General features: G+C 48.4%; 1 long non-coding RNA gene across 1 annotated transcript; it reads right to left on the bottom strand.

Moving 5' to 3' along the window:
• Positions 1 to 43795: 43795 nt before the first annotated feature.
• On the bottom strand, positions 43796 to 114939 carry LOC146808592 (uncharacterized). Its single transcript, XR_014968010.1, has 3 exons — positions 114737 to 114939; positions 102601 to 102762; positions 43796 to 44158 (listed from the first exon to the last, which is right to left on the bottom strand). It is a non-coding gene; the product is annotated as an uncharacterized LOC146808592 (long non-coding RNA).
• Between the last annotated feature and the right edge of the window lie 29240 nt (positions 114940 to 144179).

The raw sequence follows: 144179 nt of genomic DNA, 5'->3' as shown, positions 1-144179 counted from the left end.
ATGGTTTTTCAGTGGCATGGTGGGTCAACCAACTCTGTGTTGCATGCCCTACATCTGTACCTTGTTTTGTAGATGTTACTGATCTTTCTTATCAGGCTATGCACTGTAACTATGTAGATTGGACTCATGTGACATATGTATACAGGTGTATGATTAATTGCTGTCTCTTCACCTTGCCCACAGCATCGTCGGGAGACACGGAGGGAGACATGAGCACAGACGGAGCGGAGGGACCAGGCACCAGTGCCAGCGTTGACATCGTGGCTGGCACATTGAGTGGAACTGAGGCGGAGGAGAGTGAGGCCGAGGACCTGTCCACTGGCACGACTGAATATGAAGCTGACGGGTCCGAGGATGATCTCTCCGAGTGGGCGGAGGCTGCACCAGCAGCTGACAGCGGCACAACATCTCAGCCCGCCCCCTCCATTGACATTAGCCGCCTCCGACTTGCTCGTGTCCCTTCCCAGCATGCCCGGTCACCACATGTCTCCTTCCTGCCAGGCACCGCACCCCCTGCCCCTGTCTCCACTGCTGCCGCCAATGCCAAGTCTGTGGATATCCAGCGGCAGTTGCAGGTTGGTCAGGCTGCGATGCTTAATGTCCTCCATGGTCACAGCCAAGTGCTGAACAACATGGAGGCATACTTGGAGGGCATTTTTTCATCGCAGGCTGACCAACGCAACTTGCTGAGGTCCATTGACTCGACACTGACTGCAGCAGTGTGTCTCCTGCAGCGCTACATCCAACCCCCTACCCCTGACCCATCCACACTTCCCACTCCCATGCCTGTCCCACGTACACCCAGACGTCAGCATGCACCCACCACAACAGACACAGGCACCACACCAGCAGGCAAGGTCATACGCACACCTCCTGGCACGCACACACAGGGTGAAGTAGGCACACCCACTGGGTCGGGGGGCAAACGTAAGTCACGCAGCCAGAGTGGGAGTCCGCATTCCACCAAATCCACTCCCTCCATATCCCCTCCCCTCAGCTCTCCTGGCCACATATCCGGCAAAGACTTCTTCATGGCCGCTCTGTCCCTGAGCCCCACTGTGACACCACCCCGCAAGCGGTCAAGGGAGTCCCCGGTCAGGGTGGTTGAGTCCCCCCCCTGTCCACACCCTCCCCCTGTGGTGCTGCGACCCATCCCTCCGCCCCCCCCCTCCTTGGGGCCTGTGGTTCCTTCGGGTGCAGGGGAGTCGCTGGAGGACCTTGCAAAGGTGTGCAGCGCCATCCTGGCCTCCGCCTTTGGCCCTGACCCACCCCCTATGGTGGAGTCCTCCATCCCTGCACCCACGACGCCTACCCTTCGCCCTCATGTCCCTGCGGTGCCTGGTCCTTCCCCCCCACATGATGCCCTCCCCGCTCTGGAAGACGAAGGAGTCTGACTGTGCAGGCAAGCTAGGGGACACGCGTCCCACTGTGTCCCCCACCTGGATTGGAACTTTGGTTTGCCCTATGGGCATTGTACTTTTTGAACTTTGAAGGGACATACATAGTTTTGGATGCTGAGTTAAACAAATGAGGTATGAGTCATACCAAATCAGTGGAGCCCTCTATATGCCAGCACCTAGGCTGCTATCCCTTCTATATGTCGATCCCTATATTCTTGCTAGGGTTAAGTGTGCACACTGAATCGCACCCACTGAAACAATGCCAGTCCAAACGGACCTAACAAACTTAATTCAAAAGCACAGGTGCACCACACTTTAAGAAAAGAGGGGAAGATAATAATATAATTCATTCCCAGCGTGAATATAATTTTGAAAAGGTCATTTTTTATTTACAACACTTATAATTAATCTCTTTCTTTTTTTAAAAAACACTGGAGTATAAATACAATCTGTTCTTGAAAATACAGCCGACGCGTTTCGTCCTTGAAGCGGACTTCTTCAGGGCATATAAAAGGTAGCACTAGACCTTAAGTCTTAAACTGCACTGAAAGGAGCACTGATGGTGCAAAGATGACCGTGGTCGAAATCCCCAAATTCTTTATCAGAATATATACTATAAATGGGAAAGAAATTCTTATACAGTCACTATGAGGTGTAAATGAGAGATGATCGTGTTGATCTTTCCAGAATTATTCAAGTGTATTCTTGATATTCGCAAGAAGGTGCAGTCTTTACAGTCCAAATCCGGCTGTAGTAGGCTCCCGACGGACTCGATAATAACGGCTGGCGCAGAGTAGGCTGTGTTGAGGGCTTCAACACAGCTGTATTTTCAAGAACAGATTGTATTTATACTCCAGTGTTTTTTAAAAAAAGAAAGAGATTAATTATAAGTGTTGTAAATAAAAAATGACCTTTTCAAAATTATATTCACGCTGGGAATGAATTATATTATTATCTTCCCCTCTTTTCTTAAAGTGTGGTGCACCTGTGCTTTTGAATTAAGTTTTGGATGCTGATTAAAGCAATTTATTTTTCCTTAGTACACTACTGTCTGTCTGGTATTGCTGTTGGTCGACCTGCCCCGTTATTTTGGGTGGTGATTATGTGTTGGGTTTGTGGGAATTGTCGTCTTGTGCTGGTCATAGGGTGGATCCTGGTATCTGTGTGCCATCACAAGCTGTTGGCTACATAACTTTGTTCATGTAAGCAGTTACTGCATGGCGACATCATCCCAAGGTGTGTTCCTTCCTCTGTGTAACCTGACTTCTTCCCTGCAGGGTCTTTCCAATATGTGGGGCTGAGCTGTGTCTACATTGGCTGGGTGTGTGACGGACTCGTTAGACTTGGCCCATGCATGCTGAGCGGTGTCTCCACCTGCATCATTCGTGGCGTCCTTGGTGGTCACTGTACTTGTGTATGTAGACTGTTGCCATGACTTCATGTGTACATGTATTCTTTTAGGTGCTATGAATATGTATACTTCCAGCCTCGCACACATGTGGTACATGTACTGCAGGATCTTTGTGCACCTGACTGACATTTGTGGGCATTGGATCTGTGGGTACTCCACCCTTTTCTTTGCAGGGGCACTGCTGTGAGTGTTAGGCACCCACCCCTCCTGTGACTGGGCACTGCTGGGAGGACTCTGCACCCACCCCTCCTGTGTCTGGGCACTGCTGGGAGGACTCTGCACCCACCCCTGCTGTGTCTGGGCACTGCTGTGAGTGTTAGGCACCCACCCCTCCTGTCTCTGGGCACTGCTGGGAGGACTCTGCACCCACCCTTCCTGTGTCTGGGCACTGCTGTGAGTGTTAGGCACCCACCCCTCCTGTCTCTGGGCACTGCTGGGAGGACTCTGCACCCACCCCTCCTGCGTCTGGGCACTGCTGGGAGGACTCTGCACACACCCCTCCTGTGTCTTGGCACTGCTGGGAGGACTCTGCACCCACCCCTCCTGTCTCTGGGCACTGCTGGGAGGACTCTGCACCCACCCCTCCTGTCTCTGGGCACTGCTGGGAGGACTCTGCACCCACCCCTCCTGCGTCTGGGCACTGCTGGGAGGACTCTGCACCCACCCCTCCTGTCTCTGGGCACTGCTGGGAGGACTCTGCACCCACCCCTCCTGCGTCTGGGCACTGCTGGGAGGACTCTGCAAATACCCCTCCTGTGTCTGGGCACTGCTGGGAGGACTCTGCACCCACCCCTCCTGTCTCTGGGCACTGCTGGGAGGACTATGCACCCACCCCTCCTGCGTCTGGGCACTGCTGGGAGGACTCTGCACACACCCCTCCTGTGTTTGGGCACTGCTGGGAGGACTCTGCACCCACCCCTCCTATGTCTGGGCACTGCTGGGGGGACTCTGCACCCACCCCTCCTATGTCTGGGCACTGCTGGGAGTGATAGGCACCCACCCCTCCTGTGTCTGGGCACTGCTGGGAGGACTCTGCACACACCCCTCCTGTGTCTGGGCACTGCTGGGAGGACTCTGCACACACCCCTTCTGCGTCTGGGCACTGCTGGGAGGACTCTGCACACAACCCTCCTGTGTCTGGGCACTGCTGGGAGGACTCTGCACCCACCCCTCCTGTCTCTGGGCACTGCTGGGAGGACTCTGCACCCACCCCTCCTGCGTCTGGGCACTGCTGGGAGGACTCTGCACCCACCCCTCCTGTCTCTGGGCACTGCTGGGAGGACTCTGCACCCACCCCTCCTGCGTCTGGGCACTGCTGGGAGGACTCTGCACACACCCCTCCTGTGTCTGGGCACTGCTGGGAGGACTCTGCACACACCCCTCCTGTCTCTGGGCACTGCTGGGAGGACTCTGCACCCACCCCTCCTGCGTCTGGGCACTGCTGGGAGGACTCTGCACACACCCCTCCTGTGTCTGGGCACTGCTGGGAGGACTCTGCACCCACCCCTCCTATGTCTGGGCACTGCTGGGGGGACTCTGCACCCACCCCTCCTATGTCTGGGCACTGCTGGGAGTGATAGGCACCCACCCCTCCTGTGTCTGGGCACTGCTGGGAGGACTCTGCACACACCCCTCCTGTGTCTGGGCACTGCTGGGAGGACTCTGCACACACCCCTTCTGTCTCTGGGCACTGCTGGGAGGACTCTGCACCCACCCCTCCTGTGTCTGGGCACTGCTGGGAGGAGTCTGCACACACCCCTCCTGTGTCTGGGCACTGCTGGGAGGACTCTGCACACACCCCTCCTGTGTCTGGGCACTGCTGGGAGGACTCTGCACACACCCCTCCTGTGTCTGGGCACTGCTGGGAGGACTCTGCACCCACCCCTCCTGTGTCTGGGCACTGCTGGGAGGACTCTGCACGCACCCCTCCTGTCTATGGGCACTGCTGGGAGGACTCTGCACACACCCCTCCTGTGTCTGGGCACTGCTGGGAGGACTCTGCACCCACCCCTCCTGTGTCTGGGCACTGCTGGGAGGACTCTGCACCCACCCCTCCTGCGTCTGGGCACTGCTGGGAGGACTCTGCACACACCCCTCCTGTGTCTGGGCACTGCTGGGAGGACTCTGCACCCACCCCTCCTGCGTCTGGGCACTGCTGGGAGGACTCTGCACACACCCCTCCTATGTCTGGGCACTGCTGGGAGGACTCTGCACCCACCCCTCCTGTGTCTGGGCACTGCTGGGAGGACTCTACACCCACCCCTCCTGTCTCTGGGCACTGCTGGGAGGACTCTGCACCCACCCCTCCTATTTCAGGATATGTACGCTTAGAACATACACGGGTGTGGGTTCGCTTCATGCATACGAGGTGGGGGTACGGTCCATACATACACGGTTGGGGTGGGGGTACGCTCCATACGTACACGGGTGAGGGTACGGGTCGTACTTACACTGTTGGGGTGGGGGGTACGCTCCATACGTACGCCGGTGTGGGTACGGGTCGTACTTACACTGTTGGGGTTGGGGGTACGCTCCATACGTACGCGGTGTGGGTACGGGTCGTACTTACACTGTTGGGGTGGGGGGTACGCTCCATACGTACGCGGGTGAGGGTACGGGTCGTACTTACACTGTTGGGGTTGGGGGTACGCTCCATACGTACAGGTGTGGGTATGGGTCGTACTTACACTGTTGGGGTGGGGGGTACGCTCCATACGTACGTGGGTGAGGGTATGGGTCATACTTACACTGTTGGGGTGGGGATATGCTCCATACGTACGCGGGTGAGGGTACGGGTCGTACTTACACTGTTGGGGTGGGGGTACGCTCCATACGTACGCGGGTGAGGGTACGGGTCGTACTTACACTGTTGGGGTGGGGGTACGCTCCATACGTATGCGGGTGAGGGTACGGGTCGTACTTACACTGTTGGGGTGGGGGTACGCTCCATACGTACGCGGGTGAGGGTACGGGTCGTACTTACACTGTTGGGGTGGGGGTACGCTCCATACGTACGCGGGTGAGGGTACGGGTCATACTTACACTGTTGGGGAGGGGATACGCTCCATACGTACGAGGGTGAGGGTACGGGTCGTACTTACACTGTTGGGGTGGGGGTACGCTCCATACGTACGTGGGTGAGGGTACGGGTCGTACTTGCACTGTTGGGGAGGGGGTACGCTCCATACATACGGGGGTGGGGGTACGGTCCGTACATATCCGTCCCCACGCTATGTGATGCTTGTGCGGGCCGTACCCAGGCCTTTGCCACGTGGGTACAGCCGTCCCGCCATTGTTGGGATGACGTAGGTGTGGGCGTGGTACGACTCGTACCCACGCTCTTAAGGCGTGGGTACCTGTATTGTTGTGTTGCCGGTTCGCGTCATCAAGCACTTCCGTTGTGGCGGACGCTGGCTTTGCTGGACACGCCCCCACCCCCTCGTAGTGACCAGGGCCTGGGGGGCAGGTATGTCCAGGGCATGTGTGCTGTGTGAGTTTGGTGGGGGGTTTGTGGCCTGGCCCTGGTCCTTCCCCCCCCTTTTCCCCCCTCCCTTTGTTGTTCTGACCTTCTGCGGCGTCTGCGTCGTAACCTGTAGAGGAGGTCGACTGCTATGAGGGCCGGGATGACACGTAGGTTCGGGTCCATGTCTGTCCGCCGCGTGCAGGTACTCCTTGTTCGCGTCGTCCTGATTTCCCGGCAGTTTTTGGCTGCCGGAAAATATTCTCCGTGCGGGATGACGTCGGTGCGAATCGTAATTCCTGGTTCGTGAATGGCAGGCTGCGTGCGTCCCGACGTCACGTCGGCGCTTTCCCGGATCACATTTGTATGTTTATTTTCGTCGGTCGGGGTTTTGTACGATTCGTACGGAAATGGGATTTCCGTGCGAATCGTAATTCCATGTTTGTATATTTTATCGACCGGGTACGCGTCGGACGGAGAATATGCTCCGTCCGACGGTTCGTACCCGGTTTTTACCGGATCGTGATCGGCACCTCTGTGTGGCTTTGCACGGCCTCGTAGATATGGAGAAAGACAAAGCAGCGCAAATGACTGCATTGCCTTACTCTGCATCAGGGAGGTGTTTCATGGGAGCTGCGGTGGGAGTTCCACACAGCACACAAGGATTTTGATGCTGCCCCAGATTTACCTAATCACATAAACCTGGGGCAGCACCAAAACCTTACGCCTCCCTGGAGCAGCCTTAATGAGGAGAAGTATTTTTATTTTTCCTTGTTTTTTCCTCTTTCCATGTGTGGTACATTCTGCAGCTCACGTAGAAAGAGCAAACTGCATCTTGGTTTTGTATTTGTGCAGGAAGATGCTCAAGGTAGTTACTGTGTGAGAGTGCTGAAATAGTGGTGCACTCTGCCCTGTTTACACATCTGTAATAGAGGTGCACCCTGCCCTGTTTACACAGCTTTACTAGAGGCGCACTCTGCACTGTTTACACAGCTGTAATAGAGGTGCACTCTGCCATGTTTACACAGCTGTAATAGAGGTGCACTCTGCCCTGTTTACACAGCTGCAATAGTGGTGCACTCTACCCTGTTTACACAGCTGTAATAGAGGTGCACTCTGCCCTGTTTACACCGCTTTACTAGAGGTGCACTTGGCACTGTTTACACAGCTGTAATAGTGGTGCACTCTGCCCTGTTTAGTAGGGGTGGGCGGAATTTGCATAGTCGCGTTACGCAAATCTCCGTGAAATGGTTTAAAATCTCCGCGAACACGCAGAAATTCCGCGAACACGCGGAATTGCTTGTTCGCGATGCTTTTTTCCTGTTCGCAACCGCTGTTTGCGTGCTCGGGGGGAAATATCTCGCGAACACGCCTTTTGAGATCGCGAACAAGCAAAAATTCCGCGAAGCCGCGGAAATCAGCATTTTGGGCAATTCCGCGTTCTCCGCGGAACGCGAAATTACCTAAATTCCGCAAATTAGGTGAGCGGAACGGAATTTACCGCCCAGGCCTACTGTTTACACAGTTGTACTAAAGGTGCAAACTGCCCTGTTTCCACCGCTTTACTAGAGGTGCACTCTGCACTGTGTACACAGCTGTAATAGAGGTGCACTCTGCCCTGTTTACACCGCTTTACTAGAGGTGCACTCTGCACTGTTTACACAGCTGTAATAGAGGTGCGCTCTGCCCTGTTTCCATCGCTTTACTTGAGGTGCACTCTGCACTGTTTAACAGTTGTAATAGTGGTGCACTCTGCCCTGTTTACACAGTTGTACTAGAGGTGCAACCTGCCCTGTTTCCACTGCTTTACTAGAGGTGCACTCTGCACTGTTTACACAGCTGTAATAGTGGTGCACTCTGCCCTGTTTACGCAGTTGTACTAGAGGTGCAACCTGCCCTGTTTCCATCGCTTTACTAGAGGTGCACTGTTAGACCTGTCAGCCCTTTGGCATTTCCCTCCTCATATTATTCTTTCTTTTTTTTCCCTTTCCCTTCTAATTTTTTTTTCTGTCCACTGGCAACTTTTTGGGTGTTGATGTAGAGGCTCTGGGCGCCTCATCCTCACTACCTGAGGGAGAGGCGCAAGGTGCTTCACTGAAGAAACAGGAAGAGGGAGGTTAGATTCATAAAATGGTGGTTCCAACTGTCACCTCAGCACCTGGGCCATGACTGCAATGAGAGGTTCCGGAATCTTCTGGGCCACTCTGGCCAGTCAGACCCTAGGTGATAAATAGAGGTGAGGGGAGGGCGGCCATTTTAGGTTGGAGTTGAGCTGCGATTTAGTCAGGAGTAAGGCACCTGAGTGGGGGGGTGGCTGCGCTAGATAGGGAATGGACAGGTCTCAGGGTCTGCACGATTCCCCTCTTCAGTGACACCACCCTCAACCTTCTGACCGGTCCCTGAACGCAGCCAGTGACTTTGAAGATCCTCCTATCTTAGGAGGCTTCCAGGTAGTTTGAACCCCTGACCCTCTAGACCAGGGAAAGAGCCGTCGCTTGGGGCTATCTACTCTCAATTCCGTTTTTGCCTGGGATTCCCGGACTGGCCTGGTGTTTGCCACCATCTCTGACAGAGAGGAGAGGTGTTTGTGTCCAAGCCCTAAGAGACTAGATGGCCTCCGCAACCGCTCCGGTGTGAAAACCGGCACCCTTAACTTCAGCCCCCCCCTCCTCGAGACCCGTCTTGGAACCCTGGCCGCCACCCTCCCAGAGGTCGAGAGGTTACCGAGTTACCTCAGGAGGTGTCCGCTGTCGCAGCGAGGCCTGAGGTGAGAGACTGGCCCCAGGTGTGTGGCTGGCGAGTGGGCGACGCGTCCGTCAGGTTGAGGAGAACGGCAGCCAGGAAGTGCGGGATGTGAGGCAGTGAAGCCGCTGCCCTAGTCACCTGAGAGGGGCCTGAGCGCCGCCCCCTTGTTGCCGGACGAAGGCGGAGGCCGCGCCCACGCAGGACGCGCTGTTCCGGGTAACGGCAGCGGGAGCAGAGAGACTGCCTACGACGGTGCCTGCCAGTCGAGTCTGCAGTGTGGCAGATGATCAGCCTCGGTGAGGTGGCGGGGAAGAAGAGAGGCTTCAGTCGACGAGGGGGAGAGCACACCAGTGGGAACCCCTTGGGGGAGGTGGCCAGAGGGTGTGAGCTGTTTCGCCCCCCCCTCGTGTGAGGACTCCCTTGTTGGTTACCCCACAAGCTCCGTTCCAAGTGTGAGGGAACGCACCTCCCAGCAACGTGAACTATCCAGGAGGAGGACACCAATTGTGTACAGTAAGCTGGGTAACGCAGCACGGGAAAGGGGAGAGAACAGGGTACTGGAGAGTACATTGCAAAGGCCTGGGGGGGGAAGCCCATTAGAGCCAGTTGTATCTACCGGCATCTTGGCACAACCATGCATGTGACCAGGGTTAATTGAATAGCAGGTTCCCGCCTGGTGTTGGAGGTAGCGGGTTGAGCTCTAGTACCAGAGAGCGCTTAGATGTACGGCCTAACGGGGATGGATTAGCCCCAGTGTTAAAGTATTCTACTTGTAAACTGCCTGAAAGTAGCTAATTGACTGCCAGCAGCACTTTCATTGTCCCGCTAATTTCTATATGTAAGGTGCGGATTGTTAGTGACAGTCTAAGGGCCAGGAAGCATAGCAGTTAGAGAAACCACATTGTTTAAATATCTGCTGGGCTAGAGTTAATATCAAAGGTCCGTTACTGTCCAAGTAAATGAAAGGAAATGTTATTCTGAAATGTAACGAAATGTTCATCCTGAAATGAAAGGAAATGTTTATTCTGAAATGTAATGAAAAGTTTATCCTGAATTGTAATGACATGTTTTATCCCGAAAGGAAAGGAGATGTTTATCCTGAAATGTAATGAAATGTTTCATTCTAAAGTGTGAAATTGAGTAACCGAGTTTACGAAGAAGAGATAAAGACTTCTGGTAACTTTTAACATCGATCGGTGTAGTGTCTCTTCTGTTTCCTTTTTGAAGTGGTGTTGCGCAAGGTGTGAATTGGGTGTGATGCAAGCACAATGTGCGTTTCCGAGTAAAGCCTTTCTACCGGAGCCAAGTTACCTCTAGGGCGCAGGTCCAACAAGTTGGTGTTCAGCGGTGGGATCCTGAATCTGTGCTTGCATCCACTCATCAGCAGTCTGCACTGTTTACACAGCTGTAATAGTGGCGCACTCTGCCCTGTTTACACAGTTGTACTAGAGGTGCAACATGCCCTGTTTCCACCGCTTTACTAGAGGTGCACCCTGCCCTGTTTCCACCACTGTAATAGTGGTGCACTCTGCACCGTTTGCACTGCAATAGAGGTTCATGCTTCACTCAGTGCCCCTTTGTCCCAGAGGTGCGTGCTTCACTCAGTGCCCCTTTGTCCTAGAGGTGTGTGCTTCACTCAGTGCCCCTTTGTCCTAGAGGTGGGTGCTTCACTCAGTGTCCCTTTGTCCTAGAGGTGGGTGCTTCACTCAGTGTCCCTTTGTCCTAGAGGTTCATGCTTCACTCAGTGCCCCTTTGTCCTAGAGGTGGGTGCTTCACTCTGTGTACCATCCTCCTAGGGGTGGGTGCTTCACTCAGTGCCCCTTTGTCCTAGAGGTGGGTGTTTCACTCAGTGCACCTTTGTCCTAGAGGTTCATGCTTCACTCAGAGCCCCTTTGTCCTAAAGGTTCATGCTTCACTCAGTGCCCCTTTGTCCTAGAGGTGGGTGTTTCACTCAGTGCACCTTTGTCCTAGAGGTTCATGCTTCACTCAGTTCCACTTTGTCCTAGGGGTTCATGCCTCACTCAGTGCGCCTTTGTCCTAGAGGTGGGTGCTTCACTCCGTGCCACTTTGTACTAGAGGTTCATGCTTCACTCAGTGCCCCTTTGTCCTAGAGGTTCATGCTTCACTCAGTGCCCCTTTGTCCTAGAGGTTCATGCTTCACTCAGTGCCCCTTTGTCCTAGAGGTGCTTGCTTCACTCAGAGCCCCTTTGTCCTAGAGGCGGGTGCGTCACTCAGTGCCCCTTTGTCCTAGAGGTTCATGCTTCACTCAGTGACCCTTTATCCTAGAGGTTCATGCTTCACTCAGTGCAACATTCTCCTAGAGGTGGGTGCTTCATTCAGTGCACCATTCTCCTAGAGGTGGGTGCTATACTCAGTGCACCATTCTCCTAGAGGTGGGTGCTTCACTCAGTGCACCATTCTCCTAGAGGTGCATGCTTCACTCAGTGTCCCTTTGTCTAGAGGTGGTTGCTTCCCTCAGTGCCCCTTTGTCCTAGAGGTGGGCGCTTCACTCTGTGTACCATGCTCCTAGAGGTGGGTGCTTCACTCAGTGCACCATTCTCCTAGAGGTGCATACTTCACTCAGTGCCCCTTTGTCCTAGAGGTGCATGCTTCACTCAGTGCCCCTTTGTCCTAGAGGTGGGTGCGTCACTCAGTTCCCCTTTGTCCTAGAGGTTCATGCTTCACTCAGTGCCCCTTTGTCCTAGAGGTGTGTGCTTCACTCAGTGCCCCTTTGTCCCAGAGGTGCGTGCTTCACTCAGTGCCCCTTTGTGCTAGAGGTTCATGCTTCACTCAGTGCCCCTTTATCCTAGAGGTTCATGCTTCACTCAGTGCACCATTCTCCTAGAGGTTCATGCTTCACTCAGTGCACCATTCTCCTAGAGGTGGGTGCTTCACTCAGTGCACCATTCTCCTAGGGAGTTGTGCTGCACTCTGCACAACACCAGAAAAGGCTGCTATAATTTTTTTTGTGGTTCTGCTACACTAAGTAGTCTCATGCAGCTTTCCAAATGTTTTCACTTCTCCAGTACTCTATGGTATTAATGTGCGGTTTCGTGCTTTTGTTTTGCGTGCTCCCCTGCAGTGCTGGAAAGTAGGGGATCCCGCCAGATCCCAGTTCCTGCTGTTACTGTTTGGCCAAGGGTGGAATCATGCTAAACCCGGGACATAATTCACCCTCACCCGCACCATGTCTGCATTCCGTCCGGAGCAGTAACCTGCAGACAGCAGGGGACTGTCATATTTTCACTTCCAGCCAGGCCCAAAGCAAGGGATTAATTTAAAGGGCCATCAGCCCTTCTTTTGTTCAAGCATCACCCTGGCAGGGAGCTATCTGGGGCCTATCACTTAGATGCAACTGCAATGTCAGGAAACAAAGGCACAGTGCGTATCACTTCACAAGTACCATGACTTGGGGGCACATTTTTTGCTTTATTCAGCCCCTTGCGTAAGAGATGTGCGTGCACTGTAAGAATGCCAGATGTTTCTGCATGTATGAGGAATTACACAAATAATAATTTAAATGGCACCTATTTTTCTATTTAACTCTCTTACAGTGCTGCCCACCCCAGTGTAGTGGCAGAGTGGTTTACATTACAGATGAAGGCACAATGAATCATAAAAATGTGTAAATCAATGTTCAGGGGAAGTTACAAAAGACCATGAGGGTTGTAAGATGTAGAAATCACATATTGAACATACCTGTAGTCCATATATGTTGAGAGTGAAAGGTTGGGATAAACGCCTGGGCATCATTTATGAGGCATTGGCGCAGGGCCACGCCACTAGTCTAATTGCTGCGCTGCCCTACGCCAATGTGAACGGGCAGGAATGCACCGTATTTATGAAATATAGTGCATGCCTGTCCTTTCTCCCCACACTGGTGCACAATTGTCTGCTTAGTGCCAATGTAGGCACCCTTGCTCAATGGTGCAAAGGTGCCATCTTTGCAGGTAGGATTGTTTTTATGCAGGAAGGGGCACCTTCCTGCAGAAAACAATCCCAAGATGCAGTTTCCTCTTTCTATATGAGCTGCAGAATGCAGCACCCATGGGAAGGGGAAAAACACGGAGAAAAAAAATATTTCTCCTTGTTACACCTGCTCTGGGTTGGCGAAATCTTTTGGCACTGCCCCAGGTTTACATAAGTAAATATGGGCCAGCGTCAAAATCCATAGGTGCAGTGCAGGAAAACCCATCGCAATGCCCATGGGACGCCGCCTTGACGCACAGTAAGGCAAGACAGCGACCTGCGCTGCTTTGTCCTACTCCATATCTATGAGGCCGTGCAGCGGCACGCAGGGTGGCTTTGCGTCACCTCCTAGATATGGTTAAGAGGCTTGCACCGCTGGAGCGTAAAAGAAAGTGAAGCTCCGGCGGTCAAGCCTCATAAATAAGCCCCTGAGTCTGGCTATAAAGCGTAACGCAGTGATTGTGGTTGGCTGGACTTACAAGATTTTATTACTTCCCAAAAGAACCCCTCTTTGAAATCTTAGAAAACAACAGATTGTGAAAAAAAATAAAGGCATGACTTTCAGATTGCATGCAGCTCCTTGATACTGGTAACTAGATCAATGCGCTATATCAGAAGGATTGTAATTTATGAACTACAAGTAACAAAGTGATCGCAGAGTCAAAAGCAGTAATTCACTTACCTATCTACATACTACAAATCTGTGATCTGCGTGTAACACGTGCTCTACAGCGGGCACATTAACCCTCGATACTACTTTATGAGTCAAAACTGTGAGTGGACAAAATACAGAACTCTCCCAGACTGCATTAACCACTAGAGTTATTTTACAGCTATTATAATCCCCTCAGAACTGTTAGACACACAAAGATCTCTGCAGCAGGTGTTTCAATCCTCTAAGATATTTTTAAATGCAGCCTCTTTGTGGCCAATTAAGTTAAAGAGAACGAATTCACTGTCACACGTCCTTGTTGCCAATTCATTTGAAGTTCAGGGTTTGTTTTCAAATACATATATACGTTGACTCTCAGACTCTGCTTTTCAAGCTCCACTCCTTGTGACTCCACCCCTTTTCTTTGCTACACCTTGACTCCCATTTATGGATTCCAGGAGTATATTTTTTTCCAATTCCAGTGCTGCTCTGCTGTCAGACATTGTTGCCACTTGAAGAAAGCTGCACATACCAAGGTTTTGACTGCCTACAACTCTCGGCTCCAGCATTAAGCGCCTTCCTTTTGAACCGGCCTGCTTTGATGCCTAGAGTGAATTTTTTTCAGAAGCATTCTACTGTGATAATCTACAGTGCGATAACCCCACTGCGGTAATATCCACTGTGGTAAACTCCTGAACTGTAATCTCCACTGTGGTACCCTCCACTGCGGCAATAAACTAGTGTGGTATTCTCCAGTGCAGTAATCTTCACTGTGGTAATCTCCACTGCAGTAATCCCAACTGCAGAAATCCCTGCGGTGGTAATCTCCACTGTGGTACTCTCCACTTTGGTAATCTCCACTGCGGTAATCGATAGTGTGGTAATCTCCACTGTGGTACTCTCCACTTTGGTAATCTCCACTGCCGTAATCTCTAGTGTGGTAATCTCCACTGTGGTACTCTCCACTTCGGTACCCTCCACTGCAGCAATAAACTAGTGTGGTATTCTCCAGTGCAGTAATCTTCACTGTGGTAATCTCCACTGCAGTAATCCCAACTGCAGAAATCCCTGCGGTGGTAATCTCCACTGTGGTACTCTCCACTTTGGTAATCTCCACTGCGGTAATCGATAGTGTGGTAATCTCCACTGTGGTACTCTCCACTTTGGTAATCTCCACTGCCGTAATCTCTAGTGTGGTAATCTCCACTGTGGTACTCTCCACTTCGGTACCCTCCACTGCAGCAATAAACTAGTGTGGTATTCTCCAGTGCAGTAATCTTCACTGTGGTAATCTCCACTGCAGTAATCGCTAGTGTGGTAATCTTCACTGTGGTACTCTCCACTGTGGTACTCTCCACTTCGGTAATCTCCACTGCGGTAATCTCCATTGCGGCAATCTGCACTGTGGTACTCTCCACTTCGGCGATCTCCTCTGTGGTAATCTCCACTGTGGTAATCTCCACTGCAGTAGTCTCCCCTGCAGTGTTAGGATCTGAGTACATCACACGTGCTATCGTGCCATAAAAGAAAGAACATGAGAAAATCACTGCTTGTCACCATCAGTGCAAGGACGGACGGTAACGACACTCTGCTGCGTTACACCTGGGATTACTATAAACAGGTAATCTCACCAGTCCTTCATTACTTGTAGAACTATTACAGCACTGAGGGTGGTGTTTGTGCAGTGCTGTAGTGCACACTGCACAGGGCACGGCGTGCACTGTCAGCTGAACCCCAAGACGCAACGCCCAGTGCACGTGAGGCTCCTCCTAATCACAGCTGTCTCCCAGGCCCCTCCCTGATAAACAGGTCCCACCTCCGTTCACACCGGTGCGTCATGCCTGCCCCGTGACTCAGCGCGGCATGACGCAGGCAGTGCACGTGGGTGTCCGCCAATGAGCAGCACGTTTCACCAGAACCAAACAAGGCTTCCTTTCAATGACGTCTGCAAATGTTTCCAAGCTTCTATTTACATCTGTTTTAAACTGAATGAATCACCTTTCACTTTTCTCTTCTGCGCGCATAACAGAACACCACAAGCATTGGCAAAGCCCACTGGTCTGGTGATGTAATTGTATTGTAATTGCATTTATATAGCGCTTACTACCCCTGATGAGGCGTCGAAGCGCTTTTTCGATGAGTAGCACGCTACTCCGGGACTCATAAAGGATTAGTGGTGAATTAGTATAGCGAAATATGAAAAGTAATTTGAGTGGTGGGTAAATTAGTCAGTTATTTGGATTCAGAAAAATAGTGGTGGATAGAAGAGGGCAAAAGGTTTGCATTTATATAGCGCCAGTTACCCCTGATGGGGTATTAAAGCACCTCCCTGACAATCAGCATGGTACTCCGGGACCTACAAAGGACCAATGGCGAATTAATATAGTGAAAGCAATTTGAGTGGCGGATACTAGTCAGCCACTTGGACTGAGAGGATAGGAACCGAAGGGGGGAAAGCTTTGCATCTATACAGCACCTGCCATCCCCGAAGGGGTGTTGAAGCGCCAGACTTCAAGAAATACATTAGAGTGCATGGATTATTTTCCCCAGACTTTCATTATTCTAATGTTACGAAAAGGGTTCACTTGGGTTCAAATCAGTTCTTGTCATTAAAGAGAGCCAGAATCCATTCTGATACATTTTAAAGTTTGTGCTTCTCCAGACCAAGTACTATTCAACTATACTCCCTACCTGTATGGATGACATGAATCCACCCCCGCTGTCCTCTGTCTTATGTAACATTTACTATACATGTAACATTTATTAGAACATTGGAATGTGGAGCACTCCATTGTAGACAATGGAGTGCACCATGCTTCTACGGGCCGGTAAAAGCCCGCAGAGCAACATTCCAATGTTTTACAAAAACCTCTCGAAGCTCAAGGGGATTTAAATCCCCTCGAGCTTCGAGAAGCCTTTGTTTAATTTATTAGAACATTCTGCCCTCTAGTGGCAGAATGTTCTAATAGCCTTATAGCCCTTTGTAGCAGGGCTATACCGCTATTAAAGTCCCGCTGCTTTTGTTAAAGTCCCTCGCCTTCGGCTCGGGCCTTTAACGCTGCAGCGGGCCTTTAATAGCCGGTATAAAGCTATACTATACACTGATTTACACATCTATGACTGAACGTGTGTGTTATGTAAAGTGCTCTGACACCCTTCACGTTTATGAGTGACGCTATAAAATTAATGAAATGCATCTGAGAGAGAAGTTATTGAGACTGTTAAAGGGTGGTAGGGAGGGAATCCATGGCGGAGGTGGTCATTGGGGTGAGCCAAAAAACATTGTCGCACTGGGCGCCACCAGGGCTAAAGCTGGCCCTGCACGGAGGAGCAGAGTAGGGGAGAGTCCAGAAAGGAGTTGGCTGCTAGCCTTTTAGATGTGTCAATGCTTGGTATATTAATCATGTATTTGTTCAAAATTTAAACACCCATTAAACTATTAAAATATCGATTGTTACACAAACTCACAGGGAATTAAACACGGTTGCCAAACTAGTTCAATGCACAATCTCAAAACATCACATGACTGTAAAAGTAAGGAATATCATTGGAGGGGGAACATGGCGGCTGCTAGCTGAGCTGCCGCTTGCCACCAAAAGCACCTACGTTCCGCACCTGATGCGTCGGCGAGGCTGGGACCCGCGTGTCGTTTTTCCGCGTTCTTTGTCAGCGGATTCTACTGGTTTTACTTGCCTCTTTCTTTTTTGCACAGAGGCCGAGGATTGTTTCCTTTTTTCTTTTCAGGGGGATGTGCGTTGGCACGCTTGCTGACTTGCCACGCAGGTCTGCTGCCGCCCTGGAGCTGAGGAGGGGCCGCAGAGTAGCGGCTCGCAGGCTCCCCCGGGCTGATACCGGCAGAGGCAGCACAGAACGTTTTCTTCCACATTGGAGAGGGCTGCTCTTTCGAAGCAGTCAAGTGTAACTTCACCTCCCGTGGATAAAGGACTCTGGTCACTCCTCCCGCAGCCGCAATGACAACAACTGGCGCAAGAACAGGTGCAGGGGGAGAAGTAGGGGGGGGCATCCTACTTCAGTTTTCACCAGTACAAAGCTGACTACTGAGGGCGGTAAGCTAGTGCTCTTCTCCATACAGCCACAGTCACAGCAAAAACAATTAAAGCAGGCACTGGAGGGTCAGGAGGGGGAGATAATTCTAGCATTTCCCGTGTAAACAGCACAGTGCTTACAGTGCCTATAACAAAAGGTATTAGGAGAGGCAAGAACCGTGGCGGTGGGACGCAGGGGTCGGCAGCAGTTAAGACGGATGGGAAAAACACTAAACAGCCCGGGATGGAAAATCTGCTATAAGTGACAGCATAATTCAGGGGAAAGTGATCAAGTTGCTGCATTTTCATACCAGAAAATTCGCCGTCAGTATATAAAGCCATAACTCGCCTTCATAAGATTGTAAGCCAGATACACCAGAGTCCAGGCACCTGGACTTGGTCCGGTTGGTTCTGGGGCGTGTTGTCAGCCTGGGGATGGAGAATCCTATCCTTCCTAGGTATTGGCTTTCTCATACTATTCAGTTGCTGCTTATGTCTACAATGTGGGCCAGCGATTTGTGGTCTGTGTGCCACCTCGTGTATCCCACATCCAAGTTTTCGCTCAAGATCCCGGAAGAAGAAAGAAGAACAAATGATGCTATATGAACAGATCGATGGATTGATGAAGATCGATATCTCCTGAGGATCCGTAGGGGACAAGGAGGGAATGAGGAAATCTGAATTTTGTGATCAGTTATGTCCCCTATCGTAGACCCCAACGGCTCCATGTGTATGCTATAAGTACATGTAAGTTCCCTCCTGCTCCAGTTTTGAAGACGCAAATACATGTGCGTCCACCGTCAACATGTCCTCTTTCAGATCCGCCATGAATGGGTCAGATATTCCTTTCATAAGTATGAAAGGCCACCGACTTTATGTGGTTCACTTTCCACATTTTACAGATTCAGGCGAGTAGGCCCGAATTCTGTCATCAAGCCTTTTCCTGCCTTCTGCCTCTGAAAGCTCCAGTCTGAGCCTGCATCTGTATCCATGAACTTTGTCCTACTCCCTGCGCGGCTAACGGTGCCTGATCCAGCCTGTCGCCTGCCAAAAACTGTATTTCACCTTCAAGATTATCTACTCCGCTCCTCATCCGATGCATTCCTGTCTAGTAGTTTAGGTAAACATTCCTCCAGCTACCGTGCAAAGGGCCAGGCCTCGCTGTCCTCATGCAAGTAATTCATAGCCCCGTTACCATGGAATATTCCTACCCCCTCGCATCTAGTGTAGACACTTAGACGCTTGTACACGCACTAACAGTCAGTATAGAATAGATTCTATCCTAGAGACCTCTCCTTTTGGATAACACAGTTCTTTAAACATAGGATATTAGATATGATTTGGGATTAGGTTGACATAACCCCAGACTTCTGTCTCCACATGTAGAGCTAAATGTCAAGTCCCCTTCACCCTCTAGTTGCACGTCAATCACACGTCATGCGGCTGCGCGCGCATCTCTGCCAAATATTTCTGCTGACATTACAGGATTCTCTTATGGATCCACCCACTTGTGACATCATGTATGATGACGTTTATTAAATTACGCCCATGTATACGCCTCTATTAGCTACGTATGCACCTTTTATCTATACTATCAGCTGTTACGCCTCTTGCATCTGTTTCACTGTAATGTATTTTCTATAAAACTGCCTATCTGTCAATAATGTATGCCCTTCCTTCCTGAACTTTCGTGGTGATGGAATAGAATGCCTACAATTCGAATTGTATTCCTTTATATAGGAATAAAGCCTTTTAAAACCTCTAATACCACGGATTCTGCCTCTTATATTTACTGAGTTATTCTTAATAGACTTTACCGCATAAAAAATAGTACCGGTAACGAAATATTTACCACATAAATTGGCGCCCGAACAGGGACACTTTCTCATCTCACGCGCCGGCGGTGCGTTGCAGGCCCGGTCTCCTGCCACAGCTGAACGGACAAAAACGCGTACCTGCAGGATTTCCTGTATCTCCCTCCGGCCAAGCGGGGACGACTGAGGCTGCGATCAACACCCAGACGAGGCGGTGAGAAGTGCGAAGTATCCCGACCAGAGCCTAGCTGAGAGAACAAGATCCGAGGTATACAGAGGCCCACCAGGTTCCGAAGTTCCGAGTCCAGTCGAGTCGAGTCCAGTCCGGTCCAGTTTCAGTTCCGTTCCGAGGCCTTCCGTTCCGAGCTACCCGGTGAGTACCATTACCGGGGAGGCATTTAACGTGCACATAGTCTGTGCCGGTCAAGACGGGTTTGGGTACACAAATCCGGTCTGCACTGTTTCAGCAGTGTATCTGTACTGTTTAGCAGTATATATAGTATGTTTTGCATATAAATAAGTATAAATAAGTATTATCTAGTGTCAGTATTATGTCAGTAACTAGTTTTCTATTAGTTATCATTGTTCGTAAAACTGTTAAGTGTTAAATGTTTTAAATACGTTCTATATATTGTGGTGTGAATGACTGTTCATTATTGTGTTTCTTGTATAAAGTGTGTTCTAGTAATAAGGTCTAAAAATGCCGCTCTATTCGAAACTAAGACAGATCAAAACTAGAAAAGGTGTACTCGAAGAAGCTGTTCCCATCCCACCTAGGGACACTCCAGGGTACTTTATGTATCATAAGCATGGCCTAGATGCCGTATTATTTCTTGATTTATGGGTGGACTACACCAAAGAATTACCAGAGAGTCAGAGATGGCCCGCAGCGGGGACCTGGGATGCAGATTGCATCATGAGAGTAGAAGAAGAATTATGGAAAAAGAAAGCCAGACAGTCACAGAAAGATGCCATTGAATTATGGCGTAAAGAATCATATAGACGTACAGAAAAAGCACTCAGACAGGAAGAGAAAGGTAGAGAGAATTCAAATAAAACCCGAGAAAATCTATTACTTGAGGAAGGTACCCGAGTAAAATCAGAACAAGTAGATAGACAAAGAAACACTCTTATGAATGGTATGTATCCTCTTCTGGCCGAAGGGTTACCTAAGGCTACCCTGGAAATACCAAAAGATTTAACTCCTCCATTGCTCCTGATAAAAGCACATCCCAAAGCACATCCCAAAACAGCAAAAGACGTTTTTCTTTCCTCCTATTTAGATGACGCAGCTCCCGAGTATGCTAATGCCATACCACCCACACCGCTTGCCGATGGTGTTCAACACCAAGAGCATTCGTCTGTATCCCCGCAGCTACAAACTCCTACACAAGTTCCAACAGGCCCGTCCGTTTCTACAGTTTTTCCCGCATCTACAATCTCTATCCTACGCCCAACGAATCCTTTCGTGCCTAGCACCTCAGATGGTGCTACAGGAGGTACGACAGACATGTTTGCCACACCGCCGCGAAATAAACAGACCCTTAGAGATTTAGCACTCCAACGTACACCCCAACTAGCGACATCCGACATGTTTAAAGAACAGCTTGTGGATTGTAGATACGACCCAGTACCAGGTAGACAGGATAAATTGCTCATATCATCACTACGTATAAGACGAGCTACATTATATTTAATGACGATACCAGGAATGGGTGAACACCTAGACGAAATATATCGCTTTGTCCAAACAGGGCGAGGTCCAGAAAGTATTAATGAAGCTATGGAATACCAGAAAGTGGATGTCCAAAGACAACTACTACGTTTTTTCATAAATTGTGTAATTAGGAATCAAGACAGACCTGGGGCAGATCACGATACCATGCAAAGTCTTGCCAAATGGGGTCAGAACATATCAGAAGAGAAACATGATAGACAGGCGTGTATAATCGCCATGTGTCGAAAGATCCGCAAGGAAGTAGAACGAATACAAAAAGAAAGACGAGAAACAGACAGAGTAGAATCAGAAGAAGAGGAGGAGCAAGAATCAGAGCAATTAGAAACGATAGCTTATGTAGGTAGAGGAAGACCCCATAATAATACCAGAGGTTTTAACGACCCGATACGTCCAATACGTCCAGAATATAATAGACATTTTCCAAACCCTATGTTAAATACAAAATCCCCTGAACACCTATTCCAAGCCGCTGATAAATTACTCCGAGATCGAAGGGGGTACCATATGCTCGATTCCATGGACGAACAAGAATTAGCCAGATCAGCAGTACAATGGGCTGACAGTCCCGGCGAATACAATGATGATGTACTTGCACACACGTTTCTGAATCTTGACCCCTATGAACAGCGTTTAGCTAGTATATACATGATTCAACACCTCCTTATATTATATAAGAGCCAACACTCCGATCCAGGACCCTTACCTGACATATTGACAGAACTACTCACGAATATATGGAGAGGGTCAGGTACTGATTTGATTAAGGAAATTCTAGAATCCCGAAACCAATATTTAAATTTCGTATGCCCAGAACACGTTCCAGTTCCCATAATGGGAAGAAGAATGTATCACATAGATAGACAGAACCCGTTACGCGAAGTGCACCCAATAAGAGGTGCCGGTGATAATTTTACACGCGTGTTTGTGTACACGCCTATAACTAAACTGGAATTATTAGAAATGAAGAAAGTAGTACCCAGCCATGACAAGGACCCAGCAGGTTTCCACCGTGAAATAAAGGACATGTTACTCATGGGAGAGTATACCTACCCCGACATTATGAAAATATTAAAAGTCCTATTACCCGCCGGTGTTTATGAGAAACTCAAAGAAAAGGAATGGGAGGTGGGAGACCAAAAGATAGATTGGACAGCATTAGAAAACGAAGAAAAGGCCCGAGCTGCAGGAGCAGGGCTTGGGGAAAAGACCACAGCACTAGCAGGATTACTAATACAGGTACTGCCACGTTTATTAACTACGAAAAAGGAAGACTGGGGTGCAATATCAGCCTGTAAACAAAAACCAGATGAAGACACTAGTGATTTCTATTCCCGATTTGAAAAATGTTTTGGTATAAATAGTGGCATAAAAGCAAGTACCGAGTCATATCCACATCTGTTTGTGACAAAATTAGTTGAAAATTCTCTGCTGCAAGTCAAGAATAGAGTATTGAAATTCGAAAGTACCTGGCAAGGTAATACCCCATCACAGATGTTACAGATGTTACAAAATCACCACAATAGAATTAGAGAAGAACAAGAACACGAACAAAGACGTATGAAAGATACAAAAATGAAAATGCTGGTTGCACAGTCAGTTCCAGCCGATGGTCATCAAAAGGGTGATTCCGCAGGTCCTGCGAAAGGGACATGCAACTATTGTAAACAACCAGGTCATTATATACACGATTGTCCAGTCCTGAAACATAATATTGCCACAGGTAGAACGCAGGAAAGACCACGTCCACCTAGACAGGATCAGAATCAACAACAAATTCCTCAACATGCACAACCTAGGTTAGCTCCGCAACAATTAGCTCCACAACAGGCAGCTCCACAACAGATCGTAGCACCACCACAAGCGCAGCCTATTGCTGCAACACAAGCAACAACACAACAGATGTATCAGTACGCACAAACAGATTATCCCGATTATCAGCGATACTCATGAGATAGCCTAGAGAGGGAAGTTGGCTTACCCCTTATTGAGGTTCCTGTAGACCAAGAGGGACCTTATGTACATAGTGAATTATTAGGGGAAGACAGAAAGTTTTTACTTGATACAGGGGCAAGCAGAACAACTATAAGGCGCAGTGAAGTTCCAGGGGCACCCCTCTCAGGCTCACAGAATATTTCCCTTGGATTCTCAGGAAAACCTATAATAAATGACGTAACACAACCTCTTCCACTTACGGTCGGTCCATTGACACGTACTACAGATTTATTGCTTACTAAATCATGTCCAGAAAACTTGTTAGGTATAAAAACATTGAAAGCTCTAGGAGCCATAATATGTTGTTCTCCGGAAGGAGTACGACTATTTTTACGTGACTTTAAAGGTCACTACGTGTCCAGAGACATGGATCACCGACTGCAGAATTTACCTACACATTTATGGGCACAAGGCCCCACTGATGTTGGTTGCATGAACATTACACCATATCGAGTCACACTAAAAACAGGAATAGTACTACCACGAATGCGACAATACAAGTTACCACCGGATGCTGTAGTGGCTTTACTGCAAATCATTGACGAGCTCATTGCACAAGGAGTGGTTGTCGAAACCGACTCCAATGTATGTAATTCCCCGATAATTCCGATTCTTAAAAGAACGGATCCAAAAGCACCACCAGTATATCGATTAGTTATTGATCTGCGCGAATTAAATAAATGTATTGTACCACAATACCCTGTGGTCCCAGATATCTCTTCATTACTCACAGCTATTGACTCAGAAGCAACGTTCTTCACTGTAATTGATCTCAAGAATGCTTTCTTTAGTGTCCCAATCGATCCGGAAAGTCAATATCTGTTCGGATTCAGTTTAAATGGACGAAGTTTTAAATTCACACGCGCACCTCAAGGATTTACAGAAAGCCCCAGCATCTATAGCCAAGCACTGAAACGAGAACTTGACAGTATCCACATGCCAGTTAACACTGCCTTGCTTCAATATGTCGATGATCTGCTGATCACCGCCCGAAGCGAACATGAATGTGAAAAAGCGTCACTGACGGTTTTAAAATTTCTGGCCGACAAGGGGCACAAGGTGTCCCCTTCTAAGCTGCAATTCTGTGTCCAGCGAGTTGTTTACCTTGGGCACTCGCTGTCCAAGGAGGGAAGGCAGCTTACACCCGACCGCATCCAGTTAATTGCTAACATGCCGCCACCCAAGACACAAAAGGAGGTGCGGGCTTTTATAGGCCTCACTTCATACTGTAGGCAGTGGATCCCTCAATATGCATTTCTAGCAAAACCACTCATCCAGTTGACAACACAGGAGGCAGCCACATCGACTGTCCTCCCTTGGACTCCAGAACATACACATGCCTTTGAAAGCTTAAAGAAAGCTTTATGCCAAGCACCTGTCCTAGCAACACCATGTTACAGTAAACAGTTTACACTCTTTGTTACAGAACGCGAAGGTACTGCTTTGTCAGTACTCACTCAGGAACAAGCAGGATCACACAAACCATGTGCTTATTTCTCTAGTACATTAGATCCAGTAGCTCAGGCTCTTCCTGCGTGCCTGAAATCAGTGGCAGCAACAGCTTTAGCAATCAGACAAAGCGATGCCATAGTGTTAGGACATCAATTGACAGTACAAGTACCACACGCAGTAGAGGTTCTCTTGAACCGCACACAAACACAACACTTGACTATAGCGAGACTCACCGGTTACGAATTAACATTGTTTCAGCCACATATAGAAATCAGACGTTGTAATACGTTAAATCCTGCCACACTGTTACCAGTAGGCGGAACAGATCCATTGGCACATGATTGTGTCGAAGTCATTACTATCACGACGAAACCCAGACAAGACTTGACAGATATCCCTTTGTCAGATCCAGACTTGACATTATATGTAGATGGGTCATGTATGAGAACAAGTACAGGAGAGTTAGTGGCCGCTTACGCAGTCACAACAGACACTGAAGTCATTGAAACAAACTGTATTAACACTTTGTCAGCTCAAGCAGCAGAGCTCATCGCTCTGACACAAGCCTGTATTCAAGCCACAAATAAAAAAGTCAACATATACACAGATTCACGTTATGCATTCGGAGTCGTCCATGACTTCGGCGTACTGTGGCGAGAGAGAGGTTATTTAACTTCTCACGGTGCCCACATCCAACACGGACCCCTCATTCAAGCCCTATTAGACGCGATTCATCTACCTACTGCAATATCGATTATGAAATGCAAAGCCCACACAAAAGTTACCGATATCATTTCTCAGGGTAATGACCTAGCTGACAGAACAGCTAAACAGACTGCTCAGAATCAGACTCACACAACTGACATGACAAAGACAATAGTTCCAACACCAACACATTGCATGACAGTTAAGGATCCCGCCCTTGATGTAATTGACATACAGACACATGCTACACCAGAAGAAATAAAGAAATGGACTGAATTAGGAGGGATCCAAACGGATCAAGGATGGATGACGAAGGAAAAATCTATATGGTTTCTTCCCGACTCAATAGTTCAAGTCATCATTAACACTATACATAGTCCAGCGCACCTAGGAGAAAAAGCTATGCTAGACAGTATTCAACACATTTGGTTCAACAAACATTTGCGAGCAGCAGCTAAACAAAAAGTTCGTACCTGTATGATATGTTGTCAGTTTAATCCAGGTAAAAGCATCCCCGTAGAGCAGGGTGGATTTCAAACTCCCGATCATGCTTTTGAAGTCCTCCAGATGGATTATATCCAGATGGAACGATGTCGAGGATTCAAATATGTTCTCGTAGTTGTCTGTGCTCTTTTCCGTTGGACAGAAGCATACCCGGTTTCAGATTACACTGCCCCGACTACTGCCAAACAGTTAGTTCGAGAATTCTTCCCACGGTACGGTTTACCACGTGTTGTCTACTCAGATAACGGCCAGCCGTTCTCATCCGAACTAATGAAACACGTTTCCCTTCTATTAGGCTACCAATGGAAATTCCACTGTGTCCGACATCCCGAGGCAGCAGGTCTCGTGGAACGCCATAATCAAACTCTGAAAATTAGATTGTCCAAAATATGTAGAGAAAAAGGAGTTGATTGGATAGTAGCTTTACCAGTTGCGCTCTTTTACATGAGAATGGTAGCACATTCTCGAACAGGGCTATCCCCGTACGAGGTGATCTTCGGTAGACCACCAAATATGTGGGGGACGCCTATACCTCGCAAAATCACTGATGTTGACTGTAATATGCTGACAGATTACCTGGCTTCCTTGATGTCTGCACTACAATCTTGTCGTTCACAGGTAGCCGCAGCTTTTCCCGACAATACTGAGGTGAAGCCCCATGACGTGGTTCCTGGTGACCTCGTTTTGGTCAGGAATTTTGACAGAAAGACCCAACTGGATCCTAGGTGGAAGTCACTGAAGTTGGTTCTACTCACTACAAGGACAGCCGTGAAGATCGAGGGACGGAAAGGGTGGTTGCACTCGAGTCATATCAAGAAATTTTATGGACTACCATCCAGTGTGAATACTCAACCCTGTATTCCCTCACAGACAGACTCAAAGCTCCCCTTGGTTGAGCAGTCGAACTCAGAACTTTACAAACTAAAATTGAGGTCTAGTAAGTCAGACAATTTGATTGTTTAAGTCCTCTCCAAGGTGAATCGGTTGAATTTGTCTCTGACATGTATCCTCTAGACCGGAATAGATAAAGAAATCATCAGATGCAGCTCAAGAAGCATGCGTATTGTAAATTATTTCGTAGTCACTGCACAGTAACATTATTAATTTTGTTTTTTCTAAGTCTTCTGATCATCATTGTCAGCATACTATTGCACATGTATTACCCTATTCTTAAACGTGCTTACAATGTAACTGCAGAACATTCTTTTAGCGAATTACCTCCGCATGAGTTGTCCTATAGATTTGCGCTGCGCAAGAACACATTCATTAGTATGTTACATCATTCCCATCAAACCAGCAATGCCACAAATTGTTGGATATGCGGCCGACTCCCTCCCTATCAGAACTATAAGGGAGTTTTGCCCCTCTTTCCCTATCCGTTCACACACAATGGCTCCTGTGGAGCATGGTTTAGTTTGATTAATTCCCTAGATTCAAATTCCGCAGTTTATCAAGACAACTGGGTATGGGGAAACCTGAACTTAGTTTTGCTTAAAGTCTGCTACCCTAACAAGGAGGGACTTCCCAGAAGAACAGGAACTGATCTAGAAAATGAAGTATATGGATTAGGTAATTTTACACTTAACCTCATGATCCTGAACGTTGAATCTGAAGCTACACCAATCTTGCCCGCCATGTCAGTATTCCCAGTAAAAGGGGAATTATGTGTAGGAAAGAATGGTTCCATACACATGGGCCATAGTAAATGCACCACTGTAATAAAATTCAGTGATCAAGGCAAGTCTACATTTAGAGCTTCTCGCCATTCCTACTTTATATGTGGCCAGACCGCATATATACGTCTACCTCTAGATTGGGATGGTACCTGTTACATAGCATTCCTTCTGCCACCTGTTCTCCTAGCTCCTCCTGATTATCATAGAAATACCCATTTAGTACACAATAGACAGCAGAGAGATCTCCCAATTGTCGATTACACTGAAACAGCATGGGAAAAATACACAGATTTCAATAAAGGTTTCTTCCCCTATATAGGTACAGTCACTAATAGTAAGCTGATACGTAGATTAACCAGAACCCTTGAAGCAGTAGTGAACGAAACTATTTCCGCCTTAGGCAATTTAACAGAAGAGCAGTCTGCTATGCGGATTGTTGTGCTTCAAAATCGTCTTGTCCTTGACGTCATCCTGGCCGATAGGGGCGGAGCTTGTAGGGTCATCGGATCAAGTTGCTGCATTTTCATACCAGAAAATTCGCCGTCAGTATATAAAGCCATAACTCGCCTTCATAAGATTGTAAGCCAGATACACCAGAGTCCAGGCACCTGGACTTGGTCCGGTTGGTTCTGGGGCGTGTTGTCAGCCTGGGGATGGAGAATCCTATCCTTCCTAGGTATTGGCTTTCTCATACTATTCAGTTGCTGCTTATGTCTACAATGTGGGCCAGCGATTTGTGGTCTGTGTGCCACCTCGTGTATCCCACATCCAAGTTTTCGCTCAAGATCCCGGAAGAAGAAAGAAGAACAAATGATGCTATATGAACAGATCGATGGATTGATGAAGATCGATATCTCCTGAGGATCCGTAGGGGACAAGGAGGGAATGAGGAAATCTGAATTTTGTGATCAGTTATGTCCCCTATCGTAGACCCCAACGGCTCCATGTGTATGCTATAAGTACATGTAAGTTCCCTCCTGCTCCAGTTTTGAAGACGCAAATATATGTGCGTCCACCGTCAACATGTCCTCTTTCAGATCCGCCATGAATGGGTCAGATATTCCTTTCCTAAGTATGAAAGGCCACCGACTTTATGTGGTTCACTTTCCACATTTTACAGATTCAGGCGAGTAGGCCCGAATTCTGTCATCAAGCCTTTTCCTGCCTTCTGCCTCTGAAAGCTCCAGTCTGAGCCTGCATCTGTATCCATGAACTTTGTCCTACTCCCTGCGCGGCTAACGGTGCCTGATCCAGCCTGTCGCCTGCCAAAAACTGTATTTCACCTTCAAGATTATCTACTCCGCTCCTCATCCGATGCATTCCTGTCTAGTAGTTTAGGTAAACATTCCTCCAGCTACCGTGCAAAGGGCCAGGCCTCGCTGTCCTCATGCAAGTAATTCATAGCCCCGTTACCATGGAATATTCCTACCCCCTCGCATCTAGTGTAGACACTTAGACGCTTGTACACGCACTAACAGTCAGTATAGAATAGATTCTATCCTAGAGACCTCTCCTTTTGGATAACACAGTTCTTTAAACATAGGATATTAGATATGATTTGGGATTAGGTTGACATAACCCCAGACTTCTGTCTCCACATGTAGAGCTAAATGTCAAGTCCCCTTCACCCTCTAGTTGCACGTCAATCACACGTCATGCGGCTGCGCGCGCATCTCTGCCAAATATTTCTGCTGACATTACAGGATTCTCTTATGGATCCACCCACTTGTGACATCATGTATGATGACGTTTATTAAATTACGCCCATGTATACGCCTCTATTAGCTACGTATGCACCTTTTATCTATACTATCAGCTGTTACGCCTCTTGCATCTGTTTCACTGTAATGTATTTTCTATAAAACTGCCTATCTGTCAATAATGTATGCCCTTCCTTCCTGAACTTTCGTGGTGATGGAATAGAATGCCTACAATTCGAATTGTATTCCTTTATATAGGAATAAAGCCTTTTAAAACCTCTAATACCACGGATTCTGCCTCTTATATTTACTGAGTTATTCTTAATAGACTTTACCGCATAAAAAATAGTACCGGTAACGAAATATTTACCACAACCCCCGAACATTTTCACAATTGCCCCGCCCTCCCCTAAGGTATAATATAACACGCTGTTTGGAAGTTGTTCTTGATGAATACAGACTAATGTTATTCTGCATAATACGCTACAATTTGCGTAAAACATAGATGCAATCATTTACAGCGCTTCTTGTGCAAGTCCATAGATTTAACATGAAGTTCGTAATTAACAACCAAGTTCCTTCTAATGCGGAGAAGTGCATCTCACGTGCGCGTTGTTGTAGATTCTTGACTGTATTTTGCGGTACTCTTAAAGGTGCAACAAGTAATTAGGGCAGAATCCATACAAAGTATCATTACAAGGATACTGTGCACACCTAAAGACCTAAAGAATGACATACAGAGGGTTCACAGGGACCCCTTCAGGAAACACCCTAATCGGGCTAAGCCCAGGAAGATCCTCCTAAATTTTCTCACGTTTTCTTTGAAGGAAAATATTCTTAACAGTGCTTTAAAGCAAAAGTCTCAGAAACCCAGAGATTTCGCCTATGAAATCCTCTCTGATTTGGCCCGTGTCACCTTGGACAGGCAATGGGAGCTGCACTCTTAAAAGTCATGCATAACAACAAGATGTATAACATAAAATCAGTACAAGAGGCAGATGAGCTTTTGGATAGCCTTGGCAAAGTCACTAAATAGATCAGTTATTGAGTATTATACATATCGCTTGTATAAGGTTCCCCGGGGTTCTCGTGGGAGGGTCTAAACTTACTTGAGGCCTTCAGTCCCCTGTGATACTAGACACCAGAGAGATAAGAAAGTTACACTGGGTTATTAGTTAATATAAGCTTGTGGGACTATATCTAGAGAAGCAAAGTTGTGGGAAATTGGAAATAGGGTCTCAGCCCCTCGCCTTGTTTTAGTATTCGAATATACAGGGACGGTAGGTTGCCCCGGTGGGGAGAATCTGGACTATTAGTCCAGGTAAATGGGGGTAGGGTTCTCCAGGGGGACAGGGTGTGGGAGGGGAGGGGGGAGCACGGGGTAGGGAGCATTGGGTTAAAAAAAATTTAAAAATCCTCATTCGCCTTTTAGCTTTTTTTCACGTTTGGGCTGGGATCGGCTCTCTGGGAGACTTAGTACACTCAAGGTTCTGGCGTTTAATCCTCCATGGGTAGTATTCAGATTTTATCCTGGAATGTTAACGGCCTGCGAGTGAAAACCAGGAGGGCTAAAATTCTGCAGTATCTAAAAGACTCTCCTGTGCAGGTCATTATTCTGCAGGAAACCCATCTCTTAAAAGAAGAAATGTCTGGAATTTTTAAAAATGTAAAATGGGTGGAACATTTGATTAGTTCTAGTCAAAGTGCTAATATCAGGGGTGTGGCTATTTTGATTAAAGAGCAAGCAAATGTTTGTATATTAAAATCAACGGTAGACCCAAGTGGCAGGTGGGTCATCGCGAAATTGTCTATTCAAGGCTTCTTGCTGACGGTCGTAGGCTATTATGGCCCCAACCAAGATGACCCCTCTTCCCTGAAAACTATTTTCTTATATCTTTTGGAATTTCCAGACCCAGTTTTTATGGCTGGGGACTTTAATGTAGTTTTTAACCCTAAGCTAGATAAGTCCCCGAGCAGTAAAGCTAATGTGTTGTCCAAGTCTCGGATGTATCTTCAAATGATGATGACACTGACCGGACTTTGTGACATCTGGAGAGATAGGTCGTGTTCCCAGCCAGGAGTCTCTTTTTATAACAGCAAGTATGGCCAGAAGTCAAGGATTGACAATATTCTGGTTAGGCATAACCTCAGGGGCAAAGTCAAGGACATTGGCTATTTGACTTCCCATTTATCAGATCATGCAGCTGTGTGGATGGACTTAGTTTTGGTAGGGAAAGTACAATCGAGGGTGTGGATATTTGATCGTTCTTTACTCCTTGATGAGTCTGAAGCTAAGTATTTATTGCACGAAACAGAGTGTCTTCAGAACACGAATATCGGTTTGGCTGAGATCTCGGTGGTGTGGGATGCATGGAAGGCTTTCTTAAGAGGCATGGTCACAAGCAGGGTGTCCTATAAAAATAGACATTACACGCATGAGGTAGCTCATATGGAAACCTTGCCCATTTGAATATGGAGAGAGGGCTGGTAAACTTATGGGGGCATATTAGCAACGCTTTGCGATCACTATCGCAAAGCGCACTTTGCGCTCATTTTTTTAACGTCGGCTATCGCAGGCTTTTATTGCGGAGATATCGTGTTATTAGCAACACGTATCTCCAAGGCGATAAAAATTCCTGCGATAGCGGGGAAATCGACGTTTTGCAGGGAACATCGCTTGTTTTCCAGCGATGTTCCCTGCAAAACTGCAATAACCTTGCTGATAGGACCCTGTGGTCGGTCGTATCTGCATAATCCACCCCCTATGTTAGGGATGACTAAGTCAGGATTTTAGCAGACGTTAGATTTTGGCAAAAACCACAGTTTTCGTCAAAATCTAACGTCTGCTGAAATTCTGTGGGCTGCCTTGTAAATATCGCGATGTGAACATCAGCCCTATTTTACAAGGTAGTCCATTGGGGTACGCCCAGTGACGCCCACTTTGCATCTCATTAGAGATACGAGGGGAGGCGTCGGGAAAAAGGGTGCTAACATGCGATTATGCATGTTAGCACCCTCTTGTAAATAGGGCAATAGTTTTATGTCCGCTTTTTTGGCTTTTTAAGCCAAAAACGCGGAGATAAAGCCCTTGTTAATATGCCCCATAGCGTGGAAAGTCAAGTCTGATAGGATGCGAAATTTGATAAAACAAATTGACAACGAGGACAAGACTATCGTGGGATCCACAGACGAAGAGATTGGGGAGGCTTTCTTTCAGGATCTGCATGAAGAGGTTAGTGTAGTAGATAGAACCAGTGCCAGGGAGTGGTTAAGGGGATTTGAGCTTGCCTCCCTAAACTCCTCCCAGCGAGAAGATCTGGAGCTAGATATATCACAGCAAGAGTTCAGGAAAGTTATCTTTGCCTGTAAGAGAGGAAAGGCTGCAGTGCCCGATGGGCTCCCAGCTGAATTGTATAGATCTTTGTGGGCGGAAATAATCCCTACCATGACCGCACGCTTTAATAAGATACCATCTGAGGTTGCCAGGCTCCTGGATTCACGGGGAGAAGCCACCATTTCATTGATTATGAAAGCAGGGAAAAATACGGCAAACTGTGGGTCTTATAGACCCATCTCACTGCTGAATGCAGATTACAAAATCTTTGCAAGGATCCTGGCGCATACGCTGGGAGCAGCGGCGGGGGATCTGCTTCATGCCGATCAGAAGTGTTTTGTGAGAGGCAGGAACCTAGCTGATCTTAACTGTGATTTCGTCAGTGCAATAGACTTGGATTCCACTTTTTCACTTTCTTTTGCAGCCATGACATTAGACGTCACCAAGGCCTTTGACAGGGTAATTTGGGTATATCTCTCGGCAGTAATGGAAATCTTTTACTTTGGTGAGAAATTCTGTCGAGTTATTCAGCTTACATACCGAGATCCCTCGGCGAGACTCTTGGTAAACGGCAAATTGACCAACCCGTTTAAAATCACCAGGGGCACCAGGCAGGGCTGCCCCGCTCCTTTTTTACTTATACATTGAGCCTTTTGCTCAGCGCTTAAGAGAAGAGTCTGGTATTTTACCATTCAAGTTTGGGGCATGGGAGAGGAAGGTAGCTCTGTATGCCGATGACGTTCTGCTCCTCTCTTCTGATTTGGAGAGGACTTTTCCTCAGGTCATCAGGTTGGTACAAGACTTTGGGCAGGTTTCCGGTTATGAGGTTAATGCTGAAAAAACGGAAATCATGTCATGGAACCTTCTGGAGTGTCGGCACCAGACCAAGAGTGACATAAGGTATCTGGGGGTCAGGATTGTTCAGAACATAGACAAGATCTCAGGGACTAACCTGGCAAACGTTTCCAGGAAATGCCACAAATTAATGAAATCTTGGGACCATCTCCCATTGACCATTCTGGGGAGGAATAATATTATAAAAATGGTCATATTATCAAAAATCTCTTTTCTTTTCAACACTATTCCTTTACAGTTTGGAAAATTGGCGATAGATAAGCTTCAGCAAGCAATCAACTCATTCGCTTGAGCTTATAGGGCCACGAGGATAGCCTGGAAGAATCTAAGGCGTAGGAGGGAGAAAGGAGGTCTTGCACTCCCTGACTTACAGTACTATGCCTGGGCTTTCCAGTTCTCGTATTCGAGAATGTTGCTGAAAACCCCAACTCATACAGGGGTGGGGGGTCATGTTCTCTGCTATGCTAAAGGGTGTGGGGCTGTCGCAGGAGGGTTCCCTCTTTAAATATGGAGACCAGAAGTTCTTCAAAAAGATCAGGTTGAAAGTTCTGCTGGGGATGGCTCGAGTACGGGTTAGAATTAAACAATGCACCGGTCTAAATTACTTTTCAAGTTGGGCTCCCCTGTTGGATTCTTCAGGGGTTCCAGATTGCCTGAAAGATAAATAAGCTACACCACCCAGAACAGCGGGATTAAAGGTGTAGAGGGATTTGGCGCCTGACGGTTCGCTTACATCATGGTCGTCACTCCACAATAGGCTAGAGGAGGGCATTTCTAGGTTCAAATATCAGGAGCTGCAGAGTTGGGCTCAGAACCTAAAAAAACCCATATGCAAAGGAAATACCCTCGAGGAGAAACTAGTGGTAAGACCGGTGGGAAAGAAAGAGGTTTCCTTCTTTTACTGGTCCATAGAGGAAGCTATTGATGGAGATTATAAATTAGAAGAACTGTGGGGAGCCTTCATGCCAGATGAACAGTGGGAAGACCTGTGGCAAACTTCCTTTAACACTTTGTTTGCTGCTGTAAATCCAGCCTGACTTAGGAGGGATCACTATTTCACTACCCACAGGGCTCACTTATCTCCATTAAGACTATCCAAAATATCGAAGGGCCCCCCAGTCAGTTGTTAGAAGTGTGATTTAGTAAGTGCCTCTGATATTCATATGTTTAAAGAATGCCCAGCGATAACAGAATACTGTGGAAAAGTAGGGGCAACTATAGCTGATATCTTGGGATTCCCAGTCCAAACTTCTCTCGTCCTGATCATTTTTGGCATTTCCAGCGAGGTAACGGGCCCTGCTAGGGGGTTCCTTTTTTATGCAATCCTGTTGGCAAGGAGGGAAATCTGTAAGAGATGGGTAGAAGTTTCACCCTCCACACATTTGGAATGGCTGTCCTCTCGATACAAAACATCTAAGATTTATTTGGGTAGATTGCAGAACAGCAAGAAGAAAGCACTATGGGATTGTTTGCTAAGCTGGTCTCAGCACCAATCTTTGGGGGAGCATAATTTAGGGGTTTGAGTTGTATAGGTATCACGTTTAAAATAATTTTGAGCCTATGAATAGGCCTCCTTAAAATCGCTCTGACTGTGTTGGACCCCTTTCCCAGTTCCACCTTTAGCAGGCCAACATAAAACAGTCTTCGGCAATACTTAAACCAGAAGAGAGTGAGACCACCCCCTCCCAAAAAAGGGCCAGTAACATTTTTTTGGGGTTGTTGTATGCCTGTAGGCGGGCGTTTTCTCCTGGTCTACCTCGATTGCCTACGTCGCCTTAAAACTGAGTAACGGTAACAACACCCTATTTCTTTGTCAACTGAGGTCTGAGGCGAATGAAGATAAAAAAATATATATATATATTATTTGGGGAGCGGCCAGGCCCCTGGCAATATAAAAAATAATTCTATATTTTTTGGTCTCAAAAAGCACCCTTTGCCACAGTAGTTTATGGCACTGAAGGGGAGTATTTTGTATGTACGTATTCATGTGTTTATGTATGTATGTACATGTGCATGTATGTATCTATGTTTGTATGTATGCAAACATGTATGTATGTATATGTGTATGTATGTATGCATTTATGTATTTTTTTGTGTATGCATGTATCTGTTTATGTATGTACACATGTATATATGAATCTATGAATGCATATGCATGCATGTATCTATTTATGTATGTATCTATGTATGTATATATATGTATGTGCGCATGCATGTATGTATATATATATACATGCATGGATGGATGGTTGTGCACGTGTATGTATTTATGTATGTATGTATCTATGTATGTATATATGTATGTACACATGTATGGATGGATGGATGGATGCATACATCTATGTATCTATGTATGTATGTGGTATTCCTATCACGCAACCCTACCCAAAGGACAGCAGAGCACTGTATATGGTCACAGACAAGCATGAAGTCAACGAGTGACAGGAGAGGCATCTGGTTTATGGACGGTTAATGCCTTATTATGTACTTTTCCTTAAAGAGATGCGTCTTCAGCTCTTTCCTAACTTGGAACAGTGTAGGGCAATCACGATGGATAGGGGATGTTGTTCCCCATCCTGGGTGCATAAATCGAAAAGGCCTGCTTCCTGCCTTGTATTCCCTTCTTTACACATCTGAGTCTGCAGTCTGATGGTTTCCTGGCTGTGGGTGTCCAGGGAACCACCACAGATGGTGAGCTTTCCGCGAGATACTCAGGGGTGCCGGTCGTGGTGGTTTTGTAAATGATGCAGCTGGTTTTGAAGCTAGCATGGGTCGGCAAGGGGAGCAAACGGAGTTCCGTCAGGACAGTGGTGATGTGGTCATGTTTCTTCAACCCGTGGATGAGGCAGGCTGAGGGGAGTACCCTGGCCTTAAGGAGTAGTAATGTGAAGTCTAGGGGGCCATGGGGCAGGGTGATGCCACTATCAAGATGCAAGGGCCCAAGGGCTTGAAAAGAAGTTCTGAAGCTGCTTTCTGGAAAGATTATTTGAATTTTTTTGGAAGAAAGAGGTGTTACCAGGCGGTCTTTGATTTTTAACAATGTATTCCTTGACCTGCCATCTGCATTTAGAAAAAAAATATACTAAGCACCTGTCACCCCTGAATAGACAAGAGGAGCACCCAACATGCCCACCCTATAGCACAGCAAGGAGTGGCAACGCAGACCCCCACTGCCCTTGGAAAAGGTAGGGGCAGTAAGGATTAAACTGCCGATGCACCCTTGAACTGGGCGGGGTGGTGTACACCTGAAATGCATTTCTTATGATTGGAAAAGCACTCAAATATCCAAATCCATTATTAGAATTCAGATCAGAGTTCAATTTAATGAGTAGGTCCTATAATTGAGGTCTAAAGTGACCGTGGAAGAATGTCCGCCACAAGTATGGTTTCAAGCTCCACAAACTTTATTGTTCATTCATCAATAGAAGCTCAGCTTTCACCCATTTTGTTCACACAGACCTTTCTAAAGGCCCCTGTAAACCAATCCTAACCTACAATGACATCAGATGTCTACATGCACAGTAGTTCCAAGAGTCGATGTATCATCTCCAGTTGGGTACTCCAAATGACATCACAACGAGTAACCATGAACGCGTCTCTGATGTCGACATCCTCATCGGAGAAGAGCCAAAGATTGGCCTGTCTTGGTCCAAACACTGCTGCACAGGAGGGATCTCACCAAGGAATGGACTGGGGGTCACATGCCTTGGTGGAGATGCTTTCACCCCAAGGCTGGTCCATATTTGGTACCAGGAGTTTGTGGTGGTCGCATGAACATTGACCAGCTTACCTGTGGTGGAGCAATGAGTGGATACATCTGGGTGAGCACCCAGTGCGTAAAGCTTTCTTCATCCATAGTCTGCTGTGCCAACTACCCAGGATAAGCACCTGTGGATGGAACCTTCCATGTGCGGAATACCACATAGTGCGAGTGCTCATATTAACAAACAACTGTGGCTCACTTGGGATTACAACATAAAAGTGACAAAGCTGTTCCTAAAGGAAAAAGGTGGACGTACCATGTAAAGAGGAGTGTATTATTTGGATATTGGAACCCTCACACAGCCATCAGGATATCGTGAATCACGTACCCCTCAGGATGTAATGTAACATCATCGGGCTGCTCCTACGTCGAGTCGGCTGGTGCAATACCCGACGGGCTCTTGTTTAGAGAGCACTCTTGTGGAGATCTTATTATCCAAGACAGCCGATAGGTGAAGTGGGAGTATGGGGCTCCTGAATAATGTAGATGAATGGACAGTAGTTATTGAATAAAATAGGAGGGGGAGTGCTATCTCAACAATTTTATTATGATGCCTCCTCTCCTAATTAAAATTGTGAGGTAAAGTGTTGGTAACTCAGGTCTATGTTCTGGGTTGTCTACACTGCCTCATCGGGGTCAACATGTTTCTCGCTTAAATGAGATGTACTCATGCGATTCTTCAGGACCTAAAATGAAATCTATCTACATATATGTACAAACTGCAATGTTTGGTGAGCAGAAAGCATTCTCGTATACAGCTGGTATTTTACCTGCGACTCGGTCTACCTGTATGGAAGAAGGGAGACCAAGATAATTATAGAATGCTTAAATACAATCTTAGTTTCTTTACATGGTGCTTTTATTAAGGGCAGATAAGGTGATGGTGCACATACTGTGTTCAAGGAAGAGAATCTATTTAAAACCATATGAGCCACGTGAAGTGATCACTCAGAGAGTGTCTAAAACCAGAAACAAGCGATATTGGTGGACTTACCCTATAAACTCCATAGGATAGTGTACTGCAATACCTGGTAGGATACGCAAGGAGTTCCTTGCGTTCTGTAATAGCATATGGATGGAGCTTAGTGGAAAAGGAGGTTTGGTAAACAAACACACTACTCCGGGGTCATTATAACCCCTTCTCTTATGTTATTTATTTTAGTACTCACAGATAATATTGTGTTTGTCAATGATAGATGTGGGGTTGTAAAATACAAACTCAGGACGCCCCTTAATAACAGTCAGTCATTGAAACTGTAGTATATACCTAAGGCATCAAGCGAGATGTGTTTGCAAAGTAAAGGTGATGTAAAATACATGGGATAACCTCAGCCGGCAAGGAATGAGACTGAAAACATGAACGAGAAAACACTAGTTAAAAAGGTAAGTCAGCCGAACAAACAGGTAACCCAGACCACTGTACGTACAGGAGCACCAAACAAACAAGGCCACAAGAATAGCCAATTGCTCCCTTAGTCCTATGAACATTAGGAAATTAATAATAAAAGTTATAATTTGAATAATTGAAAAGTGATCGCATAAGAATTGTAAGCAAAGATACAATTCGAAAGCAACACAAATAATGTTGATATGAACTATACAGAGCAATAGTCTGCCATTCATTTCAACATTGAAACCCATTGATTGAATCTGACAATCAGAGCGAAGGCACAATTCAACCAGCGGTGTGAGCGCAGCAGCTTCGTACTCCATGAAAAGAAGCTGTCAGGCAAAGTCTTAAACTAGGGAGGAGGAACATTGTTCAATAAGTGACACTATCCGAGGACCTGTTCTTTCAACGTAGGGGCATCTGTACAAGTGAATTGCGCCACCGGAACTACACTTTTTCCGACTCTCCTCTGGCGCTATGCCCTGCTCTTTATTTACACAGCAGCGCTTATAGCCGCTTTGTAAATATGGTACCCTTTCACGCAGGGGCATGCAATGGGTGAGATGTGGGCATTCCACTGCCAGACCCATTGGTTTTTGCTGCTGTCCCAGATTTAGAAGGATCTGTTAATCCGAAGCAGCACCATTAGAATGGCGCAACAAGGAGGAATCCTTGTATTTCTCCTCGTTTTTTCTCGTTCTATGTTTGCTGCATAGCAAGAGGGAAAAACTAGGAGAAATAAAGTTGTGTTTTCACCTTGTTCCTCCTCTGGGGAGGTGTAAGGTTTTGTCACATTCCCAGGTCTGCCACTTCTGGTAAATCTGGAATGCTTCAAAACCGATGGCCACCGCAAGGCCCATCGAACGCCTCCTGAGTGCAGAGGAAGGCTACACAACAGTTTGCGCTCCCTTGCCTTACTCCATATCTATGAGACCATTCAAATGCAGGCCAGCATAAATATGATTTTGCAGCTTGCCCTGCCAGAGGTCAGAAAAAGTTAAACGCAAAGGGCTCCCAAATATGCCCCGTAGTGTGTACAGTGTAAGGATGTTTGAGCCTGGTGTCGTTGACAATGACAGCTTCAGGTACTCTTTGCCATAAGGAGGGTCATGAATTATACAATCATGCCTCCGCCAGTGCGGATTGGTATGTGCTTGTTGAAAGTCCACCAGTGCTGAGTCTCGTTGCGAGTGGGTTCTAGGTAGCACCAGTGTCAATTATAAACAATGAATCACAGGGACTTGTCCAGGTTCAGGATGCTGGACATCGGCCTGTGAGTGGACTGTCCACTTGATTAAGAGAGTTTCTTTTTATCCAGTAGTTTGGCCTGAGCAAGTTTCATTTCTCCTTGGAATATGCCAGTCTGATATGACAGTGTTTGTTTATTTATATAGGTAGTTCTTTATTTAGGGGTGTGGTCCAGGACGTATTGATCAGCAACGTCATACATAAGGTCAGGCAGTGGGACACAGCTGGTTAGATCCGAGAAGATTCATAAACCAGATAGTTGACTGACATTTTGCAAAAATATGCTGTAACACACCGACAGGGAGAGCACAGTGCTAATGCACTAATGCATTAGATGTGGTGGAACTATTTCCACTTGCGGTAAGGGTGTGTTTTGAGGTTACAGAAGAGTCTGACTGTTTAAAAAAGGAGAGAGCATCTTTCAGGATAGCAGGAGGCGGTTGCAACCTGGTGGGCCTATGCCAGCAGCTGCTAGGTGTTGAAATGAGACACAAAGGGCAGGTTGGTATGGAAGGATAAGAAACTCCCGGACTTATTTATGAGAGCCCTGAGTTACTTTTGCACCAAGTAAAGTGGTACATGCGTGATGCAGGGCTCTCATTTCGATTTATGGAGCTACGCAAGGCCTCCCTTTGTGGCTTTGTGCTGCTTTATTGTCCTCCCAGAAGGCGGTCCATGGGTGCTGCGGTTCGTTTTCCCACACAGCACCCACGGAATTTGACTCTGCCTCAGATTTGCAAAGTGATGTAAACCCGGGGAAGTGCCAAATCTGGACACCTCTGGAGGTGAGGAGTAATGAGAAAAAATGCGATTATTTCTCCTAGTTCTTTCCTCTTTCTATCTGTTCTGTATTCTACAGCACACATAGAAAGAGGAAAACGCCTCGTAGGATTGTTTTGCACAAAAACAATCCTGCCTGCAATGGAGGCACCCTTGCACCATGGTTTAAAGGTGCACGGCCGGACTGGAAACCGAAACCGGCCCTGGCAAACAGCTCGGCCGGCCCACAGCGGGGTGGTGGTGCTGGTTGGAAGCACCATTCCGGTCTCACCGCTTCCGCTTTTGTTACAGGGGGACAACATTTAAAAACTGGCCCCTGGTAACAAAAACGATCCTCACCCGGGCGGCCCACCAGGGAAAAACGGACGGTGCCCTCTACAGCTGCCGGATCAGCGCCAGTGCTGAGGAAAGGACAAGAATGCACCGTATTGCTTAAATAGAGTGCGTTGCTGTTCTTTCACGTTGGCGTTGGGCAGCACAACAAGGTTCCTTCCAATGCCAAAATCCCATAAATAAGCCAGTGTTTTGTGGCGGGGTTCACACTTCTGGGATGTTGATGATGTTTCACAATGTAAGACATTTCACCTACAGGAAAGTGTCATTGAAATGCTTCACTAATTATTCACAGTTCATCTGTGACGACGTCTGTGCTTGTGTGGGGGCTGTAGATCTGTTGTCACAGTGTGTGTTTGGAATTGTGCACTTCCTCTGTGTGGTGTCTTCATTAAGGTTTGTATGACAGCTTCTCACTGGACAGATCTCCATTTCTAGGGCAAGGTGTGTCGCAGTTGAATCATGCCTGTGAGGCACAGGCCGGTTCATCCGGTCTGCTCTTCTGGGAGCAGAGTTGAGGCTTGGTGAGGCCCATCTCAGCAGGTGCTTCAGTGCACCTGCTGCAGGTGATTCTCTGGGTGTTACCACTGGAGTCATCCTTCAGTGGGAGGAGGCTGGACTAGCAGAAGAAACTGATTGCAGGTGTTATTCTGCTTATACAGTTGTGACACGCCAGTGGCTTGAAAGGTTGTGCAGATTCCCTTTCACCATGGTGTGTTGTAAGCAGGATTGTTTTTATGCAGGAAGGGGCACCTTCCTGCATGGGAACAATCCTGAGAGGCGTTTTCCTCTTGCTAGGTGAGCTGCAGAATGGAGCACACATAGAAAGAGGAAGGAACAAAGCAAAACTAAAATATTTCTCCTCGTTACGCCGCACCTGGGAAGGTGTAGTATTGTGAGGCATTTCTAGGTCTACCAGTAATGGTAAATCTGGGAATGCGCTAAAATCCACAGGTGGACGCGTGCAAACACCCACGCTCCACCTATTGAACGCCTCTCTGGGGCAGATTTACCTAAAGCTGTGACTTACACTGCATTGCGATACTCTAGATTTATCAAGCCATGCAAGGTGGTCTTGTGTGACATGAAAAATCTACCTTGAGAGTTGTGTTGCTCTTGCGCCCCGTTTTTTGGCTCAAGGGTGACATAACTCTTTCGTAAATATGCCCCAAGTTTGTGTCATCTGAGTTTATGAGGCCATTGACTGCTTATCTCTGGTGCATGCCCTGAAGGAGAGCCTTGATGGCTTGTTTGAGATGTCAAGTCATAAGCTGATCGTGGTGTCTGGGTGATCAAAGATGTTGGAGAACTGTTGAATGAGTGAGTCTACAAACGCGGGTGAATGAGTTAGTCTACAAACGTGGGTGAATGAGTGAGTCTACAAACGTGGGTGAATGAGTGAGTCTACAAACGCGGGTGAATGAGTGAGTCTACAAACGCGGGTGAATGAGTGAGTCTACAAACGCGGGTGAATGAGTGAGTCTACAAACGGGGGTGAATGAGTGAGTCTACAAACGCGGGTGAATGAGTGAGTCTACAAACGTGGGTGAATGAGTAAGTCTACAAACGCGGGCAGTAAGTGGCTGATTTGGTTGTAGAGTGGGGCTGATTCAGTCACTGTGTCTACAAGGGTAGGGTTCTAAGTGAGTGTTTTGTGTATATTGATAGTGGAGCAGGTGAGATCTATGTCGGCTAGGGTGAGAGGTTGTGAAGAGTTTTGCGGCTGCACTCTCCTGTGGGCACAAGCAGTGCTACCTCCTTCCTGCGCCAGCTCTGTAGCACTAAACTGTGGTGGGGGACCTGAGTCGTAGATGGTGAGTGGGCAGTCCTTTGAGAAGCAGATATCCAGTAAGCGCAGATCAGTGTGTTGAGCCTAAGTCCTGCTTGTGTTTTTGTGTGCAGATGTTGTAGTTTTGGTGGTACCTTTGTTATTTTCTTGAAGGATGCATTGGAATGGACGCTCTCTGGCCTGTACATGGGAGTTAGAGATTTTTTAGCTATGCGCATGCTCTCAAGGTGCTGTTTCCAGAATCTTTTTCTGTGTGCGAGAGAGTTAAAGTCTGGACATGTGAGATGTGGACAAGTGCAATGATAGTCTGAGGTGGAAGAGGTGGTGTGGTGAAGGTGGTTTTGGAGGAGTGTTGGCCAGTGGTGGCTCTCGTGAGACCGGAGTCCACCATGGTGAACTTTACTGTACAACTTTCATGACATATTAGTAATACTGGTGCATGTCAAGTTGCATCCAGAAATGCTCACGATGAAGAAGAACGTTACAACAAACAAATGATGGACGGAATGCTGACAATGCAGACATTCTCCCCCAGTCAAGAGATCTGGGTTAAATCCATCGTTCTTTTGCCCACTACGCCACCCCAGTTCAGACATGGCCATATGCAAATCAGTCATGACCCTGTGCCTCATGGGAACAGTCCAGCCCGAACTGCCAAGCCATGTCTTCCCTGGACCGGAATCAAGCATCCTAGGACCGGTTTCTGGCTATCAGCCGTCATCAGCCAGGATAGCTTGACTCCAGTGGCGTAGTGAGCACGGGTCCCACGTCTGGGAATACCCATCCCACTTAGGGCAAAAAGCGTTACAACAAACAAATGATGGACGGAATGCTGACAATGCAGACATTCTCCCCCAGTCAAGAGATCTGGGTTAAATCCATCGTTCTTTTGCCCACTACACCACCCCAAGTTAGACATGGCCATATGCAAATCAGTCTTGACCCTGTGCCTCATGGGAACAGTCCAGCCCGAACTGCCAAGCCATGTCTTCCCTGGACCGGAATCAAGATGAAGAAGAAGGCATGTGGAACACAGCTATTCATGTCATCAACTTTATTGCTGTAACTCTTTACTCTAAAGATAAGCAGCATTGAGGAATTTAGGTCTACATGCGCTTAGAGCAAACTCCTCACAACAATGATGGGAAGATTCCCAGTGACTTCAGGAGGAGGTTATCAGCAGGCTGGAAACTGATCCCTGCAGGTAATGCTGCAACATTTCCTGCTCTTCTGCGATTGACCTAAAAAGGGATGGTAGATCGATGGCGAACGGGGAGCGGTGGAGCGTCAGACATTCATTCTCAGGCATCAGACATCAGATCCGGTGGGCCTAGTGAGGCTCATGCATCAGGAGGGATCACAATTGGACCATCTGGAAGTGGTGGATAAAAAGGAGGTATACCTGAGAAGAGAAACAGAGACTGTTAATAAACAGGTAACCGGACTTGGGTTCAGGAGCAGAACACAAACCCAGAGAGTCTCTGGACAAATCAACCCTGAAGAAGGAACTACAAAACTTCAGGGAATAAAGACAGACTTCCAAAACCAAGCAGCTATGTCTGTGGTCACATTGCATCAGCTACAACAACCATTTGTTTGGTGTATACGAGAGATTGGAACTGTCAATATTGACTGGAAACACCCAGAGCCCACAGAACAAACATGGCCGCCCTTCGCAGAAGGAGGAAAACGGGGGAGCTTCCTGACGATCACTCCTTCCTTCTTGACCACTGTTTTTCTATCCCTAGTGACTTGACCCCTTTGGGCAAAGTCTGCGCTTTACAAATGACCATTCATTTGATCATTTATGACAGTCCAACCAAGGGTAGGGGTACAGGCTCGCCTCCAGGGGTGTGGGGCTGGGAGGCGTCAGAGTGAGCAAACTCTGCAAATCCCTCAAGAGTGTGGACGGAAGAAGGTGCTGTTTGCTTTATGGCTTAAATATGAAGCTGTATTGTTAGTTTTGTGAACTGAAGTCAAAATAAATATTGTGTTCATCCATTAGAAGGAACAGGCTTGCCGCTGCACCGGCATTAAAGCATGGTTCTGTGCACATCCCATAGTCATCGGCTGTTGGCACTGCCCTTCCTACGATGCATGCCAATCCCAGGCTCACCTTGAAAAAACAAGTGCGGTGTAATTATTCATTTATTGAATTTTGTAATTTTATATAGCGCCGACACGGCCCATGGGCATCAAAGTGCTTTACAATTGGGACAAAACAAATGACTCACATTGAGAGTACTTCAACAACCGCAGACAGAACGTAAATAGAAGAGCAGAGAGGAGCACAGGAACCAGCCCAGTTGTCCATCGCAGAGAAGAGATTTGAGATCTTTTCTGAAGGTGGACGGGCAAGTGGGCAAGTGGGGGCGGATCTCAATTGAAGGTGTGGGGGTTCGAGAGGAAGGGATTGCGCATGTCTAGACACTCCTCCACCCCCGTTGGCGTCCAACATTTTAAAATTTTCAGTTGGTTTGAGGTAGAAGATGAGTGTAGCGTTCTGCCTCGTTACCCTCGTCCATCCCAGAAGACCAGGCAATGACCAAAGACGTTATGGGTGACCTGTCTGCGGGCAACCTCTCTATCTGACCCCACAAGGGCTGAGTACAGCCTTCATCCTGAACCCCTGCTGCTTCACCTACACCTCAAATGAGATAGTATGATGTGGAGGGGCGGGGGTGTAGGGGTAGAGACTGGTGGGGTCTATGGGATTACTGAGAGGTCTGTGGGCATATCATTTAGTAAACATCGCCTTTCTTCTTGCTACTAGTAAACTTAAAATGCCCCATAAAGAGTAAGGTGTGGTGTCCTATGATGTGTGGGTGTGTCTCACTGAAGTTAAAGACGTTCACGTTTTTAGGTCTGGCTTGGCAGCACAGATGGCTGCACGACCTATTGTTAAAACTTCTTTAAAAGCACATTGAGTGTCAGTCAGTCAGAAATTAGTTTATTAGTCAATTAAGAACATAAACTTTAATTAACATACATGGACATGCAGCTATTGAATTAATTGAATGGGATTTGCTCTTCCCAGAGGAAAATGTGGCTCCCACCTCGTGCTTGTGGGTGAGTGTAATATCTTTCCGCCTCCAAGGGAGGGCCTGCCTTACAATGTAGGAAGGACTATCTCGGGTTTCCATCTATCTGGCGTTTTACCTGCCTGGCCTGTATTTTGAAGCCTAGACTGGTACAAATATTGGAAAAAGCAATGAAATCCAGTATATTTGCCTGATGAAACATAAATCTAAAACAGCAAACACCCAAAGAAAGAAGTTAAAAGGCCTTTGCGAGCTGCCCAGTCGTTTCAGAATGATTGTCAGAGCAAACAGAGGGATGACTGCCCCGGCACCAAGAGAATGCCGCTGCCCGCGTCCCAAGCAGTGGGACATCAGCAGGGCAGCCCTCTAGTGGCCGCCCGTAGGAGCCTTCCCCCTTTCTGCCTCGCGCGCGAGGCTACGCCCACGAAGGTTATGACCTCCCAATAGTGTGTAGGTGGAGGCGGGCCGTTGGGGGTGGGGGGCGAGGCTTGCCCCCCCTACTTAGGAGGCCCTCTCGCCCAGTTCCTCCTCTGTTCACTGCGCGCCGCTCCAGCCTGGACACGCGTATATTGCTGCCCTGACGCCGTTTGGTTGTGTTGCGTCGTCGCGTTCCCGGGACCGAGTGGTGTCTGTCGCGGTGAGTTATGTCTGTCGCGGTGAGTTATGGGATGGCCCCTCGGGCCTTTTGTTGTGACTGGCTCTTGTCCTTCATTGGGTCGTGGACCTCCTACCATCCCGTGGTATGCAAGGCAGGGTAGACTGAGGTTGTTTCTGTGCTCGGATTCGACTTGTAGCACATGCAGTCTCTTTTCGGAGCTTAGCTGCATGGTGTCTGTTTTGGCCCCGGGATTGAGTGGATTTGCAGATCGGCACGAAGGGTGTCGGTTGTTTGGGGCGCACACCTTCCTCATTTGGGACCAGTCTAGCAGATGGTCCGTAGGTTTGGGTGCCGGTCTAATGTCCAGGCGGGCGGCAGGAAGGGTATGCATCCGGCGTGCGGTACATTGTCTGACGTTGGTTCTTCCGCTGTGATGTCCTCGCGTCAGCATTGTCCCGGTGAGTGCAGGGGTATTGCTAACTCCCTCCCACACAAGTCTCTCCGCAGTATAGGGCTGTGCGGGGGGACTCGAGCGGCGTGGTGGGTGACCCGAGGCCTCGTGACGGGGCGGGTTGGTTTTTTGCGGTGAATGCTGGTTGTTTGGGTTTGCCGCCTTGGGATCGGTTGTGCGCGCTGGTGATGTGTGTGAGCACAGCGACCATGTGTGGTGCATGGTGAGGGCAGACGTTGCGGCCGTGTAAAGCGCTACACTGAACGGAGTTACAACTGGCGAGGCGCTTTGTGGTTGGTTTTCCACCTGGCTTTCTGTTTTCCGCCTGGCTGGCTGAGCCACCTTGTCGCCGATGGCCTAGTATATATGGGCGATGAGTACATTGTGCATATCTGAACTTGGTTTTAATCTTTTATTACATTGTACCTCATAATGTGGCCACGTGATGCTTTTGAAGCCGCAAGTTTGGTAGTTGTTGGGTCTCATCTTGCGTGAGGGGGAGTTTCGCTTGGCAAGGGAGGGCTCGATGTGCATAGCTGCCGCGGGTTCCGGTTGAGCAGTTGCAGATTTTCGGAATTCATGGCGGTTTCGTGTGCTAGTTTCACTGTTTCGCAGGGATGATGTTCGATAATACTGATGTTATTCCTATTGATTGGTTCTTCGCGTCACATGATTTGTAGTCTGCTTTTACTTGATGACTATGGGGTTTTTGTAGTTCAGAGTGTTACTCTGGTACTTCACAAGTTGCTTATATGGCCTTATTACCAGTGGCAGATGCATATTTGCCACTATTAATAGCCCACTTTGTCCTTTGATAAGGTTGTATTCTCCAGAGAAAAACCCCTCTATATAAATACCCCTATGTGCACAGAGCAGTAATATTTACATGGTTTGATGTGCATTTTTATCTTGTGGGGAGGTGTGCACGTTTTCTCATGACATTTCTTAAAGTCTTAGTAGCAGGCGTCAACTCATCCTTGCGCCTTGGTTTCTTTGTTGTGTGTATTTGTTGACCTTCTCCCTCATGAAGAGTGGTCCTTTGCCATGTATTGTTTCGTGTGTTATACAAAGCAGCTTGAAGGTGGATATTCTGACAACTAGTAGCCGGTGTAGGGGCCTCAAGGCCGGGGAGATGTGTACTGGTGGCTTGACATGTAGGAGGAGTCTGGAAGCAGTCTGAGATGTCTGTAAGCTCGTTGCTGACAGAGTGGGCATACAACAGCAAGCGCGGGAGGCGGAATGGGTGTCGGGTCGATTGTCAGTGCGTGGGCTGTATTATGATTGTTATTTGTACCTGATAAGCGGTGCCCCCCCCCTTTTTTGTAGTCATGGGCTATCCAGCGCCTTATCAGGACACGTGGGGGGGGGGGAGGCGCTTTGCCGGTGGTCCTAGAGGACCCACGTGTTCGCGTCTGCACCCCGCCTCATCTTGACCGGGCAGGTGTGCTTCGATATTTGACGAGGTGACCCTCGTTTCTTTTCTTGTTTTCCCCCGCGCCGGGAAGTGTATGTAATGCGGTGCCATGTGGGGCGCTCCTTTTCCGTGTGCTCCGGCACAGCGCTTCAAAAACCCTCGGGCAAGTTCCAGCTAGAGATCAGATGGTGCCGACTCCTGTCTCGCATGTCGGGCTGGTATGGTGGAGCGTGGGAGGCTGATTGTGCTGGCTCCCGGTTGGTGCGCGGGTAGGGTGGCAGACCGGGCTTTGGCCTTGGAGGGCTTGGGGTATCCCATGTTCAGCGCTCCAAACCTGTGTGCCCCCCCCCCCCCCGCAGCCTCGCAGAAGCACATTTTCTGTTTTAAAATATATAATTTCCTCCCCCGTCCCGTTTGGGTGCAGGTGCAGGCGATTTCCACATGCATGTATTGTGATCCAACTGCGGGTACAAAACAGTAAAACGAGCTAAGGTCGGCCTTTTCTACTGTTGCACATCATTTCTGACCAGCAAATGGAAGACGACATATGCATCTGGGGGTGTTGTGTTTTTGCTTATGTGCTGCTGCATTTGCTAAACGTGAACGTCATCCATACACTAGCGTGCATTTACTAGTATAGACCGATGGAACGTGTCAGGTTGCTTATAATTCCCCAAATGCCACAAGCTTCTATTTATAATTCCCTCCTTGTCTCAGCGCCTTTCTATATGCAGTGATTCTGGGCAAATCACTTAATCCCCCTGTGCCAAACAAAAGGAATGAGTGTGTCCTTGGTGTAGCGTCATTTGGTGCGCAGGGTGTTTAGACCAATGCAATAACCCTGCATAAGTTGTAATTTGAACTTCAGCCCGCCTGAATGAGATTGTTTAATTTTGTTGCGATGCAGGATATGGTTTAACTTGGCGACGACTGTCTAGATAGCACCATCTTATGGTAGAGGAGCACAGTTGAGTAGACTGCCTCAAGTCTGTAGTTTGACTAGGTACTATTTAAGAACTTTGCTTCATGTGTGTGAGAGGAGTCATCTGGCAAGGATATATATGGAGAGGGCTCTTAGGGGACAACATATTCTGTTTGGCTCAATTAGAAATAACTTTAAGGAGGAAGGTAGGAGTCATGTTTTTCATTGCCTTGTTTTTTTGTGAAATGTGATATATGGCTTAATGACACATAGGGGCTGCATCACACAATTTGGTACTGAAGGAGTCGCAACGCAAACTGTGAACTGCGGCTAGATGCAGGGGCTTGAGTTGGAAGGCGTTCGTGTAAATAGCTCATTGTTAAGATCCCTGGGAGAATCCAACATATGTGAAGAGAAAACCTTGTACAAACTTCCATAAATTCCTTACTACTGGGAGAGTAAAGAGAGGAGTAGGGGAAGAACTTTGACTATAGGTAGCGGGAATTGCCCGGGCAAAAACTTTCGGAGAGCACGTGGTGAGTCGGCCACCTTGGGGGCTATGTCCTGTAGGGGTAATGTGTTAACGGCATCCATCAGGGGGTAGGTGTCCTCCACCAAGAGTAGATTACCTCGTGGGCCCGAGTCGGTCAATGGCACAGGGTGGTTGGCCCGTTTTGTTGTGTCCATCAACGTCCCTTGTCCGAGTAGGTGTGATTTCCCGGTTATTGCCTGGGATGGGCTAGGCAGGTTGACCGATTGTGCGTTCTTGGTGGCCAAGTGCAACACCTCTCAGTGTCCACTACTTTGCCAATGGTAGTTTTGTTATCAAGTTTCGGAATAGCTGTTATTGCAGGACACTAGAAGCGGTTGTGTGTATGTCCAAATTGGGGAAGGTTTTTTCTTGTGATACAGGCAAGCTTGCATTGTGGTGCCCAGTGCCTTGGCCTTCGGTATCATCGTGCATAGGCACGCATTTAATAGGAATAAAACCCACATTGCTTATGCCCCTTATGCAGTGTCTTATGCGGACTCCTGCGCCGCTGGCAATACAGCAGCTTTTCCTTTTCATTTTGTATATCCTTGGGCCGGCCACATACTCCTTCATCTCCAGCATGCTTTGCCGATTAATTGATTAAATGAATAAAGTCGCATGTTCTAGCTCAAACAGAGCAACTGTTACTAATCGGAATGACATGGGTTCACACGAACTGGAGAGCCCCTTTGCATTTATTCCCTGGTATCTTTGTCCCAAAATGCAGCGTTTATTAGGATTATCCGGTACTAGGGGGGAATCGCTTTGGCATTAGTTCCATGCCGGTAGGTACGGAGGGACGAAGTTGTGTCCCAGGTGGTGCAACAGGATAAGGGAGGGTATATATATAGATATATGTTCCCTGGCAGCAGGAGTACAAAGATGTCAAGGTTCAGCCTAAACCCAGTCGCAACCATGATGCAATGGTCAGCTTGTGGAAAGGTGTAACACAGAAATTGAGCTACCAATGTTATTATTGTAAGTTCAACGCTTGAGTCAAGAGATGCTGCTGTCTTCCATCTTTGCCTTGCTATTAGAAAACAGCTGGGAGTAAGGTTTCTCTCAAATCAGTCACAGTGGCAGCTTAGGGGTATAGAAAAGTCAGCAGCCTGAGCTGTGTTGAGGCAAGTTGTAGGCCTGGGTTTGTGTGTCATACATAACATCTTGAAGGTATTTTGTGAGTACCACGCTTAAGTTAAGAGATGCGGCTGCCTTTCATCTTTAGCCTTGCTTTTCGGAAACAGCTGGTGTGATATTTTCTGCAACTCAGTCATAGTGGCAGCTTAGTCTATACAGGAAAGGCAGCAGCCTGAGCTGTTTGAGACATGCGGAAGGCCGGGTTTGTCTATCATACTTAACATCTTTGAGGTTCTTCTCCCTGTTCCACAGGGAGGCCAGGGAAAGCTCAGATTGACATGGTTTACCGAGACTTAGCCTGGCTTGCCGCTTCTGCGACCTTGTGAGGTTTGTTTATGTATTGGATGGAGGTGACAGAGGCTGTCACTGTTGTTTGAGGCACCAGGGCCAGATGATATTTAAGTGCATTGTGCTGGAAACTAAAGGAGCGGGTCCATTTAGTAAGCACAAGGAGCACGGGGGGCGTTCCTAGCTCCAAAAGGAAAGTTGAGACAACCAAGTTAAGTTTCAGTGCAAGGCCACATTTGGTGGGGCAATACCAGGCGTGAAGCATTTAAACCGGTCAGCCCTGGGAATTAGGCAGGCGTACGATTAGCTAAGATTTTGTTCAAACTGAGGGAGAGCATATCGACCACAATTAATTGGGGAACCAGAAAAAGCTTTACAAAGCAATGCTGTAGATTTCCGGTAGAATGCTGTATGGCTAGGCTTCAGGGATAAGGCCATGACCTTTCCGGAAGGGGCATTCTTCTTCGACCTGTGTCGAACTGGGAAAGGAAGTAAGGCGGGTGGATAACTCTTTATTCTACCTGCGTTGGCGCATCTTGCCAGGAGTGATTGTCAAGGGTTTGCCTTCAGCCAGTCTAGGTCAACCCATCCACTCCAAGCCAATTGTTCATGGTGATATTGGGCCGCATTTACACAGCCCAGTATCTGGCCCCTGGGGTTGTCAGTGTCGTGAATTACTAAATTTCACTGAACTGGAGGTGGGGCCGGGTTTTACACTAGCAGAAGTTTGGACGTGCAAACCTCCACCTAGGGGGTGGCTGGCTGAATTTGATGAACTACTTCAAACGGTTCACAGTACTGCCCGTGGTTGAGTGTCAATGACCTACTTCAACCAGTCACCCGTGAATGGCATGCCCTCAGCTACATGGTAATAATTGAGAGAGCGGAGAGCGACCATACCTCTTGAATTTGCACTCTAACTTGCTAGTAATGGAAAGGGCTTAACACCTTCTGAAATGAGCATGACCAGAGATGTGCTGCTCTCCAAACATTTGACAGGTTAATGGGCAAGGCTAGCGGGAAAGCCAGATGTATTGTCGTCAATTAAGGCGGACGTGACGCAGGTATTGGCAAGATAGAGACACTGCCAACTATGAAGATATGAGCGAAATCATCACTGGGGCTCACAGCATATTATTTGATAAAATAAGAAGTTTCATGTTCAAGCCACGATGTCGGTGCAACGACTTACCTATAGCACAGCAACACCGGTATAACAAGGACTGTAGGCAAACCTATTAACCCCTTTCAGCAGCAATAAAGTCCAAAAGCTAGCTTCTATTCAACAAGCAAGAAAATAGGTTACGCTGTCCCAGTGGAGAGTAAGAAAAGAGTGGGACAAACAGCGGGACTAGTACAAGACTCTATCGTCAAATTTAATGTAACTTAATTTGCAAGTAGAAAGTCTAAAACGAGGAGATGTCGCTAAGATATGGGTCAGTTTGTAGTAAACAATAGGATAATAAGATGTGAAAGGAAGAAAATTGAGATACCCGTGATGTCAGCTTGTGTTTACATACGTAGGTAAAGTGGGTAACTCACACGTTACCTTCTCCCTGCTTATTGTGCTGTAGCTGTTGGGAACACAATTCCAAGCCAATTACAAGCCAGGAAGGCACTTAATTTGGCCAATTGCAAATCTTAATAGGATTGCAGGTCCATAAGTGCCTAATTCACCTATGCCTTGTTACCAATGCCATATTTCTCAGCCTGAGAATCAGATTTAGGTGTTGCTCTCTCACCCAGCCTTTCCTTGGTTCCAGGGAGGTGGGTAACGTTCACAGATTTGGGTCCGCGAGCTGAGCGATGTATTCTTCGGCAGCTCAGCCAGTCATATTGGCTTATCCGGAGTCATGATAAAAGAATACGTCCATTTAGCAGTTACGTTAAAATGTTTTCTCCTGCTAGAAATCGTGCAATCCCCGCAGCAGCAGCAGCAATTCAGGAACCATGACGCTATCCATACATCACCTTTGTAGACAAAGTGGAGATTAAAACCTTCGTGCTAGGATATGAAGGGGATCGATGGATTGACGAATTCAGCTATGGTTCAGCTCTGGCTCCATATGTAGGTGCTAGATCTTCCCATAATTACGTTAGGAAGATCTGCAGTGGCATCGCTAAGAAAGCTAGGAACACCAGTCACGTCTAAGCTGAACGGCAGTGGGGCCAAAAAGACATTCTTTGCCAGTCTGCCCTGGGCTTCTGAGTAATTTGCAAATTGATGCCGTATATTTACGGGTTACAGAACAGGACCCATAATTTAGCCCACTAAAAGCTGGCTCGCAGGGGCAGGGCACCTAGAACAGCGAAGGTCGGAAGGGGGGGCTCTGGCAGCGACGGTAGCCTCCCCAGAGCTGTGGCGGAGTTACAGGGCGATCTGGAGGCAGACGGGTACAGTAAGGGTACCTCTGCGACAGGCGGTACAGTAAGGGTACCCCTGTCCGGCACAGTAAGGGTGCCCGAGCCAAGGTCCAGGAGCCGAAGGGGGTTCTGGGAAGACCGCGACGGCGCCCCGTTAGTCCTTCGGGCGGTTGGGGGGCCTGACCAACCGGGGGTGTGCCACAACACGCTCCGCCCCTGTCGGAAGGGGCGGGAGTAGGAGACAGATCACGTGACCCAGTGGATGATCTGTAAATAATTATGTGCCACACTGCCGGGCATCGACCCACCGTGTGTGCTGGCTCACCAGGCGGGCGGAGCAGCAAGGGGCTGCTTGCCCTGGATCGCCCGTAAGATAACCCAATTTTATTATCATACTATGTTGTATGAAATAAACCTGCAGCAGTTCTTCACCCACAAAGAAAGTGTCAGTGTAATCATTGGGTGACGTCTGTGTATGCGTGTTGACTGAAGCGGATGACGGTGCGGTCACTATGCCGCTGCCCGCGTCCCAAGCAGTGGGACATCAGCAGGGCAGCCCTCTAGTGGCCGCCCATCGGAGCCTTCCCCCTTTCTGCCTCGCGCGCGAGGCTACGCCCACGAAGGTTATGACCTCCCAATAGTGTGTAGGTGGAGGCGGGCCGTTGGGGGTGGGGGGCGAGGCTTGCCCCCCCTACTTAGGAGGCCCTCTCGCCCAGTTCCTCCTCTGTTCCCTGCGCGCCGCTCCAGCCTGGACACGCGTAATCCCACCCTTTCCACTTACCCCACGTGTCAGGCACAGCGCGTTATGGAATGTTTTAATGTTTTCTTTTTGCGTTGCAGGCGGAGTTACAGGGCGATCTGGAGGCAGACGGGTACAGTAAGGGTACCTCTGCGACAGGTGGTACAGTAAGGCTACCCCTGTCCGGCACAGTAAGGGTGCCGAGCCAAGGTCCAGGAGCCGAAGGGGGTTCTGGGAAGACCGCGACGGCGCCCCGTTAGTCCTTCGGGCGGTTGGGGGGCCTGACCAACCGGGGGTGTGCCACAACACGCTCCGCCCCTGTCGGAAGGGGCGGGAGTAGGAGACAGATCACGTGACCCAGTGGATGATCTGTAAATAATTATGTGCCACACTGCCGGGCATCGACCCACCGTGTGTGCTGGCTCACCAGGCGGGCGGAGCAGCAAGGGGCTGCTTGCCCTGGATCGCCCGTAAGATAACCCAATTTTATTATCATACTATGTTGTATGAAATAAACCTGCAGCAGTTCTTAACCCACAAAGAAAGTGTCAGTGTAATCATTGGGTGACGTCTGTGTATGCGTGTTGACTGAAGCGGATGACGGTGCGGTCACTATCCTGAGGACGGTACATGACTGTGTCCTCACCTCCCCTCTCTTGGCTGATTCAGAAGAGCAGTGGCCAGTATGTTTTCTATACCTCACGTCTCAAAGGTGCCTTTACTCAGCACACATTGAATAGTTTTTCTCAGACTTCTCCTGCGTCCTGAAAGCAAACCTTGTAATCTCTGGCTGAAGCCAGAGTGCAGGTTCCCAGATATTCGGCTACCAACACTCAGAGAGGGGCTTTGAGCCACACCTCCGCAGGCATTGCGCAATTTGAGTCTGCCCCTTAGCCAATGCTTGTTTAAAGTGTCATTTATAATCTTCATCATCCCACTGAGACATTGCACGATTGGTCGTTGGTGAATAAAAGAGTCCTCCTCAAATCCCATCCCAGCTCTGTTTATTTCAAGTGCTGGCACAGGTGGGCAGCGGATGGATCTGTGTTCCCCTTGCCAGGCGTCTCGTGGCAGGGAGACCCCCCCCCCCTCCTGCACCATACATGTGCGGAAGAGCTGCTGCTGTCTCCTCGTCCTCTCGCAGATGCAGCCCAGCCCAGATTAGAGCTTTCAGTACCAGCCACCCTCTGGAGCCTCTTGTATGTTACCTGTGCCAGGGCCCTCGCCAGGAGGCCGCAACTAATTGCGCCACCCTTTGCCCCCGCCAGCGCTGCCAATGGCACCACAAACACAACTACTAACCAGCACACTGCTACAACGGTTCGAGGCCCCCAAAGCTGCAAGAACGGCTGGGGCGGTAGGAGTTAGTCATGTATATGTATACTCAATTAATAAACAACTGTTCTGGTCGTCTCTGAATTACACAAACAGCGTCACCAGCTGGCAGCTGTAATAAGTGCCAGTGTTGAGAATTAAGTGCCGGTTCTGAGCACCGGACACCACCGGCTCTTATTAAGCACTGCCTGTGGCAAAGAGTGGAGCTGTGTCACATAAGATGTTCAGTCTTAAATGTAAAAAGCGGACGAAGGGGTAACGAGAAACGTAGAAACTGGAGGAGAAATCGATCATCGTAAAGAATGAAAAGTAACCTATGCTACACGGCCCATTTATTTTATTTTATGCGTTTTTATATAGCTTGGACTTTACCCAAAGGTGTCAGAGCGCTTCACAATAGGAACAGCAGCGTTACATGAGGAGAAAATTACAAGTGGGCATGTTACAAAAGCAAACGTTACATTACATGAGGCAAAAGTGTCAAATGTGCAAGAATCAAAAGCAAACAAAATACAAGAAGAGGTGGCAAACGATACGTTACAAGAGGAAAAAGTGACATGTCTGCAGGTTACATAAGCATACAAGATACACGTAGAGGTATAAAACTGCAATATGTTATGTTAATAAAATTTGTAGAGCGCAGCGGTTACCCTGGGGTGTCCTGGCGCTATGAACTGCCCAGCCGGGAGAGGGAGGAGGTCGTTGGGTAAACAGCCAGGTCTTCAGACCCTTCCTAAAAAAGAAGAAGACTAGAGGCATTTCTCAGGTGGAATGGCAGATCATTCCAGGCCTTAGATGCACATGCAACAAAGCTCCTGCCACCCCAGCTGGCCTTTTTAACAGAGGGCGTCAGGACCTCCTGGGGACGTACCACTTGAGCTTGTCCTTCAAGTGTTGTGGACCTATCCCATTCAGGGCCTTAAAAACTGTGCATAGGGCCTTAAAGCATACCCTATGCTTCACGGGAAGCCAATGTAACCTAATTAATTCTTTTTTCACCGAGACAAATTTAGGGATGCCAGACAACAGCCTAGCAGCCGTGTTGTGAGCCATCTGCAGCCTGTTGACCAGATGTTTACGGGGATTCAAAAGAATGCAATTTCAGTAATCCAATCTTGACATAACAAGCACCGTGACCACCATCCTGAAATTCCCCTCTGAAAGGTTAGGTTTCATTTTCCTTAAAATTCGTAACCACAGGAAACAGGCGGATACCACGGTGCTTATATGATCACAGAATGTCAATCTGCAGTCATCAGTTACTCCCAAGTTCTTAGCTTTCGGCGAAGGGGAGGGGCAATTGACCAGGTCTGCTGGTCAACAGTCAGGGGTCCAGACATGGAGATTATTTTCAAAGACAATAATCTCGGTTTTGGAGGAATTTAATTTTAAACAATTTGAGGCCATCCATCCAGCTATCTCTTTCATGCAGTCATGAAAGCGCACTTCCGTTTCTTTTTCCTTACCATCCTTAAATGATAACACTATTTAAGTGTCATCCACATATGAGGTTAGCTGAAAGCCATGAGATTTTATAAGGCCTGACAGAGATATCATATAAATATTGAAAAGGGTGGGGCTCAGTGAGGACCCCTGAGGGGCCCCACAAGGAAGGCAGAAGGGGTTAGATTTATAGTTGTCCAGATCGACGGTCTGGGATCTATCGGAGAGAAAGGCAATAAATGGCAGACACTCAAAACACAAGAACACACTGGGAAGGCACTTCTACAGGCATGGAGAACAGAATTTCCTATAATGGAAGGACTTCCTTTTGGATAATAGAGAGGGCGTGAATTAAATTTGGAAGTGTCTTTGAAGGAGGAGAACTTGATGAGTTAACATCCAGTTTTGAATGGAGTCGAAAGTAGAGTTTAGGATGGAGAGATTGTGAGTGGAGGCCACCTTGAGGTAGATTTGAGTGTCGTCCACATAGAGATGATAGTGGATCCCGGATTTACTTAGGAGATTTCCCAATGGTTCGAAATAGAGGTTGAACAGAGTGGGTGCAAGTATAGAGCCTTGAGGAACACCTTGACCGACCGCCAAAGGAGATGAAAGACTGTTCGCTATTTTGATCATTTGGGCTCTATCAGAGAGGAAGGAGGCAAAACATTTGAGAACAGTGCCCTCCATGCCCATTCTCTGTTGCAGAGTGTTAAGGAGAGTGTTGTGATTGACAGTGTCAAAGGCTGCAGAAAGGTCAAGGAGGATTATAAGACAAGACTCCCCCGAATCGAGTCTCCGCAGCGCGTCATCCATCACTTGCAGCAGGGCTGTTTCCGTGCTGCAGTTTTGAATGAAGCCGGACTGGAAATTGTCAAGATCATTGTCCTTGATATGGCGAGAGAGTTGTTTCACTACACATCTTTTAGTGATTTTCGCCATAAATGGTAGGTTAGTGATGGGACGGAAGTTGTTGAGGTCATTCGCATCAGCGGTGGGTTTTTTAAGCAGAGGGTTGACATGCCCAGTTTTGAAGGAAACAGGAAGGGAGCCTTGACAGAGGGAGAGGTTGACCAGAGTGGTCCAATAGGAAAGAGAATAAGTATAGAAGATGATGGCAATGGCGCTAGGGATGGGGTCAAGAGAATGGCTGGAGGGCTTTGTTTCGAGGATGCATTTGAGGAGGGCATCTTCAGAGATGGGGTCAAAGTTCTGCCAAATGGCTAAGGATTTGCGCTCCTGGGTGATATTGGACAAAGGAGTGTTCAGGGAGTCCAAACTGACGCGATTGGTTGGGCTCACTGTAACTTCAACAGACCCCTCGCAGACAGTAAAAGCTACGGGCAGATGAGAAAGCAAATAGAACATGACAAGTATCCAAGATCACACAATGTTTCAATGTATACGCTGGGACACCAAACTTGCTCTCCTAACTTGAGACACAGTGACCAAGACAAGTTAGGCAGGATTGAATTTTAGGAGTGAGGTCCACTGGGGGTTAATTACAGTAGGGCAAAAAGAAACTGCTGGAAATGTGGATAGGCTTAGCCCAGGGAACTTCCACCCCATTGGGAAGGGTGGAACCAGTAATCACCCGACCCACTGGATAATGCAACCCATAAATGTGGCGCCTCAAGAAACCGTCCTCGGAACACTTTTTGGGCATGATGTAGATCAGAAGAGGCCTCAACCCCACACGTTTTCCATGATGCCCAGTTGGAAAGTCTCACAAGGACCTGCACTAGAACTGCTCAAAGCCTGTGCTGGATCCAGTCCAAAAGTCCGAAAAGTGTCCCCTGAAGTCTTGGAGCCGTAGGTGAAGAGCTGAAGAAAAAGGGATTTACCTTCACAAAGTTTAAGGGACTTAGAAACTTCTGGCTTCCAGCTGCCAGAGGACAGGGACCAACCACCTGAGTTGATCCGGCCAAGGCGCGCCTTTGTTGTACTGAAGAAACAAGCTAGCCCCTCTTGGAGCTTCTCTGGAGCAGCATATTCATCTTAGCGGGACCTCGGTCAGAAGGTATCCAACCTTGTGAATCCCTCATCAGATACAGCCTGCTGCCTTAACCCACGGGAAGCAAAGGACAAGCATTTCAGTGCCAGATTTACTAACCTTTGACACAATGCAACACAGCTAGACAGCTTGCTGCGCTGCGTCAAAGGGGGAGAGCAGGAATGGGCCATCTTTACTAAGATACAGCGCGGTCCTGCTCTCTCACTGCATGGTGCACGGAGCCTTCCTAGCCCCAAAGCATGCTCAATTGTGCTACGGTGCAATGGTGCCTGTGTTTACAGGCAGGATCATTTATGTGCTTGAATGTCCAACTTCCTTCACAAAAACAATCCTCTGAGACATTCACCTCCTCGTTCGTGTGCTGCACGTAGAAAGGGGAAATAACAAGAAGAAGTAAGCATATTTCTCCTCATTAGGCCTCTGTTGGGATGGCGTAGCATTTTGATGCAATTTCAGTTTACTACACTTAGCAAATCTGGTATTGCGCCAAATCCATGGGTGGATGCATGGGAACACCCATGAAACATATACATATAATAGGCTTATTGAAAAAAACTTTTTTTCTTTGCCTGAAGGGTGGAGAGGTTTTTGGGTTAGAGTAACGCCTCCCTATTGAAACAATTGCACAAAAGTTTTACTCTAACTAGGTAACCAGTGGTCCGTATCAAAGCACGTTAGTGTGATGATATGCAATATCTAGTGAGGGAAAATAACTTCACCAAAAGGTGAGCAAGGAAATAATTCCTTTTGATTTAGGTACCCTCACACACCCTAGTGGTGTCATGCTTCATCATCGGGTCACCCCGACGCCTAAAAGTCGGGGTGGGCTCGACCACAGTATTGGGAGCTCTTTGAAGATCTTTGTGGACCAGGGGGGACTAGAAATAAAAAACGTCAGGCAGATCCCCAGTATCCCTTTATTATTGGGTCTGTCTGGGTTACGTAAAATAACTTAAAAATAGGGTCTTGATAGGAGTGTTATGGTCCTAGGACCCTAGTGCCAACATGTTTCAGTCCAAGAACGGCCTTAAAGGTCCAGGACTTTCTTCAGGGCAAACGTGGCCTCCCTGGGAAATAGAAGGGAATTCCCTATTCTATTTTTGATGCAAGGGCAGAGTAGCTGCTCCTTGTGTTATCGACTGATTTATTAATCCGTCATGTACGAAATTCCATCTGAAAGAAAAAACATGGACAACAAAACAAACAACATGTATTTGTAAATATTTCTCATGGTTTTCCAAAGTGATGTGTCCCATAAACGTGCTTTAGGACAAAGAACGACACCAAGAGTTGCCGTGTGATTCTATGACATAGTGGTGTGTCAAGTCATGTGCCACTTGTAACTGTATCTGTACGTAATACAACAACGTGCCAGATGTATCGTGCGGTGGCGATTTTGCTCGCATCCTAACTGTTATTGCATGCCAGTTAGTGAGTACTATCAATGTATCACACTCCACTCACTCCCACTCTCACTCAACAACTAAAAGGGCATCTATGTATCGTCATAGTAATGTGAACTATGCGTGACTATTAAAATCAATGTTGTCCTCGTGCTCTGTTGTTTTTAAAAGCACAAGCACGCATGCGTTCTTACCCGTACTGTGGATGAGTTCCGTATCTCAGGAGATCGTAGGGCTATTGGGGGTAGCTCTATAGTCAAACCCTATTATCGGGGTTCCCCGAACAAAAAAGGAGAAAAGAAGGGGAATGTAGGAAGTAGTTTTTTGAGATCGGTGTGCTCGTGGATCTGCTGGTATTCAGACCAGTAGAGCAATATGCTTATATTAAGGGTAGGAACTAGGAAGAATCCCCACTTACTTCATCAAGAGTCCCGCCCCGCCACTCAACCTACTTGGTCCCGATCTCCGGCGTTGTGCGCCGTAGTATCGTGGGTCCGGTAATATATACTTCCTTGTTAGTGAAACTGGCACCGGTGATTGGTTCTAGCTTACGCGTCAGTGTTGGAGAGACCACGTGATCCTACATTCCCCTTCTTTTCTCCTTTTTTGTTCGGGGAACCCCGATAATAGGGTTTGACTATAGAGCTACCCCCAATAGCCCTACGATCTCCTGAGATACGGAACTCATCCACAGTACGGGTAAGAACGCATGCGCAAGGTAAGTCAGGGCACGCCTGGAGCAACCAGGAGAACCCTTTGGTTTGATAATAAAGTCTTCAGGGGACCCACAAGCCAGCCAGCAAGGGATCGCAAAGATGCCTCATAAGGATTTGCTTCACAGGAGCCCACGGTCACTCGGGACGAGGTAGGTTTCTGATCTCGGGTAGAAATCCTGCTGGAGGCTTGGACCACACATCATCCAATGCACAAGTTTGTAAAACGTTGTGAAGGGGTTACACTTGACAAAAGTGCATGGTACCCGGGTATTGCTGTTTCTCGTCACTCGTGGGGTCCACTTGCCTCAGCTTTGCTGGGGACTCACAATGGCAGTTGAGAAGTCAGGAAATCTACTTCTGGGGCTGCAGGGACTTCGAACTCCAGCAGGAGTGGGAAAGTTTGCGACCGTTGATTCAAATTTTTGGTGCCTGCCAAGCAGGGGAGTCACTCCTTGACTCCAAGGGAGATTCTTCTTTCTTCCAAAGGTAGTGGAACGTCGAAGGTCCAGGATTCTTCTTGTAGAGCATCGTCCAGGGATATCTGATTTGCAATGTAAATGGTTCCCTATCTTATACTAAAGGAAAGGGAGGGACTAGCTCTATGACCCCTCCTATGGGAGGGTCATGGGAGTGGGTGGTTACACCCACTTCCCTTTGTCCAGTTTCACGCCAGAGCAGGGGCAGGTAGCCCCTGAACCGGTTTGAGCTGGCATATGCAGAGAGGAGCCTACTGCTCCCCCAGTGCAGGACTTCAAAGCACTCTAGGAGTGCACCCACCCAGCCCCAATACACTAAATCCTGTCTGGAAGGTGGTGACACCTCCCTGTGACAGGATGCCTATTGATGGGCCTCCTCCACTGCGAGTTTCAGTCAGCAGCAGGAGGGCAGACCAGTGTCTGTGCTGGTGGCATCCATTTTGTGATGCCAGGCTCTTTCAGATTTCTACTGTGTTTCCACAGTAGGTACATGTCTTCCCCTCTAGAAGGGTGGGATCATACTCAAACACCAGTTACTGGTGTGGGGGTATAATTCCAAGTTGTTTGACACCAAACACGACATGTTTTGATGCAGTCATTCCAAAGTTAGCATTTACCGGTAGGTTATAATGCACTTAAGAGTATATGGTTTAACCACATCCACAAACAGCCACAGCAAATAGACTCTGCCAGCTGCAGAGGGGCCCTGCTCATGCAGAGGCACCCCCTCACATTGTAAACCAAGCACCCTGCCCTCAGGATTGATAGGGCCTGCCTTAGGGGTGACTGATAGGTTTATATGTGTGTGTATGGTGAGATATAGGGAACCTATACCTCAGTGCGGAGTGTTAACACTACCTCACCCAGGCTGCAGTAGCAGGTCTGTGGTGTCAGATTTAGTCTGCTTCCCAGGGGTGGTGTGAGAAGTTGGCCTGGTATATGATGTTCACTAGTTAAAGTGACCACCTTGTACCATGCCAAGCAACCCTTATGGTGTGGTTGTAAGTCAACCTTTTCGGACTAGCTGCCCTAGTGGTAGCGTAGGCTAAGCAGTCTTTCAGGCTAAACTCGTTTTGGCATGTAAAGCAAGCTGATTTACCATATGTAACCCCCTTTTATACCAATGAAAGGACACCACACAGATATATATTCAAAATATATATGTATTTATTACTCAAAGTATCCCCTAGACTCTTTATGAGCACAGGAGCACAAATCGTTAAATAAGAAAGTATTACAATATACAGAAGTTGCACTTTATATGGATAGGTCCTGGTGGCCGTTCAAACCATATACTAAAATAGTGGTATAAGTACCACGAATAGGAAAGGGAAAAGGCCTAGGGCCTCTATAATCGCTGGGCCTACAAGGAGCTAACTTCAGTTAGTGACCAGGAGGTCCACGGGTCGCGTGTGCAGTGAGGAAAGTTACACGCGGGCTCCCATAGGTTTTCAATGGGTGCGTAAAAGTTCAAAAGTTACTGCTAGAAGGGTCTTCTGGATGGACTACGAACTTAAGACTTAAAACACAGACACTAGAGATGTATCTCTACACTTGGGCACCGGAGTGCCAGCTTTACCTCACCCACAGGAAGCGGGAGCATAAGTCTCGAAGTGCGTCGGGTTTCGTCTATCTGTTCAATGGAGCCTGATGAAAAAGATGCTGCAGGCAATCGGTCCAGACGAGATGCGGTGGATCCAAGGGTGGATCGGAGTAGTAGAAGACCTGAAAGCAGAGGGGACAGTGTTCACAGTCACTAGCCAGTGACCGGCGTGGCACCAGGTAGGTACCAGGCGATGTCGGGTGCAAACTGGCAAAGAGGTGTAGCTTGTCTCCGCAGCCACGTGGTCCCTGAAGGTTGACGATGTCCAGGAGTCGGTTCACAAGCTGTCCCATGCAGGCTCTCGCTGTTGGCGGTGTCGGCGACTCGAAAGAAGCAAACAAGCCTTGGCAAAGGCAGGAGTCGTGAAAAGTGAAGAAAGCTGAGGGTTCTGACCAGCAAGGTTAGAGGGGCTGCTCCTTTGGAGGGAAGCAGGGGCCAGTCTGGAGCAACCAGACCAGCATTGTAGTTTTCATGTTAGGTCGCCAAGATGGCCACTAGCCAACGGGCCAGGGTCCGGTTAGGCGCGTCGAGTTGCAAAGTGCAGAGGGGCCCCACGCAGATCGTGGAGAGGCTGGAGGGCTCACCTTTCGTGCAGATGCTGCTCGGGGCTTGGGCTTCTCAGGTCCCAAAGCACAACTTGGAGGAAGCCTCTGTTGTCGCGCTTGCAGCTTGTCGTGGGTCTTTCAAGATGGCTGGCTCAACATGTCTCGGCACCTCCACGGGTTCCTTCTTTGCAGGGACTGTGGATCGGGCTGTGAGAGGTCTGGAGGTCCAGGTCTTGTCGGGCTCTGGGCTCGGGCTCCGGCGGGAGGTGGCGGCAAAGCAGACGTCGAGTAGCTGGTTGGTGCTTGTGTTAGCAAGATGGTCACTCCCTGACCATAGGGGAGATTTCCTTCTGTCCTCTGTGCAGCAGAGCATCGAAGTTCCCGTCTTCTTCTTGTGGTTAAGTTGATTCCAGGATGTCTGAAGTCTTAGGACACAGCTCCTACCTTTAAGCGGATTCTAAGGGCCGGACTACCTGCTAGGTCCCTTCCTAAGGGTGGGACCAGGAACGGGGGTGGTTACACCCCCAATCCTTTGTCCAGCTCGCCCCAGGTCCAGGGCTGGTGTGCCCCAGGATCGGTTTGAACTGGCATATGCACCGAGGCTCCTTGTGAGCCTCAGGCATGTCTGATTCCATTCAAGCCCTACCTGACCAATACACAAAATCCTGTCTGGGGTGGTGCTCGCACCTCCGCTGGCAGGAAACCCTTTGTCCACGTCTCCCAAGCTGGAAGGACTCCCAGCAGCAGGAGGGCAGACTTGTGTCTGTGGTGGCAGCATCCATTTTGTGGAGCTGAGGCTATGTCTGATTTTACCCGGGTTTCAGGTTCTGTACATGTCGTGTCCCTCTAGAAGGGTGGAATGCTAACCCCGTCACCAGAATTGGCGAGGGGTTAGTATTCCAATTCGTATGACACCTTACTCGACATGTTTTGATAAAGCCAAACCAAAGATAGCATTTAACCGCGAGGTTCATAATGCACTTAAGAGTATATGGTATGACGATATCTGGAAACGGTAGAAGGAAGTTGTTCCGACCACTGCAGACAGGCTCAGCTCATGCCAGAGCACCATCTCACATGGAACCAAGCACTCTGCCTTCAGGATTGTTAAGGCCTGCCATAGGAGTGACTTATAGGTTAACATGTGTTCCATTTAAGGTTAGGTATAGGTATACTACACCTAAGTAAGAGGTGGATACACCAACTTACCCCAGCTGAGTGATCAGCCAGTTGTGTCAAATTTTTTAGGCCAGTCCAGGGGTGGCACAATACATGCTTCAGCCCCTGGTAGGCCTTAGATACACCAATGCCCTGGGTACCTAGTGTACACTGGTACAGGGGCTCACAGGGTGATCTAGTTCCAATGGGTTATGCACCTAGGGTGCATAGTTTTAATTTAGTAGAGAGAACAGCAGGCTGGGGTCTGATTAGCAGGCCCACAGCCTCAATATGTCAAAAACCAGTGAAGCAAAAAGCAAAAATTTGGGGTGACCATAGGATAGCAGACCCTACTCTCCTACACAACCCCCCCCCCCAAACGCAGGGACATTAAACTAGCCTTGACCAGTCTCGTCTTCATGTCCTAAGTGGAAGTACCTGGAGAGACCATCTGCATTCCCATGGTCAGTACCTGGCCGGTGCTCCACTGTAAAGTCCATCCCCTGTAGGGAAATGGACCACCTAAGCAGTTTGGGGTTTTCACCCTTCATCTGATTTAGCCACAAGAGGGGCTTATGGTCGGTCTGAATCTTGAAGTGAGTGCCAAACAAGTATGGCCTCAGCTTCTTCAGGGCCCACACCACAGCAAAGGCCTCCCTCTCAATAGCTGACCAATTCTTCTCTCTGGGGGTCAACCTTCTGCTAATAAAAGCAATGGGTTGGTCTTGACCATCTACATTAAGTTGTGACAGCACAGCTCCCGCACCCAACTCAGAAGCATCTGTTTGGACATTAAACTCTTTGGAGTAGTCAGGACTTTTCAGGATAGGTGCAGAGCACATGGCCTCCTTCAGGTCATCAAATGCCTTTTGTCAGCTTACTGTCCACTGAACCTTTTTGGGCATCTTCTTGGATGTCAGATCATTAAGAGGAGTCACAATGGACCCATAGTTCTTAACAAACTTCCTGTAGTACCCAGTCAAGCCCAAGAAAGCTCGAACTTGAGTCTGGGTGGTTGGAGGGGACCAGTCCTTGATGGATTGTATCTTACTCTCCAGTGGTTGAACTTGGCCTCCACCTACAAGGTGGCCCAAATACACAACCTTACTCTGCCCTATCTGGCACTTAGTAGCCTTGATAGTGAGGCCTGCCTTTTGCAGAGCCTCAAGTACCTTCTTCAGGTGGATCAGGTGATCCTCCCATGTGGAGCTAAAGACAGCAATGTCATCAAGATATGCTGCGCAAAAGTCATCCAACCCAGTAAGGACTTGATTCACCAACCTTTGGAAGGTGGCAGGTGCATTCTTCAGACCAAAGGGCATCACCACAAATTGGTAGTGCCCACCTGGGGTTGAGAATGCTGTTTTGGCCTTAGACTCCTCAGCTAATCTGATTTGCCAATAGCCAGTTGTCAAATCAAATGTGCTAAAAAACGTAGCAGAAGCCAGTTTATCTATGAGCTCATCTGCCCTTGGAATAGGATGTGCATCTGTCCTAGTGACAGCATTGAGTCCTCTGTAATCCACACAGAACCTCATCTCTCTCTTGCCATCTTTGGTGTGAGGTTTGGGGACCAGAACCACTGGGCTAGCCCAGGGGCTCTCTGAGGGCTTAATGACACCCAGTTCCAGCATTTTGTGTACCTCAGCCTTTATACAGTCCCTGACGTGGTCAGGTTGTCTGTAAAGTTTGTTCTTTACAGGAAGACTGTCACCAGTGTCCACCACATGGGTACACCAGTCAGTTTGACTAGGTATCAGTGAGAACATATGTTGAAATGATTGTAGAACCTGTCTACATTCAATCTGCTGATGCTCAGTGAGGTTGCCTCCCAGGGTCACTCCTTCAACTGAACCATCTTCAGGGTTCTGAGACAACAAGTCTGGGAGAGGGTCACTCTCTTCCTCCTGTCCCTCATCTGTAGCCATGAGCAAGCCCATGTCTGCCCTGTCAACATATGCTTTTAACCTGTTAACATGGAGTACCCTGTGGGGACTCCTGGGAGTGCCTAGGTCCACCAAGTAGGTAACCTCTCCCTTCTTTTCCAGGATTGTATGGGGTCCAGACCATTTGTCTTGGAGTGCTGCTGGGGCCACTGGCTCCAACACCCCTACCTTCTGTCCCGGCTGATACTCAACCAAGACAGCCTTTTGGTCATGCCAAGCTTTCTGTAAGGCCTGGCTTGCCTCAAGGTTTTTGGATGCCTTCTCCATATACTCAGCCATCCTGGAGCGGAGACCAAGTATATAGTCCACTATGTCTTGTTTAGGCTTTTTGAGAGGTAACTCCCATCCTTCCTTCACTAAACACAGTGGGCCTCTTACAGGGTGCCCAAACAACAATTCAAAGGGGCTGTAGCCAACTCCTTTTTGTGGGACCTCTCTGTAAGCAAACAGAAGGCAGGGTAGAAGGATGTCCCATCTTCGCCTGAGCTTTTCAGGTAATCCTTTGATCATACCCTTTAGGGTCTTGTTGAATCTCTCAACAAGCCCATTGCATTGTGGGTGATAAGGGGTGGTGAACTTGTAGTTGACACCACATTCCTTCCACATAGCTGTCAAGTATCCTGACATGAAGTTGGTACCTCTGTCAGAAACCACCTCCTTAGGAAACCCCACTCTGGAGAATACTCCCAGCAGGGCCCTGGCCACAACAGGAGCTGTCGTGGTCCTAAGGGGAATTGCCTCTGGGTACCTGGTGGCATGATCCACTACCACCAGTATAAATCTGTGCCCAGATGCAGTGGGGGGATCCATGGGACCCACTATATCTATCCCCACTCTTTCAAAGGGGACCCCCACCACAGGTAGTGGTATTAGGGGGGCCTTTGTTGTGCCACCTGATTTGCCACTGGCTTGGCAGGTTACACAGGAGCGACAAAACTCCTTGGTATCTTCATTCATGTGGGGCCAGTGAAAGTGAGGGACAAGCCTGTCCCAAGTCTTGTTCTGGCCTAAGTGTCCTGCTAGAGGAATGTCATGGGCCAAGGTAAGAAGGAAGCCCCTAAATTGCAGCGGTATAACCAACCTCCTGGTTGCACCAGGTTTTGGGTCTCTAGCCTCTGAATAAAGGAGCCCTTCATCCCAATACACTTTATGGGTACCTTGAGCATTCCCAGCAGCCTCAGCAGCAGCCAGCTGTCTGAGGGGTTCAAGAGAGGGACAGGATAACTGAGCCAGCCTCAAATCAGCCCTGGAAGGTCCCCCTGTCCCCAGAAACTCAACCTGATCAGGTTCAAGCTCTTCAGGGACAGTTCCTTCAGGGTTCTCTAGATCATCTTCCTGGGAAGGCTGATCATCACTTTGAGGCAGGGGGGAAGGCACAGCCTTAACCCTCCTGTTCTTCTTCTTGGAAGGTGCTTGGTCCATTGTTCCAGGATCCAAGACCTGAGGTTCAGTGAGGCACTTTTTGGCCTGTGACCTGGTCACAGCAAGGACATGTGGTGATATACCTAACATCTCTGCATGTGTCCTGTACTCCACTTCTGACCATAGAGAACTCTCTAGGTCATTGCCCAACAAACATTCTACTGGGATGTCTGCACTAACCACAACCCTTTTGAGGCCAGTTACCCCTCCCCATGAGAAGTTAACAATAGCCACACTATGTGAAGTAGTGGCATTGCTGGCATTGGTCACTAGGTAATTCTCACCTGGTATGTACTGTCCAGGGTCCACAAAGCCTGGTGTCACCATAGTGACACTTGCACATGTGTCCCTGTAGGCTTGAGCCACTTTTGCATTTATTAAAGGAGTCTGTCTGTACTTGCCCAGGTTACTGGGGCTCACAGTCAGGGACAAATCCATGTCCCCATCACAGATCAAGACTGCCTGTGTAAGGGTTCTGTCTAAGTCAGAATCTCCTTCAGTTCCCATAGTGATTCCCACTACACCCTTTGTCTGGGGACCAACACTGCTAACAGTAGTACTGGGAGCAGGTGCCTTAGGGGCAACAGTGTTGGGGGCTCCACCCTTCTTACAATCACTAGTCCAGTGAGTTGTATTCTTGCAAGATTTGCACCAGGGTTTCTTTGGACCTTCTTTCTTCTTCCCTTTAGGTTGTTGGGACCCACCCTCATTAGTACTAGTTTGGGGCCCTGTTGAAGACTTCTGGTCTTTGGATTTCTGATCACCCTTTTGTCTGTTTTCTTCTGATCACCCCCTTGGCCCTGGTTCTGGTTCTTTTGCTTAACCCTGGTTCTGACCCATTTGTCTGCCTTCTTTCCCAATTCTTGGGGAGAGGTCAGATCCGAGTCAACCAAGTGTTGATGCAGTTGCTGGTTTTGACAGTTATTTAAAATCTGTTCTCTCATCATCAAATTGTACAATCCTGTATAATCAGACACCTTACTTCCCAGCAACCAACCCTCCAAAGCCTTAGTGACACATTCAATATATTCAGACCAGTCCTGAGTCTGTGCCTTTTGGGTATCTCTGAACATTAACCTGTACTGTTCAGTGGTTAAGCCTAACCCATCAACCAGGACACTCTTCAGGACTCTGTAGTTTCTGACATCCTCCTCTCTAACAGTGAGGAGTCTATCTCTGCCTCTACCTTCAAAGGAGAGCCATAAGATTGCTGCCCACTGGTCCTCAGGAACCTGCTGCACTTTGCAGGCTCTCTCAAGAGCAGTCATCCATTTGTGGATGTCATCCCCACTTTTTTAGGGGGGCACAACCTTGTACAGGTTCCTATTGTCAAAGACCCTATCTTTGTCCTTTGGGACAATGCTGCCACCAGTGGGTATAGACCCACTCTCTCTAGGTTGCCTAGCCTTGTTCAGTTTCTCTTCCATCAGGGCTACTTCTAGCTCCTGTCTCCTGATCCTCAGCTGGGCTTCTTGCATTCTGGCCTCATGCTCCCTCCTCTGAGGGCTGGTCATTCTCCTTCTGGAGTGACCTTGAGAGCCTCTAGAGGTATGAGAGGCTTTGGAGTCACCTGAGTGATTCCTCTGTCTCCCAAACCCCTGGTTAAGTCCACTAGGGAGATCCAATGGGGTGAACCCATTATCAGTCCCAAGTAGCCTTAAGTTAGCTGAGCCAGGTCTGGCACCTGGCACTGGGCTATCTCTCCCATCTGAACTACTACTACTGTCAGATTCACCCCCTTTGTCATCCCTGTCCCTATGCTGATTCTCATCGTCTGTAGTCAGATTCTCAACTAAGGGGCGACTGTGGGAAAGGGGTACTTCAGTGGCATCTTCAGAAGGAGGGCCTCCTGTTCCTGTCCCTAAGGGGTCTAACTGCGAGGTTTTCTTGAGAGCTCTCTGATCTTCATCAGCTTGAAAGAGCTCTCTGAGTTCAGCAGAGGTAGGGTTCCTGGGCTGTTTAAGGCCCCTGATATTTGCCAACTGCCTGAGCTCATTTTGATTTAGGGTAGCAAAGATGGATGGTGCCCTCTGGGGTTCACTCTCGACAGAGATGGGTACATTGGACCCCTCTGCCCCAGCCATTGCTCTTAAGTGTGGGTGGATGTGTTGCAACTACCTACACTTGGGTTTTCCTACTAAACCTATCTAGTAGTTGTAGTCAGGGTGTGCTACTCCCTTTGCTCTACAACAACTAAGTTCAGTAGAACTTAAGTATATAACTATTCTTGTTTTATATGTACCTAAAGGTACCTGTATGATCTTTCAATTGGTAACAAAGAGATTCCAGAGGTAAAACACAGCAAGCTCAAATCCAACCGCTGCTCACCAATGTGAGAAGTTGGCCTGGTATATGATGTTCACTAGTTAAAGTGACCACCTTGTACCATGCCAAGCAACCCTTATGGTGTGGTTGTAAGTCAACCTTTTCGGACTAGCTGCCCTAGTGGTAGCGTAGGCTAAGCAGTCTTTCAGGCTAAACTCGTTTTGGCATGTAAAGCAAGCTGATTTACCATATGTAACCCCCTTTTATACCAATGAAAGGACACCACACAGATATATATTCAAAATATATATGTATTTATTACTCAAAGTATCCCCTAGACTCTTTATGAGCACAGGAGCACAAATCGTTAAATAAGAAAGTATTACAATATACAGAAGTTGCACTTTATATGGATAGGTCCTGGTGGCCGTTCAAACCATATACTAAAATAGTGGTATAAGTACCACGAATAGGAAAGGGAAAAGGCCTAGGGCCTCTATAATCGCTGGGCCTACAAGGAGCTAACTTCAGTTAGTGACCACGAGGTCCACGGGTCGCGTGTGCAGTGAGGAAAGTTACACGCGGGCTCCCATAGGTTTTCAATGGGTGCGTAAAAGTTCAAAAGTTACTGCTAGAAGGGTCTTCTGGATGGACTACGAACTTAAGACTTAAAACACAGACACTAGAGATGTATCTCTACACTTGGGCACCGGAGTGCCAGCTTTACCTCACCCACAGGAAGCGGGAGCATAAGTCTCGAAGTGCGTCGGGTTTCGTCTATCTGTTCAATGGAGCCTGATGACAAAGATGCTGCAGGCAATCGGTCCAGACGAGATGCGGTGGATCCAAGGGTGGATCGGAGTAGTAGAAGACCTGAAAGCAGAGGGGACAGTGTTCACAGTCACTAGCCAGTGAACGGCGTGGCACCAGGTAGGTACCAGGCGATGTCGGGTGCAAACAGGCAAAGAGGTGTAGCTTGTCTCCACAGCCACGTGGTCCCTGAAGGTTGACGATGTCCAGGAGTCGGTTCACAAGCTGCACCACGCAGGCTCTCGCTGTTGGCGGTGTCGGCGACTCGAAAGAAGCAAACAAGCCTTGGCAAAGGCAGGAGTCGTGGAAAGTGAAGAAAGCTGAGGGTTCTGACCAGCAAGGTTAGAGGGGCTGCTCCTTTGGAGGGAAGCAGGGGCCAGTCTCGAGCAACCAGACCAGCATTGTAGTTTTCACGTTAGGTCGCCAAGATGGCCACTAGCCAACGGGCCAGGGTCCGGTTAGGCGCGTCGAGTTGCAAAGTGCAGAGGGGCCCCACGCAGATCGTGGAGAGGCTGGAGGGCTCACCTTTCGTGCAGATGCTGCTCGGGGCTTGGGCTTCTCAGGTCCCAAAGCACAACTTGGAGGAAGCCTCTGTTGTCGCGCTTGCAGCTTGTCGTGGGTCTATCAAGATGGCTGGCTCAACATGTCTCGGCACCTCCACGGGTTCCTTCTTTGCAGGGACTGTGGATCGGGCTGTGAGAGGTCTGGAGGTCCAGGTCTTGTCGGGCTCTGGGCTCGGGCTCCGGCGGGAGGTGGCGGCAAAGCAGACGTCGAGTAGCTGGTTGGTGCTTGCGTTAGCAAGATGGTCACTCCCTGACCATAGGGGAGATTTCCTTCTGTCCTCTGTGCAGCAGAGCATCGAAGTTCCCGTCTTCTTCTTGTGGTTAAGTTGATTCCAGGATGTCTGAAGTCTTAGGACACAGCTCCTACCTTTAAGCGGATTCTAAGGGCCGGACTACCTGCTAGGTCCCTCCCTAAGGGTGGGACCAGGAACGGGGGTGGTTACACCCCCAATCCTTTGTCCAGCTCGCCCCAGGTCCAGGGCTGGTGTGCCCCAGGATCGGTTTGAACTGGCATATGCACCGAGGCTCCTTGTGAGCCTCAGGCATGTCTGATTCCATTCAAGCCCTACCTGACCAATACACAAAATCCTGTCTGGGGTGGTGCTCGCACCTCCCCTGGCAGGAAACCCTTTGTCCACGTCTCCCAAGCTGGAAGGACTCCCAGCAGCAGGAGGGCAGACTTGTGTCTGTGGTGGCAGCATCCATTTTGTGGAGCTGAGGCTATGTCTGATTTTACCCGGGTTTCAGGTTCTGTACATGTCGTGTCCCTCTAGAAGGGTGGAATGCTAACCCCGTCACCAGAATTGGCGAGGGGTTAGTATTCCAATTCGTATGACACCTTACTCGACATGTTTTGATAAAGCCAAACCAAAGATAGCATTTAACCGCGAGGTTCATAATGCACTTAAGAGTATATGGTATGACGATATCTGGAAACGGTAGAAGGAAGTTGTTCCGACCACTGCAGACAGGCTCAGCTCATGCCAGAGCACCATCTCACATGGAACCAAGCACTCTGCCTTCAGGATTGTTAAGGCCTGCCATAGGAGTGACTTATAGGTTAACATGTGTTCCATTTAAGGTTAGGTATAGGTATACTACACCTAAGTAAGAGGTGGATACACCAACTTACCCCAGCTGAGTGATCAGCCAGTTGTGTCAAATTTTTTAGGCCAGTCCAGGGGTGGCACAATACATGCTTCAGCCCCTGGTAGGCCTTAGATACACCAATGCCCTGGGTACCTAGTGTACACTGGTACAGGGGCTCACAGGGTGATCTAGTTCCAATGGGTTATGCACCTAGGGTGCATAGTTTTAATTTAGTAGAGAGAACAGCAGGCTGGGGTCTGATTAGCAGGCCCACAGCCTCAATATGTCAAAAACCAGTGAAGCAAAAAGCAAAAATTTGGGGTGACCATAGGATAGCAGACCCTACTCTCCTACACAACCCCCCCCCCCAAACGCAGGGACATTAAACTAGCCTTGACCAGTCTCGTCTTCATGTCCTAAGTGGAAGTACCTGGAGAGACCATCTGCATTCCCATGGTCAGTACCTGGCCGGTGCTCCACTGTAAAGTCCATCCCCTGTAGGGAAATGGACCACCTAAGCAGTTTGGGGTTTTCACCCTTCATCTGATTTAGCCACAAGAGGGGCTTATGGTCGGTCTGAATCTTGAAGTGAGTGCCAAACAAGTATGGCCTCAGCTTCTTCAGGGCCCACACCACAGCAAAGGCCTCCCTCTCAATAGCTGACCAATTCTTCTCTCTGGGGGTCAACCTTCTGCTAATAAAAGCAATGGGTTGGTCTTGACCATCTACATTAAGTTGTGACAGCACAGCTCCCGCACCCAACTCAGAAGCATCTGTTTGGACATTAAACTCTTTGGAGTAGTCAGGACTTTTCAGGATAGGTGCAGAGCACATGGCCTCCTTCAGGTCATCAAATGCCTTTTGTCAGCTTACTGTCCACTGAACCTTTTTGGGCATCTTCTTGGATGTCAGATCATTAAGAGGAGTCACAATGGACCCATAGTTCTTAACAAACTTCCTGTAGTACCCAGTCAAGCCCAAGAAAGCTCGAACTTGAGTCTGGGTGGTTGGAGGGGACCAGTCCTTGATGGATTGTATCTTACTCTCCAGTGGTTGAACTTGGCCTCCACCTACAAGGTGGCCCAAATACACAACCTTACTCTGCCCTATCTGGCACTTAGTAGCCTTGATAGTGAGGCCTGCCTTTTGCAGAGCCTCAAGTACCTTCTTCAGGTGGATCAGGTGATCCTCCCATGTGGAGCTAAAGACAGCAATGTCATCAAGATATGCTGCGCAAAAGTCATCCAACCCAGTAAGGACTTGATTCACCAACCTTTGGAAGGTGGCAGGTGCATTCTTCAGACCAAAGGGCATCACCACAAATTGGTAGTGCCCACCTGGGGTTGAGAATGCTGTTTTGGCCTTAGACTCCTCAGCTAATCTGATTTGCCAATAGCCAGTTGTCAAATCAAATGTGCTCAAAAACGTAGCAGAAGCCAGTTTATCTATGAGCTCATCTGCCCTTGGAATAGGATGTGCATCTGTCCTAGTGACAGCATTGAGTCCTCTGTAATCCACACAGAACCTCATCTCTCTCTTGCCATCTTTGGTGTGAGGTTTGGGGACCAGAACCACTGGGCTAGCCCAGGGGCTCTCTGAGGGCTTAATGACACCCAGTTCCAGCATTTTGTGTACCTCAGCCTTTATACAGTCCCTGACGTGGTCAGGTTGTCTGTAAAGTTTGTTCTTTACAGGAAGACTGTCACCAGTGTCCACCACATGGGTACACCAGTCAGTTTGACTAGGTATCAGTGAGAACATATGTTGAAATGATTGTAGAACCTGTCTACATTCAATCTGCTGATGCTCAGTGAGGTTGCCTCCCAGGGTCACTCCTTCAACTGAACCATCTTCAGGGTTCTGAGACAACAAGTCTGGGAGAGGGTCACTCTCTTCCTCCTGTCCCTCATCTGTAGCCATGAGCAAGCCCATGTCTGCCCTGTCAACATATGCTTTTAACCTGTTAACATGGAGTACCCTGTGGGGACTCCTGGGAGTGCCTAGGTCCACCAAGTAGGTAACCTCTCCCTTCTTTTCCAGGATTGTATGGGGTCCAGACCATTTGTCTTGGAGTGCTGCTGGGGCCACTGGCTCCAACACCCCTACCTTCTGTCCCGGCTGATACTCAACCAAGACAGCCTTTTGGTCATGCCAAGCTTTCTGTAAGGCCTGGCTTGCCTCAAGGTTTTTGGATGCCTTCTCCATATACTCAGCCATCCTGGAGCGGAGACCAAGTACATAGTCCACTATGTCTTGTTTAGGCTTTTTGAGAGGTAACTCCCATCCTTCCTTCACTAAACACAGTGGGCCTCTTACAGGGTGCCCAAACAACAATTCAAAGGGGCTGTAGCCAACTCCTTTTTGTGGGACCTCTCTGTAAGCAAACAGAAGGCAGGGTAGAAGGATGTCCCATCTTCGCCTGAGCTTTTCAGGTAATCCTTTGATCATACCCTTTAGGGTCTTGTTGAATCTCTCAACAAGCCCATTGCATTGTGGGTGATAAGGGGTGGTGAACTTGTAGTTGACACCACATTCCTTCCACATAGCTGTCAAGTATCCTGACATGAAGTTGGTACCTCTGTCAGAAACCACCTCCTTAGGAAACCCCACTCTGGAGAATACTCCCAGCAGGGCCCTGGCCACAACAGGAGCTGTCGTGGTCCTAAGGGGAATTGCCTCTGGGTACCTGGTGGCATGATCCACTACCACCAGTATAAATCTGTGCCCAGATGCAGTGGGGGGATCCATGGGACCCACTATATCTATCCCCACTCTTTCAAAGGGGACCCCCACCACAGGTAGTGGTATTAGGGGGGCCTTTGTTGTGCCACCTGATTTGCCACTGGCTTGGCAGGTTACACAGGAGCGACAAAACTCCTTGGTATCTTCATTCATGTGGGGCCAGTGAAAGTGAGGGACAAGCCTGTCCCAAGTCTTGTTCTGGCCTAAGTGTCCTGCTAGAGGAATGTCATGGGCCAAGGTAAGAAGGAAGCCCCTAAATTGCAGCGGTATAACCAACCTCCTGGTTGCACCAGGTTTTGGGTCTCTAGCCTCTGAATAAAGGAGCCCTTCATCCCAATACACTTTATGGGTACCTTGAGCATTCCCAGCAGCCTCAGCAGCAGCCAGCTGTCTGAGGGGTTCAAGAGAGGGACAGGATAACTGAGCCAGCCTCAAATCAGCCCTGGAAGGTCCCCCTGTCCCCAGAAACTCAACCTGATCAGGTTCAAGCTCTTCAGGGACAGTTCCTTCAGGGTTCTCTAGATCATCTTCCTGGGAAGGCTGATCATCACTTTGAGGCAGGGGGGAAGGCACAGCCTTAACCCTCCTGTTCTTCTTCTTGGAAGGTGCTTGGTCCATTGTTCCAGGATCCAAGACCTGAGGTTCAGTGAGGCACTTTTTGGCCTGTGACCTGGTCACAGCAAGGACATGTGGTGATATACCTAACATCTCTGCATGTGTCCTGTACTCCACTTCTGACCATAGAGAACTCTCTAGGTCATTGCCCAACAAACATTCTACTGGGATGTCTGCACTAACCACAACCCTTTTGAGGCCAGTTACCCCTCCCCATGAGAAGTTAACAATAGCCACACTATGTGAAGTAGTGGCATTGCTGGCATTGGTCACTAGGTAATTCTCACCTGGTATGTACTGTCCAGGGTCCACAAAGCCTGGTGTCACCATAGTGACACTTGCACATGTGTCCCTGTAGGCTTGAGCCACTTTTGCATTTATTAAAGGAGTCTGTCTGTACTTGCCCAGGTTACTGGGGCTCACAGTCAGGGACAAATCCATGTCCCCATCACAGATCAAGACTGCCTGTGTAAGGGTTCTGTCTAAGTCAGAATCTCCTTCAGTTCCCATAGTGATTCCCACTACACCCTTTGTCTGGGGACCAACACTGCTAACAGTAGTACTGGGAGCAGGTGCCTTAGGGGCAACAGTGTTGGGGGCTCCACCCTTCTTACAATCACTAGACCAGTGAGTTGTATTCTTGCAAGATTTGCACCAGGGTTTCTTTGGACCTTCTTTCTTCTTCCCTTTAGGTTGTTGGGACCCACCCTCATTAGTACTAGTTTGGGGCCCTGTTGAAGACTTCTGGTCTTTGGATTTCTGATCACCCTTTTGTCTGTTTTCTTCTGATCACCCCCTTGGCCCTGGTTCTGGTTCTTTTGCTTAACCCTGGTTCTGACCCATTTGTCTGCCTTCTTTCCCAATTCTTGGGGAGAGGTCAGATCCGAGTCAACCAAGTGTTGATGCAGTTGCTGGTTTTGACAGTTATTTAAAATCTGTTCTCTCATCATCAAATTGTACAATCCTGTATAATCAGACACCTTACTTCCCAGCAACCAACCCTCCAAAGCCTTAGTGACACATTCAATATATTCAGACCAGTCCTGAGTCTGTGCCTTTTGGGTATCTCTGAACATTAACCTGTACTGTTCAGTGGTTAAGCCTAACCCATCAACCAGGACACTCTTCAGGACTCTGTAGTTTCTGACATCCTCCTCTCTAACAGTGAGGAGTCTATCTCTGCCTCTACCTTCAAAGGAGAGCCATAAGATTGCTGCCCACTGGTCCTCAGGAACCTGCTGCACTTTGCAGGCTCTCTCAAGAGCAGTCATCCATTTGTGGATGTCATCCCCACTTTTTTAGGGGGGCACAACCTTGTACAGGTTCCTATTGTCAAAGACCCTATCTTTGTCCTTTGGGACAATGCTGCCACCAGTGGGTATAGACCCACTCTCTCTAGGTTGCCTAGCCTTGTTCAGTTTCTCTTCCATCAGGGCTACTTCTAGCTCCTGTCTCCTGATCCTCAGCTGGGCTTCTTGCATTCTGGCCTCATGCTCCCTCCTCTGAGGGCTGGTCATTCTCCTTCTGGAGTGACCTTGAGAGCCTCTAGAGGTATGAGAGGCTTTGGAGTCACCTGAGTGATTCCTCTGTCTCCCAAACCCCTGGTTAAGTCCACTAGGGAGATCCAATGGGGTGAACCCATTATCAGTCCCAAGTAGCCTTAAGTTAGCTGAGCCAGGTCTGGCACCTGGCACTGGGCTATCTCTCCCATCTGAACTACTACTACTGTCAGATTCACCCCCTTTGTCATCCCTGTCCCTATGCTGATTCTCATCGTCTGTAGTCAGATTCTCAACTAAGGGGCGACTGTGGGAAAGGGGTACTTCAGTGGCATCTTCAGAAGGAGGGCCTCCTGTTCCTGTCCCTAAGGGGTCTAACTGCGAGGTTTTCTTGAGAGCTCTCTGATCTTCATCAGCTTGAAAGAGCTCTCTGAGTTCAGCAGAGGTAGGGTTCCTGGGCTGTTTAAGGCCCCTGATATTTGCCAACTGCCTGAGCTCATTTTGATTTAGGGTAGCAAAGATGGATGGTGCCCTCTGGGGTTCACTCTCGACAGAGATGGGTACATTGGACCCCTCTGCCCCAGCCATTGCTCTTAAGTGTGGGTGGATGTGTTGCAACTACCTACACTTGGGTTTTCCTACTAAACCTATCTAGTAGTTGTAGTCAGGGTGTGCTACTCCCTTTGCTCTACAACAACTAAGTTCAGTAGAACTTAAGTATATAACTATTCTTGTTTTATATGTACCTAAAGGTACCTGTATGATCTTTCAATTGGTAACAAAGAGATTCCAGAGGTAAAACACAGCAAGCTCAAATCCAACCGCTGCTCACCAATGTGAGAAGTTGGCCTGGTATATGATGTTCACTAGTTAAAGTGACCACCTTGTACCATGCCAAGCAACCCTTATGGTGTGGTTGTAAGTCAACCTTTTCGGACTAGCTGCCCTAGTGGTAGCGTAGGCTAAGCAGTCTTTCAGGCTAAACTCGTTTTGGCATGTAAAGCAAGCTGATTTACCATATGTAACCCCCTTTTATACCAATGAAAGGACACCACACAGATATATATTCAAAATATATATGTATTTATTACTCAAAGTATCCCCTAGACTCTTTATGAGCACAGGAGCACAAATCGTTAAATAAGAAAGTATTACAATATACAGAAGTTGCACTTTATATGGATAGGTCCTGGTGGCCGTTCAAACCATATACTAAAATAGTGGTATAAGTACCACGAATAGGAAAGGGAAAAGGCCTAGGGCCTCTATAATCGCTGGGCCTACAAGGAGCTAACTTCAGTTAGTGACCACGAGGTCCACGGGTCGCGTGTGCAGTGAGGAAAGTTACACGCGGGCTCCCATAGGTTTTCAATGGGTGCGTAAAAGTTCAAAAGTTACTGCTAGAAGGGTCTTCTGGATGGACTACGAACTTAAGACTTAAAACACAGACACTAGAGATGTATCTCTACACTTGGGCACCGGAGTGCCAGCTTTACCTCACCCACAGGAAGCGGGAGCATAAGTCTCGAAGTGCGTCGGGTTTCGTCTATCTGTTCAATGGAGCCTGATGACAAAGATGCTGCAGGCAATCGGTCCAGACGAGATGCGGTGGATCCAAGGGTGGATCGGAGTAGTAGAAGACCTGAAAGCAGAGGGGACAGTGTTCACAGTCACTAGCCAGTGAACGGCGTGGCACCAGGTAGGTACCAGGCGATGTCGGGTGCAAACAGGCAAAGAGGTGTAGCTTGTCTCCACAGCCACGTGGTCCCTGAAGGTTGACGATGTCCAGGAGTCGGTTCACAAGCTGCACCACGCAGGCTCTCGCTGTTGGCGGTGTCGGCGACTCGAAAGAAGCAAACAAGCCTTGGCAAAGGCAGGAGTCGTGGAAAGTGAAGAAAGCTGAGGGTTCTGACCAGCAAGGTTAGAGGGGCTGCTCCTTTGGAGGGAAGCAGGGGCCAGTCTCGAGCAACCAGACCAGCATTGTAGTTTTCACGTTAGGTCGCCAAGATGGCCACTAGCCAACGGGCCAGGGTCCGGTTAGGCGCGTCGAGTTGCAAAGTGCAGAGGGGCCCCACGCAGATCGTGGAGAGGCTGGAGGGCTCACCTTTCGTGCAGATGCTGCTCGGGGCTTGGGCTTCTCAGGTCCCAAAGCACAACTTGGAGGAAGCCTCTGTTGTCGCGCTTGCAGCTTGTCGTGGGTCTATCAAGATGGCTGGCTCAACATGTCTCGGCACCTCCACGGGTTCCTTCTTTGCAGGGACTGTGGATCGGGCTGTGAGAGGTCTGGAGGTCCAGGTCTTGTCGGGCTCTGGGCTCGGGCTCCGGCGGGAGGTGGCGGCAAAGCAGACGTCGAGTAGCTGGTTGGTGCTTGCGTTAGCAAGATGGTCACTCCCTGACCATAGGGGAGATTTCCTTCTGTCCTCTGTGCAGCAGAGCATCGAAGTTCCCGTCTTCTTCTTGTGGTTAAGTTGATTCCAGGATGTCTGAAGTCTTAGGACACAGCTCCTACCTTTAAGCGGATTCTAAGGGCCGGACTACCTGCTAGGTCCCTCCCTAAGGGTGGGACCAGGAACGGGGGTGGTTACACCCCCAATCCTTTGTCCAGCTCGCCCCAGGTCCAGGGCTGGTGTGCCCCAGGATCGGTTTGAACTGGCATATGCACCGAGGCTCCTTGTGAGCCTCAGGCATGTCTGATTCCATTCAAGCCCTACCTGACCAATACACAAAATCCTGTCTGGGGTGGTGCTCGCACCTCCCCTGGCAGGAAACCCTTTGTCCACGTCTCCCAAGCTGGAAGGACTCCCAGCAGCAGGAGGGCAGACTTGTGTCTGTGGTGGCAGCATCCATTTTGTGGAGCTGAGGCTATGTCTGATTTTACCCGGGTTTCAGGTTCTGTACATGTCGTGTCCCTCTAGAAGGGTGGAATGCTAACCCCGTCACCAGAATTGGCGAGGGGTTAGTATTCCAATTCGTATGACACCTTACTCGACATGTTTTGATAAAGCCAAACCAAAGATAGCATTTAACCGCGAGGTTCATAATGCACTTAAGAGTATATGGTATGACGATATCTGGAAACGGTAGAAGGAAGTTGTTCCGACCACTGCAGACAGGCTCAGCTCATGCCAGAGCACCATCTCACATGGAACCAAGCACTCTGCCTTCAGGATTGTTAAGGCCTGCCATAGGAGTGACTTATAGGTTAACATGTGTTCCATTTAAGGTTAGGTATAGGTATACTACACCTAAGTAAGAGGTGGATACACCAACTTACCCCAGCTGAGTGATCAGCCAGTTGTGTCAAATTTTTTAGGCCAGTCCAGGGGTGGCACAATACATGCTTCAGCCCCTGGTAGGCCTTAGATACACCAATGCCCTGGGTACCTAGTGTACACTGGTACAGGGGCTCACAGGGTGATCTAGTTCCAATGGGTTATGCACCTAGGGTGCATAGTTTTAATTTAGTAGAGAGAACAGCAGGCTGGGGTCTGATTAGCAGGCCCACAGCCTCAATATGTCAAAAACCAGTGAAGCAAAAAGCAAAAATTTGGGGTGACCATAGGATAGCAGACCCTACTCTCCTACACAACCCCCCCCCCCAAACGCAGGGACATTAAACTAGCCTTGACCAGTCTCGTCTTCATGTCCTAAGTGGAAGTACCTGGAGAGACCATCTGCATTCCCATGGTCAGTACCTGGCCGGTGCTCCACTGTAAAGTCCATCCCCTGTAGGGAAATGGACCACCTAAGCAGTTTGGGGTTTTCACCCTTCATCTGATTTAGCCACAAGAGGGGCTTATGGTCGGTCTGAATCTTGAAGTGAGTGCCAAACAAGTATGGCCTCAGCTTCTTCAGGGCCCACACCACAGCAAAGGCCTCCCTCTCAATAGCTGACCAATTCTTCTCTCTGGGGGTCAACCTTCTGCTAATAAAAGCAATGGGTTGGTCTTGACCATCTACATTAAGTTGTGACAGCACAGCTCCCGCACCCAACTCAGAAGCATCTGTTTGGACATTAAACTCTTTGGAGTAGTCAGGACTTTTCAGGATAGGTGCAGAGCACATGGCCTCCTTCAGGTCATCAAATGCCTTTTGTCAGCTTACTGTCCACTGAACCTTTTTGGGCATCTTCTTGGATGTCAGATCATTAAGAGGAGTCACAATGGACCCATAGTTCTTAACAAACTTCCTGTAGTACCCAGTCAAGCCCAAGAAAGCTCGAACTTGAGTCTGGGTGGTTGGAGGGGACCAGTCCTTGATGGATTGTATCTTACTCTCCAGTGGTTGAACTTGGCCTCCACCTACAAGGTGGCCCAAATACACAACCTTACTCTGCCCTATCTGGCACTTAGTAGCCTTGATAGTGAGGCCTGCCTTTTGCAGAGCCTCAAGTACCTTCTTCAGGTGGATCAGGTGATCCTCCCATGTGGAGCTAAAGACAGCAATGTCATCAAGATATGCTGCGCAAAAGTCATCCAACCCAGTAAGGACTTGATTCACCAACCTTTGGAAGGTGGCAGGTGCATTCTTCAGACCAAAGGGCATCACCACAAATTGGTAGTGCCCACCTGGGGTTGAGAATGCTGTTTTGGCCTTAGACTCCTCAGCTAATCTGATTTGCCAATAGCCAGTTGTCAAATCAAATGTGCTCAAAAACGTAGCAGAAGCCAGTTTATCTATGAGCTCATCTGCCCTTGGAATAGGATGTGCATCTGTCCTAGTGACAGCATTGAGTCCTCTGTAATCCACACAGAACCTCATCTCTCTCTTGCCATCTTTGGTGTGAGGTTTGGGGACCAGAACCACTGGGCTAGCCCAGGGGCTCTCTGAGGGCTTAATGACACCCAGTTCCAGCATTTTGTGTACCTCAGCCTTTATACAGTCCCTGACGTGGTCAGGTTGTCTGTAAAGTTTGTTCTTTACAGGAAGACTGTCACCAGTGTCCACCACATGGGTACACCAGTCAGTTTGACTAGGTATCAGTGAGAACATATGTTGAAATGATTGTAGAACCTGTCTACATTCAATCTGCTGATGCTCAGTGAGGTTGCCTCCCAGGGTCACTCCTTCAACTGAACCATCTTCAGGGTTCTGAGACAACAAGTCTGGGAGAGGGTCACTCTCTTCCTCCTGTCCCTCATCTGTAGCCATGAGCAAGCCCATGTCTGCCCTGTCAACATATGCTTTTAACCTGTTAACATGGAGTACCCTGTGGGGACTCCTGGGAGTGCCTAGGTCCACCAAGTAGGTAACCTCTCCCTTCTTTTCCAGGATTGTATGGGGTCCAGACCATTTGTCTTGGAGTGCTGCTGGGGCCACTGGCTCCAACACCCCTACCTTCTGTCCCGGCTGATACTCAACCAAGACAGCCTTTTGGTCATGCCAAGCTTTCTGTAAGGCCTGGCTTGCCTCAAGGTTTTTGGATGCCTTCTCCATATACTCAGCCATCCTGGAGCGGAGACCAAGTACATAGTCCACTATGTCTTGTTTAGGCTTTTTGAGAGGTAACTCCCATCCTTCCTTCACTAAACACAGTGGGCCTCTTACAGGGTGCCCAAACAACAATTCAAAGGGGCTGTAGCCAACTCCTTTTTGTGGGACCTCTCTGTAAGCAAACAGAAGGCAGGGTAGAAGGATGTCCCATCTTCGCCTGAGCTTTTCAGGTAATCCTTTGATCATACCCTTTAGGGTCTTGTTGAATCTCTCAACAAGCCCATTGCATTGTGGGTGATAAGGGGTGGTGAACTTGTAGTTGACACCACATTCCTTCCACATAGCTGTCAAGTATCCTGACATGAAGTTGGTACCTCTGTCAGAAACCACCTCCTTAGGAAACCCCACTCTGGAGAATACTCCCAGCAGGGCCCTGGCCACAACAGGAGCTGTCGTGGTCCTAAGGGGAATTGCCTCTGGGTACCTGGTGGCATGATCCACTACCACCAGTATAAATCTGTGCCCAGATGCAGTGGGGGGATCCATGGGACCCACTATATCTATCCCCACTCTTTCAAAGGGGACCCCCACCACAGGTAGTGGTATTAGGGGGGCCTTTGTTGTGCCACCTGATTTGCCACTGGCTTGGCAGGTTACACAGGAGCGACAAAACTCCTTGGTATCTTCATTCATGTGGGGCCAGTGAAAGTGAGGGACAAGCCTGTCCCAAGTCTTGTTCTGGCCTAAGTGTCCTGCTAGAGGAATGTCATGGGCCAAGGTAAGAAGGAAGCCCCTAAATTGCAGCGGTATAACCAACCTCCTGGTTGCACCAGGTTTTGGGTCTCTAGCCTCTGAATAAAGGAGCCCTTCATCCCAATACACTTTATGGGTACCTTGAGCATTCCCAGCAGCCTCAGCAGCAGCCAGCTGTCTGAGGGGTTCAAGAGAGGGACAGGATAACTGAGCCAGCCTCAAATCAGCCCTGGAAGGTCCCCCTGTCCCCAGAAACTCAACCTGATCAGGTTCAAGCTCTTCAGGGACAGTTCCTTCAGGGTTCTCTAGATCATCTTCCTGGGAAGGCTGATCATCACTTTGAGGCAGGGGGGAAGGCACAGCCTTAACCCTCCTGTTCTTCTTCTTGGAAGGTGCTTGGTCCATTGTTCCAGGATCCAAGACCTGAGGTTCAGTGAGGCACTTTTTGGCCTGTGACCTGGTCACAGCAAGGACATGTGGTGATATACCTAACATCTCTGCATGTGTCCTGTACTCCACTTCTGACCATAGAGAACTCTCTAGGTCATTGCCCAACAAACATTCTACTGGGATGTCTGCACTAACCACAACCCTTTTGAGGCCAGTTACCCCTCCCCATGAGAAGTTAACAATAGCCACACTATGTGAAGTAGTGGCATTGCTGGCATTGGTCACTAGGTAATTCTCACCTGGTATGTACTGTCCAGGGTCCACAAAGCCTGGTGTCACCATAGTGACACTTGCACATGTGTCCCTGTAGGCTTGAGCCACTTTTGCATTTATTAAAGGAGTCTGTCTGTACTTGCCCAGGTTACTGGGGCTCACAGTCAGGGACAAATCCATGTCCCCATCACAGATCAAGACTGCCTGTGTAAGGGTTCTGTCTAAGTCAGAATCTCCTTCAGTTCCCATAGTGATTCCCACTACACCCTTTGTCTGGGGACCAACACTGCTAACAGTAGTACTGGGAGCAGGTGCCTTAGGGGCAACAGTGTTGGGGGCTCCACCCTTCTTACAATCACTAGACCAGTGAGTTGTATTCTTGCAAGATTTGCACCAGGGTTTCTTTGGACCTTCTTTCTTCTTCCCTTTAGGTTGTTGGGACCCACCCTCATTAGTACTAGTTTGGGGCCCTGTTGAAGACTTCTGGTCTTTGGATTTCTGATCACCCTTTTGTCTGTTTTCTTCTGATCACCCCCTTGGCCCTGGTTCTGGTTCTTTTGCTTAACCCTGGTTCTGACCCATTTGTCTGCCTTCTTTCCCAATTCTTGGGGAGAGGTCAGATCCGAGTCAACCAAGTGTTGATGCAGTTGCTGGTTTTGACAGTTATTTAAAATCTGTTCTCTCATCATCAAATTGTACAATCCTGTATAATCAGACACCTTACTTCCCAGCAACCAACCCTCCAAAGCCTTAGTGACACATTCAATATATTCAGACCAGTCCTGAGTCTGTGCCTTTTGGGTATCTCTGAACATTAACCTGTACTGTTCAGTGGTTAAGCCTAACCCATCAACCAGGACACTCTTCAGGACTCTGTAGTTTCTGACATCCTCCTCTCTAACAGTGAGGAGTCTATCTCTGCCTCTACCTTCAAAGGAGAGCCATAAGATTGCTGCCCACTGGTCCTCAGGAACCTGCTGCACTTTGCAGGCTCTCTCAAGAGCAGTCATCCATTTGTGGATGTCATCCCCACTTTTTTAGGGGGGCACAACCTTGTACAGGTTCCTATTGTCAAAGACCCTATCTTTGTCCTTTGGGACAATGCTGCCACCAGTGGGTATAGACCCACTCTCTCTAGGTTGCCTAGCCTTGTTCAGTTTCTCTTCCATCAGGGCTACTTCTAGCTCCTGTCTCCTGATCCTCAGCTGGGCTTCTTGCATTCTGGCCTCATGCTCCCTCCTCTGAGGGCTGGTCATTCTCCTTCTGGAGTGACCTTGAGAGCCTCTAGAGGTATGAGAGGCTTTGGAGTCACCTGAGTGATTCCTCTGTCTCCCAAACCCCTGGTTAAGTCCACTAGGGAGATCCAATGGGGTGAACCCATTATCAGTCCCAAGTAGCCTTAAGTTAGCTGAGCCAGGTCTGGCACCTGGCACTGGGCTATCTCTCCCATCTGAACTACTACTACTGTCAGATTCACCCCCTTTGTCATCCCTGTCCCTATGCTGATTCTCATCGTCTGTAGTCAGATTCTCAACTAAGGGGCGACTGTGGGAAAGGGGTACTTCAGTGGCATCTTCAGAAGGAGGGCCTCCTGTTCCTGTCCCTAAGGGGTCTAACTGGGAGGTTTTCTTGAGAGCTCTCTGATCTTCATCAGCTTGAAAGAGCTCTCTGAGTTCAGCAGAGGTAGGGTTCCTGGGCTGTTTAAGGCCCCTGATATTTGCCAACTGCCTGAGCTCATTTTGATTTAGGGTAGCAAAGATGGATGGTGCCCTCTGGGGTTCACTCTCGACAGAGATGGGTACATTGGACCCCTCTGCCCCAGCCATTGCTCTTAAGTGTGGGTGGATGTGTTGCAACTACCTACACTTGGGTTTTCCTACTAAACCTATCTAGTAGTTGTAGTCAGGGTGTGCTACTCCCTTTGCTCTACAACAACTAAGTTCAGTAGAACTTAAGTATATAACTATTCTTGTTTTATATGTACCTAAAGGTACCTGTATGATCTTTCAATTGGTAACAAAGAGATTCCAGAGGTAAAACACAGCAAGCTCAAATCCAACCGCTGCTCACCAATGTGAGAAGTTGGCCTGGTATATGATGTTCACTAGTTAAAGTGACCACCTTGTACCATGCCAAGCAACCCTTATGGTGTGGTTGTAAGTCAACCTTTTCAGGCTAGCTGCCCTAGTGGTAGCGTAGGCTAAGCAGTCTTTCAGGCTAAACTCGTTTTGGCATGTAAAGCAAGCTGATTTACCATATGTAACCCCCTTTTATACCAATGAAAGGACACCACACAGATATATATTCAAAATATATATGTATTTATTACTCAAAGTATCCCCTAGACTCTTTATGAGCACAGGAGCACAAATCGTTAAATAAGAAAGTATTACAATATACAGAAGTTGCACTTTATATGGATAGGTCCTGGTGGCCGTTCAAACCATATACTAAAATAGTGGTATAAGTACCACGAATAGGAAAGGGAAAAGGCCTAGGGCCTCTATAATCGCTGGGCCTACAAGGAGCTAACTTCAGTTAGTGACCACGAGGTCCACGGGTCGCGTGTGCAGTGAGGAAAGTTACACGCGGGCTCCCATAGGTTTTCAATGGGTGCGTAAAAGTTCAAAAGTTACTGCTAGAAGGGTCTTCTGGATGGACTACGAACTTAAGACTTAAAACACAGACACTAGAGATGTATCTCTACACTTGGGCACCGGAGTGCCAGCTTTACCTCACCCACAGGAAGCGGGAGCATAAGTCTCGAAGTGCGTCGGGTTTCGTCTATCTGTTCAATGGAGCCTGATGACAAAGATGCTGCAGGCAATCGGTCCAGACGAGATGCGGTGGATCCAAGGGTGGATCGGAGTAGTAGAAGACCTGAAAGCAGAGGGGACAGTGTTCACAGTCACTAGCCAGTGAACGGCGTGGCACCAGGTAGGTACCAGGCGATGTCGGGTGCAAACAGGCAAAGAGGTGTAGCTTGTCTCCACAGCCACGTGGTCCCTGAAGGTTGACGATGTCCAGGAGTCGGTTCACAAGCTGCACCACGCAGGCTCTCACTGTTGGCGGTGTCGGCGACTCGAAAGAAGCAAACAAGCCTTGGCAAAGGCAGGAGTCGTGGAAAGTGAAGAAAGCTGAGGGTTCTGACCAGCAAGGTTAGAGGGGCTGCTCCTTTGGAGGGAAGCAGGGGCCAGTCTCGAGCAACCAGACCAGCATTGTAGTTTTCACGTTAGGTCGCCAAGATGGCCACTAGCCAACGGGCCAGGGTCCGGTTAGGCGCGTCGAGTTGCAAAGTGCAGAGGGGCCCCACGCAGATCGTGGAGAGGCTGGAGGGCTCACCTTTCGTGCAGATGCTGCTCGGGGCTTGGGCTTCTCAGGTCCCAAAGCACAACTTGGAGGAAGCCTCTGTTGTCGCGCTTGCAGCTTGTCGTGGGTCTTTCAAGATGGCTGGCTCAACATGTCTCGGCACCTCCACGGGTTCCTTCTTTGCAGGGACTGTGGATCGGGCTGTGAGAGGTCTGGAGGTCCAGGTCTTGTCGGGCTCTGGGCTCGGGCTCCGGCGGGAGGTGGCGGCAAAGCAGACGTCGAGTAGCTGGTTGGTGCTTGCGTTAGCAAGATGGTCACTCCCTGACCATAGGGGAGATTTCCTTCTGTCCTCTGTGCAGCAGAGCATCGAAGTTCCCGTCTTCTTCTTGTGGTTAAGTTGATTCCAGGATGTCTGAAGTCTTAGGACACAGCTCCTACCTTTAAGCGGATTCTAAGGGCCGGACTACCTGCTAGGTCCCTCTCTAAGGGTGGGACCAGGAACGGGGGTGGTTACACCCCCAATCCTTTGTCCAGCTCGCCCCAGGTCCAGGGCTGGTGTGCCCCAGGATCGGTTTGAACTGGCATATGCACCGAGGCTCCTTGTGAGCCTCAGGCATGTCTGATTCCATTCAAGCCCTACCTGACCAATACACAAAATCCTGTCTGGGGTGGTGCTCGCACCTCCCCTGGCAGGAAACCCTTTGTCCACGTCTCCCAAGCTGGAAGGACTCCCAGCAGCAGGAGGGCAGACTTGTGTCTGTGGTGGCAGCATCCATTTTGTGGAGCTGAGGCTATGTCTGATTTTACCCGGGTTTCAGGTACTGTACATGTCGTGTCCCTCTAGAAGGGTGGAATGCTAACCCCGTCACCAGAATTGGCGAGGGGTTAGTATTCCAATTCGTATGACACCTTACTCGACATGTTTTGATAAAGCCAAACCAAAGATAGCATTTAACCGCGAGGTTCATAATGCACTTAAGAGTATATGGTATGACGATATCTGGAAACGGTAGAAGGAAGTTGTTCCGACCGCTGCAGACTGGCTCAGCTCATGCCAGAGCACCATCTCACATGGAACCAAGCACTCTGCCTTCAGGATTGTTAAGGCCTGCCATAGGAGTGACTTATAGGTTAACATGTGTTCCATTTAAGGTTAGGTATAGGTATACTACACCTAAGTAAGAGGTGGATACACCAACTTACCCCAGCTGAGTGATCAGCCAGTTGTGTCAAATTTGTTAGGCCAGTCCAGGGGTGGCACAATACATGCTTCAGCCCCTGGTCGGCCTTAGATACACCAATGCCCTGGGTACCTAGTGTACACTGGTACAGGGGCTCACAGGGTGATCTAGTTCCAATGGGTTATGCACCTAGGGTGCATAGTTTTAATTTAGTAGAGAGAACAGCAGGCTGGGGTCTGATTAGCAGGCCCACAGCCTCAATATGTCAAAAACCAGTGAAGCAAAAAGCAAAAATTTGGGGTGACCATAGGATAGCAGACCCTACTCTTCTACACAACCCCCCCCCCCCCAAACGCAGGGACATTAAACTAGCCTTGACCAGTCTCGTCTTCATGTCCTAAGTGGAAGTACCTGGAGAGACCATCTGCATTCCCATGGTCAGTACCTGGCCGGTGCTCCACTGTAAAGTCCATCCCCTGTAGGGAAATGGACCACCTAAGCAGTTTGGGGTTTTCACCCTTCATCTGATTTAGCCACAAGAGGGGCTTATGGTCGGTCTGAATCTTGAAGTGAGTGCCAAACAAGTATGGCCTCAGCTTCTTCAGGGCCCACACCACAGCAAAGGCCTCCCTCTCAATAGCTGACCAATTCTTCTCTCTGGGGGTCAACCTTCTGCTAATAAAAGCAATGGGTTGGTCTTGACCATCTACATTAAGTTGTGACAGCACAGCTCCCACACCCAACTCAGAAGCATCTGTTTGGACAATAAACTCTTTGGAGTAGTCAGGACTTTTCAGGATAGGTGCAGAGCACATGGCCTCCTTCAGGTCATCAAATGCCTTTTGACAGCTTACTGTCCACTGAACCTTTTTGGGCATCTTCATGGATGTCAGATCATTAAGAGGAGTCACAATGGACCCATAGTTCTTAACAAACTTCCTGTAGTACCCAGTCAAGCCCAAGAAAGCTCGAACTAGAGTCTGGGTGGTTGGAGGGGACCAGTCCTTGATGGATTGTATCTTACTCTCCAGTGGTTGAACTTGGCCTCCACCTACAAGGTGGCCCAAATACACAACCTTACTCTGCCCTATCTGGCACTTAGTAGCCTTGATAGTGAGGCCTGCCTTTTGCAGAGCCTCAAGTACCTTCTTCAGGTGGATCAGGTGATCCTCCCATGTGGAGCTAAAGACAGCAATGTCATCAAGATATGCTGCGCAAAAGTCATCCAACCCAGTAAGGACTTGATTCACCAACCTTTGGAAGGTGGCAGGTGCATTCTTCAGACCAAAGGGCATCACCACAAATTGGTAGTGCCCACCTGGGGTTGAGAATGCTGTTTTGGCCTTAGACTCCTCAGCTAATCTGATTTGCCAATAGCCAGCTGTCAAATCAAATGTGCTCAAAAACGTAGCAGAAGCCAGTTTATCTATGAGCTCATCTGCCCTTGGAATAGGATGTGCATCTGTCCTAGTGACAGCATTGAGTCCTCTGTAATCCACACAGAACCTCATCTCTCTCTTGCCATCTTTGGTGTGAGGTTTGGGGACCAGAACCACTGGGCTAGCCCAGGGGCTCTCTGAGGGCTCAATGACACCCAGTTCCAGCATTTTGTGTACCTCAGCCTTTATACAGTCCCTGACGTGGTCAGGTTGTCTGTAAAGTTTGTTCTTTACAGGAAGACTGTCACCAGTGTCCACCACATGGGTACACCAGTCAGTTTGACTAGGTATCAGTGAGAACATATGTTGAAATGATTGTAGAACCTGTCTACATTCAATCTGCTGATGCTCAGTGAGGTTGCCTCCCAGGGTCACTCCTTCAACTGAACCATCTTAAGGGTTCTGAGACAACAAGTCTGGGAGAGGGTCACTCTCTTCCTCCTGTCCCTCATCTGTAGCCATGAGCAAGCCCATGTCTGCCCTGTCAACATATGCTTTTAACCTGTTAACATGGAGTACCCTGTGGGGACTCCTGGGAGTGCCTAGGTCCACCAAGTAGGTAACCTCTCCCTTCTTTTCCAGGATTGTATGGGGTCCAGACCATTTGTCTTGGAGTGCTGCTGGGGCCACTGGCTCCAACACCCCTACCTTCTGTACTGGCTGATACTCAACCAAGACAGCCTTTTGGTCATGCCAAGCTTTCTGTAAGGCCTGGCTTGCCTCAAGGTTTTTGGATGCCTTCTCCATATACTCAGCCATCCTGGAGCGGAGACCAAGTACATAGTCCACTATGTCTTGTTTAGGCTTTTTGAGAGGTAACTCCCATCCTTCCTTCACTAAACACAGTGGGCCTCTTACAGGGTGCCCAAACAACAATTCAAAGGGGCTGTAGCCAACTCCTTTTTGTGGGACCTCTCTGTAAGCAAACAGAAGGCAGGGTAGAAGGATGTCCCATCTTCGCCTGAGCTTTTCAGGTAATCCTTTGATCATACCCTTTAGGGTCTTGTTGAATCTCTCAACAAGCCCATTGCATTGTGGGTGATAAGGGGTGGTGAACTTGTAGTTGACACCACATTCCTTCCACATAGCTGTCAAGTATCCTGACATGAAGTTGGTACCTCTGTCAGAAACCACCTCCTTAGGAAACCCCACTCTGGAGAATACTCCCAGCAGGGCCCTGGCCAGAACAGGAGCTGTCGTGGTCCTAAGGGGAATTGCCTCTGGGTACCTGGTGGCATTATCCACTACCACCAGTATAAATCTGTGCCCAGATGCAGTGGGGGGATCCATGGGACCCACTATATCTATCCCCACTCTTTCAAAGGGGACCCCCACCACAGGTAGTGGTATTAGGGGGGCCTTTGTTGTGCCACCTGATTTGCCACTGGCTTGGCAGGTTACACAGGAGCGACAAAACTCCTTGGTATCTTCATTCATGTGGGGCCAGTGAAAGTGAGGGACAAGCCTGTCCCAAGTCTTGTTCTGGCCTAAGTGTCCTGCTCGAGGAATGTCATGGGCCAAGGTAAGAAGGAAGCCCCTAAATTGCAGCGGTATAACCAACCTCCTGGTTGCACCAGGTTTTGGGTCTCTAGCCTCTGAATAAAGGAGCCCTTCATCCCAATACACTTTATGGGTACCTTGAGCATTCCCAGCAGCCTCAGCAGCAGCCAGCTGTCTGAAGGGTTCAAGAGAGGGACAGGATAACTGAGCCAGCCTCAAGTCAGCCCTGGAAGGTCCCCCTGTCCCCAGAAACTCAACCTGATCAGGTTCAAGCTCTTCAGGGACAGTTCCTTCAGGGTTCTCTAGATCATCTTCCTTGGAAGGCTGATCATCACTTTGAGGCAGGGGGGAAGGCACAGCCTTAACCCTCCTGTTCTTCTTCTTGGAAGGTGCTTGGTCCATTGTTCCAGGATCCAAGACCTGAGGTTCAGTGAGGCACTTTTTGGCCTGTGACCTGGTCACAGCAAGGACATGTGGTGATATACCTAACATCTCTGCATGTGTCCTGTACTCCACTTCTGACCATAGAGAACTCTCTAGGTCATTGCCCAACAAACATTCTACTGGGATGTCTGCACTAACCACAACCCTTTTGAGGCCAGTTACCCCTCCCCATGAGAAGTTAACAATAGCCACACTATGTGAAGTAGTGGCATTGCTGGCATTGGTCACTAGGTAATTCTCACCTGGTATGTACTGTCCAGGGTCCACAAAGCCTGGTGTCACCATAGTGACACTTGCACATGTGTCCCTGTAGGCTTGAGCCACTTTTGCATTTATTAAAGGAGTCTGTCTGTACTTGCCCAGGTTACTGGGGCTCACAGTCAGGGACAAATCCATGTCCCCATCACAGATCAAGACTGCCTGTGTAAGGGTTCTGTCTAAGTCAGAATCTCCTTCAGTTCCCATAGTGATTCCCACTACACCCTTTGTCTGGGGACCAACACTGCTAACAGTAGTACTGGGAGCAGGTGCCTTAGGGGCAACAGTGTTGGGGGCTCCACCCTTCTTACAATCACTAGTCCAGTGAGTTGTATTCTTGCAAGATTTGCACCAGGGTTTCTTTGGACCTTCTTTCGGTTGTTGGGACCCACCCTCATTAGTACTAGTTTGGGGCCCTGTTGAAGACTTCTGGTCTTTGGATTTCTGATCACCCTTTTGGTCTGTTTTCTTCTGATCACCCCCTTGGCCCTGGTTCTGGTTCTTTTGCTTAACCCTGGTTCTGACCCATTTGTCTGCCTTCTTTCCCAATTCTTGGGGAGAGGTCAGATCCGAGTCAACCAAGTGTTGATGCAGTTGCTGGTTTTGACAGTTATTTAAAATCTGTTCTCTCATCATCAAATTGTACAATCCTGTATAATCAGACACCTTACTTCCCAGCAACCAACCCTCCAAAAGCCTTAGTGGCACATTCAATATATTCAGACCAGTCCTGAGTCTGTGCCTTTTGGGTATCTCTGAACATTAACCTGTACTGTTCAGTGGTTAAGCCTAACCCATCAACCAGGACACTCTTCAGGACTCTGTAGTTTCTGACATCCTCCTCTCTAACAGTGAGGAGTCTATCTCTGCCTCTACCTTCAAAGGAGAGCCATAAGATTGCTGACCACTGGTCCTCAGGAACCTGCTGCACTTTGCAGGCTCTCTCAAGAGCAGTCATCCATTTGTGGATGTCATCCCCACTTTTTTAGGGGGGCACAACCTTGTACAGGTTCCTATTGTCAAAGACCCTATCTTTGTCCTTTGGGACAATGCTGCCACCAGTGGGTATAGACCCACTCTCTCTAGGTTGCCTAGCCTTGTTCAGTTTCTCTTCCATCAGGGCTACTTCTAGCTCCTGTCTCCTGATCCTCAGCTGGGCTTCTTGCATTCTGGCCTCATGCTCCCTCCTCTGAGGGCTGGTCATTCTCCTTCTGGAGTAACCTTGAGAGCCTCTAGAGGTATGAGAGGCTTTGGAGTCACCTGAGTGATTCCTCTGTCTCCCAAACCCCTGGTTAAGTCCACTAGGGAGATCCAATGGGGTGAACCCATTATCAGTCCCAAGTAGCCTTAAGTTAGCTGAGCCAGGTCTGGCACCTGGCACTGGGCTATCTCTCCCATCTGAACTACTACTACTGTCAGATTCACCCCCTTTGTCATCCCTGTCCCTATGCTGATTCTCATCGTCTGTAGTCAGATTCTCAACTAAGGGGCGACTGTGGGAAAGGGGTACTTCAGTGGCATCTTCAGAAGGAGGGCCTCCTGTTCCTGTCCCTAAGGGGTCTAACTGGGAGGTTTTCTTGAGAGCTCTCTGATCTTCATCAGCTTGAAAGAGCTCTCTGAGTTCAGCAGAGGTAGGGTTCCTGGGCTGTTTAAGGCCCCTGATATTTGCCAACTGCCTGAGCTCATTTTGATTTAGGGTAGCAAAGATGGATGGTGCCCTCTGGGGTTCACTCTCGACAGAGATGGGTACATTGGACCCCTCTGCCCCAGCCATTGCTCTTAAGTGTGGGTGGATGTGTTGCAACTACCTACACTTGGGTTTTCCTACTAAACCTATCTAGTAGTTGTAGTCAGGGTGTGCTACTCCCTTTGCTCTACAACAACTAAGTTCAGTAGAACTTAAGTATATAACTATTCTTGTTTTATATGTACCTAAAGGTACCTGTATGATCTTTCAATTGGTAACAAAGAGATTCCAGAGGTAAAACACAGCAAGCTCAAATCCAACCGCTGCTCACCAATGTGAGAAGTTGGCCTGGTATATGATGTTCACTAGTTAAAGTGACCACCTTGTACCATGCCAAGCAACCCTTATGGTGTGGTTGTAAGTCAACCTTTTCGGACTAGCTGCCCTAGTGGTAGCGTAGGCTAAGCAGTCTTTCAGGCTAAACTCGTTTTGGCATGTAAAGCAAGCTGATTTACCATATGTAACCCCCTTTTATACCAATGAAAGGACACCACACAGATATATATTCAAAATATATATGTATTTATTACTCAAAGTATCCCCTAGACTCTTTATGAGCACAGGAGCACAAATCGTTAAATAAGAAAGTATTACAATATACAGAAGTTGCACTTTATATGGATAGGCCCTGGTGGCCGTTCAAACCATATACTAAAATAGTGGTATAAGTACCATGAATAGGAAAGGGAAAAGGCCTAGGGCCTCTAGAATCGCTGGGCCTACAAGGAGCTAACTTCAGTTAGTGACCAGGAGGTCCACGGGTCGCGTGTGCAGTGAGGAAAGTTACACGCGGGCTCCCATAGGTTTTCAATGGGTGCGTAAAAGTTCAAAAGTTACTGCTAGAAGGGTCTTCTGGATGGACTACGAACTTAAGACTTAAAACACAGACACTAGAGATGTATCTCTACACTTGGGCACCGGAGTGCCAGCTTTACCTCACCCACAGGAAGGGGGTGCATAAGTCTCGAAGTGCGTCGGGTTTCGTCTATCTGTTCAATGGAGCCTGATGACAAAGATGCTGCAGGCGGTCGGTGCAGAAGAGATGCGGTGGATCCAAGGGTGGATCGGAGTAGTAGAAGACCTGAAAGCAGAGGGGACAGTGTTCACAGTCACTATCCAGTGACCGGCGTGGCACCAGGTAGGTACCAGGCGATGTCGGGTGCAAACAGGCAAAGAGGTGTAGCTTGTCTCCGCAGCCACGTGGTCCCTGAAGGTCGACGACGTCCAGGAGTCGGTTCACGAGCTGTCCCACGCAGGCTCTCACTGTTGGCGGTGTCAGCGACTCGAAAGAAGCAAACAAGCCTTGGCAAAGGCAGGAGTCGTGGAAAGTGAAGAAAGCTGAGGGTTCTGACCAGCAAGGTTAGAGGGGCTGCTCCTTTGGAGGGAAGCAGGGGCCAGTCTGGAGCAACCAGACCAGCATTGTAGTTTTCACGTTAGGTCGCCAAGATGGCCACTAGCCAACGGGCCATGGTCCGGTTAGGCGCGTCGAGTTGCAAAGTGCAGAGGGGCCCCACGCAGATCATGGAGATGTTGGAGGGCTCACCTTTCGTGCAGATGCTGCTTGGGGTTTGGGCTTCTCAGGTCCCAAAGCACAACTTGGAGGGAGCCTCTGTTGTCGCGCTTGCAGCTTGTCGTGGGTCTTTCAAGATGGCTGGCTCCACGTGTCTCGGCGCCTCCACGGGTTCCTTCTTTGCAGGGACTGTGGATCGGGCTGTGAGAGGTCTGGAGTTTCAGGTCTTGTTGGGCTCTGGCCTCGGGCTCCGGCGGGAGGCGGCGGCAAATCAGACGTCGAGTAGCTGGTTGGTGCTTGCGATAGCAAGATGGTCACTCCCTGACCATTGGGGGGATTTCCTTCTGTCCTCTGTGCAGCAGAGCGTCGAAGTTCCCGTCTTCTTCTTGTGGTTAAGTTGATTCCAGGATGTCTGAAGTCTTAGGACACAGCTCCTACCTTTAAGCGGATTCTAGGGGCCGGACTACCTGCTAGGTCCCTCCCTAAGGGTGGGACCAGGAAGGGGGGTGGTTACACCCCCAATCCTTTGTCCAGCTGGCCCCAGGTCCGAGGCTGGTGTGCCCCAGGACCGGTTTGAACTGGCATATGCACCGAGGCTCCTTGTGAGCCTCAGGCATGTCTGATTCCATTCAAGCCCTACCTGACCAATACACAAAATCCTGTCTGGGGTGGTACTCCGAGGCACAGACGAGAAGGGAACCTAGATGACCATTGAGTGCAGGCTACACACGACTAAGGTGATGTCGACCCCTTTCTTATTAGAGTGTACAACCTAATCTTTCACTTTTCTTTGCAGGTTATGTGTTACACAGTAATGTTATGTGATTGCGTATATAATAAATAATAAAGTATTCAGTTTGTAGTGAATCAACATGTGCTGCGTGTTCTTGTATAAGAGGGTAGCCTATTCTTCTAGTCAGCTGTGACTTGACATGAACAGATGTTAACCCTGATCAGGTAAGTGGTAACTGAATAAGGGAGAGAGGAACCCCTCGAACCAGAGAACAGGTTGTGCTCAAACTGGCAGTTCTTGTGTGATCTGGTAAATAGTAGAACTGATTCCCCTGCTGTATGTTATGGTAATCATAGGATGAACTTGTGCTGAGGCTGCCGTCTGGGTAGGAAGTCCTGGGTCCGTCTGGGACCGCGAGGCTGAGGCTGCCGTCTGGGTAGGAAGTCCTGGGTCCGTCTGGGACCGCGAGGCTGAGGCTGCCGTCTGGGTAGGAAGTCCTGGGTCCGTCTGGGACCGCGAGGCTGAGGCTGCCGTCTGGGTAGGAAGTCCTGGGTCCGTCTGGGACCGCGAGGCTGAGGCTGCCGTCTGGGTAGGAAGTCCTGGGTCCGTCTGGGACCGCGAGGCTGAGGCTGCCGTCTGGGTAGGAAGTCCTGGGTCCGTTTGGGACCGCGAGACTGAGGCTGCCATCTGGGTAGGAAGTCCTGGGTCCGTCTGGGACCGCGAGGCTGAGGCTGCCGTCTGGGTAGGAAGTCCTGGGTCCGTCTGGGACCGCGAGGCTGAGGCTGCCGTCTGGGTAGGAAGTTCTGGGTCCGTCTGGGATCGCGAGGCCGCCACTTGTATTATAAAAGGTCTAGATATATATATATATATTAGGAATTCCCTGTCCTTAGGTGGTATATATCGGTGGTTACTTGTTGTGAATAGGCCCTAGGGAGAGGGTAACGTTCTGGCTGGGTTAGAGAGGCCCTGATGAGCGGGTTCTATCTGATCCGAAAACCAAAGCAGAACATCCACGTATCCATCCACTCAACCACATACCCAAACATTCGAAGAAGCCCTTTCACTTATGAGCAACACCGATTGTCTTTTCCAGTGTTTGTTCAAGACAATGGGTTGGAAGGGCAAGTCGTTAATAGGGGGGTACATTGGACACGTTTTTAGGTAAAGGTTGATCCTGGATTACTCAGGTCCCAGAGACGTTTCTCGTTATTTGAGGAGACCTAGAGTTCCTAATTGCGAATTCCTGTGAATCACAATAAGGAAATTGCTATTTCAAATGTATGGAACCCTTGAGTTTCATTTGCAATTCCCAGTTGGTCGCAAATAGATGTACCTCATTAATATTAATGAGACAGGGCCTGGTTTTGACCCATTGGGAATCACTAAAATCACAGGGATTGTGGACTGCTGTGGCCAGCAGACCACTGTGTCTGTGATTGCTTTATGATAAAGCAATCTTTTTTTTGTAAATGTAGTCCATTTTGCTTTACGAAAAACAGGATGCGTTTAAAAAAAAACGTTTCCTTTTCATTTTTTAAGAAATGTTTTTAAAAAACTTTTACAAACATTCACAAAGAGGAAGGGATTCCCTGGGGACCCCTTCCCATTTGCGAATGGGTTGCCACCAAATTGAATGTGGTGGTAAAATGCAAATGTTTTGCAAACGCATTTTGGTCACAAAACATTACATAACACAACACGTGTATTTGTAAAGCGCACGTTCACCACTACGGGTATCTTGGCGCTGAATAACAGATGTTTATTCTTACCCAACTCAATGGTACTCATTTTTTCGACCTCAGATGGATGAAAGGCTGAGTGGACCTGCCGGGATTTGAACCTGTGACCATGAGGTCAAACACAGGCCCCTGCAGCAGACGCATTAGTCCACTGAGCCACCAGACCCGGCTAAACATTCAAACATAACACTGCTATTCGGTATTAGGAACGTTGAGAAAAGGACAAGGGACAACTCACTAAGGAACCTGGGTGGGTATATTATTGTCTGAAACAAGCATATTCGCAGAATTGGGCCATTTGCAAACATGAAAGGTATTTTGACACGTCCCATGTGCGTGTTGAGGGCGTGCCTTCCTAATACTGAATCTATATACAATGCAAAAGAAAAATGTGAGTAGTGTCCCCAGTGAGAAACTTTGTTGACAACAAAAGACAGCGCGTATTATTGTATATAGCTACTGTATATTGTGTATTGAGTTGCTAAATGGTCGACTTTTTTGAATATCTTGGAAACCTTGTAAAATACTGTCACAATGATGTCACCAATATTTTAGGTTCCTGTTTCTCACTGAGGACACCACACACATGTTTCTTTTACATTGTATATAGAATTTTGTTTGTAAAATATAAAATATGATTGTATCAAACTAAAACCATAGGTGTATGTGGTTTCTTCACCCTCTGACATCATTTTAACCCTATCATTGCGATTGTGCACCTTATTATCTATATATGATTCTATTATTCCACAGGAACCACAGTTTCTGACAATAATTTGGTATTAGGAAGGCACGCCCTCAACACGCACATGGTACATGTCAAAATACCTTTTATGTTTGCAAACGGCCCGATTCTGCGAATCTGCCTGTTTGTGACTTCAAAAAGCCTTCATACATATGGCCGCAGGTAACCTTGAGAGGCTTATTAGCTGATGGACCTCTGAAGAGGTGCATACCATTTAGCGTCAGTAATCCTAGGGTTCCAAAGGTCTTCACTCCCTCTCCAGACTGGACTACTTCACGGTCCCACAGTCCCACAGTCCCGGCGTGTATCAGACCACGCCCCACTCTGCACCATACTAGAACCACAGTGCACCAGGATTAGACCTGAATGGAGGCTTTGAACATGGATACAGCGGGATAGAGACATCACAAAACACATGACTAGGAGAATCTAGGCTCCGTGGGCTCTAAGGTTGTGCTCTGGGAAGCTTGCAAATGGGCAAGTCATCGCTACACCTGTCGGCCAGCAAGGGAAGAAACCAGAACTGGAAGAGAGGTTGGGCCACTGGGATCTAGGCTACACACAAGACCAGAGGGAAGATGTGAGGCATCAGATAGAGATTACTATAGAGAAATATAGGAAGACAGCTGAAGGTCGTGGCTTCACAGCACACATTATATGAGTGTGGTAACAAATCAGGCAAGCTGGTTGCCTGGTTAGCACAAATTGGTGAAGGTCAAAAGTGGCTCCAAATGACTGACAGAGGAGTGGAGACAGATGGAATCTGCTGCAGAGCTTGCAAACAGATTTGCTGAGTATTTATAAGGTGTATATAGATTCAGACTTCGCTGTTCATCAGAGGGAATGAAGGAGTTTGTCCAGGATGTCCCCATGATTGAGTGAGCTAGTTCGAGAAGAGGCTACTCAGTAGGCCTAGAAAGTTGAGGCAAAAGAGATACCAGAAGCCATTACACAACTGCATAGCCAGAGGTCTCCTGGACTTAACAGGTTGCCGCCATAATTTGTCAAATCTTTGGGGGAAGATTGGGGACCCGCTCCTGCGTATGATTCACAAGGCGCGTACAGAAGAGATACAATTGAGAGGCCTGAGGATGGCCGACAGTATTTGTATCCATGAGCAAGATAAGTCCCCTGAAGAACATTCTTGTACAGGCGCATCCGTATCGCTGCTTAAACATGAGACCATGGTACGAGCCAATGTGCTGGTCAGCCGCTTATATCAGCTGGTAGATTGGCTGATTGACCCAGCCTCATAGGGCGAAATAATCTCAGAAGAACTTCAGAAGAGTTCTGGGTGTCCTAGCCCAACTACACACCATCCATGAACCAGCACTTCTGCTAGTGTTAGATGCCCAAAAGACAATTGATTATGTTGAATGGCCATACTTAATAGTGATATTACGCATGTGTTCAATTGCTCCACACTTCACCGACAGCAAGAAGCAGGATGAATGGGGTCTCCCTGACGAAATCCCCTTTGTGAACCGGACAGACCAACTACCAGTAATAAACGATTGGGCATTTGATGAGGTACAGGACCCGTCCGTACAGGCAGACAGGAATATAATGTCACCACAAGAATGTCTAGGGGAGATATATGGAGGAATCCATTGGAACTGCAGGTCTCCCCCAAGGGCAATGGTTCTGAGACTATGGAATAGGGCATTGGTTGAGTACGATAAACATGCCAGACACATGACTGTGGGACTCAGATATCCTGTTGGATTTAACTAGGCTGTAAGGATTCCAAACATGGGTTCTTCCGGGTATCTCACAGTTAGGGCACAATGGGGTCCGCAGGGCCTACTGACTCTTGAGAGGCTGCAGAAAGTATTAAACCTGCAAGCTTCCCATCAAATCTGATACATTCAACTTAAAAGCTTCTTCCCTAAATATGGGTAGTATTTGGAGTGAATGCCTGATGAGGCTGACCTGCAGTATCAAGTTCTGGCTTCCCAATGCGCACGCATGCTGCATCCAAAATATAAATTCTGAGGTGCTTTTTTACAACCCCCTTGAGCCGCCGGTGCATCACTTTTTCCCATATTAAAAGTAACACACCGGTGGAGCAAGGGGCTTGTAAATAAGCCCCTACCTAACACCACCTGCCTGAACAAGCCTTGGATTTCCCCTCTGTGCAACTCTGGAGATAAACTGCTAAGAGGTGCACATGGTGTTCAGTTTTGGGTCCAACAGTGGGACTGACCCTGAGACATCAGTGGTAAAGGCTCCAATTGGCACAATTGGTACCTAGAGGGAGACCTATATCTATTCTGTGAGTGCTGATGATATTAAGTCAGGGTTCGCACCCAGGAGACAGAGCTGTGGTGGCCCACAGACCTCCCCGCTCCTTCGCAGTCTGTTCAATGTTTATGTAGACCCACAGCCACAGCCTCACCTTGTCAGTCTCCAAGGGCTCTGCTTTCACAGTCCCACAGTTGACTCATATTGTCATCAGTCTTGATGGCGTTGTAGATGTCAGTGTGCCAACATTTCCGCAGTGTGTTGTAGGTGCAGGACTGGATGCATAGTATCTTTCTCATGATCAACATGAACGAGAGAGACCATGATCATAGGTGGCAGAAAGGAACTTTCTGGACAAGCTTGTCATCCCCCCATTTGTGGGAGTGCTTTTTCCTAGTAAAGCGACCCAGAGTTCCAAGCAGAGGCTGCTGATGGTCCCTCAGGCTGCCTCTGTCGCTCAAGATCCTCCCGCATTGAACCCCTCAGCTAGGGTTCCCAAGAACCCATGCTGGTGGTGGTCAGGCTGTGCTATGGTAATATTTTATTTGGGATTTTCTTGGTGTCTTCTGCAGGAGTGATGTTTAGTCAATCATTCCGTGACATTTGTTGCTTTCAATTGATTAGTCAAAAAGAGAACATGCGCTTTTAGTAATGATGTGATGATAGGTTAAAGCTATCAGGGAATAACAGAGCTTCATACGCCAGTAGGCGGTGGGGCGGCAACTGGAGAAGATGATCATTAATTGGATTATGTATAGTTGTGTTACACTACATGTTCTTAACATTCTTAGACACAGCATGAACATGCTTTTTTTTACATAATAAATGCCTGTTAGTTTAGGTCAATTTCTAGAGTTAAGATTGGAGCCTAGAAGTTTAGGTTGCAAGGACAAGAACTCAGCCAGTGTACGGTCCCTCCTGCTGGGCGTGCGGCCAACAGAACTGAGCCCAGGAGGTTCTTAACTTGTAACGCTCCAATTTTCATAACATTTTGGCGATGTCCAACGATGACCTACCTGGCCATTTGCTGATGCACCTGCGCACACAGTTGGTTGGGCAGCACATCTGGTTCACGGGGCAGCTGAAGCGGAGGAAACACTCATGAGCAAGTAATGGTGGAAGCATTGGACCATGTGACATACATCGCACATCTGGAGGACAGACATCAAAGCGGGGACCTGTAACAAAATACAAGAGTAGCCGTGAGATCAGTCGCACGCAGACTTGAACACTAAAGGAATGTATTGCTCAGTTAGACATGGTGCTTTATGCCAAGCATCAAAACAAATTACATTTTTAAAGCATTCTCGGAAGGTTGAAATGCTGAGTCAACAATGCATGAGTCACATTCTAACCACAGAGCGCCAGAGGACATACAGAGCTACCTTAAGGGCTAAGTACACTGATATCTCAAAAATAAAGGCGCAACCTTGGTTATTCCTTCTGCAAAAACATTTCTGCTCTGTCATATGTCATAGTCACCGGGGTTCACACACTCCACCCACCTTCATGGATGCCCACAATGTCCTCCCTTGAGGCCAGTTCACTGAGGTTCACACACTCCACCCGCCTTCATGGAGGTCTGTAATGGCCTCCTGTGGACTGGTTTACTGAGGTTCAAACCCTCCACTCACCTTCATGTAGGCCTGCAATGTCCTTCCTTAGTCCACTTAAATTAGGTTCACACACTCCACTCACCTTCATGGAGGCCTGCAATAGCATCCCTTTGGCTGGTTCACTGAGGTTCACATACCACACCCACCTTCACCGAGGTCCTCAATGGCCTCCCTTGGTCAGGTTCACTGAGGTTCACACACTCCACCCACCATAACGGAGGTCATCTAAGGCCTCCCTTTGGCTGGTTCACTGAGGCTCACACACTCAACCCACTTTCACTGAGGCTATCATTGACCTCTCTTAGGCGGGTTTACGGAGGTTCACACACTCCACCAACCTTCACAGAGGTCCTCCATGGCCTCCTTTGGGCAGTGTACTGAGGATCACACACTCCACCCACCTTCACGGAGGCCCTCATTGGCCTTCCTTGGGCCGGTTCACTGAGCTTCACACACTTCACACACTTTCACAGAGGTCCTCAATGGCCTCCCTAGGGCTGGTTCACTGAGGTTCAGACACTCTACCCACCTTCACGGAGGCCATCATTGACCACCATTGGGCTGGTTCACTGAGATTCGCACACTCCACCCACCTTCCTGGAGTCCCACAATGCCCTCCATTAGACTGGTTCACTGAGGTTCAGACACTCCACCCACCTTCATGAATGCCCATAATGGCCTCCATTAGACTGGTTCACTGTGGTCACTCTCTACACCCACCTTCACGGTGGCAATCATTGGGCTCCCTTAGACTGGCTCGCTGGGGTATCTCACTGACCTGTGAGTCAATAAGTCGTTCAGGGTAAATGTCCTAACATGCCAATGTTGGATCAAGTCCTGACTGCTTTCCAGATTCTTTTGTACCTTCTTCATGTTCTGGGCCATCATGGACCCGAGGCCCCACGAAGGGTCCACAAAGTTGTGTAAGAGGTTTCTTGGATCATCCTCCAGGTTTCTTTCATAATACTGTGGATTACTGTCACATGGCACCCAAATAGAAGCTAAAATGAAGCTAAGGGCCTTATTTTAAGGTGGATAATTAGAAGATGCCAGTGCTTAGTTTGAGCAGGTGGGGCCCAGCTCTTACTTTCCTTATCACACTTTCACGCAAGAAAGAGAAAAACACAAAAGGGGAAAAGAAAGAGGAAGAGGCAAATGAAAAATCAGTGACAACAGGAGACAATAGCTAGGAGCAAGGCAATGCAAAACGCAGATTGAGGGTCTAGGAGTGACTGGTGTTGAATGAAAGAGGCACGAGGTGGAATTGAGTCCTTGGTGCTGTCACCTCAATATTCACAATGCTGGCAGAAAGCTGCTGAGCAAAAGTTTGAGCCCTGGCACTTACTATTTTACAAAAAAGCACTGGAGGCTTCCAAGAGGGATTATTAACCTAATGTATGAGAGGGAAGGTTGGTAAGAGGATCCCAACAGAATCTAACCTAAGACCCACAACAGCACCTCCATCTGCAACCACTAGTAACAGCCCTGTAGATGTATTGTGCCAACAAACACACACTGTGCATGCACCAACAGCCACATGCACCAACACCCATTTGAACCAACAGCCACATGCTCCAACAGCCACAAGCACCAACAGACGCATGCACCAACAGCCACATGCACCAACAGCCACATACACCAACTGACACATGCACCAACAGGCACATACACCAACAGCCACATGCTCCAACAGCCACAAGCACCAACAGCCACATACACTAACTGACACATGCACCAACAGTCACAGGCACCAACAGCCACATACACCAACAGCCACATACACCAACTGACACATTCACCAACAGTCACATGCACCAACAGCCACATGCACCAACTGACACATACACCAACAGCCACATACACCAACTGACACATGCACCAACAGCCACAAGCACCAACAGCCCACATACACCAACTAACACATTCACCAACAGTCACATGCACCGACAGCCACAAGCACCAATAGTCACATGCACCAACTGACACATGCACCAACAGCCACATGCACCGACAGCCACATGCACCAACTGACACATGCACTAACAGCCACAAGCACCAACAGCCACATGAACCAACTGACAAATGCACCAACAGCCACATGCACCACCTGACACATACACCAAATGACACATGCACCAACAGCCACAAGCACCAATAGCCACATGCAACAACAGCCACATGCACCAACTGTCAAATGTGCCAACAGCCACATGCACCGACAGCCACATGCACCAACAGCCACATGCACCAACTGAAAAATGCACCAACAGCCACATGCACCAACTGACACATACACCAAATGACACATGCACCAACAGCTGCATGCACCAACAGCCACATGCACCAACTGCCACATGTACTAACAGCCACATGCACCAACTGACACATGCACCAACAGCCACATGCACCAACAGCCATATGCACCAACAACCACATGCACCAACTGACACATACACCAAATGACACATGCACCAACAGCCATATGCACCAACAGCCACATGCACCAACTGCCACATGCACTAACAGCCATATGCACCAACTGACACATGCACCAACAGCCACATGCACCAACAGCTACATGCATTAACAACCACATGCACCAATGGCCAAATGCACCAACATTATACTGTCAATGAAGGCGACTGTTCCGCCCCCAACTGCTGCACTGCTTGAGTGAGGAAACTCTCCTCTAGAATTGTACCTAACTTTTAACCAAAGTACTCCGAAGTAATCCATAGTAATCCAAAATTTATAGGTGTCAAGTAATCAATGTTTTTGCTCATGTAGTCACTCCAGAGACAGCAGTATTGAGCAAGAATGTTTTATTTTGCATTTTCAAATGTCTGATGCTGCAATTCAAGCTTAAACATAGACATGTGCGTTACAACATTCCTATAAACTGGCACTTCAACCCAATGCATTTCGAACTGATTAAGTTCTTCGTCAGGGGTACTGAAACAAATAAGAAAGAACTGCATAAACACCCATTCTGTACATTTAAAACATGTAAATAATAAACAGAAAAATAATGAAAAGAGAAAACGTTGTCCCCAGATTTTTCATAATCCCTCTCCATCTATCTCCCCTCGTAACCGTAAACTACCAGTCACTGCTACAAGATTAACAAAGGAAAAATGTTCTCCCACCGTGTGACCTGACATTCATAAAGAGCACACTGTATTAATTTACCTCATTACACCGTAGCCAGTAATTTAAAGTATATCCATCATTCTGCGTGTTCAGGGAGTCAGCAACTTCCCGCCGGTTAAGTCCCTCCAACAGCCACATACACCAACTGACACATGCACCGACAGCCACAAGCACCAATAGCCACATGCACCAACTGACACATGCACCAACAGCCACATGCACCGACAGCCACATGCACTAACAGCCACAAGCACCAACAGCCACATGAACCAACTGACAAATGCACCAACAGCCACATGCACCACCTGACACATACACCAAATGACACATGCACCAACAGCCACAAGCACCAATAGCCACATGCACCAACAGCCACATGCACCAACTGTCAAATGTGCCAACAGCCACATGCACCGACAGCCACATGCACCAACAGCCACATGCACCAACTGAAAAATGCACCAACAGCCACATGCACCAACTGACACATACACCAAATGACATGCACCAACAGCTGCATGCACCAACAGCCACATGCACCAACAGCCACATGCACCAACTGCCACATGTACTAACAGCCACATGCACCAACTGACACATGCACCAACAGCCACATGCACCAACAGCCATATGCACCAACAACCACATGCACCAACTGACACATACTCCAAATGACACATGCACCAACAGCCATATGCACCAACAGCCACATGCACCAACTGCCACATGCACTAACAGCCATATGCACCAACTGACACATGCACCAACAGCCACATGCACCAACAGCTACATGCATTAACAACCACATGCACCAATGGCCAAATGCACCAACAGCCACATTCACCAACAGTCACATGTGCCAACAGCCACATGCGCCAACAGCCACATGCGCCAACAGCCACAAGCACCAACAGCCATATGCACCAACAGCCATATGCGCCAACAACCACAAGCACCAACAGCCATATGCACCAACAGCCACATGCACCAATTGCCACATGCACCAATTGCCACATGCACCAACTGACAAATGCACCAACAGCCACGTGAACCAACAGCCACATGCACCAACTGACAAATGCACCAACAGCCACATGCACCAACTGACACATGCACCAACAGCCACATGCACCAACTGGCACATGCATCAACAGCCACATGCACCAACAGCCACATGCACCAACTAACAAATGCACCAATAACCACATGCACTAACAGCCACAAGCACCAACAGCCACATGCACCAACTGACACATGCACCAACAGCCACATGCACCAACTGATGTGAAAGGATGGCAAAGGGTGATGTGAAAGGAGGGCAAAGGGTGATGTGAAAGGAGGGCAAAGGGTGGTGCGAAAGGAGGGCAAAGGGTGATGTGAAAGGAGGGCAAAGAGTAATGTAAAAGGAGCAGCAAAGGGTTATGTGAGAGGAGGGCAAAGGGAGATGTAAAAGGTAAAAACATGTATACTGCAACATTGCACCATTGCATAAGGTGCCAGGTCCAGGGTGCACACCTGGTTGAGCATTAAAGCATAAAAGCATAAAATAAGAGAGGAACTCTGGTTGAAATATGAACCTCCTTTAAATGAAGTAATGATAATAGTGAAACGAGTTAAACACATGTTAAAATGTGTGAGTGAATTGAGCAAAGTAGGAAAATCTACCATTAGTCAAGAAAAAGTAGAAGAGGTGGTGTGTCATGCTGTACATAAGTCTGACGCAGATAGGAAAAAGAGTGGGGAAGAAGTAAAAAAAAATGTAGAGGGGAAAAAAAGTGTTGAAGAAGAAAAAAAAAGTTATGTCATTTCAAGGAACATGTTATCGCTGTGGAAGGGTTGGTCACAAGGCAAATGCCACTTTTTGTCCTGCTCTCAATGTCATTTGTAACTTTTGTGGGAAGAAGGGACACTTTTCTAAGAACTGTCGCTTTTGCAACAAAAAAGATGTTAGAAATGAAGTGAAAGCAGTAAGTTATCAGGTGAATGAGGTGTGCGGTTTGGAACATCCTTTAAAATGGGTCATGGTAGGAAAGTGTATTGAAGAACATAATTGGAGGGTGGAGAAGGTGTTAGAAAGACTGACTAAAGCTGGTCTAACATTACGTTTTGACAAATGTAGATTTGGAGTGACAGCTGTAGATTATCTTGGTCACCATATATCTGGGAGTGGTGTCAAACCAAAAAAGGAGTTAGTGGATACCATTGCTAAACTTGAGGAACCCTGTTCAAAGGAAGTGCTGGCATCATTTCTGGGTATGGCTTAATTTTATAGTAAATTCGTAAAAAGAATTGCAGATAAAACTGGCCATCTAAGAAATTTGCTGTACAAGAAAAGTGAGTTTGTGTGGGATCATGTGTGCAAAAGTGAATTTGAGAAGGTAAAGATGGACCTCAAAAGTGCCCCGGATTTACAGGCTTTTATACCAGGGGCTTTGACATACATTGTAACAGATGCTAGTAAAAAGGGGCTGGGTGCATTGCTGATCCAGAAGAGGGATGATCAAGAGTGTTTGGTCGCTTGTGCCTCAAGATGTCTAAGAGGTGCTGAAATTAATTACTCAGCCATTGAGAAAGAGGCGCTTGCCATTTTTTGGGCATTGAATACATATAAGAAGTTTGTTTGGGGTACAAAATTTATTGTGAGATCTGATCATAAACCTCTTAAAGAGATATTTGAGAGGAAGGGTCTGGACGCTATTTCTTCAAGGATCAGGAGATGGGTGATTTCACTACAAGAATATGATTTTGTTATGGAATATATTCCTGTAGCAACTAATCTTTCAGCGGATTGTCTCTCTCGTTTCGTAGACAGTGTGGAAGGAGAAGATTAAAAGGGAGAAGATGATCTAGTGGATGATTTTGATGTAAAAGTGTGTGAAATCACTTGGGGTGTCATTAAAGAACAAGAATGGAAGGATGAAATCAAAAATGATAATCAATTGGTGAATGTGATGGACTTGATTGAGCAAGATAAAAGTAACAGGTTTGAGAAACCATTGTCGTTGGTATGTGATGAATTGTCCAACAATAATGGCATTCTTACAAGAGGGACTAGGTAGTTCCTCCTGTTGGTCTGAGGGACAACATTGTAAAAATGGCTCATGAGGGACGCATGGGTATTTGTAAAACTAAAGAACGAATTAGGCCGGACTTTTGGTGGCCTGGTCTAGATCTCATGGTGGAACGTGTGGTACGAGATTGTATTCCCTGCACTTTGAGTGACAAGATTCTTAAGACCAGAGAATCTCCTATGGTTTGTAGGAGATTACCAATGTGTCCTTGGGATGAAATAGCCATTGATATTGTTGGACCTCTTCATGGTGAACATCAAACTCTATATTTGATTGTTTTACTAGATCTATACTCACGTTGGATTGAAGTGAGTTCAGTGCGTGACATCACTACTCAGTCCATAATTAAGTTTCTTGATGCAATTTTTAAACAAGAACGTTTGCGAGGTTCTTTGTTATTGGACACTGGTCCTCAATTTTATTCTTGTGAAATGGAGGAATATTTGGCAAAGTGTGGAATTAAACATAAGAAAACTTCACTTTATCATCGTGAGTGCAACGGTGCAGTAGAAAGGTTAAACAAAACTTTGAACGAAAGCATACAGCTGGCAAGGTTCAGCAATTTGAATTGGAGGGATGAATTGCAAAATAGAATTACAGCCTACAGGTTCACACCTCACTCCTCAACAGGGAAGACTCCTTTTGAATTATTTAAAGGAAGATCTGCTAACACAATCATCTGTCCTGGCTGGATGAATTTGGATAAATGACTTAAGGATAACAAAATTGGTGAGTGGAGGAAAAAAGAATTGGTTCTGCAAAGGAAAAGGAAGATTTATGTGGACAATCATAAATTGGCAAAGTCAGTTGAATTTAAAGTGGGAGACAGAGTTAAGATCAAAGCGCCAGTAGGCTGTTTAAACTGGTCTAAGTTCACAGATGTAAAGACTGTGGTGAAGTTATTCAAATGTGCTGTGAAAACAAATGATGGGCGCATTTGGAATCATAGCCGTGTTGTTCGAGTTGAGTCAAGGGGTGGTGTTACTGATGGAGAAGGAAGTTCAAGTGGATCTTCATTGGATAAGGAAGGATCTGTGCTCATTCGCAAAAGCATCAGATCTTGCAAGACACCAGCTCATCTCAAAGATTTTGTAAAGAGTTAGTTTTGTTGTTTAGTTGGGAGGAAAGCTTGGTAACTCTATTTTCATGTATTTCATATGTTCTTCATAATCTTTATATTATTTCTTCAGTATTTATATTTTAAATTATAAAGAGGAAGAAGTGTGATGTCGCTTGGTTCTAGGTTCCGATGTGGAGCGTGGAGTGTGTGGGGTTCTACCTGTGTCAGTTGGCTCAGGTCTACTTTGGATGGGCTCGATTTATTAAACCTCGCTTACTAAGAAGTCACACCAGTGTTTTGATGTTTATTACACATTTCACCATGTTTGGACACTCGGCTGAGAGACTGAAGTGGTGGGTCTTAGAAAGAGTAAGCCTAAATCCCAGGGCTGGTAGGTTTATAAATACCCTGAACCTTAGAGAATGTACTTGGATACACATTTTTGACACTACCTCAAGAGGACTGAATAAATATGCAAGGCAAGTAGCCACCTTGAATAATGGCTGATGGTCCAACACTTTTGTATCTGCACCTTTGCCCTCTCCTCGAACAAATGTGGATTTCCACAAATAGGGTGACTTGACAACATGGAATGTACATATTTTTTCCTTTTCATATTTGCATATAACTATGGTTCCTTTTCACACATATTTATGAATGATACACCTCACTCGGTGGTATGTCTATCTTTCTACATTCCGCTGTGATATATAATGTTCGTTTTTATCGTATATGTCCAATTATGTTTTACACGTCAGTCTTGAGTAGGTGTACATTGGCTAATACACAATTCGTTTTGACTGTTTAGGTTTGAATATTCAGTTGGTTCATGTTTTGTCTCCATTTATATGTGAACTGGATGCCCTTTCTTTATGAGAGTCACCAAGATCTTATAGGAGGGTCGTATACTATTAAACATGGTGCATTACCATGTCCTTTTTTGCTCACTAACATGTGATTATTCTGTTATAAGTCATATATGCAATGTAAGTTTTGAGACCCTTTCATTTGAGTCCCGATAAATAGCAAGGATTTTCAAACGTCGATTTTTCCGTTTTTTATGGTATGCCCCTCATGAGTCTTTCTTCTAAATCCAACCATGGCCAGTACACCAGCATTGTCCGCGGTGTAGAGAGCCACCAAGCGATGCATGCCGTTCTGACCCCACTTGTACGCGGCGCATGCGCGAAGAAGTTCCATTAACCCTGGGCCTCCCCACGCATCTGTCAGTTCCTAGAAGCCGCTGACTGGAGAAGAGCGCTTTCTTGTGACTGAGCTGCATTTGTAAGGTTCGATTTGAGACACACATTTGTGATCTCGTGCACAGGGTGCACCTTTTAACAGTGCTGAAATTGGAGAGAATGGCCTCTCCCTTCATTCTGTCCATTTCCTTAGATTTACCTTGGTGATTCTTACAGCTGCATAATAAATATTTATTTTTGATATTACAGCTTCTGTGCAATCTCTCTTTATTGGTCTGAGGAATAGTGCGCAAAGAAGGGCGAACGCCTAGCACTGTAGGCCCTGGTGAGGTCTACTTCTACACATTGGCAGTTATGACTTCCAATCATGGGTAGGTATGACTTCCAATCATGGGTAGGTATGACTTCCAAGCATGGGCGGGTATGACTTCCAAGCATGGGCAATTATGACTTCCAAGCATGGGTGGTTATGACTCCCAAGCATGGGCGGGTATGACTTCCAAGCATGGGTGGTTATGACTTCCAAGCATGGAAGGTTATGATTGCCAAGCATGGGTGGTTATGACTTCCAAGCATGGGCGGTTGTTACTTCCAAGCATGGAAGGTTATGACTTCCAAGCATGGGCGGTTGTGACTTCCAAGCATGGGCAATTATAACTTCCAAGCATGGGTGGTTATGATTTCCAAGCATGGACGGGTATTACTTCCAAGCATGGACGGTTATGACTTCCAAGCATGGACGGTTATGACTTCCAAACATGGTTGGTTATGACTTCCAAGCATGGTTGGTTATGACTTCCAATCATGGGAGGTTATGACTTCCAAGCATGGGCGGTTGTGACTTCCAAGCATGGACGGGTATTACTTCCAAACATGGTTGGTTATGACTTCCAAGCATGGTTGGTTATGACTTCCAAGCATGGGAGGTTATGACTTCCAAGCATGAGCGGTTGTGACTTCCAAGCATGGGCGGGTATGACTTCCAAGCATGGGCGGTTATGACTTCCAAGTATGGGCGGGTATGACTTCCAAGCATGGGTGGTTATGACTTCCAAGCATGTGCGGGTATGACTTCCAAGCATGGGCGGTTATGACTTCCAAGCATGGGCGGTTAGGACTTCCAAGCATGAGCGGTTGTGACTTCCAAGCATGGGCGGGTATGACTTTCAATCATGGGCGGTTATGACTTCCAAGCATGGGCGGTTATGACTTCCAAGCATGGGCGGTTATGACTCCCAAGCATGGGTGGTTATGACTTTCAATCATGAGCGGTTATGACTTTCAATCATGAGCGGTTATGACTTCCAAGCATGGGTGGTTATGGCTGCCAAGCATGGGTGGTTATGGCTGCCAATCATGGGCGGTTATGACTCCCAAGCATGGGTGGTTATGGATGCCAAGCATGGGCGGTTATGACTGCCATGCTTGGCCGGTTATGACTTCCAAGCATGGGCGGTTAGGACTTCTAAGCATGGGCGGTTATGACTTCCAAGCATGGGCGGTTGTGACTTCCAAGCATGGGCGGGTATGACTTCCAATCATGGGTGGTTATGACTTCCAAGCATGGGCGGTTATGACTTCCAAGCATGGGCGGGTATGACTTCCAATCATGGGCGGTTATGACTCCCAAGCATGGGTGGTTATGACTTTCAAGCATGGGCGGGTATGACTTCCAAGCATGGGTGGGTATGATTTCCAATCATGGGCGGTTATGAGTCCCAAGCATGGGTGGTTATGACTTTCAAACATGGACGGTTATGACTCCCAAGCATGGGCGGTTATGACTTCCAAGCATGGGTGGTTATGACTTTCAAGCATGGGCGGTTATGACTTCCAAGCATGGGCGGTTATGACTTCCAAGCATGGGCGGTTATGACTTCCAAGCATGGGCGGTTATGACTTCTAAGCATGGGCGGTTATGACTTCCAAGCATGGGCGGGTATGACTTCCAAGCATGGGTGGGTATGACTTCCAATCATGGGCGGTTATGAGTCCCAAGCATGGGTGGTTATGACTTTCAAACATGGGCGGTTATGACTCCCAAGCATGGGCGGTTATGACTTCCAAGCATGGGCGGTTATGACTTTCAAGCATGGGCGGTTATGACTTCCAAGCATGGGCGGTTATGACTCCCAAGCATGGGCGGTTATGACTTCCAAGCATGGGCGGTTATGACTTCCAAGCATGGGCGGTTATGACTTCCAAGCATGGGCGGTTATGACATCCAAGCATGGGCGGATATGACTTCCAAGCATGGGCGGTTATGGCTGCCATGCTTGGCCGGTTATTCTTGCTGACTTGCTGGAGCCCCGAGTTACTAAGCCTCGTAGTTGAAGTGGGGGTGGGAAGGGAGCAGGTTGATGTTGCACTGAACCTCGAGGGCAGCAATGCAGCGGGGTGCTCTGTTTGGGTATGCTGCCGCCCAGTGGTCTCATCTGCCTACTGCACCTAAGCATGTTTCCGGGTAATGTGAAGTTATTGCATGCCTTGTAGTCTAACAATCAGTGACAGCCCTGACGAAAGCCAATCAAAGGCTGAGCTGGAGGGGGCGTGACAGAGGATGTTGTACGTGCTTTGTATGTGCCTGCGAAACACAGTTGTTCAGTGTCGAAATGCCAATTAATATATATATATATAGTATATGTTTTAAAATACAAGTAACAGTAGCAGTGATCATGTAGCAAGAGTGCCCTCTCCCTCCCTCGGAAGCGCACATGTCGCTGGACAGACCGCCCCCTCTTACCTCCTGGCGCCGCCCCTACTTCCACCGCTTCTCCTACTACTGCTACTATTATATCACTATGGTAACTAATAATGCTAGCAGCCATCATGCAGTAAGAACACATGCCTCCACTCTGCCCTACGGTACTCCCTGTCCGGACAGACAGCCGCCTCCCACTCCTGGCGATGCCCCTACTTCCACCGCTTCACCTACTACAGCTACTATTACAATAATATTACTATAGTAACTAATAATGCTAGCAGCCATCATGCAGTAAGAACACATGCTTCCACAGTCCACACTGTCCCACGGCGCTCCCTGCCCCTCTTACCCACTGGCGTCGCTGACCCGGCCCAGAGGGCGAGCCCTGCGAGGATGAGGACGGAGCCTGCAGCCTTCATCATGCTGGTGCAGCCGGCTGTGGTGAGGGCCCCCCGGTCTGGGTTTTGTGATCTCCGGGATACGCCCGGAGGCCCTGGGACAGTGACACTGCCCTGGTGATGACACCGCTTGTGATTTCACAAGGCGGGCACTTCCCAGCAGGGAGGGTTCCTTCCTCCAACGCCCCGTGTCCAGAAGTGCATCGGTTTTCCAAGAATGTGGGGAGTAAGTTGTGGCGTGAGTGAGTACAAGGTGAGACACCCCGACACAGACTTGGGGGCCCCTCCGAGCAGGAGGCGCAGCCCACTTACCGTGGGAACAGATACCTGGCAACGCCCCGGGAGACAGCCTTACCTGGGTCCTGTTCATAGCGCACTCCCTGGCCCTACAGGCTCCTACGCACGTCCTACACAAAATGCAAATCATGTTTCATAACCAGTAGGGGCCGGGAAGAGAGCTACACACACGCAGCAACAATAATGTACCCGCCCGGAGGGGAGGGGGGCCCAGGGCTGACAACAGGACCCCCTACTCTTACGCATCACAACAGCGTCACGCAGTGGAGTGCAACCGACTGAGAGTGCAAAGCACTGGTACATCAGAGACCAGGAAGGTTCCCTAGCGCCTAGAACTCACAGAGCGTGCACCGACGGAGAGTGAAATCAATGGTGCTTCTTTGGCCAGACGTGCGTGGGCACACATATCTGTAAGGTTCCCTAGCGCCTAGAAGTCACAGAGCGTGCACCGACGGAGAGTGAAAGCAATGGTGCTTCATTGGCCAGACGTGCGTGGGCACACATATCTGTAAGGTTCCCTAGCGCCTAGAAGTCACAGAGCGTGCACCGACGGAGAGTGAAAGCAATGGTGCTTCATTGACCAGACGTGCCTCGGCACATATATCTGTAAGGTTCCCTAGCGCCTAGAAGTCACAGAGCGTGCACCGACGGAGAGTGAAAGCACCGGTGCTTCATTGGCCAGACGTGCGTGGGCACACATATCTGTAAGGTTCCCTAGCGCCTAGAAGTCACAGAGCGTGCACCGACGGAGAGTGAAAGCAATGGTGCTTCGTTGACCAGACGTGCGTGGGCACACATATCTGTAAGGTTCCCTAGCGCCTAGAAGTCACAGAGCGTGCACCGACGGAGAGTGAAAGCAATGGTGCTTTATTGACCAGACGTGCGTGGGCACATATATCTGTAAGGTTCCCTAGCGCCTAGAAGTCACAGAGCGTGCACCGACGGAGAGTGAAAGCAATGGTGCTTCATTGACCAGACGTGCGTGGGCACACATATCTGTAAGGTTCCCTAGCGCCTAGAAGTCACAGAGCGTGCACCGACGGAGAGTGAAAGCACCGGTGCTTCATTGGCCAGACGTGCGTGGGCACACATATCTGTAAGGTTCCCTAGCGCCTAGAAGTCACAGAGCGTGCACCGACGGAGAGTGAAAGCACCGGTGCTTCATTGGCCAGACGTGCGTGGGCACACATATCTGTAAGGTTCCCTAGCGCCTAGAAGTCACAGAGCGTGCAGCGACTGAGAGTGAAAGCAATGGTGCTTCATTGACCAGACGTGCGTGGGCACACATATCTGTAAGGTTCCCTAGCGCCTAGAAGTCACAGAGCGTGCACCGACGGAGAGTGAAAGCAATGGTGCTTCATTGACCAGACGTGCGTGGGCACACATATTTGTAAGGTTCCCTAGCGCCTAGAAGTCACAGAGCGTGCACCGACGGAGAGTGAAAGCAATGGTGCTTCATTGACCAGAAGTGCGTGGGCACATATATCTGTAAGGTTCCCTAGCGCCTAGAAGTCACAGAGCGTGCAGCGACTGAGAGTGAAAGCAATGGTGCTTCATTGACCAGACGTGCGTGGGCACACATATCTGTAAGGTTCCCTAGCGCCTAGAAGTCACAGAGCGTGCACCGACGTAGAGTGAAAGCAATGGTGCTTCATTGACCAGACGTGCGTGGGCACACATATCTGTAAGGTTCCCTAGCGCCTAGAAGTCACAGAGCGTGCACCGACGGAGAGTGAAAGCAATGGTGCTTCATTGGCCAGACGTGCGTGGGCACACATATCTGTAAGGTTCCCTAGCGCCTAGAAGTCACAGAGCGTGCACCGACGGAGAGTGAAAGCAATGGTGCTTCATTGACCAGACGTGCCTCGGCACACATATCTGTAAGGTTCCCTAGCGCCTAGAAGTCACAGAGCGTGCACCGACTTAGAGTGAAAGCACTGGTACATCAGAGACCAGGAAGGTTCCCTAGCGCCTAGAAGTCACAGAGCGTACACCGACGGAGAGTGAAAGCAATGGTGCTTCATTGGCCAGACGTGCGTGGGCACACATATCTGTAAGGTTCCCTAGCGCCTAGAAGTCACAGAGCGTGCACCGACGGAGAGTGAAAGCAATGGTGCTTCATTGACCAGACGTGCGTGGGCACATATATCTGTAAGGTTCCCTAGCGCCTAGAAGTCACAGAGCGTGCACCGACGGAGAGTGAAAGCAATGGTGCTTCATTGGCCAGACGTGCGTGGGCACACATATCTGTAAGGTTCCCTAGTGCCTAGAAGTCACAGAGCGTGCACCGACGGAGAGTGAAAGCAATGGTGCTTCATTGGCCAGACGTGCGTGGGCACACATATCTGTAAGGTTCCCTAGCGCCTAGAAGTCACAGAGCGTGCACCGACTTAGAGTGAAAGCACTGGTACATCAGAGACCAGGAAGGTTCCCTAGCGCCTAGAAGTCACAGAGCGTGCACCGACGGAGAGTGAAAACAATGGTGCTAGGTGCTTCACTGACCAGACATGTGTGGGCACACATATCTGTAAGGTTCCCTAGCGCCTAGAAGTCACAGAGCCAGCACCGACGGAGAGTGAAAGCAATGGTGCTTCATTGACCAGACGTGCGTGGGCACACATATCTGTAAGGTTCCCTAGCGCCTAGAAGTCACAGAGCGTGCAGCGACTGAGAGTGAAAGCAATGGTGCTTCATTGACCAGACGTGCGTGGGCACACATATCTGTAAGGTTCCCTAGCACCTAGAAGTCACAGAGCGTGCACCGACGGAGAGTGAAAGCAATGGTGCTTCATTGACCAGACGTGCGTGGGCACACATATCTGTAAGGTTCCCTAGCGCCTAGAAGTCACAGAGCGTGCAGCGACTGAGAGTGAAAGCAATGGTGCTTAATTGACCAGACGTGCCTCGGCACACATATCTGTAAGGTTCCCTAGCGCCTAGAAGTCACAGAGCGTGCACCGACGGAGAGTGAAAGCACTGGTACATCAGAGACCAGGAAGGTTCCCTAGCGCCTAGAAGTCACAGAGCGTGCACCGACGGAGAGTGAAAGCAATGGTGCTTCATTGGCCAGACATGCGTGGGCACATATATCTGTAAGGTTCCCTAGCGCCTAGAAGTCACAGAGCGTGCACCGACGGAGAGTGAAAATTACTGGTGCTTCATAGACCAGACATGTGCGGGCACACATATGTGGAAGGTTGCCTAGCGCCTAGAAGACACAGAGCATGCACCGACTTAGAGTGAGAGCACTGGTGCTTCATAGACCAGACATGCGATGGCACATATATATATGGAAGGTTCCCTAGCGCCTAGAAGACACACAGCATACATCGACTGCGAGTAAAAAGCACTGACTGATGCTTCCTAGACCACACGTGCCCGGACACACACATATGGAAGGTTCCCTAGTGCTAAGAAGACACAAAGCCTGCACCAAGTGATAGTGGAAAGCACTGGCGGGTGTGTTGCTGGAAAAACGAAACGATAACTCTACCTGGCTGTTGTGCCCACTGCTGCTCCGTACTCTCCTGCTGCCCTGTGGGTCTCTCCCCGCCGCCGCGCCTCCTTGCACCGGCGCGGTCGCAGAGCGGGAGGGACTACCACCCCCAAGATCCTTAGCGGCAGGAAGCCGTCATCGACACCACCGATTTGGCGCCAGGAGGCATTTAAATTTGGAGGACACTCCCGTCAGAGCGGGTGTGTTGCTGGAAAAACGAAACGATAACTCTACCTGGCTGTTGTGCCCACTGTTGCTCCGTACTCTCCTGCTGCCCTGTGGGTCTCTCCCCGCCGCCGCGCCTCCTTGCACCGGCGCGGTCGCAGAGCGGGAGGGACTACCACCCCCAAGATCCTTAGCGGCAGGAAGCCGTCATCGACACCACCGATTTGGCGCCAGGAGGCATTTAAATTTGGAGGACACTCCCCGCGTCGCGGGACCGCGCGCGGGCAGCGCCGGGCTAAGCCCGGGCAAAGGGCGGGCCCTCTGTGGCCCTCAGGGGACCGAGGGAGACGGGACGGGCCACCCCCATTGTATTCATCTCCGGTCCTGGACAAAGTATTGAGGTGACTTCAGCATCATATCCGTGTGTCATATGATAGTTTGTACAGACTTGTGCACTGGTTAGGTGTAGTGCTCTACACGTATTTAGTTGTGTTGTAATACTCTGGGATAGTCTGTATAAAATGACGAAAGCCAGAAAGACACCTGTGGTCACAAGATCATCTACTAGAACAAATCCTGTTCCATCTACACCCTTGCCATCCCTAACAGCTATTGACCTCATGTTACAAAAAACGATTGGTGTAGTTGCTGACGCAATCCAAAATACGGAGAGACGTCTCTCCTTGACTCCGAATATGTGCTTTCCAAATCTTTCAATGCACACCACTGAGCACAATAACACTGTGGAGTCCACTATTAATGTGGATGATTCACTCTTGCTGCAATCCTTTTCGGGATTACCCAGTGGTAAAGGTTGTAGAAATGATACACCCTCAGGTCCAATCATTTTAAATAGTAGTGAAAGAAGTCCTTTACCTGTTACCAATGGTGGGGCTAGTCCGTGCCTTGTACAATCAGGAAATATATCAATGAACTCCCCAGGGGAAGTACTTGCAGAAAGTTCCCCCCTGACTAGCATAATAGTAGCAGATAAGTCTCCTTCCCCCAAAAAGAAGAAAGGGCGCAATGGGAGAAAAAAAACCAAATCTATTATGAGAAAGATCTATAAACCTCTGGGTAACCATAAGCCCTCAGCTAAAGATGTGTGGCTTAATTTTAGATTGGCTAAACCTACAATGAGTACATCTAATACGACTATAACACCCGTCAAGCAAGATGTACCACTAGCTAAAGAAAATCAGCCAAAAACTAATAAACCTCACACGGATGAGACAACTCAGACTGAAAGGGTGAGTTTAACGGATACATCTTATTTGAAAGACTTAGAACGGTTGGTTAGACTTCTCCTTCAGCCTATAAGCGAGAAAATTACTAATATAGAGCTACTTTTAGTAAAACTCGAGAAACGTCAAGATGAGGACCAGATTGTTAACCCTAAACCTCCTTCTGCCTCTGTACAGACTGACAATACAGAAACTGTCAGTTGCAATATAGCAATTATCAACTCTATGGGAGTTAATGATCAGAATGACCAACCACAACACATAAGACCACAAAAAGAACCAACAGTGTTGCCGAGTGCATCTCCTATGTTGGCGTGTCCCATAGCTGATAATGACGAGAGTGAATGGGCCACAGAAGGTTCATTTCAAGTATTACCTGCCGACCAAGCTAAGCCCGTTAGGACTCCACCAACGGTATCTCTAGCCACTAACACACGATCAGCGCGAAATTCCATGCAGCCCCCACAAAATAAAAAACCCATTTATATTAACCTCCCTCCTGAATCCCAATTATACACCATAGTAATGATAGGTGTACCGCAACTAGAAAAGGATAAGGTGGAGAGATATGGGGACTTGAAAAATAAAGTAAGTCATTGGTTAACCACCCATAGACCGATCCCCAGACACATCAGTGGTAAAATCTTAAATGTCAGGAGGGTCGATTGGGTGGGCCATAGATTTAAATCTACTGAGGGGGACTGCATTGTTGTTACTTTTGCTGATAATCGTGTAGTAAAGCACATTACTGGCTGGAAGGATGATATGATCAACAGTTTGATCCGCACTAAAGATTTAAGTTATTTTTATCCCTCAAGTGATCATAGCATTAATAAATTGTCTATATACCCTATCACCGAGGATGAGGAAAATTATGTCACTTATAACTCACACTTTAACGGAGAAATACCAAGGAAGCATGATGTTTATAACACAGGAATTCACAGACAGCATAGAAGTGATTTATCCGGGGGACCCAGAAAAGTCAATTACCCAGTTACTTATTACGAAAGACGGGAGGCCCCAAATGGATCATATTGTTATCGTAATTATTCTCAATTAATACCTCCTAACACATACTATAATGTACCTACCTCAAATAGGTTTGATGTTTTTTATGAGCAAAATGGTTTGGAGGGGGTTGATTGACTGTATGCTGTAACAGCAACACCTACGCTTGCTGATTCTTCATCAAGCGACTTTGACCACGATGCTATTATTTCCCCCCCAAATATAGAATTAGACAGCAATAATCTTGTAGAACCAGACACAGATCTTTTATCACCTAGGTCCGTATCATTTGATCGTGAGCATTTTAATACACTGCATCATCAGCCTGAAGTACTTAATTTTCACACAAATCATGTAAAATTACAACCCTCTGTAGTAGAAATCACGGGAGTTACTGCCGATGAACAACTAAACCGGTTACCAGAACTTATTACTACCGAGGTTCCTATTAATACAGAGAATGATGATGCTTGTAAAGCGAGTTTAGTTTCTTGGAACATTGCAGGCTTGGCGGATAAGATATGTGACCCTGCCTGGCTGGCATTTGTCAAAAAATATACTATCATATGTCTCCAAGAAACATGGTTGGAAGAAAATATTGCCTTCTCTTGTGATATAACTAACCAACAATATGTAAATAGTAACTTTCAAGTGATTGTACTGAAGAGAGGCAAAAATGCTTTGACTTTAGTTAATTTTTATAACGCCACATCTAGTCAAGGGGAGTGTAACATATAGTTGTTGAATGAAATGCTGAAAGAAGGAGCAGGCATACTACCTTGTAATGTATTGATTGTAGGAGATTTTAACGTACATCCATGCGGTAACCCTAGAGATACCCCTATGGGATCCCTTGGGTGTAACAGCATGGATGGTTTTCACTTTGATCATACTAGACGTGGTTCTCTCCTTAATGACTTGTTAAATGAAAATAACTTGTTTGTAGCCATGTCCTTGGTCCCAGAGTCTAAAGTTTACGATGTTCCAACATTTAAAGGGTCTCGTCACGGGTCTTTTATAGACCACATATTATTATCCGCTGACCTTGTTAACCAGACCTCCTGCTTTACTATTCAAATGAATATTTATAGTGATCACAACCCCATTTCTATTAATTTGAATGGGGGTGTATTTGAATTACGAAAACAACGTAAAGATGGGGGAATTTTACAATGTATAAACGGTAAACGTCGTCTGAAATGGCATCGGGTAAACCAAGAAAATCTCTACAATGATATCAATAAGTTATGTGGCGAGGAATTAGCGGCCTGTGTTTCAACTTCTATGTCCCCAAAGCAAATTTTAGCTACTTTTGAAGGTGTAGCGTTAACAGTAAGCTCTATGTTATTAGTTCCAGTGAATGGGCAAGTTGGTAGTCACCCTAAATGGTTTGATCATGCATGCTCCATGGCAAGCAGAGACTTAAGAAAGGCGTTAAAAATCAAACCTAGAGATCCAGGCAAAATTAAGATCCTCCGCTCCATTTATAAAAAAACACTAGATAAGCGGAAAAAGGAAATTAAAGCCAGTATCTGGGAGTCTCTGCTTGACCCAACTGTCCTGGGAAACAGCAGTAAATTCTGGGAGATTGTCAACAAACCTTTGTTTGACAACCCAAGTGATACTGCAATAGGTACAAATATCCCAGAGGCAGATTGGGTGTCTCATTTTAGTGCAATTTTTAAAAGCCATGATCAGCTTTCAGATTATGACTTCTTAACCTCACCGGAGAATTCTCCATGTTTCTCAGTCAATGAAGTAGAAAAGGCAATCCAAGGTCTAACTGGCAATAAGGCACCCGGTCCGGATGGCCTCCCTCCGGATCTTTTTAAATCCTGTATTCGGTTATGGGCTCCTGTTCTCACGAACGTAATAAATGCAGCTGCAATTTTTGGGTGCCCAAAGTCTTGGGGACAATCAACTATTGTCCCCGTGTTCAAAAAGGGCGACCGCGGTAGTCCGTTATGCTACAGACCAATATCTTTAATTAACTCTGTAGCAAAAGTGGTAGGGGGTGTGATTTTGAACAGGCTTACAATATGGGCAAATGAGAACAATGTTTTATCCCCAATACAATACGGCTTCAGACCTGGCCATTCAACAGTAACCCAGTGCCTGAACCTGTATTTAATTGTAGGCAAATACACTCTAGCCCGCCATGGAACCATACACATGGCTTTTATGGACCTATCGTCCGCATTTGATTGTGTGGACAGAGGTAAATTATGGGACATCATGCTAAAAATGGGCATCGATCAGAACTTAGTTTATCTCTTGATCGATTTGCACTCAGATACAAGAGACAACGTCCGTTACTCCCAAGACTTGAAAGTGACAGGGGACATCAGAATAAATAGGGGCGTCCGTCAAGGATGTATTTTAGCACCATTTCTCTTCAATTTGTACATAAATGAGCTGGAGGACTATTTGTTGAGTACAGGTGCAGACTACCCCTATGTAGGCAGAAAAGGCGTCCCAGTCTTACTCTATGCGGATGACGCTGTCCTTATTTCTAGGACCGCAATTGGACTCCAAACACTCTTGAACTCCTTTTATGAATTTATGGAGTCTAGAGGTTTAAGTATCAATAACTCAAAGTCCTACACTATGAAAATAGGCCAGGGGTCGCGTAAACCTAATTCTTTTTTCACAAATGGGGAAAGAATCCCAAATTCCAAAACCTTCTCATACCTCGGGGTCCTCCTCGACGACCAACTAGAGTGGGGCCCAGCTGTTGTTAAAAAGAAGGGCGAAGTAATACGCGTCAACGCAGCAATACTTGGCTTTGCAAGAAAAATGGGCAATAGCCCGGTGGCTGCCTTGCTCAAATTATATCAAGCCAAGAGTGTTGCCATCGCTTGCTATGGCAGCGAGATATGGGGCTATTGCCAGACACGAGCCCTGGAGGTTGTAGAAAACAATTTCTTAAAGAAGGTATTGAGGCTGCCAAGGGGAACTGGAAATTTTTCGGTACACGAGGAGTTAGGTGTACCATTCCTGAGCGACAGAATAGCAGCAAATCCCCTATTATGTTGGCTGAACTCCTGGCTAAACGATGACATACCTCTTACCCATGCTATATTAAAAGAAGCTCTAACTTGGGAAGGTAGGTTCAAGGTTCCGTGGCTGAGGTACATTAACGACCGTCTCACTGAAATGGGACGGCCGGATTTGTTCTCATCCCCAAATTCTATAACCAAAACTGATGTTATTTTCGTGAAAAAGACATTTATGTCTATTAGGTATCTTGCCCGGGAGGAGGGCGAGCTGTTGAAAGACAGTGTAAGGAAACACGCCCTACTTAAAACTTGTCTTCAAATGGAACCTTATCTATCCTGGCCTATGTCTGGATATGAACGTTATCTCTTGACAAGGTTCCGTTTTGATTTATTTCATCTCCTGTTGGCAATACCAAGAGGAGCCCATCGAGGTCAAGTGCTACCTGCTTGCGGCTGCGACGGGAAGTCTCCGCAAGATTTGGCGCACTTTTTATTTGTTTGTCCTTATTATACAGTACCTCGGAAGCTGTATTTAAAGCCTTGTCTAAAAGATCTACAATTTACTCAGATCAAACCAGCACTTTATTACCTCCAACTCCTGAATTGTGACTGTACTTTATTTGTATGTAGCTTTTTGAAATTAGCTATCATTTTCAGGAAAAGTATGGAGGGTTAATCATGCTGCTACTATCGCTGTACTTTTTAACCCTTTTAACTTTGTATAACTATTTATATTTTTAACTTGTTGTACTTTATGTGTTGTTCTGGTTCTACAACACCCTTGCACATTATTTTTTGTCTCATAGATGGAATGGATGGTTTTCTTTTATTATATATCAATGGAACATGTCTATGTCTGTATGTTTATGAAATGTACTTTTATGAATGTAAAGCTTACATTCGAATAAAGATATTTGACTTGACTTGACTTCACTGGTGCTTCATTGACCAGACATGCACAGGCACGCATACGTGGTTGGTTCCCTAGCGCCTAGAATGCACCGACTTAGAGTGAAAGCACTGGGCTTCATAGATCAGACGTGCCTCGGTACACATCTGGAAGGTCCCCTAGTACCAAGAAGACGCGAAGACTGCACCGGCTTAGAGTGAAAGCACTGATGCTTCATACCAGGCACACATCTGGACACAATGCCTGCACCAACCTAGAGGGGAAAGCACTGGTGCTTCATAGACCAGACGTGCCTCGGCACACATCTGGAAGGTTCCATAGCACCAAGAAGACGCAAAGACGCCACCAATTTAGAGTGAACAGCACTGGTGCTTCATATACCAGGCACACATCTGGACACAAAGCCTGCACCAACTGAGAGGGGCAGCAAGCACTGGCGCTTCATAGACCAGGCACACACATCTGGAAGGCTCCCTAGCGCCTAGAAGTCACAGAGCATGCACGGACTTAGAGTGAAAGCACCGGTGCTTCATAGACCAGATGTACCTGGGGCCCTGGGCACACATATGTGGACGGCGCCTAGCGCCTAGAAGACACAGCTGTGGGACCGCTGCTCCTCGCCAGTATCGAGGACTAGCGTAGCCTCGTGTGGCCTCAGTGTGGTTAAGACTGTGCTCTCCACTATCCTCCATAGCCCCCGTCACACCCACGTTTGGTACCCGAATATTACCCCAGATTTTACCCGTAATTTACCACCTCAATGAGGGGGGGCAGAGATTGCCGCAGACAAGAGCCGGTTGCACAAGTTCGTCACCTGTACGATCACGAAGGAATGACCTTCTTTGAGCAAATAAAAAGGGAGGGGCTCTGGTGTACCTGAGGTGCCCAGGGGCCACCAGTCCGTCCAAATACGACATGGGGACACACACGGAAATCTATACATTAGTTTCACGCACCCGAGGCTCGGAGATGAGCCCGGGCAGAAGAGGGGGGAAGCAGCGCTGGAGAGAGCGTTAACACAGTGGGTGAGGAGACTTGAGCCTCTGCCACCCTCCCCCCTCCCCCACTGTCAGGAGCTGCCAGCCCCGCGCAGTGCCAGCGCCCCGCGGGGGCTGCGGGCACCATTGTTACTCCCAGAGCTTTAAGTGTGAAAGAAAAAACTGTGGGCCTCTCCAAGGGGCGCGGTCGATTTAATTAAGCACGCGGCTTAAAAGCGAGTAAACTGGAAACTTGTGCTCAGCACAGAGCGCTGCTTCTGTCATTGCATCCAGATATATGACACAACAAGTAACATCACACCTACAACAAACCTCAACTATTGGCTTTGCCAATGGTTGTCAGCTGCCTAAGATGAAGAAGCCACAGCTATGGCTTCCTTGTATAGAGCAGTGAAGATGTTCAAGGCTTTGAAATGATGAGACTGAGAGAACTACACCGAGTCTCTGTGAAGTTACCTCACAGGCAGTGCAGGGGGCGCTGCTCCAGAGTTGGGATATTTGTTTCACCCTGAGGGCACCCTTTCCAGCACCTGCTTTTAAGAACAGTCGGTGCTCCGCACCGGTAGGACCCGGCCCACTTAAAGCCCTGGTTACACCACTGCTTTAACACAAAACCTTAATCTACCAGAGGGTGCAAGTGACCGCTCCTGCACGGTTGTGAAAGAGACGCTGATACAAACGGGACCAGAGGGTGTCGGAGGTGATGTTGAGGAGAGGGGCACCCCTGCATTCACAGCGCTACTGCCCGAAGTTAAATTAGACTTTTGGCCTAAATTTACCTTTGTGAACCGGGCTCAATGGCATTGGGGAGCGGTGTTAATGACATGAGCTCCGTGTTCTGTACCCTGAGGCGCCCTGCATGTATAATACTTGTGGTGGCGACAGGCTCACAGACTGGGCCCATTCACAAAGGGGAAGTTAGACTTTTGGTCTAAATTTGGTCCAAAAGTCTAACTTTACTACTTTACGATATTCACAAAATAAAGTTATGAGCAGTATCTTTACAACTACAGAGTTTCTGCACTCGGGGCGGAAACTCCGCACTAGGGCAGAATGTCTACACTCGGGCAGAATCCCAACCTAGGGTTTAACCCCTCAGGTTGCACCGGGGTCAGAGGCGAGGACTCCCTCCCAACTGGAGTGGTGCCCCTAGCAGCTACATCGGACAGGACACTGCATACAGTCGTCCTTCCCTCCAGGTCAGGAAACAACTGAACCTGGCTTCCCAACCCAGGGACGGTACCCTTTGGTTGGACAATTGCCCGTCAAACCAGGACTTCCTGGGGAGTACATATACCCCCCCCCTTGAGGGTGACACATAGCCAATGTGTCATGTGACACTCTGCCTGGCGCAGAGCTCACGACCTCCTGTCCCTCTGACAGTGCATGAAGATGCCCCAGGACAGAAGTGGCGTCACCATGGTCACTCAGTGGGGACTCAGCCCTTCTGGATGGCCCCTGACCCAATGGTTTTCCCACTGGGACTCTTTCCCCTCTTCACCCCTCAATCTGGACTTCTGCACCCTCCCAACTGGAGTGGCACTGCCAGACACCAGAACTGATAGTGGCCTGATTACAGGCACTCCCAGCTCACCCGACACGGGGTGACTCCCCTCCACGGACGGTCCACCCAGACATACTAGGCTCCCTACCTGGTGTTCCCTCACGGAACCATCCAGTCCTGGAGTCTGAGGTTGGGGCACTTCGGGACACGACCCAGTCTCACTACCACTTCTGTGAGACAGAAGGTGAGGCCCTACAACCTCCTCACTATCACGGGACCTAGCTGGGCTACTCTGACCCACTTCCACCACACAGGACTGGACGATACCTGAGCCACAACTTTTGGGAACACTCGCCAATGCCTCTTCAGAACCTCGGGCCTCCACCCAGAGGTCGGCTTCCCGTGCAAGCTCCCTGGGATCAGAGGACTCACACTCTCACAGGTGTTGGCGCAACCCTGGAAAACAATGACTGAGCATGTGCTCTTTGATAACCAAATGGGCCAGCCCGTCATAATCAAAATCATCAACAGTGCTAACCATCACCCAATCGTCCAGCGCATGATCAGATTCATCCACAAAGTCCCGCCAAGACTGGTGAGGCAGTGTCTTACTGCCCCTGAACTTCAACCTGTACTCCTCCTCTGGGGAACAAAGTATCATACTTGGGGAACTGGGTGCAGGACTTTCTGCACCGGACTCTATATCGCTGCCACCACTGGATCCCACCCTTACTGGTGAATCCAGAAAACCACAACTGCGCTGAGGGGATAATCTACCCTCCAGAGCTAATTTCTCCCTGGCGAATGCCCTCTCAGCCTCCGCCATCCTCTCCTGCGCCAGGACCCCCTCGGTCTCTAGCTTTTGCTCTTCAAGGCCCAACGCCTTCAGACTCAACTCTTGAGCTAATAACGCATTTTTCTCTTCTAAGGCTAACTTCCTATGCTCCAACTCCAATCTCTGAGCTTCCATATGCTCATAGCTCTCCTTCTGGAGTTTCTCTAAAGCCAGCTGATGCTCCCTTTCCTCCCTCCTATCTACCCACTCCTCTGGGGACAGGGAAAGGGATGGGGCACCGCTCCCGGCACTGAACCCAGCAAGGGACTCCCTATCTATGGGGTTGTTAGAATCCGGGGTCTCTGGTTGGCGCAGGTATGCACTTGCGACAAGCAGGGACCCTTTCATCTAAGTCAGGGCGTAGGATCACCTCTTTAAAAATAACCCCTGCTCACCCTCTAGGTAACGTGGCGCGAGCAGTCAGGCTAGATTCCAGAGGGCATTAGGTTAAGCGTTCAAGATATCCCACACAATAATCACCACCCCACCACACAAAGACACAAGGCTGTATTTATATCAAAATAAAGTTCTTCATATAAAAGATTTCTTCAAGCAGGATGTCAAAATACAGTTCTTTCACTTAAATAAGGTTCCAGTTACTTTAAATGCTTTTAGGCAGTCCACAGTTCTTAAAATGGCACTTTCCTATTCAAAACAAGCTTCTTTGGGGTTCTGTGTGCTTCGTAAATGTAAATGTTGTAGACTTGTAAAGCGCACAGCTACCCAACACCGGGGCGTCCCGGCGCTGTAGACCGCTGGGGAACCCGTCCTGGCTATCCCTGTGAGATTGTCCCTTTCTGGGTATCTCCAAGGTTTAACCAGGCATCCCCGGCGTCTGTGGGGGGCCGTTGTAGAGATGAGGCAAGCTTAATGCCCAGAGTTGCCGAGTGTGTTCCTGGTTAGAGTAGGTACCGAGGCGAGAATTATCGAGTCCGTTTTGACCCTGGTCCACAACCCTGCCGCGTCGGGGATTGAACCCTGGTCCCTGGCCGATTCTCTGCTTACGGGTCTGCCGCCTCTAACTAGTGAGCCACACCTCTCCACACCACGCCTTCGGTACGCTTCGTACTAAGATTTGGACGTCTCTTGCCATTTCTCACGCTTCTCACGTGAGCACGCGTACTTGGGACGTGAACCGTACGGACCGTACCCTTGTAGGTACGTGTCGTACACGTTCGGTACGCCTCTTCCCAAACCTCACGCTTCTCGCGTGAGCAACGTACTATACTTTCAATGGGGGACGATTCGTACCTTTCCGTATCGCTTCGTACAGTCGCCCCGAAGGTTGCTAAAGCTCACGCTTTACGCGTGAGCAGCGTAGCGGTTCTCCAGCGTCAGTACGGCCCGAACCAAACAACGGACGGGTCGTACCAACGCGCGCTGCACACAGTACCTTGGAATTCTTGTTGGGCAAAGGTCCTGGTGGCTCCAGAAGTCGGTGAGGGGTGTCCCACGTCGCGTTGCTGTCCCTGGAGGTCAGAGGATGGCGATGCTTCGTGGGGCACGTCTAGGCTTCCGGACACGCACCAGAGGGTAGAAGCAGGAGGGGCAGCTCGGGGGCAATTTCTTCAGCGCGTCGCGCTGCCGGCGTCACTGGGAGGACACACAGTGCGTCGTAGGTCCTTACAGGGGCTTCCACGGCCAGGGGGGTCGTAGATGCTCGGCGCTCAGAGCCTAACCAGTCTCTTCTTTGCGGTGCGAGCTACGGCTCGGGGGGGCAGATGCTTGCGGTGCTTGGACCAGGTAGTCAGGTCTTTGCGGTGCTCGCAGTAGCCCCGGTGGCAGATGTCGCGGTGCTCAGAGGAGGGTCGCACAGGTCCTCAGGGGTCAGCGTCACAGGATCGCCTCCAGCAGCTTCTCCTCTTCTTGGGGGAAGGTAGCGCCCACTGTTCCTGGGGCGCAGTTCAGGGGGCAAGTTCACTAGCAAGCCCTTGGAGATTGTTTAAAGCACAAGTTGATCAAAAGTCTTTTCTTCTCAAGTCTTTTCCTCCTCTCCTTCTTGCAGCAAGGCACCCACCACAGGCCAGTCTCACAGGTCAGAGACAGTAGTCCTCCATGCAGCTTTCCCAGGTCCTTCTCTTCGGGCAGAGTTTCTTCTTGGCACAAACAGGATCTGATTTCTTAGGAGCCAGGCTCCTTCTTTTATAGCAAGATTATTTTGTTCTTTGTCGCCAGGGGGGCCTGGGCCTGGCTCAGTCCAGTTTTGGAGCACTTTGTTGTGGTGACTCTGCTCTTTCCTTTCAGCAGCAGAGCAGAGACATCAGCCGCTCCACAGGGGGCGGAGCCGGCTTTGTGCTGGCAGAGCACAGGTCTATTCAGAGTCAAAGGTGGACTCCTCCCACCCATCCTGGTGTAATCTCTCTACCCACCACCTGGCAGCCGGCCTGTCTCCTGGAATTCCCCAGCCCTGCTCCTTTCTGTTGCTAGGCAGAACACAAAAACACAGCAGAGGCGGTCTGAAATGGCCAGGTCAGTAAATACTAACTTTCTAAAAGTAGTACTTACAAACACAGGATATTAAAATAAACTTTACTAAAAGAAGTATTTTATTATTCTGAGTTCAGGCATACTAAACTTGACTTTCTACCATGCTCTCTGAGTCCACTGGGATTACAGCGTGTAGTAATTCCAGCATCCCATTCTGGCCTATGGAGAGCAGGTAGCCTTCAATAGTGAAAAACGAAAATGGCTGTAATTCACTATTAAGACATGCCACACACATCAGGGCATGTCCTACCTTATGCCTACAATGCACCCTGCCCTTGGGACTACCAGAGGGCTGACAAATATGTAGTTAAGGGAAGGTTTAGGGGGCACTTGCGCAGTCAGCGCGACAGTACCAGACTGCACGCAGGTTCTGCAGTGGCAGACCTTAGACACATTTTACCAGGCCGCTTCTGTGGGTGGCACAACCAGTGCTGCAAGCCCACCAGCAGCATTTGTATTTACAAGCCCTGGCACTCCTGGTGCACTTTACTAGGGGCTGATAGTAAACCAAATAAGCCAAACATGGAAACCAATCAATGTATACATTTTACCATAGGGAGAGCATATGCACCTTAGCACTGGTCAGCAGTGGTAAGGTGCCCAGAGTCATAAAACAGCCAACAAGAGGTCAGAGAAAATACAGGAGGAAGGCAAAACGTTTAGGGATGACCCTGCAAAAAGGGCCAAGTCCAACAGGGGTCTTCACTCTCTACTGGCGTTCCTGTCCTGTCACTTTCTTCCTCCTCTTCAGACTCCTCAGGGCTCCCCTCAAACCCACCACCCTCCTGGGGTGCGGCCCGGGCCCTCTCCTCCTCACTGCGCTCACGTTCCCATTCATCCTTCTGCCAATGGATCAGGTCCTCCCTAAGTTTTGACGGGGAGGCTGACGCACTCACTGCTATATCTCTCTCCTCACAAAACTCAACCAACTCCCCCATACTGTATCTAAACAGACCACAGAAATTAAAAGCAGACTCCATTTTGGCAGGACGCTCAGGGACACGTGCAACACAAGGGACTTAGGTGTCTGAGCTGAAGCAAGAGTACACAGTTCAAAAATGACACTTTTAGGAGAAAAATTAAAATAAAACTCAGAACAATAATCCCCAAACAGGTGATTATCTAAAATGCAGAGTTTTGTAGTGCAGCCAGTCGCCGCTGTGGTACTGCGCAAACGCAAGTCCTAATCCCACCGCTGATCACCAATGTTAGAAATGGGATCTCTGGTTGGCTAGGGCTTGCGCCAAAGCCAGGCAGAAACCACCACTCTAGTCAGAGCAAGGAAGTTACACGCCAAAGACAACCCCTGCTCACCCCCTTGGTAGCTTGGCACGAGCAGTCAGGCTTATCCCGGAGGCAATGTGTAAAGCGTTTGCGCACGCACCCAGCAACAACACCCCAGGCCCACCACAAAAGGAACTCCACACAAGGTTATACATAAAAAATAGCCTTTGTATTATAATAAACACATTAGGTGATAATCACATAATATACACTGTGCCAACTGGCACTGGGCAGTATCTACAGGAGACTATATACACAAGACAGCGCCAATTGGGCCACTGTCAGAACAATCACGAAGTGGGATTAGCAAATGTAGAACATACACTAAATGTAGCATAAATTATAGATGTAGAACACAACTAGTAACTACTGGTAAAAGTTAGGAACACACTACGCAATCATAATCACATTAGGCCTAGAACACAGTATGCAATCACTGTAGGCATAAACACCTGAGATCTAAAAACCATTAGCCTAACGCATTACGCACTTAGCATCACAAGCATAAATACATTAGGTAATGCCTGAAAGCATTAGGTTAAGCGTTCAAGATATCCCACACAATAATCACCACCCCACCACACAAAGACACAAGGCTGTATTTATATCAAAATAAAGTTCTTCATATAAAAGATTTCTTCAAGCAGGATGTCAAAATACAGTTCTTTCACTTAAATAAGGTTCCAGTTACTTTAAATGCTTTTAGGCAGTCCACAGTTCTTAAAATGGCACTTTCCTATTCAAAACAAGCTTCTTTGGGGTTCTGTGTGCTTCGTAAATGTAAATGTTGTAGACTTGTAAAGCGCACAGCTACCCAACACCGGGGCGTCCCGGCGCTGTAGACCGCTGGGGAACCCGTCCTGGCTATCCCTGTGAGATTGTCCCTTTCTGGGTATCTCCAAGGTTTAACCAGGCATCCCCGGCGTCTGTGGGGGGCCGTTGTAGAGATGAGGCAAGCTTAATGCCCAGAGTTGCCGAGTGTGTTCCTGGTTAGAGTAGGTACCGAGGCGAGAATTATCGAGTCCGTTTTGACCCTGGTCCACAACCCTGCCGCGTCGGGGATTGAACCCTGGTCCCTGGCCGATTCTCTGCTTACGGGTCTGCCGCCTCTAACTAGTGAGCCACACCTCTCCACACCACGCCTTCGGTACGCTTCGTACTAAGATTTGGACGTCTCTTGCCATTTCTCACGCTTCTCACGTGAGCACGCGTACTTGGGACGTGAACCGTACGGACCGTACCCTTGTAGGTACGTGTCGTACACGTTCGGTACGCCTCTTCCCAAACCTCACGCTTCTCGCGTGAGCAACGTACTATACTTTCAATGGGGGACGATTCGTACCTTTCCGTATCGCTTCGTACAGTCGCCCCGAAGGTTGCTAAAGCTCACGCTTTACGCGTGAGCAGCGTAGCGGTTCTCCAGCGTCAGTACGGCCCGAACCAAACAACGGACGGGTCGTACCAACGCGCGCTGCACACAGTACCTTGGAATTCTTGTTGGGCAAAGGTCCTGGTGGCTCCAGAAGTCGGTGAGGGGTGTCCCACGTCGCGTTGCTGTCCCTGGAGGTCAGAGGATGGCGATGCTTCGTGGGGCACGTCTAGGCTTCCGGACACGCACCAGAGGGTAGAAGCAGGAGGGGCAGCTCGGGGGCAATTTCTTCAGCGCGTCGCGCTGCCGGCGTCACTGGGAGGACACACAGTGCGTCGTAGGTCCTTACAGGGGCTTCCACGGCCAGGGGGGTCGTAGATGCTCGGCGCTCAGAGCCTAACCAGTCTCTTCTTTGCGGTGCGAGCTACGGCTCGGGGGGGCAGATGCTTGCGGTGCTTGGACCAGGTAGTCAGGTCTTTGCGGTGCTCGCAGTAGCCCCGGTGGCAGATGTCGCGGTGCTCAGAGGAGGGTCGCACAGGTCCTCAGGGGTCAGCGTCACAGGATCGCCTCCAGCAGCTTCTCCTCTTCTTGGGGGAAGGTAGCGCCCACTGTTCCTGGGGCGCAGTTCAGGGGGCAAGTTCACTAGCAAGCCCTTGGAGATTGTTTAAAGCACAAGTTGATCAAAAGTCTTTTCTTCTCAAGTCTTTTCCTCCTCTCCTTCTTGCAGCAAGGCACCCACCACAGGCCAGTCTCACAGGTCAGAGACAGTAGTCCTCCATGCAGCTTTCCCAGGTCCTTCTCTTCGGGCAGAGTTTCTTCTTGGCACAAACAGGATCTGATTTCTTAGGAGCCAGGCTCCTTCTTTTATAGCAAGATTATTTTGTTCTTTGTCGCCAGGGGGGCCTGGGCCTGGCTCAGTCCAGTTTTGGAGCACTTTGTTGTGGTGACTCTGCTCTTTCCTTTCAGCAGCAGAGCAGAGACATCAGCCGCTCCACAGGGGGCGGAGCCGGCTTTGTGCTGGCAGAGCACAGGTCTATTCAGAGTCAAAGGTGGACTCCTCCCACCCATCCTGGTGTAATCTCTCTACCCACCACCTGGCAGCCGGCCTGTCTCCTGGAATTCCCCAGCCCTGCTCCTTTCTGTTGCTAGGCAGAACACAAAAACACAGCAGAGGCGGTCTGAAATGGCCAGGTCAGTAAATACTAACTTTCTAAAAGTAGTACTTACAAACACAGGATATTAAAATAAACTTTACTAAAAGAAGTATTTTATTATTCTGAGTTCAGGCATACTAAACTTGACTTTCTACCATGCTCTCTGAGTCCACTGGGATTACAGCGTGTAGTAATTCCAGCATCCCATTCTGGCCTATGGAGAGCAGGTAGCCTTCAATAGTGAAAAACGAAAATGGCTGTAATTCACTATTAAGACATGCCACACACATCAGGGCATGTCCTACCTTATGCCTACAATGCACCCTGCCCTTGGGACTACCAGAGGGCTGACAAATATGTAGTTAAGGGAAGGTTTAGGGGGCACTTGCGCAGTCAGCGCGACAGTACCAGACTGCACGCAGGTTCTGCAGTGGCAGACCTTAGACACATTTTACCAGGCCGCTTCTGTGGGTGGCACAACCAGTGCTGCAAGCCCACCAGCAGCATTTGTATTTACAAGCCCTGGCACTCCTGGTGCACTTTACTAGGGGCTGATAGTAAACCAAATAAGCCAAACATGGAAACCAATCAATGTATACATTTTACCATAGGGAGAGCATATGCACCTTAGCACTGGTCAGCAGTGGTAAGGTGCCCAGAGTCATAAAACAGCCAACAAGAGGTCAGAGAAAATACAGGAGGAAGGCAAAACGTTTAGGGATGACCCTGCAAAAAGGGCCAAGTCCAACAGGGGTCTTCACTCTCTACTGGCGTTCCTGTCCTGTCACTTTCTTCCTCCTCTTCAGACTCCTCAGGGCTCCCCTCAAACCCACCACCCTCCTGGGGTGCGGCCCGGGCCCTCTCCTCCTCACTGCGCTCACGTTCCCATTCATCCTTCTGCCAATGGATCAGGTCCTCCCTAAGTTTTGACGGGGAGGCTGACGCACTCACTGCTATATCTCTCTCCTCACAAAACTCAACCAACTCCCCCATACTGTATCTAAACAGACCACAGAAATTAAAAGCAGACTCCATTTTGGCAGGACGCTCAGGGACACGTGCAACACAAGGGACTTAGGTGTCTGAGCTGAAGCAAGAGTACACAGTTCAAAAATGACACTTTTAGGAGAAAAATTAAAATAAAACTCAGAACAATAATCCCCAAACAGGTGATTATCTAAAATGCAGAGTTTTGTAGTGCAGCCAGTCGCCGCTGTGGTACTGCGCAAACGCAAGTCCTAATCCCACCGCTGATCACCAATGTTAGAAATGGGATCTCTGGTTGGCTAGGGCTTGCGCCAAAGCCAGGCAGAAACCACCACTCTAGTCAGAGCAAGGAAGTTACACGCCAAAGACAACCCCTGCTCACCCCCTTGGTAGCTTGGCACGAGCAGTCAGGCTTATCCCGGAGGCAATGTGTAAAGCGTTTGCGCACGCACCCAGCAACAACACCCCAGGCCCACCACAAAAGGAACTCCACACAAGGTTATACATAAAAAATAGCCTTTGTATTATAATAAACACATTAGGTGATAATCACATAATATACACTGTGCCAACTGGCACTGGGCAGTATCTACAGGAGACTATATACACAAGACAGCGCCAATTGGGCCACTGTCAGAACAATCACGAAGTGGGATTAGCAAATGTAGAACATACACTAAATGTAGCATAAATTATAGATGTAGAACACAACTAGTAACTACTGGTAAAAGTTAGGAACACACTACGCAATCATAATCACATTAGGCCTAGAACACAGTATGCAATCACTGTAGGCATAAACACCTGAGATCTAAAAACCATTAGCCTAACGCATTACGCACTTAGCATCACAAGCATAAATACATTAGGTAATGCCTGAAAGCATGAGCACCAGTCGATATAGGACATATAATCAATGTGGAACACTACCAGTGATTGCTGGCAGACACTGGACTCAATAGTAGAACCTGCAACATAAAACATATTACGCCAGCAGCATCACATCAGGCGCAAACCACCTTATGCGCCACTTTAGAACTCTGTGCCCTATGTCCGGTAAAGTCAGGGCGGGCTGCAATAGCCGCGAAAGCAACGTGCGCCAAGCTCGCCTAAACGTGGCAGCTGCCCACTACTTGCTGGTCAGCTGTGTAATAACAAAGAGGGGCACAAGCACTCCGTATGCTCTTTTTTGCCAACATGCGCAAACCGTTGCAGCTGCCTGCGCTCTCGCAGGACAGCTGGGGTCAGGGAAAAGCGGGCCCTGGCACAACTGTGCCCTCTCGGCCATTCTGGGGCTCTTAAAACAATATTGCCCCTGTTGGAGCCACACGGGCTCTAATGTAATTATGCCCAAGCGTTGGAGTCCCGATCTGGGACTCGGAATAACCAAATGGTCCGAAGTAGCAGCTGCTGGGCAGCTGTGAAGAGTTGCGTGGGCAGCAACACTGCGGCGCCACTCTTATTAGCTAAAAATGCCCCCGATGTTGGAGCGACCCCCCCTATCAGGTGGGGGCCGCTCAGGAAATAGGCTGGGCTTGGACCAACACCAACATTGCACACGCGGATCCCCTCAGCCCTTCTCAACTCACCGGGCTGCTCTCTGGGGACTCCGCTCCTTTCCTCGCCGGTCTCTGTACCACATGCGGGGCTCCCTCCGGTACACGGGGACCCCGCCTTCCCTTTGCCCAGACTTCCTCTTCACCTGCGCGGCTTCTCGACCCGCAACACCTCCGACTCCCATCCGGCCAGACTCAGCTCCCGTCTCGCGATCTCCCTGGTGCCAGGACTTTCCGCCTCCACACGACGTCATGATGACGGGATGGTGGTTGCCAGGTAACACTCCGTCTTCCCTCGGGGCCGCGGCTATGAGTTTTCTCCATCCTTCGCAAAAGCGGCGATGCGGGGTGCTCAGCCCCTCTCCCTATTCAGAGGACAGGCTAGGGACATCAGACGCACCACAGGAGGTGGAGCCAGCATTGTGGAGGGAAGGCACAGCCCTATTCAGGTCCCAGGTGCACGTCCTCCCTCCCATCTACATGCAGATCTCTCCATTCACCACCGGGCAGACCCATCCTGGCTCCTGGAGCCAAGCACACCATCCAGCACCTGTCAATCACAAGCCAGACATGCACTCCACATCAGGCAGGCAGACACACAGCACACAGCAATGCCGACTTCTAGAAGTGGCACTTCTCCTATAGTTATAATAAATCTGCGCACATCATTGCGCAGCATTTAGTCTTACGAGTTCGCACATACCAAACTTGACCCTGCACTCCTCTCACATCAGGAATTACCATGGACACACATATCCCCCATGCATTCCTATGGGAGGGCAGGCCTGTCTCACTAAAGGTAATACAGAGCGCACGCACTTTACACTGAGACATAGTGCTAAAGTGCCTAGAGGCCTAAATCCACTAACACTACATAGGGAAAAAGGCTAGGATAAATGCAAAAAGTTTAGGGGTGAACCTGCCAAAAGGGCCAGGTCCAACAATACCCATATTAGTCAACAACTATTCTTGTTTGTGCCAGTACCTCCCCTTGGTCTCATGCTGACTATGCAACAAATGCATATATAAAAGGCCCCTGTTCTCTGTACTCCTTAGACTGTCTCCTACAGTGGCCTGAGGGTACTTTATGACGCAGTCTCCCTCATGTGAGGTTAATAAATACTTCTTTTTGATATTACAGCTTCTGTGCAATCTCTCTTTATTGGTCTGAGGAATAGTGCGCAAAGAAGGGCGAACCCCTAGCACCGGTAGGCCCTGGTGAGGTCTACTTCTACACATGGGCAGTTATGACTTCCAATCATGGGTTGGTATGACATCCAAACATGGGCGGGTATGACTTCCATGCATGGGCGGGTATGACTTCCAAGCATGGGCGGGTATGACTTCCAAGTATGGGTGGGTATGACTTCCAAGCATGGGCAATTATGACTTCCAAGCATGGGTGGTTATGATTTCCAAGCATGGACGGTTATGACTTCCAAGCATGGACGGTTATGACTTCCAAGCATGGTTGGTTATGACTTCCATGCATGGCTGGTTATGTCTTCCAAGCATGTGAGGTTATGACTTCCAAGCATGGGAGGTTATGACTTCCAAGCATGGGTGGGTATGACTTCCAAGCATGGGTGTTATGACTTCCATGCATGGGCGGTTATGACTTCCATGCATGGACGGTTATGACTGACTAATAATAACAAGGGGGTAAGCCCTACTACTCCTACTGCATCCAGGCAAGTGAAGACTGTGAATATACACAATAATGCATTGGAATCAATATGAATCCATTAATGTCGGACTGAAAATTCAATTAGTCCCTCCTCTGGATTATAGATTTTATCCATTAACTTTTTATGAATTTGTAAGACCAACACCAAATAGTAGGTGAAAAGATTTTTTATATAGTTATGTAGAATTTTTTTAGATGATACATACATATATATATTCACACACGTATACGTAAACATATACAAAAGACAGTCAAAGTAAATCTATACATATACCACCTTCCAGGGTTCTAATAAGGGATACGTATTGCTGCCATTTGTAGAAGTATTTTGTGAAATTTGTGCTGTTTTTCTCCCTATTGTCAACATGCTCGGTTTAACTTTGACACTTTGCCTCTATTGCATACTACATCCATATATTGAGATTCTCCCATTCTCATTCTACACGTTACACGGTGCAAGTTGCAAGAACTCTTTGCATATGGTAAAATGGTTGAGGAGAGGGTGTGGCTTAACAGCTGGGGAACCAGGCTCAAGTCTGGGGGGAGGGGCTCAAACATCACTTAATCTCCCTGTCCCTAAAAATGAATGTGTCCGTCTGAAACGCATTCGGTGCTCCTGTAAAGCGCTCTGATACCTTCGGGTCGAGTTCGCGCTTTATAAAACTGCAAAAAAAAAGATGTATTTAAACCGTCCTGTATGTAACAGTGAGCCACTCGGGCACCACCTTTCTGCGGGATAGTCAAAGCACGCACCTATTGGGCTGCGCTCGGCAGATGGGATAAAGAAGGCCAGTCCCATTCCTAACAGGGGGGTGTAGTATTTATGCCCCGAACCTCCCCCTTCCTGGCAGGTGGGATAGGCCTCACCTCACGGTTCCAGCCCTAGAGAGGCAGCCGAGGATATAGGGAATGATAAGCATGACCAGTAAGGCAAATAAGAAAGAATAGAACAATTACAACAGAATCCTACCAGAGAAACACTTTTCCCCGTTTTTAGGTCTCGGCTAGCGAAGGCTGCGCTTCCGTAGTCTCGCTCGTGAGATTTAACGTTTTTCAGTACGGGTCTTGAACCCGCCACTCTTCTCCATTGGCTGGCTTCCTAAATGGAGGCCATCCATTGGAGGAGAGGGGCGTCTGTCCGTTTAAGCCCCGTCTTTTTCGGATTCGGGGGCGTGTTTTTTACTTTCTTTCTCTCCTCTGGAATGTAAACATTCCAGCCAATGGGAAGAGGAGAGAAAGAAAAACACGCTCCCGAATCCGAAAATGCCGCTGTGTTCAGCTGTATCGCCGCCCTCTCATTTCCTTTCTCCGGCTCCATTTTCCAGCTTTTCTCCCTTGGGACCGTGCTTGCGGTAAGCAGGAATGTTTGAGCACATTTGTGGAGACGTTTATTATTCGTTGCTCAAGAGTCTGTAATCGGATGTGGGCTAGGAAAAAGCAAACATTTGACCATATTCCCAAATTTGTGTGATCCTGGGAACATTATCCTGGTGCCTCGGTTCCTTCGTCTGAGTGACCAAGTGAAAACAAAAGCACACTACACATAGTACGCGGAAGTATTGAGTGTTATAAAATATCTAGTCCTGTTATTCCTTCTGCGCTTACCCCTCTAGTCCTTTGTCTATTTTGCCAGTCGAGGGCACAACCCGCCAGCCTTCTGCCTCTCGGCCATCCTCGTGCGACGGCCCTGCAGCGCTGCACCCAGAGACACTCCACATCTGCTCATGTTTTCGTAAGTCGTAAACTGAAGAAACAAACACCACCCTACAGCACATGTCTGCTCCAGCCCCCGCGGGGATAATTGGGTGTCTGACATAAGTGTGCCCGAGCTGATGCCAAGACGGGTAATGTCTGACTCTAGCTACGGAAACCAGACAAGGATGATGCTTATTTAATAATTTCCGACGCTCGTAAGCACAACCCGCCAGCCTTCTGCCTCTCGGCCATCCTCGTGCGACGGCCCTACAGCGCTGCACCCAGAGACACTCCACATCTGCTCGTGTTTTCGGAAGTCGTAAACTGAAGAAACAAACACCACCCCACAGCACATGTCTGCTCCAGCCCCCCGCGGGGATAATTGGGTCACCTACCAACCTGAAGCCAAAAAAGCCTCGTCTGCAAGCTGTTTCACAATAGATCAAGATAAAATATACATATTTAGCTTTCCTGTATAAATAAAATATATGTCCGTATTTGTAGATAAATAAATACATGTATCACAGTATACACCCAAGTAATTACATAAAAGCCACCGGAGGGAAGTCATCCCCAGGCAAGAGGAAGGAACTGGAGGACAGTTCGACAGACTTTGGCTGATTTCTCAGGAAGCCATTACATGGCTACCACTCAATTCGGAGTCACCTTCACCTTCCCGCCCCCCGAGGGCAGGCATTCACACGAGCCACGTCCTGGACCTGGCGCAAAAGCGTCCACGGCGCTGCGCCCAAGGAAGTATTAAAGTTGACAATTTCCCTTTAAAAACACGAGTAGTGGCGAGAGCCTAACAATTTGCCCAGCATCAATTGCTGGGGTAATCCGTCGCATTTCCTTGCAGCTGAAAAGCTCTGGGACGGCTTCCCAAAACCAGGTTTCGGTCCAAAACGGTCTGCCTTCATTTCTGGAAAAAGCACCTGCCCTTGGCACCAGGGCTGGCTCTAGGGCGGTGCGATCGGTGCCACCGCACCGGGCGCTGACTTGGGTGGGGGCATCATGTTTATTGTTTTTAAGACACCAGATGCCACGTTCCTTGTCACAGTAATTTTCAAGCATCAATGAAAATGTCACCTTAACTCTAGTGATTAATGTTCTTCCTGGAGAGCGACCAGAGCTTTGTCTGGTAGTGGAAGTTTGACTCATCATAGCGCAGAAGGTTAATATGCCTGCTGCAAAAAACGTGTCGCATTCACATCACAAAGTGCATATAATATAAATAGGTCAATGGGTTATCGCTTTTATCAAATAGATCCTCATGTTACTTGCAGTTTCAAAGTTAAAATCATAATATAGTGCAGTGAGCTATTAACTGTCAACTGCAAGGAATATATTACAGCTACATGTTTTTTGCCCAGTCTTTCCTTATCCTAATATTGCAAAAAGGGTTCATTTGGGTAGAAATCAATTCTTATTATTAAAGAAACCCCCTAACCATGGTGTGACATTTTAAATTCTGAATTTGTGCTTTTCCAGACCAAGGACTCTTAAACTATGCTGCCTACCAGTATGGATGACGTGACTCCTACACCTTGTAGGGCTATGTCGTATGTAACATGTGTGATGTAAAGTGTTCTGACACCTTAAACTGGCATGAGTGGCGCTATAAAAGAAAATGAATCAAAGAGACAGTGGTTATGGAGACTTGGGGGGGCACTTTCAAATGGTGGTAGTGAGGGAATCCGTGGCGAGGTGGTCATTGGGGGGGGAGGCGGGGGAGCCAGCAAGCATTTTCGCACAGGGCGCCACCAGTTCTAAAGCCGGCCCTGCTTGGCACGGAGTCCATGCCAACAGTTCTCGCAGGACCTGGAGCGCTGGGAGCCGGCTGCTTGCCGGTGAGTTCAATCAATCAATCAAAACACTTGTATAGTGCGCTACTCACCCGGAAGGGTCTCAAGGCGCTTGGGGGAAGGGGTCCGCTACTGCTCGAACAGCCAGATCTTGAGTTGTCTCCTGAAGGCGAGGTGGTCCTGGGTCAGCCGAAGGTGGACGGGGAGGGAGTTCCATGTCTTGGCCGCCAGGTAGGAGAAGGATCTGCCTCCGGCGGTGGCTCTTCGGATGCGTGGTACGGCGGCGAGGGCGAGGCTAGCAGACCGTAGCTGGCGGGTGGGCGTGTGGAAGGTCAGGCGGTCATTGAGGTACTTAGGGCCCAGGTCGTGGAGAGACTTGTGCGCGTGGGTGAGGAGCCTGAACGTGATCCTCTTGTTGACAGGGAGCTAGTGTAGGTCCCTCAGGTGGCCGGAGATGTGGCTGCGTCGGGGGATGTCTAGGATGAGTCGGGTGGAGGCGTTCTGGATGCGTTGGAGTATTTTCTGTAGCTTGGCTGTGGTTCCGGCGTAGAGGGTGTTTCCGTAGTCCAGTCGGCTGGTGACGAGGGCCTGGGTGACCGTCTTCCTGGTTTCGGTTGGGATCCAACAGAAGATCTTGCGGAGCATGCGGAGGGTGTGAGCTGGAGAGCGGCACCTGCACTGGGCGCCAACCACCCAGGTTACAGCAGGGCTGCAAAGCAAGCACTCTATAGGAAACGCCTGTTACAGGGAATCAAACTGATCGGGGAGGGTTAGACTACTGCATATAACTGACCGTGCAAATATCACACACATGTAATGCAAGATCTCAGGGCGCGTAGACTATTCCAGCAACCACACACCTCAGCAGATTCATATTCAAGGACAAGATGTCCCAGTGAGTTACAAACCTGCGATCTGGAGGCTACAAAAAACGTATGCTGTTCACCGCGACTGGGTGAGACGTTTATTTGCACCAGATCTCCGTAGTCCCATAGGTTTGTATTGCAAATTATCATACTACACGGCAAAATAAATTAGGGAGGCGTAGATCGCCTGGTGGTATTCCACAAACCTCGGACCCATCACTTTTGTCAGATCACTTCACCAAACTACAAACTGGAAACTTGTCAGACAGAGTCAGTAAAAACATGGATCTTCGAGCCTCAGATCCTTCAGTGATCCATTTTTCTCTACAAGCCAACAGCATTAATTCCTCAAATACAGCAACGTACTACACGATGGGTCACTCCAGACAACAAAGCCCTGAAACAAACAGGAGATTCCAGTGCACTTTTCCAAGAAGCGCCAAACAGTCCCACACATGACACCGTGGCCTGGGGCTCAAACAATAGGGTAGCAGATCACCCATGCGATGACTTCTCAATCAAGTACGTAAAGTAAAAACTATATGAAGTGCCCTCTAGATCCTTCGATCATGCCTCTATGGACTATGTGTTGCCATTAGGTCCCGTGTATGGATAGGGTGCTCTTTGGAGGACTGATGTATGGCGCAGCTTACTTCACGCCTGTCAGTAAAGCCAAATGCAACCACGAATGGCGATGCACTTGGGAAGATACTGGTGCACTTTCTTATCTTTATGGGGCTATGTGTTTAAACTGCAGAGCACACCACGGTGAGAGTGCTGAACAGAGCTCTGGGGCAGGGCAGCAGGCCTAGGGAGGGAAGAGAGGAGTAAACCTGGACGCACGCTCATAGTCATCAGCAATGCCAACAGCTCTAACTTTAACAATGCCGAGACCATTGCATTGTAAATGCTTGTCTCTCTTTGTCATCTGTCTGTATTTACTTCTCTTTTACAATTCACCTCTATACCTCAACTCTCTCAATTTCACCTTTTTCCTCTGTACAATTCATCTTTTTCTAGCCTTCTCCCCTCTCACTAGACAGTT

Source organism: Triturus cristatus, chromosome 8, assembly GCF_964204655.1.
Source record: "Triturus cristatus chromosome 8, aTriCri1.1, whole genome shotgun sequence".
Lineage (NCBI taxonomy): Eukaryota > Metazoa > Chordata > Amphibia > Caudata > Salamandridae > Triturus > Triturus cristatus.
Note: the sequence above shows the minus strand (reverse complement) of the source record. Positions and strands in the feature narration are given on the sequence as shown.